The sequence below is a fragment of the Chenopodium album genome, chromosome 20, assembly GCF_948465745.1.
Source record: "Chenopodium album chromosome 20, dcCheAlbu1.1, whole genome shotgun sequence".
In the NCBI taxonomy this organism is placed as follows: domain Eukaryota; kingdom Viridiplantae; phylum Streptophyta; class Magnoliopsida; order Caryophyllales; family Amaranthaceae; genus Chenopodium; species Chenopodium album.
The window spans coordinates 34984325-35105630 of NC_137853.1; the positions used below are offsets into that span (position 1 = coordinate 34984325).

At 34.2% G+C, this 121306-nt stretch overlaps 7 protein-coding genes, 1 long non-coding RNA gene and 14 other non-coding genes across 22 annotated transcripts; 19 read left to right on the forward strand and 3 right to left on the reverse strand.

The window, feature by feature from the left end:
- Positions 1-37594: 37594 nt before the first annotated feature.
- LOC145598706 (2-hydroxy-palmitic acid dioxygenase MPO1-like) lies at positions 37595-42298 on the reverse strand. The gene is made up of 4 exons (XM_081655087.1): positions 41744-42298; positions 38410-38472; positions 38262-38333; positions 37595-37985 (listed from the first exon to the last, which is right to left on the reverse strand). Exons 1-4 carry the CDS (start codon positions 42041-42043, stop codon positions 37869-37871), a joined length of 552 nt encoding a protein of 183 aa, XP_081511213.1. The 5' UTR covers positions 42044-42298; the 3' UTR covers positions 37595-37868.
- An 80-nt stretch (positions 42299-42378) lies between these two features.
- Positions 42379-42452, reverse strand: TRNAI-AAU (transfer RNA isoleucine (anticodon AAU)). Its single transcript has one exon. It is a non-coding gene; the product is annotated as a tRNA-Ile (tRNA).
- Positions 42453-43256: 804 nt separating this feature from the next.
- Positions 43257-49932, forward strand: LOC145597656 (photosynthetic NDH subunit of subcomplex B 4, chloroplastic-like). Its single transcript, XM_081653874.1, has 6 exons — positions 43257-43416; positions 43502-43549; positions 43664-43817; positions 43962-44017; positions 44246-44317; positions 49668-49932. The coding sequence occupies exons 1-6, from the start codon at positions 43306-43308 to the stop codon at positions 49794-49796; spliced, it is 570 nt and encodes a 189-aa protein (XP_081510000.1). The 5' UTR covers positions 43257-43305; the 3' UTR covers positions 49797-49932.
- Positions 49933-54323: 4391 nt separating this feature from the next.
- Positions 54324-60019, forward strand: LOC145598004 (cocosin 1-like). Its single transcript, XM_081654291.1, has 3 exons — positions 54324-54594; positions 58640-59360; positions 59596-60019. Exons 1-3 carry the CDS (start codon positions 54393-54395, stop codon positions 59744-59746), a joined length of 1074 nt encoding a protein of 357 aa, XP_081510417.1. The 5' UTR covers positions 54324-54392; the 3' UTR covers positions 59747-60019.
- A 703-nt stretch (positions 60020-60722) lies between these two features.
- LOC145598828 (UDP-glycosyltransferase 86A1-like) lies at positions 60723-63025 on the reverse strand. Its single transcript, XM_081655221.1, has 2 exons — positions 62323-63025; positions 60723-61728 (listed from the first exon to the last, which is right to left on the reverse strand). Exons 1-2 carry the CDS (start codon positions 62867-62869, stop codon positions 60842-60844), a joined length of 1434 nt encoding a protein of 477 aa, XP_081511347.1. The 5' UTR covers positions 62870-63025; the 3' UTR covers positions 60723-60841.
- Positions 63026-67065: 4040 nt separating this feature from the next.
- Positions 67066-68792, forward strand: LOC145598005 (thioredoxin-like 1-2, chloroplastic). The gene is made up of 4 exons (XM_081654292.1): positions 67066-67578; positions 67711-67893; positions 68026-68190; positions 68309-68792. The coding sequence occupies exons 1-4, from the start codon at positions 67357-67359 to the stop codon at positions 68546-68548; spliced, it is 810 nt and encodes a 269-aa protein (XP_081510418.1). The 5' UTR covers positions 67066-67356; the 3' UTR covers positions 68549-68792.
- Positions 68793-81776: 12984 nt separating this feature from the next.
- On the forward strand, positions 81777-85785 carry LOC145598330 (histidine biosynthesis bifunctional protein hisIE, chloroplastic-like). The gene is made up of 6 exons (XM_081654673.1): positions 81777-81931; positions 82425-82590; positions 84364-84609; positions 84704-84799; positions 84903-85054; positions 85219-85785. Exons 2-6 carry the CDS (start codon positions 82432-82434, stop codon positions 85409-85411), a joined length of 846 nt encoding a protein of 281 aa, XP_081510799.1. The 5' UTR covers positions 81777-81931; positions 82425-82431; the 3' UTR covers positions 85412-85785.
- Positions 85786-89154: 3369 nt separating this feature from the next.
- On the forward strand, positions 89155-93468 carry LOC145598422 (uncharacterized). The gene is made up of 2 exons (XR_014103553.1): positions 89155-89353; positions 90908-93468. It is a non-coding gene; the product is annotated as an uncharacterized LOC145598422 (long non-coding RNA).
- LOC145599972 (small nucleolar RNA Z107/R87) lies at positions 89252-89359 on the forward strand. Its single transcript, XR_014104212.1, has one exon. It is a non-coding gene; the product is annotated as a small nucleolar RNA Z107/R87 (small nucleolar RNA).
- On the forward strand, positions 89470-89562 carry LOC145599980 (small nucleolar RNA snoR31). Its single transcript, XR_014104220.1, has one exon. It is a non-coding gene; the product is annotated as a small nucleolar RNA snoR31 (small nucleolar RNA).
- On the forward strand, positions 89926-90016 carry LOC145599840 (small nucleolar RNA SNORD96 family). Its single transcript, XR_014104097.1, has one exon. It is a non-coding gene; the product is annotated as a small nucleolar RNA SNORD96 family (small nucleolar RNA).
- LOC145599961 (small nucleolar RNA Z267) lies at positions 90102-90176 on the forward strand. Its single transcript, XR_014104201.1, has one exon. It is a non-coding gene; the product is annotated as a small nucleolar RNA Z267 (small nucleolar RNA).
- LOC145599963 (small nucleolar RNA R44/J54/Z268 family) lies at positions 90220-90314 on the forward strand. The gene has a single exon (XR_014104203.1). It is a non-coding gene; the product is annotated as a small nucleolar RNA R44/J54/Z268 family (small nucleolar RNA).
- Positions 90911-91007, forward strand: LOC145599956 (small nucleolar RNA Z103). Its single transcript, XR_014104197.1, has one exon. It is a non-coding gene; the product is annotated as a small nucleolar RNA Z103 (small nucleolar RNA).
- LOC145599979 (small nucleolar RNA snoR27) lies at positions 91273-91369 on the forward strand. The gene has a single exon (XR_014104219.1). It is a non-coding gene; the product is annotated as a small nucleolar RNA snoR27 (small nucleolar RNA).
- LOC145599978 (small nucleolar RNA snoR26) lies at positions 91395-91485 on the forward strand. Its single transcript, XR_014104218.1, has one exon. It is a non-coding gene; the product is annotated as a small nucleolar RNA snoR26 (small nucleolar RNA).
- Positions 91789-91884, forward strand: LOC145599965 (small nucleolar RNA R44/J54/Z268 family). The gene has a single exon (XR_014104205.1). It is a non-coding gene; the product is annotated as a small nucleolar RNA R44/J54/Z268 family (small nucleolar RNA).
- Positions 92094-92190, forward strand: LOC145599957 (small nucleolar RNA Z103). Its single transcript, XR_014104198.1, has one exon. It is a non-coding gene; the product is annotated as a small nucleolar RNA Z103 (small nucleolar RNA).
- LOC145599841 (small nucleolar RNA SNORD96 family) lies at positions 92845-92935 on the forward strand. Its single transcript, XR_014104098.1, has one exon. It is a non-coding gene; the product is annotated as a small nucleolar RNA SNORD96 family (small nucleolar RNA).
- Positions 93055-93149, forward strand: LOC145599964 (small nucleolar RNA R44/J54/Z268 family). Its single transcript, XR_014104204.1, has one exon. It is a non-coding gene; the product is annotated as a small nucleolar RNA R44/J54/Z268 family (small nucleolar RNA).
- LOC145599955 (small nucleolar RNA Z103) lies at positions 93372-93468 on the forward strand. Its single transcript, XR_014104196.1, has one exon. It is a non-coding gene; the product is annotated as a small nucleolar RNA Z103 (small nucleolar RNA).
- Positions 93469-115269: 21801 nt separating this feature from the next.
- LOC145599380 (expansin-A10-like) lies at positions 115270-117465 on the forward strand. The gene is made up of 3 exons (XM_081655770.1): positions 115270-115455; positions 115797-116109; positions 117147-117465. The coding sequence occupies exons 1-3, from the start codon at positions 115317-115319 to the stop codon at positions 117448-117450; spliced, it is 756 nt and encodes a 251-aa protein (XP_081511896.1). The 5' UTR covers positions 115270-115316; the 3' UTR covers positions 117451-117465.
- The last annotated feature ends 3841 nt before the right edge of the window (positions 117466-121306 follow it).

Genomic DNA, 121306 nt, shown 5'->3' on the forward strand with positions numbered 1-121306 from the left:
GAAATACTTTGTTTTGGACTTTATGTTGGCGAGTAGGGCGCAGTCAAAAGAGAAAAGGATAAGGATTTTTTCTGGAGATATTTTATTAAGCCACTTACAAAGAAAATTATTATGCTCATACGCACCTTACCAACCCTAAATTTAGGGGATTATGGCAGTTGTAGCTAGGCGGCAGTCCAAATTTAGTTAAGGCCTTAAGGGTGACTTTAATTTAGGTTTGGTTTAATTTTTTCTTTGAGGGAAAGTGCAACTATACCTTGCCTTAATTATCAACAAGTTATTATCTAAACTTTTTTGGGTTTTTCTACACAGTACCCTTGAGATATTCACTTTTTCAAGCTGTGCCCACCCATTTTCAAAATTCCACGCCGTGACCCCAAGTTACCTTTAATGTGTACGATGTAACCCCTCCACTAATCCTAAAGTTAACACCGTTAACTTTTGCTACAAAAGCTGTTAAAAGATTAAAATTAAACCCCTTACTCCTCCAAACCCACCCACCACCAACCCCTCTCTTTTCCAAACCTAGTGAATCACCCAGCGAACCCCACTCCAGCCACCGGGCTTCACCCAAGCCATCGCACCCACCCTACGAACCGCACCCATCTTACGAATCGCGCCCAGCAGCCACCGCACCTAGCAAACCACCGCGCCCACCCTACGAATCGCACCCATCCTGCGAATCGCACCCAGCAACCATTACACCTAGCAAACCACCCCACTCTACGAACCGCACCCATCCTGCGAATCGCACCCACCCTGCGAATCGCACCCAGCAACCACCGCACCTAGCAAACCACCGCACCTAGCCACTAAATGTGCCACGCACCACCGCCGTTCCTTAGCTTGGAAAAGTTTCAACCAAAATTAAATGCATAGTCGTGCAGATTTTAATCGAAAAAAATAATTAAAACAAGTTTTGTGTATTTAATCTCAAACTAATTAAACCAAAATTGATGAGTTTAACAATGAAAATCAAATTGGGGAAAAAAATTTAGGGTTTTCTATTGTTTTGAACCAAATCTTTGATTTCAAAACGAAAACAACAATTAACAACTTAATTTTGCAATCCGAATCCGATGAAACTAAAGCCCTAAACTAATTTGTTGAAATTTTCTGCAAATTTTCGAACAAAATTCCTCCATTCTTGTGAACACTTTCTTTGGTGAGGCGATATGCGATGATGGAGTTGTTGGTGTATGGTGGTTGTTGGTGTGTGGCGGTTGCTAGATGTGGTGGTTGCTGGGTGCGGTGGTTGCTAGGTGTGGATAAATAAAACTAACGGAATTAGCAAACGGCGACTTAACGGAAGGCTATAGTGTAGACACTAAATGTACCTTGAGGGTACAGTGTAGAATTTTGAAATTGGGTGGGCACACCTTGGAAAAGTCAATACCACAGGGGCACTGTGTAGAAAAACGTACGACGTAGAAAAATAGTGTCATTCATATAACGAGTACTAATATAATTCAATAATAGTCATCACAAAGTACAATTTCACTGTATTCAGGGGTGGTTCTGAGCATGTGCAGGGAAGTCAATCGCACAGGACTCCCTAAGTGAACTACTATAAAAGGGCCCCGATTTTTGAATGTAGTAACATATTTTTGCTCAAAAAAATGATTTTAGGGCTCAATTTAACAAAATTGCATAGGGCCACTTCTATTGTTATCATTTGTAGCCCGCCTTTGGCTGTATTTAAGAGTTTATGTAAGAAGTTACAAACAAAAATAAGAAATTCTCCTAGCTAAGCTAGGATGTCAAGGACCGCAAGGTAGGGGCTATGATCAAACAAAAGTCTTTCCCATCACAAATAAAATGTGAAATGAGAAGTTAGTCAATCTACAACGAGTATCACGTACTTTCCTTCTCGAATCGCATTTAAATAACTTTTGTCAACCAAGGAATAATAATCATTATTTACATAATATATTCATCATTATTTCAGATATTTGCCATCTTGTGCATATTCAATAATAAGGTTGAAGAGTGCATGAATAAGGAACTAATGATTTGATAAAATTTACTAAATGTGGACAAAGAACAAAACATAGAATTAAGATGAAAATTCATTTAAGTTACCCTAGCTAAGTGGCTAATTAAGTGTTTTGAATGAGAATTGTAAAAGTAAAAAACGATGTAAATTATAACAATAAGATGATACATGGGTTTCTAAAATTTTGAATTTGATATCAATTTAAGAAACGTATACGCTTATACGTAAATATAATCATTATATACTACTATAAATTACATGAGTCTTAATCTATATTAAGAATAACATTTACCTAAGCACGTAATGTATTTCCGTACAATATTTGCTTCAAAAAAATGAAAGAAAATAAAAAATTGAAAGTTGATTATAATTTAAATTGTACGAGAGTGGATACAAACGTTTCCATAATCAAAAAATCAAAACGAATGAAAATAACTCTTAGAAGGTAGGTTAATTGTAACTTTCAATATTTAATGATTTGATTTTAATTTGTGTATGTTATCATATGGTTCGAACTTTATAGATTAGTTTTGTATTAGACTATTAGTGTTCATAGATACATCAAAACATTCATGCATGATAACAATAGGTTGTACCTTGATTACTTGATTAGTACTCATATAACATATGGTATTGTCAAGATCCATCGGATAAATCCAAGGGCAATCCCATGATAGAATCATGTAGCTAGCGAATTGTAGGAATGCTGAATTGGATTGGTAAGTTAAAACCTTTAGAATTTAATAATTCTCAAGACGATTCTTCTACGAATTATTGAATTAACACGAATCGCCCAATAGTTTTATACTACTATTGGTACGTACTAAAACTGAAACACTAGAAAATTTAATGCGGTACATGTAACCTAATCTGAAGTCTTAACCAGTTATCATTGAATCATTATTATTGAGGTACATGCATGTGGTGTTAGTCGACAGCTCGACACTCAAATAGGCTTTTTTTTTTATTATTATTATTTATTTTATTTTTTTTTAACAAACTATTACGAGAGTAGAAAATTATTGTTTTCACTTTAAAAAATACTTGTATGAAATAATTTATAATCATTTGATACCCCGACAATTATCATAATATCAACATCCATTCTTTTAAATTCTAGCCCAATTGCTAATTTTAACCTTTGAAACTAGTCTTTATCCAACACCCCCATGTTTTTTAATGACCTGATAGGTTAAAGTTTAATTAGAATAATTCCTAATAAATATTCATCTTAATTACTTACTAATGGCCCTATTCGGAAGTGTTTTGGGTTACAACTAGTATTTTGACCTAGCTAGAAAAATAAGAAGTAGTATTAGACAAGGTTATAGTCTAGGTAAGACGTGTTCACTTCAGCTTAATTTCAGTTCAGTTCAATTCAGGTTCTAATTTCCTTCTCTCATAAAATACTCATTTCAGCTCAGTTGAGTTCAGTTCTAATCAATTCAGTTCAGCTCCAATTAGTTCAATTCAAGTTCAGTAAATATGAACAAGCCCGTAGTGTTAAGACGCAAATAGTGTTTATTTCTCATGTGTTAAGTATCATTTCAAAGATAGTTGGTTTTGTCGTATTATGCCTAAAGAGGGTACAATATTTACTCGTATTTGTTTATGGTTCTAAAAAGGGTACAATATATATTTATTTAATAATTTATTTATCTAGTTTAATTACATGAAAAGCACAACTCTTGAATTTATACATTTGCTTCTAAATTCGTCATTCAGTACGTACACACATAAAGCCAATGCAAGGAAACAAACAAATGTTAACGCAACCCCTTCCCTAATTCAACATTAAGACTACTTATCAGGTAAGATTAAGATAAGATCTCAATGGTAATTAAATTATGATGCGTTAACATACGGAATTTATTAATATATTAATCCAATAATTATATTTATAATAATATATATAATAGTACGGAAGTACTATCAGTCCATTGTCAATTACTATTGTTTTTATGGAGAAATGTCAATAATCTCTGAATTAACCTACTTGGTGAACCATGAAGGATAATGATGGTTTTGTTTTATCCTTTAATGTGGAAAGAATTGCAAATAAATAATTCAACTCTATAAGTTACTAAACTAATTTATTTAGATATATTGACCAATTACACCGTTATTTGTGGAAATGAGGTTGCCATTTACATTATATATTCAAATGTTATTTACAAATTACAACATGATGTGCATAATATATTATATTTAGTACGAGTAATTATTAGGTTGAAATGTTCAAGGAGGGAACTAGCTGGAAGGATACACGTCTAATTCTCATCCAAATACAAAACTTTTTAGAATTAGGTTTTTTTTTTTTCATCTTAATTTCACTAACAATGGTGAACATACTAATTAGTAAAAAGGGCCTTTTTTTTTTTTTTTTGGGTGCTCATTGCCTCATTGGGTGGTGAACATACTAATTAGTAAAAGAGCCATTCAAGTTTAATTAAATAAAAAGAGCCATTTTTTTTTGGTGCTCATTGGGTGGTGGACATACTAATTAGTAAATACTAACAATGGTGATTTTTTATTTATTTATTTTTAATCTTCTCTAAAAGCTTATGATGTGTTAAAAGTCATTGAAATTCTTATTCTTCAGGATGGATGAGCTTTAGGGCTTGTTTTGATTTACTCAACTACGCGATGAATTGATTAGAAGTGAACTGAACTGAAATGAATTGTTTATGAGAGAAGGAAGTTAGGAACTGAACTGAAATTAAGCTGAAGAGAACAGGCCCTTAGTCTCTTACGTGAGTGGTTTTGCTTTGCCTATGAACTATTTGCAGATTTTTTGTAAAAACTTTAATTTGTGATTATATGTCCAATACTCAACTAGTGTATCTTTTATTAAGTTGTCTAATATACTTCCTAGTAAAGCCATACTCGATCTACAACACTTTTTCTACATTGAAATTAAATTATTTATTTACTTAATTGAAATTAAATTATTTTTACTGAAAAAAATTATTTTTTATTATATTTATTCTTTAAATTTACTAATTTTAACTGATTTAATTTATTTTAAATAAAAAATTAGGCTTTGTTTTCTTCAAAGTATTCAATTAATGTACTGTAACATAATTTTAGATTAGCAACCAACTCATGAATCAACTAAAAGCCCCTCCGAGAACCGCTACAAACCTGAGCCAACAACGAACCAAAAAAAGTTCATTTCAGTAAAAGTTTTTTTTTTTGTTCTGTATATATATCAATATCTTTAAAGGGAAAATGTATAGATCAGAGTCATTACAAATAAGTTTTGATTAGTTAAATAATTTAAGTTAAGCAAATAAAAAAAAATTAATTTCATTATAATTTTATTTTATTTTATTTTATTTGTTGAGGAATCATTGTATATAATTTAAGTTCACCATAAAAAGGTGACAAGAAATGGGCCTTATATTGCTAAACTTGAATTATTTTTAGTGAGTTGGATTTTTCTTTTTTTTTTTTTTTTTTTTTTTTGTGAACCTAGTCCTTGTTCTCTTTTCTTACTTTTGCTAAGCTGAAAATATATTTACTGAAATTGGATTATTTTTTCTTAATCTAAATTATTTTAGCGAATCAAATTAAATTTTACTAATTAAAATTTATTTTTACCTATTCTTTGTTGTATTTATTCTTTAAAGATACACTTTTTGATTGATTTCAACTTATTTTTACTAAATTAAATTTGCTGAAATTAAACTAATTTTATTAAACACAAATTATTTTAATGAATGTTATTTGAATTAGGTGAAAAGAACATAGCATTAGTTGGTGAATACTGCGTAAAACTCCGTATATGTCTTTAAGGGGCCTATTTTTAATTTAAGCTCCAGATCCACAAAAGTCTTGAACGACACACTATTTGTAAAATACTCTATATCCTGATTAAAAAAATGCGTCCTAGACTTCCATATTTAACAATTTGTTTTTTGATTTTCACCCTAAAAAACAATTATTATTGTTTCTTCATGTTTCTGAATAATAATGTAGAATTATTTCCAATATATTTTAGTATTAGGAAGTTTCTTTGAATTTATCACCTTGTCTTGTTTAAAAAGTGGACCCTACTCATATTATTTTTAATTGGCATTATATGATTTATATCTAATAATTTTATGACATTATTAGTTGTCAAATTAAGAGATAATTAAATTTAGACGAAATATGTATATATGGACCAATGATAGTAAACTATAAGTTTGACTAATTCGAATCTTTATTATTTTGTTTAATCAGCTTTTAGGTTTGATTATTGATTAGGTTATAGATAACAACACTGGTGACAAATGTCTCCATTGTCTCATATCTCCAAGCATCGAGGGCTTGACAAAGACGGCCGCATGATGCTTTTGTATAGTTGTTGATCACCCTTAAATTTTAGAATTGGTATGTAAATACTTTGAAAATTTATAATATTATTAAAACCATGCTATTTTCACATGCCATTCTTCCCTCATTATGTGTTAAATTTTGGGGAAAAATATTACAATATATATTGAGAATAGGAATATCTAACCAATGTAAATAACTTACAATCTAAGCTCTATTACTATTTGTGTCTATTTAACCACCCTAATAATAATTACCTTATATTACTATTTAGCAATGATTAACTTATTTACACTAGCTAACATTCCGCCATTATATTATTTTTCTTTATAACTAACTAGGTTAAGTCCCGTGCCATGCACGGTAATTTTTAAAACTTAATACTTATCATTAATTTAGCATTATTATTTAATTATAAAAAATTAAACCTAATTGCAGAATAAGATAAAAGTTTTGTAATTACAAAAAAATTTAAAAAAATTGATCACACTAAAGAAAACAGAGAGAATGCGAGTGAGGGATAGCTCAAGTGGTTAGAGCTCCTTCCCGGTTCCAGGAGATCTTGGGATCGATTCTTACCCCGCCCTTGTGGCTCTCTTAACACACACACACACACACACACATACAAAAAAAAAAAAAAAAAAAAAAAAAAAAAAAAAAAAAAACAGATTGAATAATGTATACACAACTAATAAAAATAACTATGATTTACATCATAAAGTTATAGATAGAAAACAATTATTGCATAATATTGTATATATATATATAAAAAAATATCTTTGTTTGATTGTGTACAAATGTCAAATGGAATATACTTATAAAAGAGGAAGTGAAATATTATTGAATAGTTTTTGGAGGGAAAATTTTTAGCCAGGAGATGACATGTGTCAGTCCTGTTTTCGTCTTTAGTATAAAGTTATAATATTTAATTATAAAAAATTAAACCTAATTGCAGAATAAGATAAAAGTTTTGTAATTACAAAAAAATTGATCACACTAAAGAAAACAGAGAGAATGCCAGTGAAGGATAGCTCAAGTGGTTAGAGCTCCCTCCCGGTTCCAGGAGATCTTGGGATCGATTCTTACCCCCGCCCTTGTGGCTCTCTTAACACACACACACACACACACACACACACACAACACACACACACACACACACACACACACACACACACACACACACACACACACACACACACACACACACACACACACACACACACACACACACACAAAATGTATACACAACTAATAAAAATAACTATGAATTACATCATAAAGTTATAGATAGAAAACAATTATTGCATAATATTGTGTATAAAAAAAAAAAATCTTTGTTTGATTGTGTACAAATGTCAAATGGAATATACTTATAAAAGAGGAAGTGAAATATTATTGAATAGTTTGTATTAAAAAACTTCTCTAAGAAGCTTTGGCCCCAAAAAAAAAAAAAAAAAAAAAAAACTTTTGGAGGGAAAATTTTTAACCAGGAGATGACATGTGTCATTCCTGGTTTCGCCTTTAGTATAAAGTTATAGATAGTTTATATTTTAATAAACTAACCATATATGAAGCATCTTTAGAGTTTGGTATAGGCAATAATTTGAATTTGTTGTTGTTATAGAATCAAATATCTCCAATAACCTATTTAAAAATATATACTAAGGGCCTGTTCTCTTACGTTGAAATTCAGTTCAGTTCAGTTCAGTTCAGCTGAGTTCAGTTCAGTTCAGTTCAGTTTAGTTCAGTTCAGTTCAGTTCAGCTCAATTCAGTTCAGTTCAGCTCCTAATTTCCTTCTCTTATAAAATATTCATTTCAGTTCAGTTCAGTTTAGTACAGCTGAGTTCAGTTCAGTTCAGTTCAGTTCAGTTCAGTTCAGCTGAGTTCAGTTCAGTTCAGCTCAGTTCAGTTCAATTCAGCTGAGTTCAGTCAATGAGAACAGGCCCTAAGGCCCCATTCTATTCACCTTAATTTTGCTGAACTGAAATTATTTTTGCTGAACTTAAATTAATTTTACTGAACTGGAATTATTTTTGCTGAACTGAAATTATTTTTACTGATTTTCTATTATAATTCTTCTTTAAGAAAATTGAATTTTACTGTACTGAAATTATTTTTACTGAACTAAAATTAATTTTACTGAACTGAACTTATTTTTACTGAAATAAAATTATTTTTACTTAATATTACTTTTTAAGGTGAAGAGAACAGGGCCTAAATGGTATTATTTTTATTGAGCTTGATTTATTTTAGGCCTGATTCTCTTCACTTAAATTTTGCTGAATTGAAATTATTTTACTGATATAAGTTATTTTTTTAACTGATTTTGATATCAAACTTGCTAATATAAATAAAAAAAAATCAGTTAAAAAAATAACTTATAGAAAATCAGTAAGTGATACTTGTATAAGTTAGCTTATCAACCTTTTAAAAATAACACATTATTATTGAACTTAGCTTATCACCAAATCACCTGAAGGAAAAGTGATGTAGGAAAGCTAACTTAGCTTACTGATTCAATATACACACTGTAAAAAAACTTAGCTTATCACCAAGCAAAAATGTAGCCTAATGGTAGGGATTTGACCTTAAAATTATTACAAAATTTTGATGTATGTACAAATTGTGTGCATCAAGTATTAATATACTATATTTTATGGATGATCAACTAATTTAGTTAGTTAAGTTTTGAGGGGTGGTATTCAAGACTTGGTTCAAATCTCGTGTCTACATCACTTTCCTTGCGATTTCCTCTAAATAATGGAAAATGTTATATTTTTAGAAACAAAAGACATAGAACCTACGTATTATATTCATTTTCTTTTTAGAATTTTAAAGATGTAACATTTTGGGTACACCTACTTTGTACTATTATTAACGTAATATATGTAAAATACCCTTATTCTTGTATACGTGGTGCAATTGGAATTCACATATAATAGCTGATATATGATGCTCATGGTTTAGTCTTCTACCCTAATCAAATTGATATAAAACCATAAAAGGAAATCATTGGAAAAAATAGATTTCGTGACAGTTTGATAAATTGTTGCCATGAAATGTGCAAGACTTTTGGGTTGCTAAATGAAACTATGACATTAATTTTAGTATAGACTTTATGGTTTTATTTTGCACGAATGTACGACATTTGTTATAATTCATTAATCGCCCAAATATGTCCTAGTATTTAATAGTCTAGTAGCAATATTCTAGATGACATTCTACCGAAAATTTGAAGGATTGTATGTATTGGTTAAGTTTTGGAAAATGTGAAGTATTTGTTTGATCTTGGTTTGAAATTTTAATGAGCTGAGAAAGCTAGCTAGGCTCGACAAACTCATGAACAAACTCAAAATTGTATTACGTAGTAACTTTATTTAAAATTTAAATAATAATGTTGGCGATAAGTAATGACAAATATAACCCTAGTTTATCATTTTATCTTTTATATAGAAATTATTATTTCGAAATTATGTTAATTGAGTCTTGTTATTATAATCAAAACTTGAAATATTAAGCTCAACAAAGAGTGAGATTTTGCTCGAATTTGAATGAAAGTTTCACCTAGCTTGGACAGCCTAATTATCACCCCTAGTTTTGGGCAATGCCATACATTAGTAAATTAAACCTTTCTTTGTTGCCATGAAATTCCACAACTCAAACTTGTTTGGTAGCTTTTGTAGATTTTTTTTACCCCTCTTAAATGCTAAAAGTTAAGGTGTATGTATTATTATCTAGTAGCAATGTTATGACTTATGAGGATCGAGGTATGACTTTAGATTCGAAGGTTCTATGTGGAAGCTAAGGTTTCATGAAATTGTATACATGTTTGTATTTTTAAAAATAGAATGAAGTCTGATACTGACCTACTGACAAAGATTTATATGAAGACATAATTTGTTATAAATAAAATATTAAAATATACATTACTTTATCAAATGCATATACTTCCTCTGTTTTTTTTAGTTGACATCTTTCTATTGTCACGCTTGCCAACGCATGTTTTTAACGCTTAATAACTTCAATTATCAGCATTGTAAAATTATAAAAGTAAATATTAATAAAATATACATAAAGATGATTCAAACAAGATCTTACATGACTATATTTTGTTATATGTATAAGTTACAAAAGCGAGTCAAAGTGTAGTTTGTGAATAGTGTAAAAGTCAAACGCTATCAACTAAAAAAAAACGGAGGAAGTATACTATATAGAGAACACTAGCTAGTACTCCATATATGATATTGGATAAGCTATAAAAAAAAAAAAATTGATTGTTGAACACTCTGAAAATCTAACCAACTCTCACCAACACTAGCTTATCAAGCTATCAGTATTATAGTCTTCAATTGAAAAATTAAAATAAACTTGTTAAAAGTCTTGGATAATGAATATACAAATTTCATAAATTATTTCGGTGTTTTGGTGCATTATTTCTAGAGTTAAAAAGAAAAAACAAAATCAAATTTGATGAGATTATGGTGACGTAATATATATATTGTGATCCAATTTTCAGCTTCATGATTAATATAATTAAATATAAACCATCATTTTCATGCCTTGTACTGATCCACGTGTGGCTGCTGACAAAAAAGAGGAGAAATTAAGACATGATCAATTGCATCTTAATTACTCCGTAATAGTTATATTTGTTGGTGCTGGCTTTAATTTGTAATATTAATAATAATTGAATTTCATTACTATTTAATATTTGGAAGCAGCTGCCAAGAAAATGATTGTTTTTCATTTATAAAAAAAGAAAAAAAAAAGAAAATGGTTGTCTTGGTTTTTCCTAATAGAACAAATTATTAAACATATCCTAAGGTTATTATCATATAAACCTTATCTAAATCTACTTTTGATTTCATGACTTGTGCAAACTTTAAAAATAAACATATATAGATCAATAAAAGACAAAATTAGGGATTATAAATTGCATATAAAATTCACGGACCAATCAGGACAATTATATTGATAATTCTCAATGAAATCTAGTTTTAAACTACGCTTATTACAATTTATAAACCTTATATTATTGTCTTTTTTCGACTTATTCAAATAAGTTTAAACAAAAATAAGTTAAGTTATGTAGCGGACTCTACTTATGGGATTAATGCTTTGTTGATTGATTGAAGCAAAAAGTAAGCTTCAATATTATCACAAATTAAATGAAAAAAAAAAGCCAAAGTTAACCAAATTCATAAAAAACATTGAAGTGAACGAAAAAGTACTTTACTCATTCCCAAATTACATAATATGGAGTACATATATAGGATGCATGTTTAATGTTTAGGGGTTCAAGTGCTTAAAAATATTTAGAATATGATATGATTACACACGTACAAGACCCCCCAAAATTAGTACATACGAATTAAGTTAATGTGGTCCATTCTTTCCTTCTTTCAACTAGATTCACACGAGCACACCATAATAATCCTTTATTATTGATAAAGAATGATTTCTACCATAGGAACGAATTCATGAGTAGTGCAATAATTATGGTGTATATAATTATGACTAATATGAAGTACATATTTTCAATCAACTAGTTTGATCTTTACACTAAACCAAAATCTTAATTCTATAAAACGAGCCAATCTCATGGATAGTTAGTCGTACTTGTGTGAAGATTCCATGTTTCATACGCGTTCCCTCCACAAGATAGACTAAGGGCACCATTCGGGATACTATAGGAATGCACCAATTCATCAATTAAGTTTTTTTTTCTCGTCAAAGAAAGTGATCAACAAAATAATGTGTTTCGGGTAAAAACAATGGGACCTTGCCGAAGGTCCAATAAGGTGGTGAAGACTGGGCTCGGTCTAAGTGATGATGGACCGAGGATTTCCTGCACAGCAAACACACGTAAACTAGCCCTGGGGGTGTTGCCGAGGAAGGCCCCTCCGATGCTAAAGTTAGTACAATGTGTAGAGAGAGAAAGCTATGCAAGAGAATTAATTGCTTGAGGCTTTTTGTGAATTCATGTACAAATGTAATGTTGATGGCTTTTATACCTTTGCACATATGGGAGAAATGGGCTTTGGCCCAATTGACTTGCCTTGTGGACTGATCTTGACTTTAGCATTATTTGGAGAGTTGAACCTTGACCTTGGGATTTTAATTGGATCATTTAATGACTAGGCCCAATTGGACTAAATTGGACCCAAACAACTTGCCCCCCAGACCCGATTTGGAAGAATGACGGGTCGGGTTTAATTAATCAGAAAAAGGAGGGAAGTAAATGATTTAATTAATCCAAAAGATTTAAATTTAAACCGCCATTAATGAGATAACGGTTGATGGATGGATAATTTGTGGAAGTTGGATGGATAATGGGTAGTTAATCATTGGGACGTGTGTTTAACGGTTACTTAGTGAGGTATTTAAGAAGAAATTAAAAGCGCGGCCCCTCAAATTCCATTTCTAGAAATAAAACTAAAGAGGCGCACTATCTCTCCTCACTTCTTCACAGACACGAACCCAAAATTCTCGAGAGAACTCAAAAATCCGCATCAAAACTTCGCCAATTCCCGAGCATTGAACCTGGAAACTGAAATCCGTCACTACCATCTTGTAGATCGGCAGATTCCGCTTCGGAACAAGGTAATTTATCTCGAACTTAGTTTGATTTTCTTCGATTTGAACTCTTTCCCCTTCTTTTTCGACTTTTTTCTTCAAAAAATCAACAATGGTGAGAGGAGAGAGAGGTAGAACCCGTGCTCCGAGGAGGGCAAGGCAGCTTCCCGACCCTAGGAACGGGACGGGAACATGGAATGGAGAGAGAATGGGACCTGACCCTGCTGAGGGGATTAGGGCGGTCCCAATATCATCGGCACCCCCCGAAGGATCGGAGGGGCCCAGCGTTTCTGGTCGGGACGAAGGAGTTCCCGCCAGTCTTTGGCCTGTTCTCCCTGGGTATCAGGAGTGGGAGGACCCCGAGGTTGCCTCGACCATGATAAAGAATACCCCTTACTCTTGGTGGGTAAAGCGCGCCGAAACATGTCGGTTTGCTGAGCAAATTGAGTTGCATTACGGCATTATGGAAGCTGATGGGTATTGGTGCCGAATTCCCGTCGCATCGGACAGGATTCATCGCCCACCCCCGGGGTATGTGGGGGTGTACACTAGACAACTTTAGTATGGGCTGAGGTTCCCATTGGACTTATTCGTCCGAGACTTGCTGATACATTACAAGGTCTCCTTGTGTCAGCTAACTCCTGTCAGCATCCGAAGGGTGATGACATACCTCTGGGTCTGCAAGTTCATGAGATATATCCCCAACTTGCACTGTTTTAAGAAGATCCACAAGCTGGTGCCGAACATCCAGAGTGGACATGGGGACCACGGTCCTGGGTGGTTTAGGATCGAGTCTCGGCCTGGACATCTGACAATGTGGCCGAATGACTCTTCGGACAAAGAGTGGAGAGGCCGATGGATTTGGGTTAGGGCACCCACAGATCCTGACCATCCTCACGTCTTCAGCGCGCCGAGATATCTCTCCAACCCTGACCCAGAAATGCTCAGCCTGGGTCCCTTAGAGAACGATGGCCGAGGTGATTGTAACCTTGATCTGGCCGAGGTGATTGTAACCTTGATCAGGCCAACATTTTTGGGAAGGCTGAGAACCCAGCTGGGAGAGGTCGTCTGAAGACCATTCCAGCAACTTGGCTCCCTGATAACCACTACATCTTTCAGGAGCACATGCTTGCTGCTGTCGGCCTCAGCCGAAAGTTCAGAGATGGTAAGCTATTTCGGCTGAGGCTGAAGCCCTTTATTTTTATTTTTTCGCTTTCGCACTTAAACTTTATTCGCCACTTTGATGTTGCTGAACTAACTCGTGCTCATTTTCTTTGTTCAGTGCTGAACGAGGTCACTGCCAAGGTTGACTACAATCGCCTCGGCGTTGACCAAGCAAGGACCATCTTGGACCGAGCCCCCTCTATTACTCCGTCCAAAGATCGCGCTGTCCATCTGAGCTATACTCACTCCCAAATTGAGTCTTCAGACCACTATCTGCGGCAGAAGCCTTGGTGGAAGAAGAGAGATCCTTGGAGTCAGCTCTTGGACGAAGAACTTGAAGCTGCTCGTACTGCCGAAGAGGTTGCACGAGCTGTTGAGGCCTTGGAAGGAGGAGAAGGGTCCTCCAGAGCTGCTGAGGAAGAAGACGAGGCTTTGCTGAAGACCTCGGTGAGTTACACTTAACTTTTTAGCTTTGAAATTTCTTTTTTTTTTTTTTTTTTAACTCACACTCTTCTTGCCCCCCTGTTTTTTGCAGTCTGAAGAGAACAAAAAACAGAGAGAAGGAAAAGCTCTTGCTCGTCCCGAAGATCAAATCCGGGAAGACTCCGAAGAATCGGATATGGACGAACAGCCCCTTCGGAAAAGGAGGAGACGGATGGCCATCATCGGCCCTCATGACTTCCAAACGGGGCCGAGGTCAGTCGGCATCAGCATCAGGAAGCCCGAGGAAGGCGGCGAATTGCCGAGGGTTCCCCCACCACCGCCACAATCTCCGCCGAAGACCCCTTCCCCACCTCCTGAGATGGAGGTGGACCAAAAGACTCCCGATCCCAAGGGAGGGGTCCCAGCTGAGGGGATTGTAGATAGTGCCGAAGGGCACAATGCTGAAAGTGCTGAGAAGCCCGCTGCTGAGGGTTTCTCAGCTGATATTGCTAGGGAGGTTGAGGCTTTCGTCCTCAACCCCGAAGAGGAAGCAGAGGTCATCATCATCGACTCTGCTGAGAAGGAAGAGAAGACTGCTGAAGAAGAAGAAGCTGAACCTCAAAGGGTTCAGGAAGTTCCTGAGTCTTCCTTCCCCTCATTCCAGACGCTGCACTCTGGAGAGATGGGGTTATCGGCCTCCCGAATTCCAATTCCAGATCATATCTGGGACATCATATGGGGCCAGAACCGAGAAGGTGCAGAAGCCTACTTCGGCAATTTTGCTGGAATGTCCGAAGTAGACAGGGCAAGGGTCTGGTCGCTGAAGGCCACTGCTGGGATGGGCGAATCCAGCAAATCTGTCCCAGACCCTGTAAGGACGAATCAACTGCTGATGATGCAGGTAAATCCTTACACTTTCTTCTATTTTTCTATTCAGCTCTTCAGCTCAAAGTTATTGTGTTTTTTTTTTTAACTGAGTTGTGCCTCTGCTTTCAGTTTGTGCACAATCAGACTCTCACTGTAGAGCTGATAGACACCCTACAAGATAGGGTGGACGATGCTGAGCACGCCAAGAAGGTGGCTCTTGAAGAGCTGAAGCTTGCTCAGCTGAAGCAGGCAGCAGCTGAAGAAAAACAAAAGGAGGGAGAGGAATACGAAAAGAAAGCTGCTGAAGCCCTCCAGACCTTCTGCGCTGCTATGGAGAAGGAGGTTTTCCCCCCGCTAATAGAAGGGGAGAACTTTCTCCGAGACCACATGGGAGTGGACGTTACCAAATTCAAGGCTGTCATTGAAAGCCGAATCAGGGATGGAGCTATTGCACAGGCTGAGGTGCAACAGAAATTGGAAGCTTTAGAAGCCAGTAGGATGGCTGCTGAAGAACAGCTCCAAGCCCAAAACGTCCAACTCTCAGAGGCTGCTACTGCTGCCGAAGCTGAGAGAGCCAAGCTTCGAGAGGCTGAGGATCAGCTAAGGGTCAAAAGTGACGAGCTGACTCAACTGAAGACTGAAGCTTCAGAGGTTCAGCAAGAGCTGAACAAGCAGAAGAGTGCCTCTTCCAAGCTCACTGAAGAGCTAAATCAATCCAAGAAAAGCTTGGAGGAGGTACAGAAGAAGCTAGCAGATGCTGAAGCCCTGCTCAAGACCCGCATTTATACTCAAGAAGAGTATGAGATGGGATTCAAGAACGGGTTCAGAGTATGCCGAAGACTTTGTCTCCATGCTGAGCCGAATCTGGACTGGTCCCAATGTGCTGAGTGGGTCCAGGATCCAGAAGATCCCCATATGAAGTTCCCTACTCAAGCCGAAGCTGAGATTCTTGCAGCTGAAGAAGCTGAGGAAGAGGAAGAGAGGAGGGAACTCGAAGCTGAACAGCTAGAGAGGGAAGCTCAGCAGGGTGCACGGCCTGCTTCATCTGCCGTTGGAGCTGAAGCCAGCATTGCTGATCAGTTTGATCCTCGGGCTAAAGCATAGGAACTCGGGTAGTCGTCTTCAGAATCTTGCGGTTCATCATGCGCTCAACTTTAGACTTGCCGCTTCTGAAATTTTTTGCCTTGTTTTTTGCTTCAGCTTGCCTTGATGTACAAACTGCTTTATTTGTTTTTGTATTGTACTTCGGCAGCTGTATTTTCCGCTTGTGGGCGGCTGCCGATATTTCATTATGCCTTAGACAATTCTGAATTCTGTAGCTCATTTTCTGAGCCTTTATATTTTAAATCTGATGCACTTCTTCCATTGCTTTGTCTTTTTCTCTTTGAATGCTTTGCTGCTTCTAACTTAGAAAAAATTTTAATCTTCTTCGAAAATCCGCAAAAATTTTCTAAGTACAAAGCTTCAGCTTGAAGAGTCCTGCTGAAGGTAGGCTTGCACTGATAGTGCTTCTTGCCCCCCTTCAGTAATCTGAAGGCCTAAGGCTTTGGATTACTGAGATATGCTACTTGATTTTCAGACAAGTTCTGAATAAAAAATTTTTAACAGTTGTTACTTTCAATTTTCTGTCTATCCTTAAAATGGATATCTGAAACACAAGGCCAACTGAAGGCAATGTTTCAGATAATGGCTTTCTGGGATACAAGGCTCAGCTAAGGCAATATCCCAGATTTGTCCATGTACTCATGTCTTTGATGAACAAGCCTTACTGAAGCTTAGCTTCAGCTGAAAGACCAAAGTTCTTTTAAAAAGACGAGTTTGTCAGCAATCTGAAACCCAGTTACCCAAAGGCGAAGGTTCCAGACGAGGCTGAATGAAAACCCCTAAAGAGTAGATAGACTTAAAGAAAATTTTGAAAGAATAAAAAACTGTAAAATTTATAGAAATGGTGGTTCTAAGGCCTTTCATTAATAACTCAAGATGTACTTACAAAGATTGTTCTGCCCCGAAGGGTTTACACATGGTATTTCTTAAGTACATCAGCGTTCCAGTGATTTTTCAGCTCAGTTCCATCTAACTGACGAAGTCTGTATGTCCTTGGCTGAAGCTCATCATAAATTTCGTAGGGTCCCTCCCATGCAGCTGAGAGTTTCCCATGGTTCGGCCTTTCTAAACTGCAGCAGCATTCCGAAGGACAAGGTCTCCAATTTTGAGAGGCCTTGCATGGACCCTTCGGTTGTAAAACTTGCCGATTCTCTGCTTGTAGGCAGCCATTCTATCTCGGGCTGAGTCTCTTACTTCATCAAGGAAATCGAGGGATTCCTTCATAAGTTGCTCGTTCTCAGCTGAGAAGTGGTGCACTCTTAAACTTTCAGAACCGATTTCCACTGGAAGAACGGCTTCGGCACCATACACCAGCTCAAAAGGTGAATAGCCCGTTGCCTCTTTTTCAGTTGTCCGAAGTGACCAGAGGGTTCCTGGGAGTTCCTCTATCCACTTGGACTTTTGGTCTTCAACCCTTTTCTTCAAGGCGTTGAGGATTTGTTTATTTGCAGCTTCGGCTTGGCCATTACTTTGTGGATGACACACTGCTGAATATGCCAGTTTGATGCCGAATTGATCTGTGTACCGCCTCAGCGGTAGATTATCAAATTGCCTTCCATGATCAAAGACAAAAACCCTCGGAATACCAAAGCGAGTAATAATATTCTGCCAGATAAATTTCCTGACAGTTTGCTCTGTGATATTCGAGGCTGCTTCAGCCTCAATCCATTTGCTGAAATAGTCGATGCCGACTATTAACCATCTTTTTTGGTAAGGTGCATCTGGGAAGGGTCCCAAAATATCCAGCCCCCACTGGGCAAATGGAAGCGGATTAAGGATCGGCTGAAGGTCTCTAGCTGGCTGATGGATGACTGGTGCGAATTTTTGACATTTCTCGCACTTTCTGACCAGCTCCTTAGCGTCTGAGATCATGGTGGGCCAGTAATATCCGGCCCTCAATGCCTTATGGGCTAGGGTCCTTCCCCCGATGTGGTTCCCACAGATGCCGAGGTGAATCTCTCGAAGAATGTAATCCGCATCTGTTGGTCCCACGCATTTCAGCAATGGGGTTGAGAAGGATTTCTTCAGAAGCTCTCCTCTGAAGACGATGAACCTTGAGCTAGTTCTCTTCAGCTTGGAGGCCAAAATTTTATCTTCGGGGATTTCTCCCTGAAGCTTGAAAGCTAGGATGGGGTCCATCCAGCTGGGCTCTGGGTCGGCGCAGCACACTTCAAGTGCTTCGTCGACACTTCTTTCTCGGCGCACTTCCACGTATACAGATCTGTTCAGCTCAGTGAGAGTTGAACTGGCAAGTTTGGAAAGTGCGTCGGCTTGTGCATTCTGACCCCTAGGGATCAGCTGTATTTCAAAAGTTCTCAGCTTGGCAATAACTGACTTGATTTTGGCAAGATAAGCTATCATGGAGGGCTCTTTGGCCTCTTAGCTGCCATCGATCTGATATGCCACTAGTTGAGAGTCTGTTTTGAGACAGACATGCTCGGCTTCCAGAGAGATGCACAATTCTAGGCCTGCAATTGCTGCCTCGTACTCAGCTTCGTTATTCGAAGCCTTGAAAGAAAATTTTAGTGCATACTCAAAGGATTTGCCTTCGGGAGAGGTTATCACTACCCCTGCCCCCGAACCATTTACGGTGGAGGATCCATCCGTAAATACGGTCCAGATTTTCTTTTCATCGTCTAGCGTCTCTTGGTACGAGCATTCGGCCAAGAAGTCCGCTAGAGCCTGAGCCTTGATGGCTGCTCTCGGCTGGTAGCTGATGCTGAACTCAGTGAGCTCGAAAGCCCACTTGGCCAGCCTACCGGATTTTTCCACTTTGCCGAGAACTTTTTCCAGCGGCTGATCAGTGAAAACCACTATCTGATGGCAATCAAAATAGGGCCTCAACTTCCGAGCAGCTACCACTACTGCAAAGGCAATTTTCTCAAGCAGAGGGTAGCGAGTCTCGGCATCCGTCAGAGTGTGGCTGACGAAGTAGATCGGTTGCTGAACTTTATTTTCTTCCCTCAGCAGCACCGCACTGATGGTAGCTGGGCTAACAGCCACGTACAGATACAAAGTTTCTCCCTCCACTGGGCTAGCCAGAGTTGGGAGTTGAGCCAAGTGCTCCCGAAGCTGCTTGAAGGCTCTTCTTTGCTCTTCTTCCCAAATGAGCTCTTTTGTTTTTGGAAGTTTCAGGGCTTGGAAGAAGGGTAACCCCTTATCCGAAGCTCTTGAAATGAACCTCGAGAGGGCTGCCATTCTTCCAGTGAGCCGTTGTACGTCCCTGTTTGTTTTCGGCTCAGGAAGATCTAGAGCTGCTTTGACTTTGGAGGGATTGGCATCAATCCCCCTCTTGCTGACCATGAATCCAAGGAATTTCCCTGACTTCACGCCGAAGACACACTTCTTCGGATTCAGCTTCATTTGATGTTTTCTTAAGGTGGCGAAGGTTTCAGCCAGGTCCTTAACATGGTCTTCAGATTTCTTGCTTTTGACGATTGAATCGTCAACATAGACTTCCATGTTTCGGCCTTTTTGATCGGCAAAAACCTGATCCACCAGCCTTTGATATGTTGCCCCCGCATTTTTCAATCCGAAGGGCATCATTTTGTAATTGTACACCCCGGCGTTCGTGACGAATGCCGTCTTTGCTCGGTCGTCAGGGTGCATGAAGATCTGATGATACCCCGAGAATGCGTCCATGAAACTAAGCAAGGCATGGCCGCTCGTCGAGTCGACTAGCTGATCGATTCTCGGCAAGGGATAGAAATCCTTCGGACAAGCCTTATTTAGGTCCGTGAAGTCAACGCACATTCTCCAGGTACCATTGGCCTTCTGAACCATCACCACATTTGCCAGCCATTCTGGATATTGACAAGGCTCGATGAAACCTGCGTCCAGCAATTTTTTGACCTCGGCTGTGATGTCTCGGTTCTTATTTGCGGAGTAATTCCGCTTCTTTTGCTTAACTGGCCGACACGTTGGGTCGACGTTAAGCTTATGGGAGATGAGGTCTGGACTTATCCCAGGCATATCAGCTGCCGAGAAAGCAAACACATCTCGGTTGTCCCGAAGGAGTTGAATAAGTTCACAACGGGTGTTCGGATCAAGGTCCATCCCGATTGTTACACATTTCTCAGCATCTCCTTCGATCAACTCGACCGTTTCAGTCTGCTGGTCCATGTCCATTGCTGATGGACTGGACTCTTCACAATCTGGCCTGCTGTCTATATCAGCAGGCGTCCCAGACTTCTTTTTCTTCGGCTGGCTCCCTGAGCCTTTCGGCTCAGATGAAGAGCTTGCCTTCTCTTTTTCTGACCCTTTTTCTTTGGGTACAAAACCTTGCGCCGAAGCACTTAGACCTTTCGGCTTCTTCGTGCTCGGCTCGTTTTCTTTTTCTTTCTCCTCCTCATCCTCATCATCGTCCTCTGGGCGACTAGTGGATGGCTTGAGGTAGTTGCACCTTCGGGCTTCCTTTTGGCTGCCCTGGATCCTTTCGGGGAAGCCCGCGTCTGAAACGTATATCATCAGCTGATGATAAGTTGAGACAACCCCTTGGATCTCGTGAATTATGGGTCTCCCCAAAATCACGTTGTACAATGAAGGAGCATCAATGACCAAAAACTCGGTCATGACATTCCTAGCTGCTTCGTCGCAGCCGATGGTGACAGGAAGTAGAACCTTCCCATCAGGATAAGTTGAAGCCCCATTGAATTCGGATACTGGGTAGGATACCGGCGTGAGGTGCTTGGGCTTCAGCTTGATTTGATTGTAGGCCTTTCGGAACAAAATATTTGCACCGCTACCACCGTCAATTAAGACTTTGCTGACGTCGTGGTTGGCCACCGTGGCGATGATCACCAACGGGTCCTCGTGAGGGTACGTCACTCCCCGGCAGTCAGCGGCTATGAACGTCATGTTCGGCACCGGTGACTGGGGTGGCTGTATATCAACATGATTCACCTGATGGGTCAGAGCCCTGAGGTGACGTTTGTGCTCCCTCCGAGAGCATGCTCCTCCCGAGATAACATGGATTGGATGGAATTTTCCTTCCGCAGTTTTGCTGTTCTTTCGGGGGAAGTCAATTTCTTGCCGAGAGTCTTTCTCAAGCTTCTCGGCTTCTTTTTTCTCGCGGTGATCCGCGATATATTTTTTCAAGTACCCCTTCCGGACCATATCCTCGATTTGGTCCTTCAGCTGGATACATTCTTCAGTGTTGTGTCCCGGTGATTCATGAAACTCACACCACTGATTTTTATTCTTGCGCTGATACCACTCTGGGAGCGGTCTAGGCTTTCTGTAACTCTGCTCCTCCTTCGTCACACTGTAGATCTTAGCGCGCGGAAGAGACAGCGGAGTGTAAGATTCGTATCTGCCCGCAAAAGGAGCAGATTTTTCCTTCTTTGACTCGTTGGCCGAAGATTGTTCCGAGGCTTTCGCCTTTCCCTTTGCCTTCTGGCCTTGGCCTTCAGACGAGGGTGCTTGTTTTTGTTTCCCTCCCCCAGATTGAGGTTGGGTTTTTGCTTTGTTCCACTCCTCAGCTCGGATGAACTTATCCGAGGCATTCAATGCCTCCTCCAAGGTCTAAGGTGAATTCATGACCATGAAGTCGGAGAACGGACCAGTTCTGAGACCGTGCTGAAGGGCGAAAACTGCCAGCCCTTGATCCAGCTGAGAAATGCTGGATGACTCGTTGCTGAAGCGAGTCAGATAGTCTCGGAGGCTCTCGGCCTCACCTTGCTGCAGGCCCATGAGCTCTGCGGTAGTCTTCTCTCGGCGATTTGCCGTGGAAAACTTGCTCTTGAACTTGGAGGACAGATCGTCCCACCCAGTAATTGAGCCTTCTTTAACTCCCTTGGAGATCCACGCTTGCGCCACCCCCTTGAGAGTGGTTGGAAAATATTTGCACCAAGTTGCTTCGGACCTGGGGCAGAGATGCATATGAGCCTCGTACGAGGCAATATGGTCCTTCGGATCCGAAGTTCCATCATAAGTAATGTGCGACGGGATTTTGACCGTCGGCACATGGGACTCCAATATCCATTGCTCGAATGGAGAACTGGAGGGCAGCATCACGGCTTTGCCCTTATTCCCAGCCGAAGGGACCGCGCTCCGCCCTCTCAGAGAGGTAGAAGTGGTTTTCGTCCCGGGCTGGGAGGTCTGGGCCTCGGCTACAGGGTAGGAGAGGCGACTGTGCACGCTCCGTTCCCTATCGCCGAGCCGGTCGTGAACGCTTCGGCGAGCAGTTTCTGGCCGAGAGGCAGAACTGCTGCTTTTATGGGTTCGGCTCGTGGTGAGCTGAGTGGAGGAATCCCTGAAGAAGTGAGAGTTCCTGTTTCTCTCCCTCTCGGTTCTCCAAGTATCCTCTTCCCATTCGCCAAGCTCCTTGAAGGAGGAGAGTTTCCCCCCCTCCTGGCCGATGTTTCTCCGCTGATTTCTGGTTTGCGGAGGGGTTCGGTCGCGTGGAGGTGGCATGTTCTGGGCCTTCATGGCTTCCATGAGGACCGCTAAGGCTCTCGCTACCTCCTCCGAGTTGGGACCTGTCAAGGGTGTCCTCGGCTGAGAGCGAGAGTAGGTGTGAATGCTCCGGGATTGGCTCCGAGCATGAGATTGAGTCCTTTGACTGGACCAGTTGTCCTCATTTGACCGAGGCGGGCTCGGCGGATGATTGGACTGGATGATAGGAGATTCGGATCTCTCCCTAGGCTCCTCATGAGAGTTGGGTCCCGCGGAGGGGCTCCTATCCCGAGGAGGAGACAGGCTAGAAGTGGGGCGTTCCGAGGGACCCCCTCCTAGTGACTTTCGACGCTTTCTCAGAGGAGAAGCACCGTCGTTTTTGTTCTTGCGATTCTTAGCCATTGGAACTAAGATTGAGGTGGAACGATTGAAATTGGCTTAAAGATTTTTTTTGAAAGTCTTCCCCACAGACGGCGCCAAATTGTTTCGGGTAAAAACAATGGGACCTTGCCGAAGGTCCAATAAGGTGGTGAAGACTGGGCTCGGTCTAAGTGATGATGGACCGAGGATTTCCTGCACAGCAAACACACGTAAACTAGCCTCGGGGGTGTTGCCGAGGAAGGCCCCTCCGATGCTAAAGTTAGTACAATGTGTAGAGAGAGAGAAAGCTATGCAAGAGAATTAATTGCTTGAGGCTTTTTGTGAATTCATGTACAAATGTAATGTTGATGGCTTTTATACCTTTGCACATATGGGAGAAATGGGCTTTGGCCCAATTGACTTGCCTTGTGGACTGATCTTGACTTTAGCATTATTTGGAGAGTTGAACCTTGACCTTGGGCTTTTAATTGGATCATTTAATGACTAGGCCCAATTGGACTAAATTGGACCCAAACATAATGTAAATTAAAATAACCCGATTCGAGATTTAAATGACTGTATCATATTCAAATAGCAATAGCAAACAATTCGTTAGAAATTTAAACAATGCTAAGTTCAAGAACACAATTAAGAATTAGCTTCTCACGCATATTATAGGATGCTAATCAATGAAGAAAAGTAAAAAGAGTTTGTAAGCCCTTCAACAATTGGATTTACTTTAAGGAAAGAAGGCCCAACTTGGCCAACCGTGAAAAGCCCATCCATTGAATATATCAACTTGGGCCCATACAGCTCAATTCAAATTTATTTATTTCAATTAAACCTAAATTCCATTTGAAGTTACATATTTATAATTCAATTTTATTAGTTAAAAGTTATTTTTTAAAATTATTTTATTCAAGTGGAAGAGAATAAGTCCTAAGCTTGTGTATGCTCAATTAAATGAACGAGCACTTTCAAAAGCATAATAAGAATATGCATTCATGATTCATGTATAAAGACAATCACTTAAATTTCATGCACTAGAAATTGAGAATATTCAAGACCCTTATCATGATTTCTTATTTTCTCTTTTCTTGCCTTCTTTTAAGTTCAACATTCTTTAAATGGTAAAGAATATACGAGTATTAATTTTGTTTATCGTATGTCAAAAAAAAATTAATCATAAATTTCATAATTATTCAACCTATGGGTAATTTGTTGAAAATAATGTCTTGAGAACATGATGATCCCAAAGAACCACTGGGTTAATTCATAAACTAGGGAAAAAAAATACCATACTTCATATTTAATTAGATCATGAGAGATTACAAGAAATAAGTAATTATCTAGATATAAAGACCTAATTGGTAAAAATCAATTCTGATTTGAATTATTGATCCCCAATTGTTAAAGATCCAAAAGGATATTGCATATTTAACAAGATCATGAGAAACATACTAGTATCTAGTACGTACTATAAGTAACCAATAGCTTAAACAATTTGCTCGCAGCTCTATCTATCATTTGATACATAAATTCTCCATCTTCTTAATGTCTAATTATAATTACAAAAAAGTATCTAAACAATGGCCGGAAAGATATCATTTATCCCTCTCATGTTAGTGTTACTAGTTATTTTGTTTTGTGGTAAGTGTTTTATAGTTTCTTTACGTAAACATATCATTTGTAATCACTCAAAATTTCCAGCCAATTACATGTAATTTTTTTTAATCAATTTGAATCCAAAATATGTATCAATTTAAAAATATATATATATAAATCAATTTACATTTTTTTATTTGCATGAAATCAAAAGTTAGTGCTAATTATCTACCATCTTCATCATCGTTCTTCTTCTTTGCTTGGCGTTTATGTACACAAAAAGAGCATAGGGCAGCTTCATCTTCTCAAAAACCATCATCAGCCTACCCTATAATCTGTCAACACCAATCTGAAAAAAAAAACCCCACACCATGGCAGAATTTGATGCACATCAGTTTTATGGCATAGAGGCATTGCTGACAGAAGAAGAACTAGCTGAACTTTATTTTGAAGAGGAAGAAGCAAGGCAAGATGAAGATGAAGAGGAGTATGAATCAGAAAATAAAACAGGCAAGAAGAGGATGAAGATGACACAGACACACATGCAGAAAATGAAGAGCAAGACATTCCTCACCAAGGCAATGCAATCATCAATAGAAAACTGCTCACACTTCAACAAAAAAGGGAAATTGTTGATGCTATGCTTCTAAAAATGCAAGATGGTAATTTACCAAGGGGTTTTAGAATCCAATTATCACACCAATTTAATGTGCACAAGTCTACAATTACAAGAGTGTTCAATGACATAAAAAAACAGATGGCAACTGGGAATTTGATTGATGTCAGGACCAAGAAGATAGGCAGAGTTGGTCCAAAGCCAAGGGTATTCACAGATGAATTCCTACAGTCAATCCCCTTACATATAAGGCAAACAGAGAAAAGCTCTCAACATATCACATGTTGCACTGCATAATTTAAAGAAAAAGGGCAGACTGAGGACACATACAGCAAGCAACAAGCCAGCACTCAGCTCAGACCATAAAGTGGCAAGGATGAAATGGGTTCTATCCTATATCAACCCAGTAGCAGGAAATGAAGACCCTACTTTTACTGACATGCACCAACACATACACATAGATGAGAAGTGGTTCTATTTGAACCCTGATAAGAGAAGGTTTTATCCACTACAAGAAAACAGCAATATTACGACGGAAAAATTTCGTCGTAAAATAAGTCAAATCCGTCGTAAATAAGGTTTACGACGGAATTCCGTCGTAACTGGTTGTCGGAAAAGCCTTCGTAGGAAAATGGCCATTTCACGACGGAATTTCCGTCGTAAACCTTATTTACGATGGAATTTACGACGGAAATAATATCGTCGGACATGGAATTGGGTTTTAGTGAAGTTCCGTCGCAAACTTCCGACGATAAAATTCCGTCGTAAACGAATTGCTACGACGGAAAATTCCGTCGTAAATTAAAATATACGACGGAATTTTCCGTCGTAAATTTTTAATTTATGACGGCTTTTTCCGTCGTATTTATTTTGTTACGACGCAAATTCCGTCGCAATATTTATATTTACGACGGAATTATTCGTCGCAATGAATATATTTGCGACGGATTTTTTCGGCGTAAATTTTTAAATTCCGTCGCAAATATATTTATTGCGACGAATAATTCTGTCGTAAATATGTATATTGCGACGGAATTTTTCGTCGTAAATTCTGTTTCCAGCCCAAACAAATTTCTGTAATTTTCTGCAGTTTCAAACCTGAATTTTTTTAATGATAAATCGACAAAAAAAAAAAAAAAAATTTACGAGTCCTGAAATTGTTGTTTTAAAAAAATTAATTACCGACCTATGAAATTATATTTATGTACATATATATATAATAATTATGTCCTAGTCCAAAAGATAGTCCACATTTTGGTATCTATACCAAACAAAAGCTAGGTTAGAGTGATTCTATGCTAGACTAAAGCTAACTACGCAATCGCTTGGAAACCCTGGCCTGCTCCACCACTACCTGGGTCGTCCCTAGGGTCTCAATGCTGAGGATGAATGGTGGAACATGAGTCGTTGTTGGTGAGACGACTCATCATCTCATCCATACTCTCCTTGTATCTCCTCTCCATTTCAGCCATTCGGGCTTCCATTTGAGTTTGGAGAGCTTGCACCCTGTGTTCCATCTGGTCTTGCATTTGAGAAATGACAGACGGCGTGTATTGCTGTGAAGAACGGGAACCTCGACCCATCTGTTTGCCATAGTAGAGCTCTGCACTTTGGCCAAGTCCCTTCACACGCCCCTTCATATTGCGCCCACCCACCGACTCCTAGTACAACTCATTGGGACTCTTCTGAATCCCCTGACTCCTTGTTTCTTCGAGCTTCTTCTAGTAGGTTTCCTACAAAATATTGAAGATAATAAAAAATATTGTTAAAAAAACAACCAACAATATAAGGTAAGGTTTCTTTCTTATAACATTCCAATATCACATACTTTTAAGTGCCTAAGGATAGAAATTAAGAGAAATAAGCACATAAGTCACTTTTTGACCCTAACTCATCCAAAATCACCCAAATTTGGCCTATATGGCTAAAAACATGCCTATTTTCTAAGTTTTCAAGCAAATGGACTCGTTCTTTCTTATAAAATTCCAATATCACATACTTTTAAGTGCCTAAGGATAGAAATTAAGAGAAATAAGCACATAAGTCACTTTTCGACCCTAACTCATCCAAAATCACCCAAATTTGGCCTATATGGCTAAAACCATGCCTATTTTCTAAGTTTTCAAGCAAATGGACTCGTTCTTTCTTATAACATTCCAATATCACATACTTTTAAGTGCCTAAGGATAGAAATTAAGAGAAATAAGCATATAAGTCACTTTTCGACCCTAACTCATCCAAAATCACCCAAATTTGGCCTATATGGCTAAAACCATGCCTATTTTCTAAGTTTTCAAGCAAATGGACTCGTTCTTTCTTATAACATTCCAATATCACATACTTTTAAGTGCCTAAGGATAGAAATTAAGAGAAATAAGCACATAAGTCACTTTTCGACCCTAACTCATCCAAAATCACCCAAATTTGGCCTATATGGCTAAAACCATGCCTATTTTCTAAGTTTTCAAGCAAATGGACTCGTTCTTTCTTATAACATTCCAATATCACATACTTTTAAGTGCCTAAGGATAGAAATTAAGAGAAATAATCACATAAGTCACTTTTCAACCCTAACTCATCCAAAATTACCCAAATTTGGCCTATATGGCTAAAACCATACCTATTTTCTAAGTTTTCAAGCAAATGGACTCGTTCTTTCTTATAAAATTCCAATATCACATACTTTTAAGTGCCTAAGGATAGAAATTAAGAGAAATAAGCACATAAGTCACTTTTCGACCCTAACTCATCCAAAATCACCCAAATTGGGCCTATATGGCTAAAACCATGCCTATTTTCTAAGTTTTCAAGCAAATGGACTCGTTCTTTCTTATAAAATTCCAATATCACATACTTTTAAGTGCCTAAGGATAGAAATAAGAGATATAAGCACATATGTCAGATATCGACCCTAACTCATCCAAAATAAGCATATAATGTGTTCTACTTTGCTAATTTTCCATATATCAACTCATATAATAAGTGTTTACCGCAATCCTTTATGCTTTGTTGTTGGCAGCCACTTGGCCTTTTCCAGGCACTTCCTTGAAGTGTGTCGACAAGAAAAGATCATGGGGATTTGGTAATTGGCCTTGGTTTTTTGCAGCCTTTATATGTACATGCAGAAAATCATTGAAAACATGTTAGCCCACCAAAATTCATTAATAGACAAATGACTTAATTGTTACTGGACATATTGTAGGAACCTTACCATCCTTTTAGCATGTTGTACTGATGACATTGAACCTTGAAAGTGGGTCGGTTCAACGACATTTTCCATGGATCCGCCTCTTCGGTTCTTCTTGTTTTGTTCCGACCGCTTCTTATATTCTGGATCGGTGGCAACAATTCGCATCATGCCTTCGTGGACATCCTTATTAAGACATCTTGGTTTGCGACCATTCATCCTGTGTGTGATGTTGTAGAACGTGTCACGTAGGCGTTCTGCAAACTTTACTACGAAAGTGTCCTTCACTTGGTTGTTTAACTCAGGTGCCCACTTGAATTTTTTCTGCAAATCAAGAAAATATCTTTATTACAAAATTCAACTCTATCAATATAATTTATGAAACATGTATTATGTTAGGTTAAAGTTATCAAACGTTGAACAAGTTCCAAAAGTGCTCTCTCGAATCTTCATCAACCTCTCCATAATTCCTCCAAGGCTGAACATAGTAGCCGGTTAGCGAGTCGGAGACCGCATTCTTCACCGGGATATCACCAAACCTATAATAAAGGATAGACATTCATGTAAGTAGATAATCAACAAAAAGTGAACAAAACATGGTTAAAGAAATACAAATTCACTTTATCAAAGTAAATACGAATTTAAGGATATTTCATTATACAAATACATACGCACCAAAGTGTGGAAGGGTCCAACTCTAGCAAGTCATTAGGATGCGGGTCCTGTAGCTCCTGTTGCTCCTGTTGCCCTTGTACATGCCTAGGAATCTGTCTCCGATTGACGATTTCTTGAGAGGCCCCCAAATCATGTGCCTCCTCTTCCTCCATTGACTCATCCTCGTCATCACGTGCAACCTGAGATTTCCCCTTAGTCTTTCTCCTATTGGACGTTTCTCCTTTATTTCCTCCTCCCATGATGACCACCTGAAAAAGTTGTTAGTACCATAATCACACATTGTAAATTCATAAATTAGAATCAAAAAGACATTAAAATAATAAAATGAGACCAAAAATGTAATGCAATATTAAAAGTCCGAGTAGTCATTAAAAACTAAACATTCGAAGACGATAGTTAAAGGAGTAACTACATATTCTCCTCTTCATTACTCTTATCACTACTACCACTATCATTATCACTATCATTATCACTATCACTAGTGTCATCTAAAAATACATCGATGTCCTCTTCTTCGTCACTGTCACTGGAGCCAATGCTTTCTTCTTCTTCTTCATCGCTTGAGATAATAAAGCCATCGTCATCATCATCATCACTATCAAGTTCATAGTCTGGAATGTCATTTGGTGGACAAAGCGTTGCATGTACTTGTGGTGAAGGACTCTGCAAAAACTCTAAATCCACCGGAGCATCAATCACCGACCTTGCTTGAGTTCTAAAAACAGCCCACCATTGAACCCGATCACGTTTAAGGCTAGGGTAAGATGCATAATACACTTGAGACACTTGGTAAGATAAGACAAATGGATCATACTTGGGATACTTCTTAGTATGATTTACTTCGACAAGCTTGTATTGTTCATGAATGTTCATTCCTTTACCACAACCCATCCAACTACAACTAAACAAAATAGTCTTGTACTCTTTTTCGGGACCGGTGTAGACAAGTTCAATTATGTCGTTTAAAATGCCAAAGTACTCTCCACCGTCCTCACTTGAGACACACACCCCGTAATTCATCGTAGATAATTGTTTGCCATAAGACTGTGTGTGGAAATTAAATCCACCGACAAATATCTGGTTCCAAGTTCGAACACGCTTGAAAGGCCTCATAGACAATGCTCGCAATACATCGGAACTTGGTTTTTGTTCTCTCACCTATAACCGTTACAAATACAAATGTCACACTAATTGAAATGAAATATATTATATTATATTATGACAAATAAATCGATATACAATGTTCCAAAAGTATTATCACCTTGTGATGAAACCAATCAGGGAATTCACCTTCCCATTTCTCCATGACATCTTCTCGGCGCAAGTAAGTTCGAGTACTAAGAATGTAGTCCTCAAACTGCCTAATAGATTAATGACACATGGTTAATCTTTGCAGCAATTATATTAAATTTAAGGGATTTTCAAAAGTTTATCCTAAACATATATACCTTTCGTATTCACCAAGAATGCCGATATTTCTTAAAACGAACAAATGAGCACGTTCGAGTTCCTTGTCATCTAAATACCGAGTTTTACCCTTATTTGACACACGACCCTTATCCACCCTGAACAGCTCTGGGATTTCATCGTTGTCGGCCGGTGAATCCAGATCAGCATTCACATTTCGACCTAGATCTCGTGTTTTTGTGTCAACTGAGGGCTGAAAGCAATTGGAGCAGAAGTTTGATATCTCTTCAGTGAGATAAGCGTTGCATATGGAACCTTCAACACGAGCCTTATTACCAATTTTTCGTTTCAGGTGATTCAGGAACCTGTAATTATGTTTATGTAGCCGTAGAAGTATAAGTAATGAAAAGCAATGAAAGAGATGAAAGTAAGAGTTAAGAAAGGACCTTTGATTTACCTTTCGAAAGGATACATCCACCGATATTGAACAGGTCCACATAACTTGCCCTCATATGGAAAATGAATTGGTAAATGCTCCATGGAGTTAAAGAAAGATGGGGGGAAAACCTTCTCAAGCTTGCACAGGATCTCAGCTATGTTTTTTTCCAATCGCTCCATGTCGCTTACTGTAACTGTGTAGCAACATAAATCGCGAAAGAATTGGCTTATCTCTGTAATTGCATTCCATATATGGGTAGGGAGCAATTCTCTCAAAGCAGTGGGCAACAACCTCTCCATGAACACGTGACAATCATGACTTTTCATTCCATGTAACTTACCTGATTGCAAATCAACGCATCGGCTCAAATTGGAAGCGTAACCATCAGGAAACCGAAGCTGTTTGACCCACTCACACAAAACCTTTCTCTGAGCCTTGTCAAGAGCAAATGGAGCCTTTGGCATGAATTATTTTCCTCTATCATCCTCTTGAAGATGTAGCTGGGGCCGTTTACAGTATTTAGCAATGTCATTCCGAGCTGATGGCGTGTCACAAGAAAGCTTTTTCACGTCCATTATAGTGTGAATCAACTGATCAAAAAAGTTTTTTTCAACGTGCATGACATCAAGTTGTGACGAACAAGCAGATGTTTCCAATATGGAAGGTCCCATAGAGTGCTTTGCTTGAACCACCCTTTTTTTGCCTTCTTGAGACGTTTCAGTGCCTCGGGGCCATCTGTTGCTTTAGGGAGGTTTTTCACACATTCCCAAAGTTCCTCTCCTGACATGATGTGAGGTGGTGAACCTTTTTCGACTTTGTTTTTACAAAATGCAGTTTTACTATTTCGAAAAGGATGATTTGTCGGAAGGAATTGACGATGGCAATCAAACCAAGAAACCTTACCACCATTTTCGAGCCAAAATGCTTTGCTTTTTTCCATACAATATGGACAAGCCTTCTTACCGGCTGTGGTCCAACCAGATAACATACCATAAGCCGGGAAGTCACTAACGATCCATAGGATGGCTGCTCGAAGATTGAAATTTTGTTTTCTCGAAATATTGTAAGTATTTGCCCCAACTTCCCACAACTGTTTCAACTCGTGTATGAGCGACTGCATGTAAACATCCAAGTTGCCCTTAGGGTTTTTAGGACTAGGAACAAGTAACGACAGAAACATGAACTGTCTTTTCATACACATTGACGGAGGCAAGTTATAAGGGGTCAAAATGACAGGCCAACATGAATACTGTCCCCCAAACTGACCATGTGGAGCAAATCCATCCGTACATAGGCCAAGTCGAACATTGCGAGGTTCAGAGGCAAACTCAGGAAAGCAACTATCTAGGTGTTTCCACGCTTCACTATCGCTAGGGTGTGCCATTGTGCCTTGAACTCGAGGATTTTTAGCATGCCATGTCATTTCCTCAGAAATGTTTTTAGTTGCAAAAAGCCTTTGCAACCTAGGTGTGATAGGGAAATAAAATAAAACATTCAAAGGCACTAAGCTACCTTTAGAAGTCTTCTTGTATCGGTCGCTGCCACACACCCTACATGTAGATAATTGAGCATCATCTTTCCAAAATAACATACATCCTTTCGGGCATGCATGAATCTTTTCATGGGGCAGCTCTAACCCCTTAACAATTTTCTTGACCTCATAGAATGTCTCGGCCATGTGGTTGTTGTTAGGAATCACTTCATTAACCAAAGAAGCAAATCCATCAACACATCTGTGCGGCAAATTATACTCACACTTTAGGCTAGTGATTCTAGAAGCCATCTCTAACACAGACAATGAACTCCCTTCGTATAACGGTTGCTCAGAAGCCCTTAACAAATCAAAAAATGGCTTGGCTTTTGCATTAGGCTCCTCCTCTAATGAAACAGGTGGCTCTTCGGAATGGCCTTGATCTTGAGACTGACCAAAGGCATCCAACACCATTTCACGATATTCATTTGACTGCCTTCTACGAGTTCCTGGAAACCCTTCCCCATGACACATCCACTCGTAGTAATTAGGTAAAAAACCGCTACGATACAAATGAAGTTTGACCGTATCTGGATCCCAAAAACGTTTGTTTTTGCATTTAAAACATGGACACCTAACTTCATTCGGGTTGCTACTCTCGGGATGATCTTCCACATATTTAAGGAATTCATCTACCCCCTTCAAGAACTTAGGATTAATAGAATTCCCAACCTTCCTTTCGTACATCCAGCTACGTTCTGTTCGTTTCATGATTACAAGTTCTACACAACTAACACATATACCATTAATCACATTAGTCATAAGCAAAATATATATTCATTATAGATCAAACTGTTATGGAAATGCAAATGAGAAGAGAAATGATTTCCAAGGGTCCTTATCACTCCAACCTAACCCATCCTTGTACGTTCAATCTCACTAGTGAATGTATGCCAGAATTTCAATTCTATGGAAAATCCGGCAGCATCTCCCTACAGTTCCCCAAGTACACAAAATAGGCGATTAGAAACACCTATATATGTACCTAGAGAACATTGTAGAGAAATGACAAGCAAGGATCTTCCTTAGAATTAAAACAAAGGAATACATTCACCACCTAAGTGAGAATAAACGTACAAGGACAGTCCCAACTGGGGACTATTCAAGACATACTCCTAATGTGTATGCCTTGAACGGGTATCTAGGCATATGATTATGCAAATGATTTTTTTAAAAATATATATACTTAACTAACATACATAATATTAAACAAATATATCAAGATTAAACTAAACAAGAGAAACAAATCAAACCAAACCAAAGTAAACTAATATATCATATTAAACTAAACCAAACCAAACTACCGTTTTATATATTAAATTAAACTAACGTATTTCTAAAAAAACTAAACTACAATAAGATACTTTATATTAAAATAAATTAAACTAAAACACATTATATTAACATAAACTTAACTAAACTACATTATGTTACACTAAACTAAACCAAACTTACATTATATTGTTTTTTTAAAGAGAAGGGAGCAATTAATTACTTATAAGAGATGACCAATGTCACTTAATTAACCAAACTAAAAGTTATTGAATACATTCTAATTATAATTCAACACACTATCTAACAACCAAAGTAAGATACACACATACATTATATTAGGGTTTGTAATGTAGCTAACCTTTAGATCTGCACTTCTTTTTAACAATTAAACCAACAAAATTGTACAAATCCTACAACAAAATTAAAAAAAATAAAATAATTAAGGGTTTATAAGTAAACAAAATTAAATTGAAAAAAAAAGGGGAAAGCAAAGGCAACTTACTGTCAGGCGGAGGTGTGGCGTCGCCGAAAACAACCACGGCCAGGTGGTTCAGTCACGGCTAGGGGACGGAGGTGCGGCACATAGGCTGCATTGTGGTGGTTATATGTTAGTTGTTGGTGGTTTTTTTGCAAAAAAAAAAAAAAAAAAAAAAAAAAATTAATTGACCAATTGCACACACTTACCTAGACGCGGCGGCTCGCCGGAAACCACCAGGTCAGTTCCTCGACAGCTCTCCCTTCCTCCTTATCTTTCTCTTTCCCGTTCTCTTTCTCCTCTCTCTTTCTTTCACCCTTCTTTCTCTCTTTCGTTCTCGGCGTGGGTCGACTGCAGCCGTCGCCGGCGTAATAGCGCCGCCGCGACTTTCTTCTCTCTCCTTCTCTCTCTCTCTCTCCTCCCGCTGCTTCTCTTTCTCTCTCTGCGTTTCTTTCCCCCTTTTTTTTAGGTCAAGGATAGAGGATAGAATTTTAATTTTCAAAAAATGACAATGACATTTACGACGGAAATAAATTCCATCGTAATTTAAAACTTACGACGGAATATTCCATCGCAAATCACTTTACGACGGAATATTCCGTCGTAAGTTTTAAATTCCGACGGAATTTATTTCTGTCGTAAATTTTGCGAGGAAAAATGCCTCGTAATTGAAATGTTCCGTCGCTAAAATGCGACGAAATGTTTTCCGTCGAAAATATCCATCTTAACGACGGAAAAACATGTCCGTCGTAAGTATTCCGTCGCAATTTAGCCTATTTCTAGTAGTGATCTCCTACCTAGTGAAGAAGACCCATACATGGCACAGCAATCAAGGAGGTTCAAGCTAAAAGCTATGTTCATGGCAGTAATTGGGAAGCCATTGTATGACAACAAGGGGGGACTATGGACTACCTGGACACTATGTTTAGGCCAGCAACTCAGGGGTATCATGAAGCAGCAGAGGAAGCCATGGAAGTAGATGCAGACTAGAACAGAAGCAAGGGTAAAAAGAACAACAACATTGACTGCCACACATAACCAGTATGTCATTATGTTTAAGTTGATTTTGGTTAGGTGTATTTTGATTAATAGCATAGGTCAAGCCATTAGGGCAGTCAAATGTATTTTGGGGACACTTGTTGTTCATTTTGAATCTTTTGGAATGAATTGAAAACAAATTTAATGACTAATATGCTATGTAAATCCATCAGAACAGAACAAGTGTGTTGAATACAACACCTCAACACAAGGTTACCTCAACAACTAGTCCTATGTAGGAATAGTTGGAGCAAAACTCAAGTGTGTAGTGTAATTCAAAGGAGTCCCTTCATCACATGGATTGGGTTAACTAAATCATGTTGGGGACTCAATTAAAGGAAGGAAAACATGGAATCAGCCAGGGGACTCATTAACTTAGATGTGTAGGGGATGACAATGTTCTCTACTTAATTGATCATTGAGAACAACAAATAATGTGGTATATGGAAATCATAGCCTAGGTCTCATCATTCATCAATCAAATCCCATACTACTGCCATCAACTACCCACTCAACACAAGGCAACATCAACAAGCAACAAGGCAGAGGCAACAACAATAACCAACAACCAAGCAACAATATCCAACAACAATAACCAACAACACTAATCAACAACCCAGATTATTCATCAACATTAACCAACAACAATAACCAACATCATTAATCAACAACAATAACCAACATCCCAGCAACAATATCCAACAACATAACCAACAACCCAGCAACACCATCAAATCCATCAACAACAACAGATCCAACAACAAATCAAGCAACAGCATAGCCAAATACAACAACATAAACAACAACTCCAGCAACACAGGCAACAATAACAACATAACCACCAACAAATCAACCAATATCATCAATTAAGCCACCATCAACAAAAATCAAGGGACTATTAACAAAATAAAAAAGATTAGGGTTAGAAAGCGTTACGCAAGCAGTCACTCAGAGGGTGGAACTCCAGGGTTCCTCCGCCTCACATAGTGTTTCAGAGAAGAGGATGGAGCCACCGCAGCAGCAGGAGGAGGTGGTGAAACCCCCCTCTCAACCTCGTCATCGGAGGACAGAACAATGAGCTCCTCGTCAGGCAAACCCCTAATTCGACGCAGCGCAACCCTAGCAGCCTTCCTCGTGGCCCGGATCTGCACTGGAGGTCTCTCCCTCTTAGATCTGGGCTGCTTAGGTTGCACAGAGCTTCCCTCACCAGCAGAAGGGACTCCTTGAACACTCAAATCAGTCAAATCAAGGGTTTTTTTTACCCCCTGACTCCCCAAACCCCTCACCCCTCGCAGATCTCTCCTCCTCTTCCAGATTTTCAAGCACCTGTCCTAACGCCTTGTAGGTGGTGGAGGTGCAGTAGTTGGTAGCCTCTTCAGAAGCATAGAAATCACGCGGAAAGGGGGACTTTGTCTCAATTGCTTGAATGAGAGAGAGGATCAAGTTCTGCTCTCCTGCTTCCTCAGCCAACATGAAAGCATCTTCCAGAGGTTTTAGGCAAACCATATCGAACATTAGGGACTAGATCTGAGAAAGGAAGAGAGAAGATGAAGAAGTGTGGAGAGAGAAGATGAAGAAATCTGGGTTTGAAGAGGAGAGAGAATGGAAAACACGAAGAACTAGGGTTCTTCTGGAGAATTCTCCAGATGAAATACAGAAGCCCAGCCATCTCAATTAATGTTCGGTGGTTGGGTTTTTAGGTAAGGGGAATTAATTGGGGGGAAATGGGATAATAAATGGAGGGAGTAATTAGGTTAGTGTAATTAGATTAGTTTAGGTTAATTTTAGATCTTAAGATAATAAGGGCAAAATTATAAAAAATCAGATTTCATAAGGGTAAAATCGTAAAATCATTACTTTTTTAGTACTAAAAATAGAAATAAAATAGAAAGTTGCACATAATAGCAAACGGACAAAAATAGTAAAAGTTGCACATAATAATAAACGGAGGTAGTATTTGATTTAAATCTAAACTACGTCTCAACGTGTCTTAATAAGGTTAATCCAATTTTTGTTTGGGGTCATTTAATTTTTTTCCAATGACAAGTTGAGAACCAATCATGAATTAACACAACCATTTGTAAGAATTTATTAGGGTAGTCTTGCCATTTTAACTGAACTTTAGTAAAAAACAAGATATGAACATTTTTTCTAATCAAGAATTAGGAAATAAATTAGTAAGTAATAATTAAGTAAAAGGAGTACCTAGTACTCATATAGTCATATGCACTTAATCAGGTTAACAATGTCCTGATTGCAGCAAATAGCATTAGTGTTTCAAACTATCAGATTTCAATACTTGACATTTTCTAGCCATTTATTTTTTATTTTCAGGACAATTAGAATATACATTCGTATTAAAGACGATCACTTAGATTTCTTGCACTCAGATAATTGTGAATACTCATGACCCTTAAGATAATTTCTTATGTTTCTTCTCTTGCCATTCTTTAATTTCAGCATCCGCCACAACTTTCACCTTGTCAAAAAATCCTGGATATGGTTCGTACCCGAAGAAATGATGAAGGGCCTGTGAGATAAATATAATATTCTTAGTTCTCTGTATGCAGATCTTTTACAAAATAAATCAAATTATCCGCTAATACTTAAAAGAAAATCCACATCATGTGAGCTAAAACAGTCTTACAGGATAACAGCAACTTTGGTTCACAGTTAATGGAGGCAAGGAAGCAGGAGGAAAGGTGACGTAAGGAGAAAGGAGGTAAGGGGCGGGGAGAGAGCTTTCATTTTCTTTCCTAATTAATATTTCGAAATACACATTAAAATGTTTCCTAGGAATGCTCACCTCAAGTAACACAAAGAAAGGAGCCATCAAGAAGGCTTGTACGAGATTATCCAGAAGAGCAGGTGCTCGTTTCTGTCAAAAATGAAAACACGATTGTTAAGCAGCAATAGTTTGATCAGAATTTAATCAGAGTATCCGAGATGATCACCTCAAAGACTCCATGACCAAGGAATTGTGCAGTCCAACAAATAATTTGAGCTACCAAAACAACCTGCCAAGGTGAACAAAGGAAGCTAAATCCCAAGGAACAAGAAACATTAAATTAAGCTAACTCCTGTAGTTAAAAAAAAAAAAAAAAAAAAAAAAAAAAAAAAAAAAAAAACCAATTTGGATGGGGATCAGAACATGGATATTGATCGTGATATCAAAATAAAAGAAACACCAGTGCTCAGGCTATGTGTAACAGTAATTTCAGTGTGCGTGCGACACTAATAATGTACAGGGAAACTTATAAGGAAGCATAGGCCTGTTGACTCTTGACATACTTAAAAAGAATCCTGTACATGCAAAGTGACAATGCAGCTATGCAGATGGATGCAAAGGAATAAAAGATACATCAGAGTTTCAAGGTAAAATGTGTGCTGTACAATAGTGCAATTTCAGAAGATGACGTGCAATTTGTTCGGTGTAAATAGAATCATGGCCCTATAAATTCATTTTAGTAGAAAACAAATTGGGTTCAAACAAGTTTTAAAAAGTTGAGATAAGCTCAAATAAGTTCCAATAAAGGCTACCCAAATCCTATTACACTACTACAAAATGCTCAGATTAGTTTCAATAAGTTCAGAAGAGTGAACTTAGGTGACAAGAACACACACTAACAATAGGAAGATAATTTGTGGTGGACTGATGGCACATCTAGGTCAATATGCAACTTCAGTAGTATGTGGTTATACATGATCTCCTTCAAACTTAGAGTAGGATTAAAATATGTTACAAAATGTTGAGATTGGTTTCACTTACTCATTTAGCACAGATGAGAGGAATAAGAAATAAATACAACACCCTAACAATAACTTGAAAGCATGTGACAACACAAGTTGTAGGAAGTTGTAGGTCAATATAAAGCTTCAATATGCAACTATTCATTGATCATAGAAAGAGTAAGATCGAAGAGAAGTTACAATATTCAAAGTTGTATGCTACAAAACAGTTCAAAGGTCATCTTACTAACATTTTAAATTACACTATAAGAGCATTCATTAAATTATTCAAAACTAGTGGGCATTAACTTGAATACTATCATCATATAGAAACAAATAAATATTTTGTTTGCTGACTCTGCTCCCTTGCATGGATTTTTTTTTTTTTTTTTTTTTTTGGGGGGGCGGGGGGGGGGGGGGGGGGGGGGGGGGGGGGCTACGCTAGTCATTCACAAGTCGATGAGAAACAAGCAAGAAGCCAGGAATGCCACAAGGCATAGTTAACATGTCCATAGGAACAAACTTATGTCCATTGGCAAGACTATAACTAACATGATATTTCCTCTGTTTTGCAACTATCACAATTCACAAAGGGATTATAATACATGCAAAGGAAAAGAAAATTGGCAATCAAAAACAGAACATTAATGGTGTTTAGTCAAACACATCTGTGTTGCACTTTGGCACATGGATGCTCTATAGTCTATATACTCGATTACTAAATAGGATGAATAGGAAGGAATGTGCACTATCAAACAAAACCAACCAAGATTACAAAAATATCAAAAAAAAAAAAAAAAAAAAGGTATCTTTATAATGTTGGCATTGAGGGTTAACAGAATTATGTAGCCAAATGGATGGGACCTATGAATTTGTTTCTCTCCAATGTGGATCAGTCACACAAATTTATTGATGTAATGCAATACAAAAATAGACATTTGCCTTCACAAAGTTGAGGGGTTCAAGGATCTATGTTAAGAGATAAGTTGGTCCTGGTATTCAGTGTGTGTCAAAGGCTAATTAATTCTCCAAAAGCTCAGCAAATAACACATTAAGTTCTCCATACTGATTCAATATTTTCAGCATTCCAAGTTTCAATAATGTTGGGAATGCAACTATGTACGTGAATGTTGCTCCTCAACCAAATAGATATGAAAGAGATTGACACATCTAAAGAAATCAATGAACAACCCCAACCACCACCACCCTACCCCCCCCCCCCCCACCCACCCAACAACAACAACAAAGCCTTACGCTTTGTTTGGATAGCAAATAAGGAAGGAAAGGAAGGGGAGAGAAATAGGAGGAAGGGAAGGGGAAAGAAAGGGAGGGGGAGGTGAACAACATTTTCCCTCCAAATCTCTCCAATTTTGGAAGGATTATGCTTATTACAGAGAGAGGGAAAATAGATCCTTCCTTCTCCTTCTCCTTCCCCTTCTTTACCTCAATCCTTTACCCAAACAAGAGAGTTTGTCTCCCTCTCTTTCTCTTCCCTTCTTTTCCTTCCATTTCCTTTTATCCAAACAAAGTGTTAGTCCTAAAATGATTTGGGTTAGCTAAGATGCATTGTTATAAGGATCCGTCCGATATAGAGAAAGAGAAAGGGAAAGGGAGGTGAGGGGAGGGGAAGGGCAATGTGACCTTCTACATTCCTTCCAAAATTTTCCAACAACAAGGCATTTTTTGGTATATTAAAAGGAAAAGACTGGATCCGCCGAATTCCCTCCCCTTCCCTCCTTGCATTAGATATCCAAACAAAGGATGATTCAACTCTCCTTTTCTCTTCTCTTCCTTTGCCTCCATTTCTCTCAAGCCAAAGTTCCAAACATAGTGTTACAGATTTAAGAGGTCAAGATATTTACAACCAATTCCCACCAATAGAAAACACAAGTAGCCTAAAAACCATAGTATATATAAGAAACCCTGATTTGATTTCAGCCATAAACCACAGAAAACATAAAACCCTATGTTCATAATCCAAAGGCCGTAGATCGTCACAGTAGCTAGACATTTCACACTTCATTCACAGTTTGTTTGGATAAAGAAAGGGGAAGGAAAAGAAGGGGAGGGAGGAGAAGAGGAGGGGAGGGAAAGGTAGGGGAGGGAAGAATGGTGAGTTTTCCTTCCAAATCTCTCCATTGTTGGAGGAATTAATTTTCTACAATTTAATCCTTCCATTTTTCTCCCCTCCAATTCCCTCCCTTCCTCATTTGCTATCCAAATAAAAGAATCTCCATCTCTCCATTTCTCTTCCCTTCCTTTCCCTCCATTTCCTTCAATCCAAACACACCGTCAGGGCCAAACCTAGGGAAATTATTCACAAAACAGATGTACCCATGTCTGACACGAGTCCCAAGTCAGAGTAGCTTAATGTAACAGAAGCCCGTCAACAATCATCATTTACCAGGAAAAATACAGAAAAATCAACCCAATGTAAACCATCATGTCCATCAATTAGCATTAATAACTCACAAATCACTACCTAATCAAGATTTATGATAATAGCCCCAACAAATTCAACCAACATTAATTTGAAAGAATAATTAATTTGAAAATTACCTTCCAAGTCAAAGAAAACCCTAGCTGAGTAGAACAAGCAGAAGCTCCAATCCAACAGAGGAAACAGAGAATAGCAGCCAAAAACCCTGCTTTTTTTTCCATACCCACATAAAATACAGCATATATTATAGTGAAAAATAGTGCAAAATTAGGGAAAAACAACATGGGTACAAAATATAACAGCATAAGCCCAGTATAAAAAATTGGCCAAACAAATAGCATATGAATAAAAATATTAACTGGGTTGCTATGATATGCTGCATAAAATGCAAAGTTCTTTTCTAGATCAAATAAATCCATTTTCTATGCAACAATTTATTTCAAAAATGGAAACTTTCACTTCAAAAATCGAAGCTTTGGATGAAAAATCGAAACTTTTTCTTCAAAGATTGAAGCTTTAGGATGAAATATTGAAGAGGAATGGAATTAATCAGAACAAATTAGTTTGCAGGAAAATTAAATTACTAAATTAGGTGAATTTTGGTAGTTGGAAATTCTTTGTGATGGCGTGAACTTTGCGGTTAACTGAACCATTACAATTTACAAGTCTTCTGCTAAAATACGCCACTAATGGGAAAACTTGGTTTTTTTTTTCTTTTAAATTGCAAAAAATAGACAAAGAAAAATTAAAAATATGGCCCATGCAGGGATCGAACCTGCGACCTTCGCGTTATTAGCACGACGCTCTAACCAGCTGAGCTAATGGGCCATTTGATTATAAAACTGTGTCCTTTGTTTATTTGATTGGTTTCTAGTTTAGCAATAGATATTGTATGTACTTATTTTGATTATTTATATCTATGATTATATATTCTCAGGAATCTCATGCTATTTTTTCTAATTTTGAGGAAGTTTTTTTTTTTTAAACTCATGGTATTTTTTCTAATTTTGAGGAAGTTAAATTGGTAAAGTAAGGACTTAGGAGCTAATTTTACTAAACATCCTTTTATCATCAAAATTTTCAAAGTAATCCTAAAACCCGTTCATACAACGTATTCCCTAATATATATTGCAAATTTCATTAGAATAAATATATCGTGTACAAATTAAAGACTCCTTGTACGTTTACAGTATTTAATAATTAGTGGAATTCATCAACCTTAAACCTCATCATTATCTCATCAAAGGATAAAGACAGAAAAAAAAAATGGAATTTTAAAAGTTATTAAATAATGACATTTTCTTATTTGTGTTGTAAACGTGTTGATTATAAGGGTCAAGCAACCATATACATAAATATTTGTGAGCATTTAAGTTTACATAACATTTTCTACTTTAATTTGCACTTATCTACTCATTTAAGGGCAAAAGAAAATAGTCTTAATTTTACTATAAATTACTTGAGTATTATTTCTTATGTGAAAAATAAAATTAGATTGTTTAGGTTTACTTAGGGTTTTTTGACATCATTTATTGACTTAAATTACCCTCCAAGAAGAAGAAAAACATGAGTGGAAGAGGTTGCCTTATCCAATTCCCTTCCATGGAAAAAACAACAGAAAAGTATTACACATTTCAACACCAAAGTAAACAACTAAACATCTTTATTATTTCTGAAAAAAATGGTTGAGGCTGTCATGAGTTTCACCTTATCCAAGCCCATATCTCTTCATTGTTCTTCACTCCACCCACTAAATTCAAACACAATTAACAATAATTCTGCTAAATTGCTGGTAATTTAATCATATCCCCCTCTTTGTAAAATAGTTCTTAATCACCACCATTATTAATTAACATCTATTTATGTTTAATTTGCAGCTTAAACAATGTTCAATCTCCAAATTTGGCAATGGGCTATGTCACCAGGTAAACAGATGTCAATTATTTATATATACTTTTATAAAGATTTGGACTTTAACTTCATATTTTGATTATAAATTAATCTAATTAATTGCAAATTATATGTTAATTGGATTTAAGGTTGAAAAAAGTGGAAGAGGCTATGTTGGTAAAGTAAATGCTTTGCCAGACTTGCCTTTAATGGCAGTCTTAGTTCAGCATGCTGAAGGACAAAGAGACCTCATAACTCACAAATCAATTTGGCACTTAAGTGATAATGCCATCAAAAATGTTTGTAAGTACTTTAGGTTATATTAATTCACTTGCTCAAATGTTTTTTATTTCAATTTTTAGACATACATACAATTGCTCAATGTTAACATAATCTAATTTTCTTGTTTCTAATAACATAATGTTTGAATTTTGCTTTGGATGCTAGACACTTTTTATGTCATGTTCACTTGTTGGGGATGTTGTTTCTTTGGAGCTACTAAAGTAAGTACTTTCTATATTTCTTTATCCCATAGCTAGGCAATTTTACTTTAATGGTTAGGAGCTGAGTTATGATACGAAATAAAAATAAGGGTAGTTTTATTACTCGTAACATATAAAGCTTAGGTCATGTTCTGTTCAATATGAAAATGGGGATCTAGCGTAAACGTGTTAACATCACTTATTGTTTATAGTTTATGATCATGTGGAGTTGTGGATTGACGTGTGCAGGATCCATACTATGATTCGGAGCAATACAGGGGAGATGGAGGCGATGGAACTGGGCACTGGGTCTATGAGAAGGTAACATATATACTCATATCAATTTTTTTATTTAATTATTATTTTTCGTTAGTATTTTTTAGGTTCTTGTCTAGATTAACTTAGTAATTGATCAATATACACATTATTGAAAGAATAACTTAGTGAGAGTGCGTGAACGAAAGATCAGGTGGTTAGAGCTTCCTTCCCAGTTCTCATAAATAGTGGAATTGATTCTCATCATCCATCTTTGTGACTCTCTAAACATACACACACACCAAAAAAATAACTTGGTATTTTGTTAGTTTGAATTATATTCTCAATCTTCAAATTAAGGTTGTGCTCTATTCAATATTTTAAATACTACCTCCGTTACAGGTTATGTGCAACGATTAGACACTTTCCCTCTCTGCTTTATGTCAAATCATTGCACATAACCTGTAATAGAGGTAGTATTGTAAGTTATTTTGCCAAAATTAATATACTCTGTAGATATATAATACGGAGTATAAGTTCAAATACAGTCATAGGTGTAGACGCAATCAGTTCAACTAAGCTCAATTCAGATTATTATCAAATTGTTAAAGATACTTTTTATTTCATTGGAATTGTAACCGTTACAATTGGCACAATATAGTAGACAAAAGGTAATACTCGAAGATAACTAGCTAGGATTGCTCAATGCATGTGTGGTCCAAACGACATCAGATCAAATTGCAAATTGAGCCATTTTTAATGATTTCGTATTTTCGTGTAATTTGCAAATTGTGAATTGAAAATTGTGGTATAGTATAAATTTTGGCCAAATAGAATTTTGCAACGTTATAGCCTACAGGTGAGATAACAAATTGCAAATTGAGTCCTTTTTAATGATTTCGTGCAATTTGAAAGTGGTATAGTTCAAAATTTGGCCAAATAGAATTTTTCAACCTTATCATCATACTTTGCCAAAAAATTTCATTGAATGTGGTTTAAGGCTCAATTACATGCGAAACATATTAGACCATAAATTATTTTACAAAAATAACACGTTGAAAAATCTTTTTAGGATTAAACTACAAACCACACGTATCATGTAATAACCACAAACCACAACTATCATGCAATTAAACCACAAACTAACCTTACCAACCAATTGGTTGTTGGTGTAGCGGTGATTGGGATTGCACTTGGTAGGAAGAACCCGTATCCGATCCCTAGCAATAACAATTGGGAGAGGACTGGAAACTAACCATCCATAACAGATCCTCGAATCCGGATTAGCCCAAAAAGGTGAACCGGGTGGAACATCCAAAAAAAAAAAAAAAATCTAACCTTACCATACCAAATCATATAATATGTTTTTTTTTTTTTTTTTGAAAGGGTCCATATAATATGGTTTGATTTAATTTTTGTAGGGGTTTTTAAGATGAATTATTAAATACAAAGTATAAGAAGAATTGAGAAGGAGACTGAAAACAAACTAAGGGCCTGTTCTCATTGACTGAGCTGAGCTGACGTGAACTGAACTGAACTTATTAGAGTTAAATTGAACTGAACTGAATATTTTATAAGAGAAAGATATTAGGAGCTAAACTAACTGAACTTATTAGAGCTGAACTGAAAATAATCGTATGAGAACAAGCCCTAAGTAGATCAAGTTTACTTTAGTAAGCGAGTATGTGTAAAGTTAAAAGTTATGTTAGAAAAAACATTTAATAAATCATTGCAATATCAATATATTAAGTGTTGCAACATTAGGCGACCCCCATTCATCTTGTAGATAAACAAGCAAAGTTTATCTAGTGGCTGTTTTGTTATTTTTGTCAACAGTGGTGTAGACAGGTCATATGACACTTGGAGTAATATGTCCAGTCATATGTTATGATGTGCAGCGCATATAAACAGAATGACAATGTTTGCAATTCGTTTATTCACATTGCTTACTCCGTCAAAATTTTGGCAGCTTACCTTTTTAATACTTTCACCTTTTTTTTTAAATAGAAATACTTTCACCATTTAATTTCCATTTCCACTTTCCAAATGTACTTAGTAGGTGAGTACAATTGGTGCATTTATAAAATTCTACAGAGTATACATAATTTATGGCAATTAAAAAGTACGAAGTACTATTTAGATAACTTATGTTTATAATGTACCACTAGAGAGTCAGCTTTTTCTACAAGTTGGTAAAAAGTACCATTACACTCATAATAGTCTACAAAAAGTACTATTCAGACAACTTATACTTTAGTGGTACATTATACATGCATAATGGTACATGATGATACAATGGGCTTGTTTGGTAAATGGCTTTTCATTGGCTTTTTAGTTGGCTTTTGGCTTTTGGCTTTTTCATTTGGTCAAACATCCAAAATTTGTGTTTGGTAAATGGCTTTTTCAGCCAGCTGAAAAGCTGGCTTTTAAGCCAAAATGAAAAAGCTACTTGGAGTAGTTTTGGGCTTTTGGCTACCTAAGTTACTAATAACATCAAACAGCCAATTTTACCAAACATATTTTTAGACTAATAAAAAGTCAAACAGCCAACAAAAAAGCCAATACAAACAGCCAGTCAAACCAGCCAATCAAACCAGCCAACAGCCAACAGCCAACAACCAATTGCCAAACAAGGCCAATATAATGTACTACTAGAGAATCAGCTTTTTCTAGAAAAAATTGAATCAGCGGAAATTACTTTCTTACCCTCCTATTTACATAGCTCGCCCATAGGTGTTATGCGCCCAGACTCACTCAATTTATGGTAAATTAGTTAAATGATGTTGGAAACTTCCTTTTTTTTATTTTTTTTTAATTTCTTGCACCATTTATATGTTAATTTGACATATATATATATATATTAATAATTATTAAAGAGTAGTACAAGTATCTAACATATAAACATGATTATGTAATATATTATTAGATTTGTTACAATGTCTACTGTTATAATATAACTAGTTTTGTGCCCTGTGCAATGCCCGAGTTGTTTATTGAATTTTAACATAAATTTTTAATCTATATATCAAATTTTAAAATATATCATTCATATAAAATTAGTTAGAAATTGATGTGCTTTTGTGACGATTTGCTATCTAGTAGACATGTAATGACTAATAATAATGTTCTTTGGAATGTTCGATTTAATACATTATTAAAAAGAATTTAAAAAAAATAAATTAAATAATGTTCAAAGCTCGTTGAGTTGACCATAACCCAAAACTTTGGATAAAAGTTGAACATTTCTTGACTCGTAACCTGAAGTGACCCAATCCAAGATACTCATGATCTGACCCTAATTGAGAGGGCTACATAGTAAATCTATTAGATTGTGATGTATTATTTTAACCGATTAATATATATTATAAGTGGATGTTTTACGCTTTGAACTACTTCCTTCTCTTCAAAAAATGTTTTGATATAAAAAATAAATTTATATGATAACTTTTTAGAATTATAATCTAATAATTTTTTTTGAATAAAATTATAATTCAATTTGCACATCTGGTATTTTATCGAAAATAAAACTCTAAACTAACAATTAACTAATCATGTGATGCCACGTGTCCCAAAAACTTGTTATTTTAGGTTAGTAACCGATTAGGGCCTATTTTGAGCGAATACACCCCAAAGTTGGAATTATTTAATAATAATCGAAAGTTGGGATTATTTAAAGCGAATACGTGAAAGTTGAGATTATTTTTAACAAATTTTTCTTATTTTTATAGATGTTAGATAGATTGTTAATAATTTCTTTTTTCTAAAACTTCATATAGTAATAAGTCATAGATAATTGAATATTGTGAATTATTAATACATATTTATTTATATGGAGTATTGTGTTTTAAATAATTTTATGCATTGTGATACATGGATGAAAATAATAGAATAGTTATTGGTATCAGTAAATGATTTAACAATAACATTTTAAAAAATTAAAATAACAAAAAAAAAAAAAAATCAAACTTAGAGACAAAAATAATTGAATATAATAATGTGAAAAGGTTAATGTTGTTTTATGGATAAATTTATGTAGTTGATTCTTTTTTATAATTGGAATAGTTTTGTAAAGAAGGATCGAACCCTCAACCTCTTAAAAGAATGATAACAATTAGTTTCACCATTTAAGCCAATTATAAAGTATGTTATTAATATGTAAAAAAATTTGTATAAGTGAAAACCACAGGGTATAATAAAAATATATTCAAAGAATAACTTAAGTTTGGTTTGACAATGGCAATTACAATTTTAAAAAGCCTTTTTAAATTATCAATTGCACGTCTACAATAGTAGCATCTCGGGGAAATGCCCGGGCTACTCACTAGTTGTTATTGATTATTAGTGATTAGCTCGGGAGTTGCCTTGGGTTGCTACTGTCATAGACGAGCAATCGATAAATTTTTAAAAGGCTTTTCAAAACTGCAATTGTCATTGTCAAACCAAAATTAAATTATTCTTTGAATATTTTTTTTATTGTACCCTGTGGTGTGCAGTTATATAGTATTTATACATATTAATAACATAGTTGATAATCGGCTTGGATGATTAAACAATCAACTTTGTTATAAGAGTTTGTGGGTTCAAACCTCAACTTTTTATTCCCCTCCTTCATAGAAGAAAATTCTTGACCAAATTATTAGTTGTCTAACAAATTACTTCCATAGTTTTTTGTTTTTTTTTTTTTTTTTTTTTTAAAAAAAAAAAAGAAAAAAATAATAAGAAAAAAAATAATAAAAATAAAATAAAATTACTTCTATGATTGATTTATGATCCAACATATTTATGATCCAACATATTACGTAGTACTACGTATTCCCCAACAGCAATTGTCGGTAAAACATAACTGAATAGTGAAATAGTCCTAACTACTAAGCATAAACTTGTATGACGGCGTTTGACAATTGTTAAATTTATTAACAATCGTTTGAGGATGCGTCATGATGTAGAATGCATTTGTTTCTGATGATGCCTTCCTACATGGCAGTACTTCTAAAAATAAAAAAGTAAATGTACCACAATACCCCTAAAATAAGGAAGGAAATGTCATTTAAACCCCTTGATAAACAAGATATGTTTATCTTGTAGATGAACTTGTATTTTACATAACTATATGACTTGAAGATGACATGTATGCATATTAAAAGTATATCTAGATATAGAAGCACGTGCACCCACACCCACACATACACAGATTAATAGAACATGGTTGTTAACAACTAATATGATAATAAGCGAGCAACAATGAGATTGAATTGATCTCAATACTTATTTGCAATTGATTCATCAACATAATTAAGGTGGAAGCCTCTCAAAGGAATTCAAATTAGTATGAACCACTATACTTACAATTACATGTCATGAGATTAATTAATTGTTGGCATGCATGTTAATAATGTTTGAAAACATGATAATGCAGCAAGAAGACATAGAAGAATCTGCAAGAGCGGCTTTATGGCGTGAGGAGCTAATTGAAGAAATTGAACAAAAAGTTGGTGGCTTGCGAGAGTTGGAGGATGCTGGTCGCAAAGAAGAGCTCCTTAAATGATATAGTCATTGATTTATACAATACTCATTAATGAATCTTTTGTGCATAATATATCCTTTTATTCTCATATATAAATAAGATCATATCACAATGTTACATACGTATATAAAATTTCGAAAAAATACAAGTTAATCTATTTGATTGACGAAATTTGTCAATGAAAAAGGTATAACCGATAATGACATGACTTAGTTGGGGATAAATATTTAATTTATGTATATTGGTCTGATTGATCGAGTTAGAGTACATGCCACAATACTGACAAATTAAACAATGTTACTTGGATCTGAAATATGAAGCTTAAATGTTTTGCATTTTTCCACGACAAACATCTACCCTTTTAGGTTAACCATTTCCCTTAATTATATTATAGCCGCTAGGGTTTCGAGGGTTGGGTGAGGGTCGACCAACGATTTTAAGGGGAAGAAAAGTGTTTTCTAGGGTTTATGCATGGGTGGTGGAAGGTTTTCCGGGGAGAAGAGATATTTTCGAGGGGAGAGATCGGGGAGGTGTGACGGGTTCCGGCGAGAAGTAGGGGAGGTGCAGTGAGTTCTAGCGAGGTGACTTGGTCCGCAACGAGGTAGCTAGGCGAGTTCCGGCGAGCAGAATGGTGGTGGTATTAGTGGGTGAGGAAATGGAATGGAAAAGTCTAGGGGGTGTGGGGAATAAGGTAGACTAATTTAGGTAAACTCAAAAATAAAAATGGGTAAAAGAAATGAAAAAAATGACAAACAAACAAAAACAAAGGGAATGATATCAGTTCATTTTCATTCCCTTTAATTATTAACCCCAACCTATGTGTCCAGTGTCCTGTTTTAGTGAATGGTGCAACCTTTAATACTATCAATACTAGGTTGGAGGGGTTAGACGTAACTTGTTGATGGAACCGAATATCTATTTTCAATGGCAGTTGGACTCAATTGATTATTGATTAATTTACTCCATTCATTAAGACATGAAATTCTCCACGCAAGTCTTTCTAAACAGTTTGTTACGGAGTAAGAAGTTAGGATATTGTGTTTAATGTCTCTAATATCCATGAAGATAGGTACAATTGTACTATTGAAGAAACTATTAATGATTGCAATAAATTTGATCTTCATACCGGACGTGTTTTTCCTAGTATTATAATTGATTAATTATTGTAGTAGGGATTTATCTTGTTTTAATTAAAGATAAGAATAAAAAAAATAAAATAAAAAAAAAAGTTAAAGATAAGAATCACAAAAATAATTTATTTATTATATAAAAAAAAATTAATAAATTAATTAATTATTAATATTATAAAACAAAAATCCAAAATTTATAAATTTTAAAAAAATAATTTTCGCAAATGTATACTTCTAATATTTTTTAAGTATTTATTGAGACGAATTGAATAAATTAGACAAGATGACACACAATTTTATAAACCATAATTTTTGTACTCTATATATATTATATTAAAACTAATTATTTAAAGTCTCTTAAAAAAATACTTTATACGAAGTACTCCGCATTAAATAGGATTTCACTAGTAGAATAAACTAAAAACGCACCAAGGGAATAAAAATGGTGCTTTAAACAAACCGCCAATTTCCTTAAAATTTAAAATTGCTAATACAATGGGCACCGGTAAAAAAAAATAAAAATAAATTAATAAATATGTAAATAAAAACTGGTATATTTTCCTATTAAAAGGCACCATTTTTTAATGAATCGGTGCCCTTTACCTTTTTTCTATTTTTTTTCAATTTTACCCTCAATTCTTCAATTTAGGGCAAATCATATGTAAAACAATATTTTTAGGAAATAAAATGCCCATGTACTATTCATAAGAGTTTTGTAAACTTTTTATAATGTTGGGATTAAATAGGTCAGGTTAGAGTTCAGAACCCAACACGAGTCAACTCACCTAAGAAAATAACCAATAATTTATGTAATCACTGATTATCTTTTTGAATGACGCTACGTTTTTAAAAAATTGTAACTCAATAACACAAATCGGACATGAAAAAAGTGGATCAGTGTTGAAGGATCTCGATACTTGATTATACGAGTCGGCACAATACAACATACTATGTATCTAATTAAACAGGTCGTTAGATAAGTGGTCATTCTCCTTCACCAGTATATCTTTAAACATAAACATGAACACGAACACGAGACACTTTACAATTGTGTGGTCTCTCTAACTCAAATACATTGAAAAGCAACGTGTTAAAATGCACCTATAGTGCCCCTCAATAATAAAAACAGAAGAGACCCATCCAAATTATAAATGTATACAACTAGAGGTATGAATCGCAGTATCCTCACATGCTCCCACAATGTCATAATGGTGTATTAATTGTCGTTGAAGATTGTAGAAACTTGTATTACAACAATTCTGTTCCATTAGGCAAAGGCTACATATACACTTTTATTCACTTAGGGCCTGTTCACATTTACTTAATTTCAGTTCAATTCAGCTCCGATTAGTTCAGTTCAGTTTAGCTCCTAATTTCCTTCTCTCATAAATTATTCATTTTAGCTCAGATCAATTCAGTTCAGTTCAATTCAATTCAGCTCCAATCAGTTTAGTTCAGTTCAGTCCAGTTCAGCTTTAATCAGTTCAGTTCAGTAAATGTGAACAGGCCCTTAGACGTGTTCATCCGGACACCGGTAGACCATTCGGTCTCCGAGTAGAAATTTAAAAACCGGTTTTTGGTTCGATTAGGTACAAAATCCCTTAGTAGTTGGTCATGGATCAAGCCAGTTTTATTTGTTTGAAATTTTACCTTCAATATGCTATAAATACGTTTATATTATGAGCTACAAAGTATGTTATATTAGACATTCAAAATAGGCATTAAACAATAATTTGATTGTAACTATTTTTTCATGATAATGTAATACAAATTATTAAAAACATAGCTAGGAAAAAAAAAATTTAATATCAATTTTATGGTTCTGGTCTAGTCCTGTCCAAGAAAAACTAATTCGGTCTCTGAATCTTGAATTTGAAATTTCTAATATTCAGTCTATTCCGGCCTTAATTAGACGGATGAATAGCCCTACTAAGGCCATGTTTACTTCACCTTATTTTTACTTATTTCAGAAAAAATAATTTAGATTAAATCAGTTCCGAATGAAAAAATAAGTTCTTCAGATTAGACCAGAAAATTAGTTCTGACACACTTTATCATTTTATGTGCGGTGTTTTATCGCTAAGGGTTTGTTTTTTTCACCTTATTTTCACTTATTTTAGGTGTAATAAGTTAAGTTAAGTTCAGTTAAGTTTAGATAAGTTCAGATCAGGTTTAATCAGTTCTGATAAGGGTTACCTAAGTACAATAAGTTTTAATAAGTACAACTAAAATAAGTTTTAATAAGTTCTAATAAATTTAGATAAGTTCAGATTAGTTCAGATAAGTTGAAAATTAGGTGAATAGAGCGCACCCTAAATATCTTTCATTTGTAATGAAAAATTTATAAAAACTACATATTAATAGTCTTTTATCCGAGCAACGCTCGGATATTTACTGAAAAAATATTTTTTATAAATTACTCTAATTTTGTTTGTTTATAGGTTTTTTATACACATATTATGTAATTATTTCAAAGTACATAATTATTAAAAGTGTTTTTTTTATATAATATAAGAGTTATTATAGGAAAATTTCTTTATTTTTATAAATGAAAGAAGATTAAGATAACCAAATTATTTTTTATAACAAAAATAACCAAATTATCTCATATATTGTACCAAACTTGTTTTTTAAAAAAAAAAAAAAATTGTAAAAAAAAAAGTTTGGGTGGGAAAATTATTTTTACTGATATGAACTTAAAATAATTAACTGAATTGAAATTATTTTTGCTGAACTGAAATTATTTTTTATTTACTGATTTTCAATTATAATTCGTTTTTAAGAAACCTAAATTTTACTTAACTGAACTTATTTTTACTGAAATGAAATTATTGTAACTGAACTGAAATTAATTTTTACCGAACTGGACTTATTTTTACTGAATTGAAATTATTTTTACTTAATATTATTTTTATAGGTGAAGTGAATAGAGCCTAACACTAGAAAAAAGGGAAGGAGTATACTCATAAAAACTAATAAGAAGTATTACTCCCTCCGTCCCCTTTTAATAGTCTCTTATAGGCATTTTTCACGAGAATTAATGAACACAAAAAAGAATAGGTAAAGTAAATTGAAAAAGTAAATTGACAGTGGGTATGCAAAAAAGTAGAGAGAGAAAGTAATAAAAGTACATGGGAAAACAAAATTTACATGAAAAATTTAAATTTGTACAAGTATTGTTGCAAATTGGAGGGAATTTTCTCTCATCTCCTTAATATGTATGTTTAAATTAAACGTATCAACTAAATAGAAACAGAGGAAGGCATAATATATGTGATGTATGATAAATGATTGAATCACCCATAACTACTTGCCAACTAGTCCCTTTTTAATTTTTTTTTAACTTGACTCCGAATCCAATCCCCTTACATGGCTATAAGATTTTGGCTATATATACGCCTTAAAATTAGAGAATACAAATACAAATACAATCATAGAAGCTTACAAAAAAAAAAAAAGTAAAATCCTTTTTGTTCTATTTTCAAAAATGGAAAAAATGAGCTTGGTGGCATTAGAGTTGCCCCAAAAGCTGACCGATGGAGAAGGGGGAAGCTACGATGTATGGAACGACGTCGTATTCCCCTTTCTAGGTGCAGGGGAGGTTAGCGGTGGTAGGCTTATAATGAAGCCTCGTGGGTTTGCTTTCCCTCATTATTCTGATTGTAGTAAGATTGGTTATGTTATTCAAGGTACGTAACAATTTTGTTTAATCACTCTCATCATTCTTTTAATTACCTACTTCTATATTGTACGGAATATTTTTCATCCTCTTTTATTATTTTATTTGAATACGTCTATATTTTTTGTTTCTATTTGTTTTTGCTGTTTTTGTTGTTGTTGTGATCTATCATACGATCGTACTATTTTTGTATATATACTACACATTGTTAAGTGATGTTATGGTTGGTCTTGTCAAAACCTTTTTTTTTTTTTTTTTTTGAAGGCGAGCTGCCGGATTCAATATATTATGTCAAATCTTTTTTTTTTTTTTTTTTTTTGCAAGTTGTTATTGCTATAATAATAATAATAATAATAACTTTAATTATTACTTCGTATTATTTTGACAAATTTGAAGCCTGGTTCACTTTTTTAGAAAATATAAATTTATTTAAGTTTATATAATGGTTAATAAATCCAGGCCAGATATATAAGATAAGTTTAAGAAAAATAAAATCAGATAATAGTACGGTTATTAATTTCAATATAGAAACGTAGAACTGAAGGTTTGCATTTTCGATCATATTGAATAAGATGAATTCATATAAGTAAAATCAAGTAAATAAATTACACCCTAAACTATACATGATTACATACATAGTGGAAAACTGCAAATATACCTCTTTTTTTTTTTTAACACGAAGGCACGAAGCAAATAATATTTTTACATACCCTTTTTGCCAAACTATCACCGCTAACAAAGTCGTAGCACCATTAATTTAGCGGTCTAGCTTAGTATACCACCCAATGCACAAGCTAAATAAGACCAAATAGATCATCCGCTTTCATTTTTGTTGAGACGTTTTTTTTTTTTTTTCCCGACAATGTGTTGAGACGTTATTGAATTGAAGAGGATTAATGCATTAAAAGCATAGTGTCAAAAAAAAAAAAAAAAAAAAAAAATCCGATCCTACAATGATGATAAGGACGATAGAAATAAGAAAAAAAAAATAATAATAACTACCTCAGCTTTCTTAATTAATACGGAGTATTAGAACAACTCTAATAGCAAGCTAATTGTCAAATTAATTGACTTGCCAAGTCACATAAGCTTTTAAACTAATTATTATTTTAGCTACTTTAAACTCCAATAGTTAGCCATTAGCTTACAATTTGAATGAACCCCCTTAATTATCTTTTTTACTTCGTATATTTCATTCTAATTGCATTTAATTTTCTAGCTCCAATAGTCAAGTTAGTGGCTAAAAATTATTTAATATTGCAAACAAGTCTCTAGCTACAACCATTAGTATTGCACTTAGGGCCTATTCTCATACGTTAAAATTCAGTTCAGTTCAGCTCAGCTCCTAATTTCCTTCTCTTATAAAATATTCATTTCAGTTCAGCTCAATTCAGTTCAGTTTAGGTCAGTCAATGAGAACAAGCCCTTAGAGTTGATGTTTCTACTATGGTCATCTTTTTTTTTTTTAACAAGCAGAAAATGATTTCATCAATGAAAGATAGTCAAACGGCACTTACAAAAATTCCAAGGAAATCTAAAATACCAACACAAGTACAATTCACCTTAGGACTAGTTACATCGCATATTCGATCAACGATCGCCTTAATAAAAAAACTTAATCCGAAACAATACAATATGTTGTTAGCACTAATTCGGCTTATGATCCACAAATGAATAGTTGTTTGGGTGAAAAAACTCATATGGTCTTTTAGATACTTTTGGAGATTGTGAAGCCCTAAATCAGGCAGACGAACAAACAAAAAAATTAAATCTAATAGAATAAACACCATATCCTTTATTGAAATTAAAAAGTTTTTTGGGCCTTACCATGGGTAAAAACACCGATAGAAACCCCTACAAAAATTTACAATTAAGACCATACCAGAAGAAAAGAGATGAAAGAGAAAGAGAGAAAAGGAGAAGATTGAAGGAACACCTAAAAAAAAATCTAGCAATAGAGGCTAGAAAAACCCTCCCAAGGAAGAACCCTAAAAGGAACCAAAACCCTCCCAAGTAGAAAACCCTATAGGGAACCCACAAGTAAAGACATCACCTATACTTCATTTAACAAATTAAACAGATCAATACATCATTCGACCCCTATAATAAAAGGTCGAAATATATACTTGTAAAATTTAAGGAACATTACCCTTAATATTTTAAGTCATTTGCATTGTTTAGGCTTTATCATTCCATGTATATTATGTTCTAAAAATAGAAATATATTGAAGGTTTCAATTTTGGAATAATAGTGGTTGAGGAATCCCTAATTTGTCCCCTTGATAAACAAAATTCGTTTATCAAATGGCAAAACTATAAATAAATAAATAAAATTTCCTTAGGGCCTGTTCACATTTACTTAATTTCAGTTCAGTTCAGCTCTAATCAGTTCAGTTCAGTTCAGTTCAGTTCAGTTCAGTTTCAATCAGTTCAGTTCAGTTCAGTTCAGCTCTTAATTTCCCTCTCACAAAAAATATTCATTTCAGCTCAATTCAGTTCAGTTCAGTTCAGTTCCAATCAGTTCAGTTCAGTTCAGCTCCAATCAGTTCAGTTCAGTTCAGTTCAGCTCAGTTTAGTAAATGTGAACAGGCCCTTAGTCATCATGGCATATTTATAAATAAATCAACTATTGTGGGGTTCATTTTCTAATTAGGGCCTATTTATATTTACTGAACTGAGCTGAACTGAACTGAACTGAACTGATTGGAGCTGAACTGAACTGAACTGAACTGAACTGATTGGAACTGAACTGAACTGAATTGAGCTGAAATGAATATTTTATGTGAGAGGAAAATTAAGAGCTGAACTGAATATAACTGAACTGATTGGAACTGAACTGAACTGAACTGAACTGAACTGAACTGAACTGAACTGAAATTAAGTAAATATGAACAGGCCCTTAGTAGTTTAGTACACATGATTGTAATTACTATTGTGGAGTACATTTTTAATAAAAAGTTGTACTAAATAATTAAAAGCATTATACATTTATACAAGAGGGAAGGGCCTTCATTCAGTTGAAACAAGAAAAGGCCGGCCATATATCTAAGTTGGAATCATTGTTGAACAACAAAGTTTTATTTTTGAAAAAAGACTCTCATTACGGAAATGTGCACCGTAGACTGCTGCCGTAGTGCCGTGGTCCTTGAGAAATCATTTAGGATACCTTATATTGGACGGTTGGACCAGCATATGAGTAAAGACTAAAGAAGGCTTGGCCATCCCTAACCCATTATCGATATTCATTTTTTTAATTGTCTGAAAATACCTAATAAAACTCAAATTTTAGGAAAAATCACCAAATAAAAAAAATTGTGAGAAACTACCTAATAAAAGGTAAAGGTAAAATGTTGTAATAAGTAAAAACAAAAGAGGCTTATACTTATTTGCACCACCAAAAAAAAAGTTATATTACAATATTAATAGTTATTATTTTTTTTTTTTTTTTTTTTTGAAATAAATTAAGTTGTATAATGTGTGTCAAAGTAGTAGATTAAATCATTAAATAGGTTAATAGTAGGAAATATTATCATATTTATGATACTTAAGGTGGCAAATTTTTAAAATAATAACAGTAAAAACAATACATCCAGTGTACTCTATTTTAGATAGTACGAGTAGATAATCATTTGAACATTTATTTTAATTACTACCATAATAACATATTTTTATCTTTTATTTTTTGAGGGAAGACTACCCAATATTTTAATGATATATAATATAATCAGTTCATTTTTTCACCATATAAAATGGCCACAATTAGTCTTATAATATCAATATAAATTTTGAAAAAGTTCATCCAACATATAATAAATATTTTTTGAGAAACTATAAAATAAAAATAAAAAATTATATAAATGAAACTAAAAATTTGATAAATCAGAAAAATGTTCATAATGCTATTTAATACCATTAATAAAGTAATGTAATTAATTACTTGAATAACAATATATCAATTATAAACTATATAATCATTAAAACATTATGGTAGTCATATTTCAAACGACTACTGTAAAATTTTACCATTTAATCGACGTGATCCATTATTTTGACAGGTTCAAATGGGGTAGCTGGTATGATATACCCCGAGTCTAAGGAAGAGAAGGTAGTCAAGCTCAAAAAAGGCGATACAATAGTTGTCCCAAGTGGTGTTGTTTCATGGTGGTTCAACGCCGGAAATGATGAACTCAAAATCATATACTTGGGTGAAACACATAACGCTATCAACCAAGGTAACTTCACTTACGGCCTACTAGCCGGAGCCCTCGGAATCTTAAAGGGTTTCTCAAACAAAACTATAGCCAAAGCTTATGACATTAACGACGAACAAGTGAATGAACTAGTTAATAGTCAAAAAGAAGCCTTGATCTTAAAGCTTGAACAAGGGCTAACCATGCCAAAACCATCCAACAATGAGTTAACCTTAGAATTCGACGAGGTTAAACCGGATTTTCAAGTTAACAAGGGGGGATCTATAAGATTTTTGACTAGTGAAAAGCAATCTACACTTGAAGGAATTAAGCTTTGTGGTAAGCTTTTGAAGCTTGATCCAAATGCAATGTGTGGACCGATTTATTATGCACAAGATTCAGGGGTTGAGCTAAGTTATGTTACTAAAGGAAGTGGTTGGGTTCAAATTGTGGGATTAAATGGACAAATTGCATTGGACACCAAATTAGAGGCTGGTCAGTTGTTTGCTGTCCCAAAGTTTCATGTGGTTGCGGTTGGTGCTGGTGATGAAGGAATCGAATGTTTCTCCATTGTGACAACTTCCAAGTAAGATGAACATAACTTATTTTTCTTGAACTAAAATTAATTTGAACTTATTTTTCCTGAACTGAACTTATATGAACTAATATTAACTTAACTGAACTTATCTGAATTATCTGAACTTATTAGACCTGAAATAAGTTAAAATAATATAAGGTGAACAGAATAGACTTTAAAAAACCCTTGTCACGAGGGGGAATACCATTGCGTAACAATATCTTTGTGATTGTTCTTGATGCAGGCCTATACTTGCTCAAATAGCTGGGAACATGTCATTTTGGAAAACCATGTCTCCTCAAGTAATGCAAGCTTCTCTCAATGTTAGTCTCAAGTTTTGCGAATTGTTCATGGATAAGATAGAGAACACATCCAACATTATGCCACCGAATTGAGAACTTTATTCGAGAATGAACCCTCCATGAGTATGCTATGAATATGACTCGTATGAAAACCATCCAAATAAACTATATCAATAAAATTAGTATGGGCTTGCTTCTCCTAAGGTTCTTAATTAGGAATGATGCACCAAGACATGGATATGAAAATCATTAAAACAATTTTATCGTTTTTTTTTTTTTTGTAATTCTCAAGTTAATATTATCGTGCATCTATTCTCAAGTAAAAAAACATAATCTAATTAATATATCGTTATTTGTTTTTGTTAATGCTGAAGGATTAAGCTACATAAATTTTATTTTATTTTATTATTATTTTTTTTTTTTATAATGTTAAGTTTTAATTTTTAATAATATATCATCATATTGGGACTAAGGGTCTGTTCACATTTACTTAATTTCAATTCAGTTCAGTTCATCCGTTCAGCTCAATCAATTCAGTTCAGCTCCTAATATCCTTCCCTCATAAAATATTCATTTCAGCTCAGTTCAGTTCAGTTCAATTCAGCTCTAATCAGTTCAGCAAATGTGAACAGGCCCTAAGGCTTTATTGTTGTTGTTGTTTTTAAGTTTTAATTATTCTATTCAATTGTTTAATTTAATATTATCATTGGGACATAGTTAAGAGGTGGTGAAATCTAACTTTTTGTAGATTTGTGGGTTATTATATAAAATAAATAAATAAACAGGTCAATTAATCAAAATAGGTGTTTTGAGGGGTGGTAAAATACGATTGATCCTATTAATAATTAAGAATTTACATCAAATCATTGTAACGGTTGTATTAATAAGCAACTAACCATCATCGATAGTTGATATATTCAAAGCAAAATTTCGCATTGACACAGGAGAAACATTGGTTATTAAAGAAAGACTATAATTAAACCATTAGGAAAACAAAAAACATATACATCATAAAATGTAAGAGAAAACAAACATCATAAAACATCGAATAAAATATACTAGGAACATCAAAATAAAACAAAGGAAGTACGGCTAAACACAACATTAAGATGCAACAACAATAAACCGAATCTAGTTACGTTTATATATGAAAAAGTTACATAGCCAACAATTTCATCATCTACTAAGTTAAATCAAGTTTTCAATAAATAGATCTATATTTCTGCTTGAAGATTTCTCAGCTTCTAATGCATTACCTAATATATTCCTTATAACATCAATATTTTCCCTCAATTCAAATCCTGTTTCTTTACTCATAAATTTCTTAATTTGTGATGCAACCTCCATCCTTTTCAATGATTGTTCATTGTCAAAATTAATCCCAACTTTCCAATCATCAACCACTAATCTCCGATTAGTAAATTGATCAGTAAATATTGGAAAACACAACATAGGAATTTTATACCATATACTTTCTAACACAGAATTCCACCCACAATGTGTTAGGAACCCACCAATAGCCGGATGAGATAAAACCGCGATTTGATTGGTCCAAGGAACAACAATCCCATGACCACGAACAACTTCCTCGAATCCAACGGGCAATAGATGATCAGCCTCGTGAAGCACCGTACGTGGGCGAAGCACCCAAACAAAATCAACATTGCTTTCAACAAGACCATAAGCAATTTCCGTAACATCATCTTTTGAGAAATTAGCAAGACTACCAAATGACACGTACAAAATTGAACCATTAGGCTTAAGCCCTAGCCATTCTAAGCAATTGGACTCGGTCCATAGACTTGTTGGCACGGCATAATCAGGTGACACGGGTGGAAAAATTGGGCCAACCGCGTAAAAAGGCATGAGTGCTTGTAGGGCTGAGATTGTGTCCGACTCGAGCTCTTGCACGGTGTTACATAGCACATAGTCCGCTTTTCTAACATCTTGGTATGCCTGAAAAATTAGCTTGTGCATGTTTGTTGAGACGTCTTTGTCTTGTAGATATGACATTAGGTCATGTGGTTCAATTGATTGAACACCTGGTATGTAATCAATTGGATCTTTCCGAGTATCTAGTTGTCATTAATAGCAAGGAAAGGTTGAAATATCAGTATATGTGGTAGTAGTAGTAGTTAGTCCTATTCTCAATTTTTGGTAACATTTGAAATTAGAGGAAAAAGTTATTGTTACAATAACCATTTTAGAGAGTATAGAGTCCTTTACAATAACCATTTTAGAGAGTATAGAGTCCTATAGACCACATAAGGTCGTATTCTAGTTTGAGACGAGTAATACTTTTCATGATTGCTTTAAAATTAAAAAAAATTAATGAAGCACTCACATTAACAGAAAGCATATTCTTGTACAACACTCATGCTAATAGAATACATTATTGTTAAGCATATTTAGCTAAGAATAGTCTTATAATGCATTGTGTGCACATGAGTGGGGACACAATGCGTCAAGAAAAGCTTATGTTATGTGAGGACAGTTATTGGTTGTTGATGCAATGATGCACATTTTGTGATAATAGATTCCACCTAATTTGAGTTTTGATTGTTACATAATCCGAAAAATTAACCTTTCAAATAAAAAAAAAACATGTGAAAATTGCACAAAAATTAAGCAGTGAATGTATATAATTAGATAGAGATGAAAAGGATTACCAGGGCAATCAAAGTGGCCATGCTGCTTAAGTAGATGAACATGATAATAAAGATTGAAAACCAAAGCAGGCTCAGTCCAAAATGAAGCCAACCGAAGCCCAAACTTCTTAGCAATCTTAGAGGCCCAAGGATAAAATGTGTCAATAATTAACACATCAACTTTAGGGTTTGACTTTAACACTACCTCCTCAATTTTCTTCTCTGCTTGGTCAAACATGCCACCACTTATGTACCACTCTAGGTACTCGTCCAACTTGCCCGTCCGATCAAACTCCAAGGGCAGCCCATCGGAAAACACGCGATATCGGATGTCAACCCCATTGGTCCCTTGTCGTGCTTGAGAAAATATATCGATATGGGTGTCTATGCAGGGATGGGCTCGAGTTATATCTTGGTGAAGGAACTCAAAGGTTAAGAAAGTGATAGTGAAGTTTTTTGATGAAGCGAGTTTGAGTGACAAATTGACTGCTGGATTTATGTGACCTTGTAGTGGTAAAGGGAGGATTATTGCATGATGTTTTTTAACATTAGAGTTTTTTTCCTCCATTTTTTTTTTTTTTTTTTTTTTTTTTGGGGAGTGTTTTTGTGGCTGAAATTACAAGCTATGGAAGATATAAGATATGTTAGCAAATTTGAAGATATAGAAAGGATATTAGCCGTTTCTATATTATCTTTTAATGTTTACTTTTTTAGGGGAAAAGCTAAAGAGTATCTTAATCATTGGCAATATAATACGAGTATTATGATGAAAACATTAGAAAAAGCTTAATTGAATAATTGTATTTGTTGCATTGCAGAGTAGTTGGGAAATGTCACTAACGGTTAAGTAAGATTCACGTGATCTCAATTCTCAATACGTTTGGTTTGTTTGTCCTTTCTTACTCCTTCCTTCTTCACAAAGATGTTTCATTCATCTTTTGCCATTGTTTTAAAAACAATCAAAATACTACCTCCGGTTCATATTTTTTGCAACTTTGAGGTATTATTGGTAAGGTATAAAATATTTTAAAGTTGCATAATATATAAAACAAAAGTATTAATATACTACCTCCGATTCAAATTAGATGTAATAATATATTTTTACGCAAAAGAAAGAGTAGCAAATAGAGTCAAAGGGGGTCATGTAAAAACTAATGGAGGAAGTATTATCTAAACTTATCTATTAATTAACCCCTTATCTAAACTTATTTTCTAATTTTAAGGGAAAAAAAGGGTGGAGGGTCAATGATAAGGGCCATATTCCAAAAAGTAGCCAATCAAGCCCAAACTTCTTAGCATTTTTATTGGCCCATGGGTAAAGAGTACTTTGTATAACAATTAACATGCCACAATAGAGGTATTACAAATTTTTGCCTACATCCTTGTGTAGGTAGCTGTGTACACTCCTCTTTTCTTCATGATGATGTCATTTTATATTTTTCGGATTCGAATTACATATATTGTATCATTAAATGTTTAATCTCATAAATATGACCTACTTTATTCAAATTATTATCATATTTTTGTTTAAACATTTTTTATTGATTTGCCTTATCATTTAGTTGAGTTAATAGGCTTTGTTTGATATTATATCTTTCAATATAGAACATTAGTATTACAATTACATTATAATATCATAATAAATTAATACACAATTATTGTTTCTTAAGCATAATTTCTAAGACAATATATATTTATATGTACATTGTCTTTTCATGTAATTCATTGTAGATAATAATAATTATTGGAGGTTCGTTGAGTTTAACATTATCTCCTCAATTTCCATATCCACTTGGTCAAACATACCATATCCAATCACACCACAACCCTACATACTTGTTCACCTTAGAATTTATATATTCTGATTTATTGAATTGAGTTGAACTGAATTGAAGTGAACTGAAATTAAGCTGAAAGTTCTTACTCATTCGATCAAACTCCAAAAGCAGCCCAGCAGATAACACATGATACAGTATGTCAAGCCCATTGGGCCAATCATGGGCTAGAGAAAAGATTTGATTGTGTGAGTGATGACTCTATGCTCGGGTGATATGAACTCGAAAGGTGCCTACATCAAATTGGAGGGTTGAATCAAAACAATTGGCATATAAACCACCTGGACTTAAAATCAAGGGGCGTTCACCATGCACGCATTTTAATGTTGCTTAGCAATTATGTACTTATATCTTATCTTGCCAAATTCAAAGACTCTGATTTTATTACCACCACAAACATTTACCGAGTGTTATAGTCCCTCCATCCTATAATATAGTTATTGTTTAAATATTTTACGGTATTTAAGAAATAGGAGGATAAAGTCGATAAAAGTATTAAAAGTGAAAAGTACAATCATATACAAAAGTTAGAGAGAGAAAGTGAAAAAAAAAGTATTTGCTCGGTTTTCTTTTAGTTGACACTTTTTTATTATCACGCTTGCCAATGCATATTTTTAACGATTAATATTTCTAATTATCAACATTATAAAAAGTGGATATTAATAAAATATATATTCAAACGATTCAAATAAGACCCCACAAAATGAGTCAAAGCGTGTTGTGTGAATAATGTAAAAGTCAAATTGTGTCAACTAAAAAACGGAGGAAGTGTAAAACATGTGAAAAATTCAAGGGTAAATTAGTAAGTACAATAAATAAAATTAAAAAAGTGAGGGTATAATGGTCATTACATACTATCCAAAAATAGAAACTAATATTTTAGATCTCCTAAGTAGGAAAACAGGAACTACATTATGAGACGGAGGGATTATTACTTCATTATTTCATCTGTTCCTTCCAATTTCTATTCCTAGTGTACTATATTCGTTGTATAAGCTTGTCATGCCACATAAGTTTTTAAGCTAATTATCTTTCTAGTTAGTTTGAGTCTCAATGGCTAGCTATTGGCTTAGTATTTAAATTATTAATTTATAATTAATTATTGCTTTAATTACTAATTTACTTTATCACTTTCTTTATGACAAGTTTTTTTCTAGCAAAATAACTTGATCAAACTAATTACATATTCTAGCTCCAATGGTCAAGCTAGTAGCTATGGACTATTTTAAACCATAAGCAAGTTTCTAACCATAACCGTTATTTTAATAATTAGGCTCACTTAAATTAAGATGGAAATTTTACTCATACATTATGAAATTGCTCACTTAACCCTAATTGTTTTATCTTTATTAATTTTGTATATCTCCCCAATAAACATTTCTTGAAAGTCAATAACATATCTGCTAAAGATACAATAGTTTTTTATTTTTATTTTTATGAATTTATTTTATTTTATTTATTTATTATGAAAGTTAAAGATAGTATCTTTTGAATTAAAATTAACTAACATTGTAATTCATTTTCCACTTCATATGAACTTAACCAACCAAAATGGTTGGAAAATGATTTAGACATACCAAAAATTGCTATTGGCACATTCCACGTGAGAAAGACATTGAAAATTGTGCTTTCATAATGAGTGTGCCAAAATTAATATTGATGTACTTTAACTCATTTTCTAAGGGCTCGTTTGGCATTACTGTGGTTTTCTGTTTTTTGGTTTTTTGTTTATTATAAGTATATGATATATGTCACATAATGAATAAAAAATTATTTAAACTTATTAAAATCATAATAATTTTGAAAACTGACAACAAAAAAGTGGAAACACCTTTTTCTTGTTTCCAGTTTTTGGTTTTTAGTTTTAAAAAAAAACAGGAAACTGAAAACCAAAAATGGTGCCAAACAAGCCCTAAATAAGTGACAAATTGGTTTTATTTTATTCTCAACCATACAAATACTAAAACATGTTTAGTTAAACGAGAGTGACAATCAAACCCTAAAGCACACATTAGTAGTTTAATACTTACCGAGTGATCACTACTTATGAGAGTCTCCATAAGAGGCCAAGATAGAATATTGTGATGTCGATTTAATTACTTAAATTATTGCAAAATAGCCATATAATGTTTTATGGGGTGAAATAGGACACGTAAGTACATTATTAAGCGATCACCTTGCACTCTAGATTGTGATCGACACTAAAGTATAATTAGCCATCAAAGCTCTGTATCCTCATCTTATTTTAGTTCAAATCTTATTTTCACTTATTTTTTGAGAAAATAAGTTGGGAAATTCTCAAACAAGTCCCAATAAAATCTCCAAAAATCTATTAATAAGGGTTAAGGTTCAATAAGTCTAATAAAACTTGACTCACCTGATGTTATTATATGTGGTTGAAAACAAATATGAGTACTCCGTAACAATCTTTTTACCGATATTTTGGATAAGCTTTAAAAGAATCGAAACTATAAATATTCGAAAATCGAAATAATATTACAAAATGATCCCAAAAAACCAAATCATTGGTGTACAATTTTCCTCAAGACACAAAAATTTGCATCATACACGAAATCTACATTCAACAGTACCTTAAAAAGAGGATCAGATAAAAAAGAAATGGATAGAATTAATCTACTCGTGTCCATTTTATCCAAACCCATTTTTTTTTTTTCGAAACTGACATCTATCCAAGTCAGCCACACGCACTTTTAGCTCTTCTATGCCATCAACTTTCTCATAATGTCAAAAAATCAATCTTATTTTATAAAAAAAAATATTTTTCCACATCATATATTGCTCATAAATTAGTTGTCATCATTTATTATCATCATTTATATCCTCAATTATTATTTTTGAAATATTTTTTACCAAAAAAAAACTTGGATAAACCTATACTTATACCCACCAACTTTTGGACCCCTTCTTCATCTTCAACCTCCAAAATTTCTCTCTCTTTTGCTTACTTTTACACTTTCTACCACATAATTTGAATTCAATTTTTTTTTTCTACCTAATCTCTTTTTATTTTTTCTGATCTTTGAAATTTGAAGGTTTGAAAAAAAGTCAAAAAAAATTAAGAGAACTTTAATTTGTTCGATTCTAGCACTTTTTGATCCATAAGTTGAAGTGGGTCTAACTTTAAAAGACCACAAAACCCCATAAAAAAAAACACCCAAATTTTTATTTTTCTTACATTCTTCAAAAAAAAAAAAAAAAAATGGCATCTTCTTCTTGTTCTTTGAAACATGGAATCTCTGTTTCTGGGTTTATTGAAAAAACCATTGTTAAACCCAAAACCACTAAACAATTTCCTCAAAATTATGACTTTAAAACTACCCAACAACAATTTCCAGATTTGAACTGCCAATTTATGGGACAATCCCTTGTTGTCTCAGACCAGAAGAATTTACCACCCTCAACTACCAAGTTCTCTGTTCAGGTATTCATTAATTCATGTTCCCCTGTTTTATATGTTGAGGTGAAATTTTTGTAATTTAAATTGATGGGTTTTTATTAAATTTGAAATTAGGATTAATGGGTATTTTTTATTTTTGTAAATTATTAATTTCAGGCACAAACATCATATTGTGTAAGCAAAGCAATGAGATGGTGGGAAAAGACATTGAAGCCTAATATGATTGAGATCCATTCAGCTCAACACCTTGTTGATGAACTTAAAAATGCTGCTGATAATCTTGTTATTGTTGATTTTTATTCTCCTGGTTGTGGTGGTTGCAAATCCCTTCACCCCAAGGTACTTTACTCATTTATACTCGCCAGACTATCTCCGTTTCTAAATGTTTTTGACATTATTCATTAATGAACGGATAATGTATTTGCTTAATCTTGATTAAAAAATGTTAATTGTGTTTGTTAATTTTTACAGATTTGTCAGTTGGCTGAGTCAAACCCAGATGCAATTTTTCTGAAGGTCAATTATGAGGAGCTGAAACCAATGTGTCATGCTTTGAATATTCATGTTTTACCCTTTTTTAGGTTTTACCGTGGGGCAGAAGGCCGTGTTTGTAGTTTCAGTTGTACCATTTCAACAGTAAGTAATTGTATTTGTAACCCTTATTAATTTAATTGAATTGAATTTATTTAATTTGGAGTTTGTTAATTTAATGGTTTTATGTTACTAATTAATTGCAAATGTTATTAATTTGCAGATTAAGAAGTTTAAAGATGCATTGGCAAAACATAATACAGAAAGAAGTTGTACCCTTGGAGAAGCAAAGGGGCTAGAGGAATCTGAGATGATTAAATTGGCATCAATGGGTCAATTATCGCTCGATTCGCGTGTACCGACATCGATTAAGGATGGATTACTAGAAGAATTAATGTTAGAGAAGATGGATTTCTCTAACTCAAAGAATGTGACTGCAAATAATGCAATGTTGGTTAGCTGATTATTTAGGTTAACATGAAATGTTGTTAGCCTAAAGTTAATTTCTTTAGTTTAGATGTAAATATTTAATTTGGTGGGTTTGATACAAGTTAAGGGGGTTCTGGGTTTTTTTTATTTAATCCCTGATAATTTTAGATTGATTGAAATTATGTCAATTTTTTTTTTTAAATGTAATTTATGATCTGGATGAAATGGAAAAAAAAAAAAAAAATTCAGATCCACAAGATCCTACAGTAGTTCAGATACCAGACTGTCTTAATCCCTAACCAACTCTTGGTTGATGATTGCAGCCATTTTATGATTTTTGGATAATGCATTTTCCATACTTTTTCCCTTATCCCTTTTCAATGATGTACATCACTTGAATGGTCCATCTAAAGCATGGAAAAGTTGTTGAAATAATAATAATAATAATAATAATAATAATAATAATAATAATAATAATAATAATAATAATAAAAGTTCGACATAGAACCTAATTATGTAATTAGGTGAAGAAAGCACACCAAGATGAGACAAATCCTAAATCACTCCAGTGTAAATGTGAGTAAGAGAATAACATAGGCCATTAATATAAGACGATTAAATTAAGGGCCTGTTTACATTTATTGAACAAAGCTGAACTGAATTGATTGGAGCTGCACTGAACTGAACTGAGCTAAAATGAATATTTTATGAGAAAAGGAAATTAGGAGCTGGACTAAATCGATTGAAGCTGAACTAGACTGAATTAAACTAAACTGAAATTAAGCTGAATTGAACAGGTCCTAAGTGGCTCGAATTTGAATAATGCAAGTGTTGATCGAGCTCGACTTAACTAACAAAGTAACAAGGATTAAAATGCGATAACAAAATAAGTAATTGTAATTTGTAGATATGCCAATATGTTAGTTGCTGTCTAACTGTCTTGCTGAGTATATATGACACATTATTGGCACATGATATACTTCGTGTACTATTAATAAAGTGGCTGTTGCCGAATGGATACTATTGGCTTTTTCTTGAAAATTAAGTGATTTTCTCTCGATTTCATGTGAATTGCGAAATACTCCTTTTGTTGCAACACTTCTTCCTCCAACTAAGAAGGGGAAGGATGGTTACCCCTTTCGAAAATCTTTAGTATAGAGTTGAATACTAGTTATACAACTATACAAGAGGATAACATCAGTGCCCAAAATAAGAGAATGGTATCATAGAAGATTTGAAGCACCTCCACAAACAAGTGGCAGAAGTAGGTCGACATATCTATTCTTGTAGTGTCTTATGACAGAATACTCTTCAATATTCAATATATATTTATATATAATCGGATAATCGATTTAACATTAACTAATTTAAACTTTAATAACACATATCACGGTCGACGAAAAAAATGTAATATTTTTTTAGAAGAATTTTGCAAAAGGATAATAAATACTCCGTATTGTACTACTTATCTATTATTTCATCGGATATTAAAAAAAATTATACAAATTATATTTGTATATCTTTCATAATCATAGTGATTCTATTACATTTCAAAATACTTTGCATACAAGTATCTTTGTTTTTTTAAAAAAAAAAAGTAATCACCAAATTAAACAAGCCTTAAAATTAATGTCTCTAACTCTCTATTTAAATATATGTAATTTGAGTTGTTGATTGATCACATGTGTGGAAATGTGTGTAATTGTTTATATGATCTTATAATGAACCCTTACAAAAAAAAAATCTAAAATAGCAATCATTGTTGATAAATATGCATTATAGGCTTCTAGGCAAGTAGGCATTACTGATGAGCCATGGCTAGTGCTGTCAAATTTCAAACCGAAACCGTTTAACTGTCCGAAACCGACCGACCCAAATGAGAACCGAACCGATTAAAAACCGATTTTTTTGAAACCGAAAACCGACCCGAACCGTATTTTAGTAAACCCGAAACCGAATCGACCCGAATAATGTTAAACCGTATAAGAACCGAATCCGTTAACAAACCGAACCAAATATAAACCGAACCGAAAGAAAACCAAACCGAAAAGAACCGAATCGTATCTAACCCGAAACCGATTCCAACCCGAAACCGTTTAAACTGGCAAAAAAACCGTTTACACCGGACCGTTAGCAAACTACTACCCGTTTGCACCGAACCATTTAAAAACCGAACTGATTGTAAACCGAACTGGTTATAAACCGAACCGTTTATGAACCTAACCGCTTCTAAATCGAACCGTTTACAAACTTTTTTATATAATTAAATGGATTTTTTTTTTGACGGTAATATAATTAAATGGATTAAATATTAGAATATTTTTTTTAAAATAGCAAGGCAAATCATTCATTAAGGTCTTAAGGTTAATCAGTGTTCACAAACAAGAGCAAAACAAGCCTCAGGTAGGGCGTAGGGGTGTTAAAATCCGGGTACCCGCTTTTTCGGGTAGTTCAAAAGTCGGCCCATGTCCCAACCCGAGAAAATCGGGTACATGGGGTACCCGAGTTTATCAAATCCATTCTACCAAGATTATAATTAATTAAAACAAATTTATAAAAATAATACTAACAGGCAGACCAGCAACAATTACAAAGCCATATAATCCAAAAATCCAAAAAAATGAAGGATCTTGTAATATTTTATCATACTTTATCATAGGCAAACCACATTAACAATTAATAATGAACATCTTCCTTAAAACTCATAGCTAAACTGGACCCATCTCAAACCATGAAAACATCTAAATTAACACTGCAACTTGCAGTCATCGTCATGTGCTTGTTTGCGGCGAGATCTTGTACTCGCGCAGTCACCGGCTTGCCGTTGCGGTAGGATATCCGTCGAACGTCATTTGACTATGTGAGAAAGGGAATGAGGGATGATTGTGGTCGACGGCAAAACTATAATGATTTTGGGGGTTTAAAAACTAGAAGAAATCAAGAAATTTGCTTGTCTGTGAAATAATACACAAGAAATGAAGTAGAATTAGAGAGAGAGGAACAGCACGGGAGGAAGAGAGAGAGAGAGAGAGAGGAACGACGGAGAGAGAGAGGGAGGAAGATTGATAAGCTAAGTGATAACCCTAATTCCAAATTGGGCTTCAAAAGGGTTTCATGTAAATCTAACCATTGATTTTTTAATCTATGGTTTAGATTGGTGATCTGTGTGTGTTGTGGGAGAAAGAATCTAACCATTGATTTTTTTAATCTATGGTTGAGAGTGGTGATCCGTGTGTGTTGTGGGAGAAAGAATCTAACCATTGATTTTTTAATCTATGGTTGAGAGTGGTGATCCGTGTGTGTTTGTGTGTTGTACATTCTAATACAAAAATATTATTCCCTCAATTTTTTAGTATTTTTTGCCCCATTTGATCGGGATCAGTGCCCAAGACACGTATTAAAACATCTACTAGTATATCTTTATTTTCATACACGTAAAAATTATAAAAACGTTATATTAATAAAATGTATAAATAGATAAATTTAAAAAGATCACTAATGAGTCTATAACTTTGTACTAATACATATGAATAACGATGATACAAATATTTAACTATGAGATGGTTGGATGCCATGTGTTAATAATGTGTACATATGATCGATTGAACTAATCAATATTACCTTGTTAATTAGTCATTAGTGTTTTCTTTCATTATACAAATCAAAGCACTTTGTAATATCTTCATAATTTCACGAAAATATATAATGATAAATGAGTCATAATTATCAGTCTTGTTGACTAATCAAGTATCGAATTACCAAATTGCAAATTTCCATTTCACAAGAAGTCAAGAACTTATCAAATCATGATTATGATACTATGCGTAGTATATAAATGATTAAATAAGAAGCATATAATAACCTAATTGTAAAACAATAATACATTAATACACTAACTCTTATAATCTACTTCGTAATAAACTAGTAAAATCAGTATGACTAAACTTGAAACAGAACATAATATGTATTTATAAAATCAATGAGAATTTGTTTATAATATGATGCCTAAATAAGAAATGATTCGCGACTTGCCGACTTTATATAAAACTTGTGAACGCAAAAGGTTAGCAAGTACTATCAAATTTCAAACCAAAACCATTTAACCACCCGAATCCAAACAACTCGATAAACAATTTATTTTTTGAAACCGAAAACCGACCCGAACCGTAATTTAGAAAACTTGAAATGGAACCGATATGAATAACGTTAAAGTGGTTAAACCATCAAAGAACCGAACCAATTATAAACTGAACCGAAAAAGAACCGAACCAATTAAAACTGAACCGAAAAAGATTCAAACCAGTTATAAACTGAACCAAAAAAGAACCGAACTGTTTCTAACCCGAAACCGTTTCCAACCCGAAACTGTTTGAACCGGGATAAAAACCGTTTACACCGTACCGTTAACAAACCGCAACCAGCCTGCACCGAACCGTTTACTACCCGGACTGTTTACAACCCGAACCGAATTAAAACCGCTTAAGAATAATTAAACCGAAACCGAATCGAATCGATAACTATTTAAACCGAACCAAAACCGACCCGTGAGACAATTTAACCGATTCCAAACCGACCCGATTAACTAACGAACCGATTTCAAACCGAACCGAAACCGAACTGTCAAACCGTTTTGACAGTGCTAGCCATGGTTCATGTATAGTCCATTAGATTCAAACATCAATGTTTTTGGCCTTGAGCAATATCTCAATTTCTTACATGAACCACAATTAATGTGACTTTATATGTAGCACATAGAATAAATGTTCAACGCTTATGGTGATCATATATGTTATGTTTTACTATAGAAAGTAGATAAATATAAACGCTCTGAATTGAATTGTTTAAAAAGGATGCCATGTGACGAATAATAAATTGGATTTAAAACGCGTTTTTTTAATTGTTATAAATAGATTTTAAATTAAATTTACTGTTCTATGAGCTAAAAAAAAAAAACTACAGTAACAATAAATATTGTAAGTTTAAACGGAGTCGTAGTAAGAAACATGGTTTTGTTTTTTTTTTTTTCTAAAGGATGTAAGAAACATGCATGGAGTTAAGGTACAAGAATGTGAAAAGATTTTAATTAATTTATCCAATTACCCGAATTAATAATTTATGAAGCATGAAATGAAATGACACTCTAAATGAACTAGATAAGTAAATTGATTATGGTTAACCAGCGTATGTAGATCAAATTAACACATAAAAGAACCTTTTATATAACGTTTAAAATGAGATAAAAAAATAATAAATGAATCAAGCATGCAATGCATTATGTATAAAGAAAATTACATAGTGAAAAATAATGCAACAAGTAGTCCAAATATGAGGCTGCCTAAAACTCTGAAAGATCACCGACTACCTAACACTATACGTCAATGTTCCAAATATGGACTGCGTTGGCCGTTGAGAGAATCAAAGCTTGGTCGACATGAATTTTTATCATGAATAAAATGGAAAGATGCATTGCATGGACCGCCTTTTTCTTTCAATCTTTCTTTACAAATTGAATCTAATATACAACAAAAAAAATATGATCACGGATCAATATATATGAGTTTCTTTCATTTATTATTACAGGTTATGATAAGATCATAAGAATTTAATTTTCTCATATATTTTTTTTTATAAAGTGATTCGATGCTTCGAATCATTAAAAAAAAAAACAAATATTTTTAAATCAATCTATATGCAAGTAGATTTTGGCCCTTTGGATGCATAGCAAGTGTATACACCTTACTAATTTGACAAATAACATAAGACAAGTGGGATCTTATATAAAGGGAGTAACATAAATTTTTGGTGTAGATAGAACCATAAAAAATATTAATGTAGATATATAAGATTTGATTTTAAGTTGAGGGGATCTTTTTCTGTAATTAATAAGTTAATGAACTTAAATAATCTTTTTTTATTTACAATATATTATTATATTATAACATAATAATTTTGAGCGTGGGTTAAAAGATTCAAATCCCGGCACCCTAATATTTTTAGCTAAGATCCGCCACTAATCTCAAGTCTTTATATTTCACTTTTAAAACTTTAACTAACTAACCTAGTTGACATCTACAAAATAGAGCATGTTAATATACCATCTATATAATATGCATATATACTACGGAGTACTAAATTTAGGGTCCGTTTGGCATCGCTGTGGTTTTCTGTTTTTTGGTTTTTTGTCTTTTAAAAGTATATTACATATGTTACATAATGGATCAAAAAATATTTAAACTTATTAAAATCATGATAATTTTGAAAACTGACAACAAAAAAGTGAAAACACCTTTTTCTTGTTTCCTGTTTTTGGTTTTTAGTTTTCAAAAAAACAGGAAACTGAAAACCAAAAATGATGTCAAACAAGCCCTTAATTAACTGATTAAAGATTTGAGTGGTATTTAAGACCTAAAATCGAATATCATCTACTCGATCGTATTGATATGCAATCTAGGAATAACAAAGATTAAAAACCAAAACAAAAAAAAAAAAACAAAAAAAAAGAAGTTAAAAATATCATCAATCATGTATACCCCAACCCCATGTGCTTTGAGCATTTTAATGAAAGAGAGTGAGTGATGACAAAGTTATGTAGCAGAGAGATGCGGCGGTTTGCGAGGGTTGTTCTTAGATAAATCCAATAGAACATAGATTATTTTAGGGTTCGTATTCTGGATATATTTTATCCTTTTTTATAATTTTTATTCGTATTAAGACAATGAAACCACTTAATCACATGATTATGATTTGGCTTTCGAATCATTCCGATAGATAAGGGAATCCCAAATCAATCCACTGCATGTCGCCACATTCTCCACTTGGTTTATCTCATTTACTGGACCTGTTCGTTTAACAAAGGGCTTGTTCCTTTTCATTTTTCGTTTTTTGTTTTCTGGTATTTAAAAAATAAGGACTCGTTTGATTGCAGCGGAGATTATAATTCATGGGAAATTATTTCCCTTATCTAATTCTTAGGAAATTGCCCTACTTTGTTTGGTTGGCGTCAAGGAAATTACAATTCCTAGGAAGTTTGAATTACATAGGAGGAGGTTGTAAATTAATTCCCACATTGCGTGAGAAATAGAAATTCTTATGATTTTCAGTTTTCCCCATTGTGCAAAATTTGGGTTATACAAACAACCCACATTTAGTGCAATTTCTATGAATTTTGCATGACTACATGAAATGGGTGCAACCAAACAAGGCCTAAAATTTAAAACAAAAAATTACAAAAAGTAGTTCAAACTTTTTTGTTGTCTGTTCTCAAAATATTGATGATTCTACGAGTAATAAAGTTAACTAATTTTATATTCATTTCATCAATAAATCATATTACAAAAAAAAAAAAAAAAAAAAAAATCATTAATCGTAGTCCCGTATTTGAATTTTAATTACCATTATTTTGAAATTTAACCAAATCATCTAGTTTCCATCTATAAATCATAGTCAATACAGTAAAGGGTATGTTCTATTCAACTTATTTCACTTATTTCATGTGTAATAAGTTTTCATGTGTAATAAGTTCACGTTAAGTTAATTAAGGGCATGTTCTCTTACGTTGAAGTTCAGTTCAGCTCAGTTAGGGGTGAAAGTTCGGTTTGCGGTTTGGATTATAGCCAGAACCGAATCCAATCCGAATTAATTGGGTTTCAGAAATCTCAATCCGAATCCAAAGCGAATTAAGATTCGATCCAATCCAATCCAATAATTCGAATTAATTCGGTTTTTCAAATCCAATCCAAACCGAAATTTGTTCCCTTCTTTTGCAACATTCAAACCCGAAACTCGAACAAAATTCCTAGAATCATTTCTTGTTAACTACATTTTTTGTGAGATAGTAAGATATTGAGAAAGGAGAATGAGAGTTAGGTTTTTAATTTTAAATTTATATATGAAAGGGGAAAGTGGTTGGATCCTTTGAAATAAAAAATGGGCTTAAAGTATTGGGTCAAAATTCGGTTTTCGGATTTCGGTTTTTTTACACCCCCAAATTAAATCCAATCCGTAATCCATATTTTAAAAATTTTCTAATCCGATCCAATCCGAATTCAAAAAAATCCAAACCGAATTACTAATTCGGTTTGGTTTTCGGTTCGGTGCGGTTTTAATCCGAATTACTTTCACCCCTAAGCTCAGTTCAGCTCAGCTCAGTTCATTTCAATTCAGCTCCTAATTTCCTTCTCTTATAAAATATTCAGCTCAGTTCAGTTCAGTTCAGCTCAGTTCAAATGGGTCCAGTCAATGTGAATAGGCCCTAAGTTCAAATAAGTTTAGTTCTGAAAAAATAAGTTCTGATAAGGGTTAACCAAATATATTTTACAGCTAAAATATGTTTTAATATGGTCTAATAAGTTCAGATAATTTCAGGGTAGTTCAGATAAATTCATATAAATTCAGATAAGATGAGATTTATAAGTTCAAACAAGTGAAAATCAGATGAATAAAGCACACTCTAAATGGCTAAGTACTCTAAGAAATTATCATCAAATATACCCTAACATATATTCATAGTTAGGACTTAGGAGTTAGGAGTGTTAAGGGTCAAGTCAACAAGAAGTTTAAACTAATGGTTTAAGGCCCAAAAATAGGTTTAATATGCAAAATAGTTTTTTTTTTTTTGAAGGGTAATATGCAAAATAGTTAATTAGGATGAATATGATTTTAATTTGTGACCTTCTTATTATGTTGGCTCATAATACTATGTCTTATATATAGAATAATTCTCCTTCGAGGTACTATATTAAGCATTTTGTTGAGATTATCTTCTAACATAAAATTTGAGGTAGCGTAACAAGTAGGTCTCGGGTCCAAATTTCATCACTACTTTTCTTTTCAAGTGATACATATTTAAGAGTTCAATTAAAAGATAGTGTTAAATGACAAAATTAAATCACTTAAAATTAGAAATTGCATAAAATTAGTACGGAGTAGAATTTACTAGTAATTTACTTTGTACACGCCTTAATTAATTTTTTGTATGACAAACTATACACTATAGGTCTATAGGAGTAATTGAGTGATATAACTATATAAGACATAGTCACATAGTACTATAGTAGTACAAGATGTTATGGAAATGAAGCCGATGTAGGGTTGATTAAGTTCCTAAAATAAGTGACAGTTGGAGTCACATATCGTGGCAGTGACGAGGATGCCATGATTATTAAATAATCCATATGACAACATTACCCCACATAATTATTGGTGTATCAAAATTCATTACTCATGCAATATTTTTAATCTCATTATTATTTCATGATTTCATTTATTTCCTACTACCTCCATTTTTATTTGGTTAACACGTTTTGACTTTAGCACTATTCACACACCCCTCCCTTTGACCGTATTTTGTATTTTATATGTAATGAAAAATATAGTCATGTGGAATCTTGTTAGATTCGTCACGTTATATACTTTCAAAATATCAACTTTTCATAATTTTTGTTTATCGATAATTAAAGATATTAATGATTGAAAAAGTGCATTGGCAAACGTGACTAAAGAAATGTGTCAACTAAAAAGAAACGGAGGAAGTACCTTATACCTATATGGTGTATAAAAATTAAGAACAGATGCACTTGTTTCATTTTGTCATAAGAAATTAAAGTTGTACGGCCTAAAGTATAATTTGGTCACTATATTTTCTTTTAATTTTTTGATTACTACTTACAATTGTTGTTGTTTTAGGAATTACCATTTACAGTCTTTTTTAATTGAAATTTACCACCTTCATTTTATGAAAATGATAAAACTTCCCACCTTCATTTTATGAAAATGATACTGGCCTTGTTTGGCAAATGGCTGTTGGCGGTTGGCTGTTGGCTTGTTTGACCAGCTGAAATGTTTGGCTGTTTATAATGGCCTTTGAAATTGGCTGTTTATGCTGACTTTTTATAAAAGTGTTTGGTAAATTAATTGTTGGTTGTTTATTAGATAATTTGTGGGCCAACAAGCCAAAAGCCAACAGAAAAAGCTACTTTGTACTCAAAGTAGCTTTTTCATTTTGGCTTATAAGCCAGCTTTTTCGTTGACTAAAAAGCCGATTACCAAACACATTTTTTTGCTGTTTGACCACATAAAAAAGCCAAAAGCTAATAAAAAAGCCACTAAAAAGCCATTTACCAAACATGGCCACTGAGTAAAACTTCCTACCATTATCAAAGATGACGTCATGGTGGGCCCACAAACAGTCTTCTCCTCATTTTCCCTCCTTTTCCTTTCTTCCTCTTTCAATACTTGGTCTTTTTTCTTCATCTCTTTTTAATTTTGCACAAGTACTAAAATCAAATTGCTAAAATAAAAAAAATTAGGGTTTCAAAATTCATCTTTTTAATTTTGTTTTTAGTTTTCTGTTTTTTTAAAACAAAAAACAGGTAACAAGAAAAAGGTGTTTCCACTTTTCAGTTCAAAATTATCATGAATCTAATAAGTTTGACTAATTTTTAATTCATTATATGAATCATATGATTTTAAAAAACCAAAAACCAAAAAAACAGAAAACCACAGTGATGCCAAATGAACCCTAAAATAAAAAATTACGGTTTCAAAATTCATTATTTTTGCTTCAGAACTTCAAAAATTAGGGTTTATAGCAGTTCGATTTCAAACTATGCCTTATTTTAAGATGGAAGTGGAAGAAGAGGGAAGTGAGAATCAAGTGAAAAAAAAAAAAGAAAACGGAGGGAAATAGCATGAATGATGTCATCTTTGAGGGGTTGGTCAAAGTAGTGGGTAATTTTAGTGTTTTGGAAAAATTTAAGTGGTAAATTTCAACAAAAAAATAAGATAACTGTAAGTGGTAATTCCTAAAACATCACGAATTATAGGTGGTAATTGTAAAAAAATCCTAATAATAACACTTAAAATGTTCATTCAATAAATTTAAAGCACTACTAGAAAAAGGCTCAATTCCGACTGAAAAATTCCGTCGGAACCACCCCAAAATCCGTCGGAAAACCGGTTTCCGACGGAAATTCGTCGGAAACAGTTGTCGGAAAACCTTTCGTAGGAAAATTGTCTTCTTCCGACGGAAATTCCGTCGGACTTTTCCGTCGAAAGTGGTTTTTCAGCACCCGGAAAATCCGTCGGAAATTTCCGACGGAATTTCCGTCGGAAAATGTTTTTACGAATTTAAAAAAAAGGCCGCGCCACCACCGCACCTACAACAACCCCCAGACCACCGCACCTACAGCAACCCTAACCCCCAGACCACCGCACCTACAGCAACCCTAACCCCCAGACCACCGCACCTACAGCAACCCCTAACTAACCCCACACCACCCGTATCACCAAGCCCCCTAACCCATTCCTCCACCCACAACCACCAGAACCCCTATCCAACTTACCCTAACCCACACTAACGAGCCCAGATCTACCAACCCACCTAACAAACCACCCCCAACATCCACCTAAAACCACCACTGCCACCGCCGCTACAAAATCGCAACCCAAAAATTAAAAAAAAAAGAAAAAATTAAAATCCTAATCAAAACAAAACCAGATCTATACTTAAAATCGGATCAAACAACAAATCGACCACAAAAAAATCGGATTAAACAACAAAAAAAATTTTAAAAAATACACTTACCTTAATTCAACCACAAAAACCTCGAAATTAGGTTTAAGAGGCCAAATTCGACCACGAAAACTCTAGTCTAGATCTAGAGTTTTCGTGGTCGAATTTGGCCTAAAACCTTCATTTGCACCGTTGGAGATCGCGTTTGGGGGGTTGGGTTCGAATTTCGACCTGGTGTTGTTTACGTTGTTGTTCGATCTTGTGGCGGCGGGTGGTAGTGTCGGCGGTGGAAAGAGAAAGGAGTGAGAAGGAGAACGAGAAGGAGCAGAGAAGAGAAGGAGGAGAAGAGAAGAGGGGACGAAGAAGAGGAAAGAGAAGGAGCAGAGAAGATGAGAGAGAAACAGAGAAGGGGGAAATAAGAGAAAGGGAGGCGGAAATGAGGAGAAGGGGGAAATGAGGAGAAGGGGTGCGTTTTAGGGTAAGACCAAAAATCAGTTTTAAATTTTTTTTAAAATTATTTTACGACGGAAATTTCCGTCGGAAATTGTAATTTACGACGGAAAATTCCGTTGGAATGAACATTTATTCCGACGGATTTCCGACGGAAATGTTTAATTCGTCGGAAATATACGACGGAACAAAAATCCGTCGGAAATTTTGCTTTTTCCGACGGAATTTCGAGTCCGTCGTAACCAATCCGTCGGAATTAGCCTGTTTTCTAGTAGTGAAGAAACACCTAACGTTATGACTAATAATTGTTTTTCCTTTGAAAAAGGTAGGATACATTGAAAAATTTAAGTTCATGACTTAAATTAATTTGTTTTTCAAAAATAAAGTAAGGAAATTAACATAGCCGTAGGAAGTGATGTAGTCTACTACTTAATTTCCTTCACATAACATGTTGAGACTATAGCTTAAAGGAGGTAAAAGAGATCAACAGATGTAACCTCCATGTATATCAAAAAATGGCCTTGCAGAATATTGATATTAGTTAAAAAAAAAAATATTAGTTAGATTATCCGCTTTCATTATCCCCTTCTTTATAATACGAGAGATATCATAGTCTTTAACTTACAGTAGACCATGGCAATTTGCAAAGGACTTACCTAACATATGCTAGGAAAGTCGAGCATGAACCTATTATAGGTTCCACTTGCTAAATGATTTCCAAAACAATCACGATTAATCACACCAATAGTGTTCAAATTATTGCTGGTAGACACTTTTAAATTGAATTTATTTAAAATATTATTAGGGTCTGTTCACTTCAGTTTAATTTCAGTTAAGTTTAGGGCCTGTTCTCATTGACTGAACTCAGCCGAACTGAACTGAACTAAACTGAACTGAAATGAATATTTTATAAGAGAAGGAAATTAGGAGCTGAACTGAACTGAACTGAGCTGAATAGAACTGAACTGAATTTAACGTATTGAGAACAGACCCTTAGTTCAGCTTCTAATTTACTTTTCTCATAAATATTCATTTCAGCTCATCTCAATTCAGTAAATATGAACAGGCCCTTAGTTGCGTTCCGTTGCAAATGTCTCATTTTTTATTGGGTATTTGCAATGGAACTAAAATAACTAATACTCCGTAATATTTCTAAAAAGTACCCGCGATGAATAGTGTGAAAAGTCAAAACGAAGGGAGTAGGGCCGAAATTTGAAAAGGTAATGGATTGGAGGAGATGTGTGATTCACTGATTGTGGGGGCAGTGAGATTCGAACAGTCGACCTTATTTCCATCTTGAGTTCGTGTCATGAGTCTTCCTCTTGTACAGTTGTATCTTCATCTGGAACTTTTCACTCACTTACACTGCGCCTTTCTCTCTCCTCCATTGAAGCATATTCCCAGGTTCCCTTGAAGCGGCTTCTGATCTTACTCTCCTCCATTGAATCATCTCAAGTAAGATTCATTTTTAATCATCAATTATCAATTACAAAATCTAGGGTTTATCGATGATTTTTTTGTTCAAATTGGGGTTTTTCTAAGGTGGATTATTGAACTATTGATTGTGATTACTGAAATTATGAAACTTTATAAAGAGCCATTTTGCTGATATTCTTATGCTAGAAGTCGATTTTTGGAGCTTAATTTGATAATTGAGTTCAATTGGATTTCCAATGTGTAGCAGAATTTTGTTTATAACAGTTCAATTTTAGATTAGTAGCATGAAATTGACACATGATTTGATGAGTTGTAACTCAATGTGTGTAGTCTAGTCGATTAATTTGTGAATGTATGTAGATGAAGAAATTGATTGTAATATGAATTGTTAATTGAAGATTACTACCTTATTGAAATTTGAAATTGTAATCTGTTTAATTGATGTTGTATTCGCAACCCCGATTTTAAATTTCTAGAAGCTAAACAATGAAACTTGCAATTTCATTTGCAGTTCATCAATGGCAATTTCCTCCCCTCATTGTATACGAAATTCCATTGTTCCTCGCGTTGCATTACCCAAGGGATTGAATTATAGATGTGGGAATTTAAAGAAGACGCGGTTCCAAGTTTCGGCATGCTCTTCTGTGGCAGACAAAGGTCTTTCCTTTGACAAGAGAGTAAGTTCTCATGTTCTGCTTCTTGCTTATTTAGGTACTGGTTTGCACTTGCTTTCGCTGCTTACATAACCTGATGGGTATTCCTTGTTGTTTACAGCACAAATGCTGTTTGAATTTCTGTTTCTAGATACTCTGGTGTAAACAAGTTATTTTACGATCTAGTAACGTTTCTATCAACAATTGTTAAATGTTAATTACATCAACTTATCTGCTGCAGGACGGATTATTGCTGTATTCTCCCTCCCTTCAATAGTGTATTTTGGTTGAACATAGTCAATTAATGTACCTATGAAATTTGATTTGTCAATGCAATGATTAATTACAAATTTTTAAATAAGACTGATAAGACCAAGGATATAGTCTTATGGTTGCAGTGGCTCACAAAAGTGGTCTTAGTAAAGACGGTCTTACACAAATATTGGACATAACTAACTAGCTCTTATTATGTGTGCATAACCTTTAAAGACAAAACATGGGAGCAGAGGGAGATGTTTGTTGTAATTTCGAATGTTTTGGTCATACAGTGACCAATTTTGTATTTTGTGTTCTATTGCTGACTGTTTTGTTAGGAGTAGAAAATCATTCTAAAACTATCTAGAAGTTCTTTCCCCACTTCTTATCTATTATTAGTTTCCTTACATGCTCTTTTCCTACAATTTCATACTCTTTTCCATGCTTTTAAAATGCCCAACGATATTTACTCATATTGGGCAGATTATTGGATGTCTTGTAGTTGACTTATATTGAAAAATAATGCATTTTTCTGAAAGACAAAATGAAAGCATAAGGTCATTATGTTAGAAGATAAAATTCCTGCTCATCGATAGGAGTTTTGTATCTCTCGTCGATCAGCAGGGATCCTGCCATTAATGTTTAGGTAAAGTTCCTGTGAATGGCTAGCTAGATTTTGTAAGAAGCCTCGACAGTTATGAGCTTTGGACTTTAGATGAGATCCAAGCGTGGGTTAATGTACATTGTTTTCCAGTACTTTGCATTGGTAACCATTGAGTTAGAGCTTGACTGCATACCTCATGAATTATCTCTCACTAAATTCAACACGATTCTCCGTAGATGCATTATTCCCTATTTATTACATCAGACTTTCTTTTGCCCCTTTATACTTCTGCTTCTAACTATAACTAACTCCGGCTTGCTTTTTCCTGTTACCTTTGGGGTCTTTCTATGTGAATAAAGGTGGATGCCTAGGGTGGTTTGTAGCAGTAATATAGTGACTTTAGTTGATCTTAAGTTTTCCAGTAGTGTGCATTGTTTTTATCGAGCTGGAGCTTGACTGAATACATGATTCTACAATATCCTACTATTGGATTTATCATTTTGTTTGCTTTGTGCATGACTGAACCATACAGTTGACCATTATTATACACCTCCTATATTGTCTTCAGAAGAAAAACATATTGCTAGCAAATTGTTAGTTCTAGTTGCTTCTTTTTTTCAAAATACAAGCTGCTATATAAAGATTGGCTGCTTGTTAAATGTTACCTTTGGTAGTTTGGTTAGCTTCAAACAGTTGCTAGGAATCTTTCTAGATCTTGTGTCTTTACATGATTGTTTTCAATTCTTTGATCTGGCACTTCTTTCATTAAACCTTTTTTTTTTTTTTTTCACGAACTGCTCTTGTTGCTTGTGCAGTTTAAACTTATCTGATCATCTTTGTTGATCATTTTGATGGCCGCCAGTAATTTTTGTGATGACATCGGTTTGTTATCTGATTTTTATGTGATGGAGATTAATTGGTAAATGTGACTATTCTAGGTTGAGACCTTGTTAGACAGTGTCAAGTGGGATGATAAAGGTTTAGCAGTCGCTATAGCTCAAAATGTGGATACTGGAGCTATTTTAATGCAAGGCTTTGCTAACAGGGAAGCGCTAGCCACTTCTATTTCTTCTCGCAAGGCAACTTTTTACAGCAGATCAAGGAAACAATTGTGGATAAAGGGAGAGACATCTTCTAACTACATCAATGTACATGACATTTTTCTAGATTGTGATCGTGACTCGGTATGTATTGTGTACTGCCTTCTTTATTTTATTTTTTTGTTAAATCTTCTATTTTATTTTATTGTTTTCTTAGAAGCACTAATTTGTGTTTCAGATTATATACCTGGGGAAGCCTGATGGACCAACTTGTCATACTGGAGCAGAAACTTGTTACTATTCCTCCGCTTCCAGCATTGTGGAAAATCCTCAGGTATACTCTGTGCCCATGGCACCCTGCGGCACATGCAACTTTTCCAGGCCAAACTTTTATAGTTAATTGAAGATATTTTGATGTATTATGCCGTGGTCTTTAGGTTGAAAAAGACATATTGGCCATGACTACATTGTACTCACTTGAATCAACAATTTCTGAGCGGAAAGATGAAATAGTAAGAAAGACAGAAAGCAAACCTTCATGGACGAAAAAGTTATTGCTTGATGAAAAATTACTCTGCTCAAAAGTCAGGTTTGTGACCTTACCTAATATAACTTCAGGCTTTCAACCATATTAGTCTAATTAGATTCCAAGACTTGGTGTACGACCTTTAGTCTTTTCTTTAATTGTCCTTTTTAGTAAACACATATAAGAAAATTTAGATAGAGGGTTCTTGTTCACCATTTATATCTCAGGGAAGAGGCAGATGAGTTGTGCCGCACACTAGAAAATGACGAGGAGAAGTCTCGAGCTGCTTCAGAGATGGCAGATGTGCTTTATCATTCTATGGTTCTTCTGGCACTTAAAGATGTAAAGATGGAGGATGTCCTTGAAGTCCTCCGAAAAAGATTCTCCAAATCAGGAATAGAAGAGAAGAATAGTCGCTAATTATGAGAGTAAGTATTAAGCTATTTGCAAGGAGATGTTGTACTGACTAGCTTCGCGATCTACTCTGTACCACACCTTTTCTTCTATCTTATGAAAATTGACATTGATTTCAGTCGAGCCTTGCTTTGATTTATCATTTGGTCAAGAAATTTTTTGATTTTTGTAGTGCCATGGTTAATTTCGTATAGACATGTGAAGCTCTACATGTATTTCTTAAGGTACTCGGTATCTAACTTTGGTATATGTACAATGATTTTATAGATACTATTGTCTATGACATCGTCATTTGCTCCAATATGATGCAAATTATTTGTAAGTGATAATTTGAGAGATGCTTTCATAAATGTATATATACATAACTGTAATTTATTTCATTTCCACTGTTTTATATCACAGGGTACAATGAGAAGAGGGATATTCTTACAGGAATAAACCCATTATTTTAACCCCTGTAGAAGGGCATATTTTTGAGTTACATAATTATTACAATAAGCTTAAATATGATGTATTTTACCATATTCTTTGCTGTTTATGAAGAATATGGCAATTTAAAGCTTTTAGGGCTAGGAGCCGGAGCTTTTGGCAGCTCATCCCCTGTACAATTGGCCAAACATTTAAGGTTTGCTTGTCCACAGCCAGTAATACAATTGAATATGTCTGGCGTCGCATCCATGATACACTTCCCTGCACACCCAACAATGTCGGTTCCACAGTCGATAAAGCATTCAGGCATTGGCTCAGCAATTACCTCAGAGAGTATCACTGAAGTCATTGCCAGAATACAGAAGACGAACTTTGCTTGGGAATTCATAGTTTCAACTCCTTTCTTTCTTTACTCCTTTGTTTTTTTGAATGTGTTTGTTTTGCTTTTGCTTTGCTTTGCTTTGCTTTGTGAATTATAATCCCAGTTTCACAATGTATATATACTATGTCTTGGGATGATTATAACCGTATCTAAGCATGTTGCATATGGGATTATCCTTTGTTTGATCATCTGGATGGTGTGATTAAGGATGAAACTTTTTGTTGAACTCTTTTTTCCATTGCGTATAACCCGAAGCGTTTTCATGTTATTGTTCAAAACGTCTGATCATCATCCAATTGGTGTGACAGTTTATTCTACATTAAATTACGAAAAGAATGAATTAATCACATATAAGAGGTATTATTGTGAACATTAAAATGTAACAAGGAGTACTATGTATCAGTGTATCACTGTATGTATCATATGCCATGAGCTTAATTTGCAGAAAGTTTACAATATTTTACCAAAATCTTTCAATGATTTAGTTCTTTGTACCAATAATTTCTCTAGCATTAGATGAAAGTAATTTTGACTATTTAGTTGCGGTGAAGGGAGTATACAAAAATAAGCGAATTTGGACCTATGCTTTTTTTTTTTTGAAAAACAATTCGGACCTATGCTAAATTCAAAACAAAAATCGTGTTTCCACTCATAGTATACACTACAAAATAATTAATGATAGAAAGAAATAAACATTGTTAGTAATTTTGATGGTATCGGATTAACACAGACAAAAAAGTAATAAGAAGGGTTTGTGTCTTTGTGATTGGCCATGTTAAGGTAATGTAGCAATGGCAAGGGCTCAAGAAGTTTACATTTTGTATTACATTTTTGTCATTTTCAAATATGTAAGGTAACACAGACAAAAGGAGTGAAAGCTTCATTTTTGCATTACATTTTGTCATTTTCAAAATACAGTTACTTTAAGTTAACTTACCTTACTAGTAACCTTTATTTTATTTTATTTTATTTTTTTGACAAAGTACTACTCGTAGTAATTTTATGAACATTTTTCATATAGTATTTGTAAATAGAACTTAAATTTTAAGAAAACACTTGTATAGGTGAATAACACCATATTTTGTTTAATGTGTAACAAAGGTTGTAGTGGCCTTTGGATGTTGCTAGTCGTGGAAGTAACATAAGAGGATAAACAGAGCATGAGAAATGGAGTGTGAGTTACCCACTTACCCCTATTTGTGGGATTGAAGGGTTCAGATGATATACTCTGTAAGGAAAAACCATCAACAATTTACATAATTCAATATGTCCATCAAGAATGATGGCAATGGATCCAAGAGACCAAGACCCTACCCAGACCCTGTCGGACGCTACTCTAAAATATGGGTATGGATAGGGTATGGGTATGGTAGATTGGTAGGGTGAGGATCCATGTACAGTGTATTCAGACCCATATTCTACCCAAACCTTACCTGTGGATCCGTCAAACTCAAATCCTACCCAGACCCGTACTTAGACCCGCCCAATTTACTAAAATTAAGAAAAAATAATTCAAAATCAAATAGTACTTGTAAAATCCTAAGTATGTAAGGAGCTTATAGCTGACTTGCCGCATATCCCACAGTTTGTTTCACTAGACCAAAGCCCCAATTTCCAAATAGAGAAACTTCAAATCCTTAACTTTAGTACTTCATTGTGCATTTGGTTTTGTCGAGTCACCGGTCTCAAGCAGCCATCCAGTCATCCACTTCGTCGGTTTTTTTAATTGTTTTACAATTTGCGAAATAATTGTTTAATGTTCTCATGTATTATTATTTTTTATTTTTATTTTTGCGTGCTATATGCAATCGAACACTAAAAAAATACTATTAAAAATCAGGGAAAAAAAGGTAAATGACCCTGATTCAACCTTATTCTGACCTAATAGACCCACAGGATGTCAGGATCCAGGTAAGTGTTTAAATATTTTATACCTTAGGGGTTCGGGTAGAGTATGGGTATGGGTATGGATAAAGAATTAGCTTACCTATTCAAGATTCAAGAGTTTTTGACTTGAAGTAGCAATATACAAGTATTGAGATGGACATTGTGCCTTAAAAAGTAGCTTTGGAATGAAACTATCCTACTCTCTATACGATTTAAACGTATATTTACACATGAAATTAGTTTTATTTTAGCTGATAATTAGGGTAATCCTATTAATCCGTGATGAATGCGAGTTAATATTTTATACACTCTTTCAATTTCGAGTTATCAATAGTTAAAATCAACATTTTTTTTTGTAAATACTCATAACCCAAAATATAAATCTAACATTCATATACTTGGACAAGTATAACTAGCCTAATTTTTTTTTTTTTTTTTTGGTGTTTAGAGAGCCCAAAATATAAATCTAACATTCATATACTTGGGTGAGAATCGATCCTAAGATCTCCTGGAAGCGGGAGGAAAGTTCTAACCACTTGAGCTATCCCTCACTCTCAGGGCCTGTTCACATTTACTTAATTTCAGTTCAGTTCAGCTCCAATCAGTTCAGTTCAGTTCAGTTCAGTTCCAATCAGTTCAGTTCAGTTCAGTTCAGCTCTTAATTTCCCTCTCACATAAAATATTCATTTCAGCTCAATTCAGTTCAGTTCAGTTCCAACCAGTTCAGTTCAGTTCAGCTCCAATCAGTTCAGTTCAGTTTAGTTCAGCTCAAATCAGTAAATATGAACAGGCCCTCAGCCTAAATTTATTTATTCAATTATTTTTGGATATTTCTACCAGTTATAGACCATAAAGTCCATATTTGTTTTGTAAAAAAGGCTGGGCTACAATGTGGAGTCGTTGGCCCAAAAACAACATAAACCGACTGATTACCCCTTAAGAATTAAAACCCTAGTCCAAACCCTAGAAAAACCCTAACTCTCCCAATCTTTCTCTCTCTTATAAATTCAATTTCCAGATTCTTCTTCATTCATTGTCTCCGCCTCTCTTCTATTCATCACACTTCCTCTCTCTCTTTCACCAATTTTTCTGCTTATTTCCCAAAATTTTACGAAAATTAGGGTTTTAATAAATTCAATTTGGGGGAGAATTACAGTGACGACTTCACAAATTCAAGCTCAACAGACCGGATTGCAGGAATTTCTCACTCTTGAGATTTCTTTTGCGTGTCGAAAACCCCGCTGAACTGAGTAATTCTCTCTCTCAATCATCTTGATTTTTTCTTATTTGTTCAAATTTTAGTTTTCAAATTTTTAGTTTGAAACATTTTATTCAATTTTTTTAGATTAATTGGATTGTTTAATGTTTGATGAGGATGATCCAATGAAATATATATAATCCAACACTTGATCCGACTCTTTACGAGTATGAAGTTCATTTTCATTGTTCCTGAATCTTCTTCTCAAATTAATATTTTTATTTTTTGAATTAATCCGTATTTTTTTAAAAAAATTCAATCAATGTGACGGAGATTTATCCGAAAATCTCATTTACATAAAATTGGGGCAAATTAGATGATATTTGTAAATCCCAAAGTAAAAACGTCACAAAGTAAGTTGATTTTATGTTGAGAGTCTTTCGGGATTTTCCGTCAAATCAACGGTCTCATATTCCATTGCCTTGAGTAGCGGCGTTGCTGCCTTAATCTTTTGGGACAGGCCATGAGAGTCGACATTTTTTCAAATGTTTTTTAATTATCCAGTTTAATTTTTTTTTTTAACTTTTAATTATAAATTTGTATTTTGAAATTAATTAAATTTGTTAGCCAAGGATGAAATCAGTTAAAAAACACCATCTTTCGGGACTGATTAGCCCAAAAGCTTTGTTGACAAAATTCTGCAATTCTGAGGCTTTTTTTAAAAAAATCATTCAATGCTTAAAGTTTCAATTTTTAAACTGTTCTTTAAACAACCAATTTTAGATATAATTATATTGCCCTTTTAGCCGGTGATGGCGATAAATATACTTTGAGTAGTAAAATACAATGAAACTAATTTCAATCTGAGGCTTTCTTGGGCTTTAATACCAAATTAATTTAAGGATGGATAAATTAAGAGGTGCAGATGATGATAAAACTAGACAGGGACATCAGAAGCTCTTAGGAGTATCTCTATGTTGATTTGTCTTAAATGGGAATCTCTTTGATGCACTAATCAAATTTTAATCAACTCTAGGATAAAAAATTGAAACTTTATAATTGAAATGGTTTATTTTCTTGTTATAATATATAGTTTGCCAATGATGTATTGAATTAGAATGTATTATATCAGATTAAAAAGCTGATGATATCTCTAAATTGTCACTACCTCTGAGGCATTCTAGTTCTATAATATTGTGAATTAAAATGAAAATTACTTTGATTTTGAAAATGAAATTGATTTTTAAGGTGTGGTTTAGAATGCCTAATGATTGCAAACAAGAACGGAGATATGAATGAAGTCTCTTGTAGTAGCTGAGCGTAATTGATTTTGGCTCCAAGAGCTTCACATGTAATTAAAAATCTTTTGCATTAAGCAATGAAGGCTCTTCATTGTTAAATTCAAAATGTGTTTGTTTGATCTTTATTAGTTACGGCAACAAATTAGAGTCTCTGATTCGCTTTGTTAATAGCGTCTTTAGCGCTGTACGTTGCCAATAGTATTTGGAGTTAGATATTCTGGCATTTCCATTATTTACAATGGTTAATGCATTCAAATGTTCCTACATTTCATTTATGTTGTAATGTGTTTAATTTGTGTGTTGAGGAGATGGAAATGATGATTATTTCCCCAGATGATCGAAGCTGAAATCACTGAGCGTTTTAATTTCTCATTTATGAGAAGTCAAGCCAGAATTCTGATCCATCTCCTTTACTAATTCTAGCTTTAGTTTTGTAGTTAGTACTATATATTTGATGTTTTTGTTACTTGTATCATTGAGAATTCGAACATCGGCTTGAATTGAGAGTTTAGGACATGGGACATTACCTTATTGATCATGAACTTCAGCACGAATCGGGACATGGGACATTATGTTATTGATCATGAATACCTGAACTACATTGGAGCTATATCAAGGATTATACATTGAACTATTCTGGAATTTGTTGAAATTAATTCTGTATTTCTTGGTTGGATAAATGATGTGATAATTAACTGCGTTATCTTTCTGCAATTTCCTTTTTGTAAAAAGGGATTGAAGAAAATTAAGTTGCACTGATATCCATCTATCTGTGTAAATTTATGTATTTTTTGGGCATCGATGAAGAATAAAATCCTATGTTATCCTTGCACATTGATTTACAAGTGATGAAAATTAGGGGGAATTTTGATCTGAGATGCTCATCTTCGAGTGTTTAATTAGCATGTTAAATGTGACGGAGATTTGTCCGAAAATCTCACTTTCATATTAAATTGGGGCAAATTTGTTAATATTTGTAAATCCCAAATTGGAACGTCACAAAGTAAGTTAGCCTGATGTTGAGAATCCTTTTGGGTTTTCCGTCAATTAAGGGTTAACGGTTTCATATTCCATGACCTTGAGTAGCGGCGTTGCTGCAATTATCTGTTGGGTCAGGCCATGAGAGTCAACATTCCTTTGTATTTATACTGTATAAATTTATTTTCTGAATTTAGTTTTAGTATAAGTTGCAAGTGATGATAAAACTAGACAGGGACATCAGAAACTCTTTGGAGTACATTTGTGTTGATTTGTCTTAAGATGGGAATCTCTTTGATGCACTTTTAATCAATCTTAATCTAAGGCAACAAATTAGAGTCTCTGGTTCGCTTGTTTAGTAGCTTCTTTAGCGCTGTACGTTGCCGATACTAAATTGGAATTAAGATATTCTGGCATTTCCATTATTTTCAATGGTTGATGCATTCAAACGTTTCTACATTTAATCTATTTTTGGGTTAGTTTTGTTTTAATTGAATGATTTGGGTTTAGGAGATGGAAGTGATGATTATTTCCCCAGATGATCGAAGTTGAAATCACTAAGCGTTTTTAATTCTCGTTTATGAGAATTCAAGCCAGAATTCTGATCCATACTCATCCATCTATGTTGTTTCTAATTTAAATTTTGTATTTAGCAAATTTAGTTTAAGATTCAGAACATCAGCATTATTTGAGGCATTAGAAATTTATTTTTGGAGGATGAACACCAGAGCTGTTTTTGTTGCACAAGTATGGTGTAGTCTTGGACTTGATATTGAATATCGTAAGATATGTATTTAATTGTATACTTCGTATTATGGCTTGGTTACACTTTTTTTTGCATTTGAAATGTTGGTAGTTTTTTTAATTGGAGCATTTTTCTCCTATTTGTTTTAGTACAGTTTTTACAATTCTTTTAATTTTTAATTTTTAATTTTTTTTTTTTTTTTTTTTTTTTTCAAATTTATGTGTTCAAATGTGACGGAGATTTTGTCCGAAAATCTCATAAAATTGGGGCAAGTTTAGATTATATTTGTAAATCCCAAAGTTAAAACGTCACAAAGTAAGTTTTGATGTCGAGAGTCCTTGTTGATTCTCCGTCTTAACAGTCTCATATTCCATGGCCTTGAGTAGCGGCGTTGCTGCCATTATCTTTTGGGTCACGGCCATGAGGGTCAACATTTCTACCAATTTTCAATTGTTTTTTTTTTTTTCAATTTTCAAATTTTTAACATTATGTCACGAGTGGACATTAATTCGATTAATTTAGCCAGTGATGAAATCAGTTAAAAAACACCATCTTTCGGGACTGATTGGCCTGTAGGCCTTGTTGACACAATTCTGCAATTCTGAGGAAATTATTCAATTTTTTAAATATTTTGCTTTTATTTCTCATATATTTTAAGTAAAATATAGGGTAGTTTGTACTTGTATTACAGGTTTTGATTAATTTTATTATGCAGTCGATCCATTAATTGGTGCAAATGATGATAAAACTAGACAGGGACATCAGAAACTCTTAGGAGTACATCTATGTTGATTTATCATAAATGGGAATCTCTTTGATGCACATTTTATTCTATCTAAGGCAACAAATTAGAGTCTCTGGTTCGCTTTGTTCATAGCGTCTTTAGCGCTGTACGTTGCCAATACTGTTCGGAATTAGATATTCTGGCATTTCCATTCATTTCAATGGTTTATGCATTCAGATGTTCCTACATTTCTTCAATTATTAATTTTAATATTTACGTTATTTTCAGTTTGTTCATAGTGTTGCATCTTCGAGTTAATGTGATGGAAGTGATGATTATTTCCCCAGATGATCGAAGTTGAAATCACTGAGCGTTTTTAATTCTCGTTTAAGAGAATTCAAGCCAGAATTCTGATCCATCTCTTTTTCCATTTTTATTTGAAGATTTGTTAGGTTGTTTTGCTTGTTACTGTATGTTGTTTTATGTCATCAAGTCTCGTACTTCAGAAACACTACTCATACGAACATTATTTATCAAGGTTGGGTACCAGGGCTAAGTTGAGATGGTCAGATGGACATAGCAGGATTTTGAGTGTATGAAGATGCAATGTAGGAAGTTTGAAATACTGTGAAGTATCTTAAGCTGGGCTAGTTTTCTGACATCCGGACCTCGGTGTCTAGTTCTGCTCAAGAGGCTTCTGATGATTAGTCGTTGGATCATATTTCTGTGATCAAATGTACCTGCATAACTTGAAAATTGACGCGATTGCTCTGAAGATAATCAGCATGTTTCTCATTTCTTAGTGAACTTTTCCTAGTAAGGATAGTTAATCTGATAATCAGCAAATGTAATCTGAGATCTTGCTTTGAACATCACTAGCATGTTTCTCCTCATTAGGAGTTTGTACTTGATTACTTATTTGTTATGGTAACTCAATTCATTAGTAGTTGTTGGTTTGCTTTGACATGCACGTCAAAAGCTTTAAAGTCAGTATTTTATGTTGTCTTTAATGGGATCTCTTTTGAATTTTGATGTATTGTTTGATTATAACTTAAATCTTTTGTTATCTGTGTTGTCTTCTATCCTTATCTTTTCGACTTTTGTAAAGCACAACACCCATAATTTTTTTGGCAACACTCAAATGAAACAAGTTAATTCAGGCTGTGTAAATTCATTAGTAGAAGGCGATTTAAATCGATTCATTACTTAATTATAGATTCAAATTTAACTAGTCAAAGTATATTAATCAAATTAATGTGGGGCTTGTGGCCTATGGGATGCTAGGAGCAGGAATATGTTTTTGTATTCTAACTTTTCAGTGTAAATCTAGTCGATATGAGTTAATTTTGTCAGCCAAAGATAAAAGTCTTGAAAATACACTTCGCTCACAACATGCCCGCGGTGCTTTTTGGATGCAACTAGAGTGTTCTAAAAGACCACTCGTGTGATGTTATAAGACCATGTCTAATGATGAGACTCAATCATGAATATTGAAATACAAAATGAGTTGTGTTTATTTTTAATGGTGATACCCAACTTACTTTTCAATTTAGCAACTTATATGAAGTCTAATTTCCTAATAGTGAGACTTTCTAAAGTAAAAAAAATAAAACTGCAACTTAAATAAAGTACAAAACATATTATAATATTGATAAGGGTCTACATTTTTTGTTCAAAGTTGAGTAACTAAACTTAGCAACTTTCTTTTGGAGTTATTAAGGGCATGTTCTCATTAACCGTTGAACTGAACTGAATTGAATTTCAACGTAAGAGAACATACCCTAAGTTTATATACCAATTTATTGTTATCCTTTGCAAAAAATATTCTCTCTCCTAAAAAAACTCACTCAAGTCTCACCATTAAAGAGGGTTTTAAATTATCTAGAAATTTCTTGTACATTTTTTTGAATTAGTGTGTAGAATTCTCTTTAAGAGAAGGTTAGAATTATCTAACTTCAAGATGACTCTAGGCTTAGGGACTTGGGTTCTATAAATAAAAAAATTCAATTCATTTGTATAAATTACACGAATAAATTATAATCATCACAAAGTAATCTTCGTAACATTCATACAAACATTTCTCCTTGCAAATTCTTATGCTTTGCTTGACTAGGCTTGACTTGTCTGTTGATGGAATCGTGAAACAAGTATGCAGTGTCCTGTATCCTTGACTAGTACTTGTATTTAAAAGGTTCTAACTAACTTAGGGTGCTTATAACTTTAGTGGGTAAACGATCTCTAGCACATTTTAACAGGTGTAACTGGTTTACAATGTCACATGTTTTGTTTTCATTAGCAATTTTAATCCGTTTTGATCATAATAAATTAAGGACTATTTTAAAGAGACTCTTAAAATTGAGACTGCCGTGAGTTAATCGATAGTTGTGACCTTCTTATATAGAATGTCCATACTTGATAATACTAATGTCAATTTTTCCTAAATGATATCAAATATCTTTTAAGAGATTTTCTAATCCATATAATTAACTTAAATTTACAAAATTGTTGCTTTTGTCTCAAATATGAACTCTTATTCCCTTATATATTCCAAACAAACGCTTTGCTGATTCCATAATTCTCATTCAAATCATCTATGTTAATACCCTTATTACTGTTACTTTTCAAATGATTTGGATACATCTTCATCTGTATCACATTTATCGTTCCTGGACATCCTACTGCTTTGCCTGAAATTAAAATTAAGATCGCTATGATTTTTGAAAATATTTTCTTTTATCATTTAATGAATTTTCCTTATTTTATATTTATTTAAATAAAAAATACTTTCATATTTTTCAATAAAAAAAAGTACACTTTCATATTACAAATACACAAAAATATTTATAATATAAATTCATATTACCTAATTATATAGGTAAATCCAAGCAATGTTTTAACAATAAGGTTTAATTCATTGATTTGTAACATCTTCATTAACTATGTCAAAAAAAAAAAAAAAACCTATATTACATTGTTAAATATTTTAGTTAAATATTTGTATTTTTAGTCAATTTGTTTATATTACTCCCTCCGTCCCCTTTTGATAGTACCTTATGGACAAATTTTAGTCCCAAAATGTTCACCCCATTTGCTTTTTCCAACAACCATTAATATTAATTTTTTACTAAAATTCCATCCAATTTGCAGCAATACTTATACAAATTTATATTTCCCATTTAAATTTGGTTTTCCCATGTACTTTTATTACTTTTTCTCTCTACTTTTTGCATACCCAATGTTAATTTATTTTTTCAATGTACTTTTACTATTCTCATTTGTGTTTATTAATTCCCGTGAAAAATGCCCGTAAGCGACTATCAAAAGGGGACGGAGGGAGTAGAATAAATACTCCATAACATACTAGCAGGGGCGGATCTAGGGGGGGTTCAAGGGGGTTCATTGAACCCACAGATTTTTCGGAAAAAAATTATAAGTTTTAATTTTTTTTTTAAAAAAAAAAAAAGAAAAAAAGGGTTAAAACTAATTTATGTGAGATAAATAATCAAATGTTAAAGCCTGGCACATTGGTAAGGGAGTGATTGTTAGAGCATTGAATCTCCTCCTTAGGTCTTGGGTTCGATTCCTACTGCCCTCATTTTATGTTTTTATTTTTTTTTTGATATTTTTTTCCGAGTTCTTCTGTTCTTTATGAGTTTGTGAGACCTCTTATTCCTCTACTCCTCTTAATTCTTAAATCTTTATTTAATGGTTAATCTCATTTTATGTTTTTATCTTTCTTTTTTGTAATTTTTTCCGAGTTTTTCCGTTCTTCGTGAGTTTGTGAGACCTCTTATTCCTCTACTCCTCTTAATTCTTAAATCTTTATTTAATGGTTGATTTTATTAAAATTAGTGATAATTAGTTAATTACATACTGATTTTTTTAATTGGTTTTGATATATTGTTGAATACTTGAATTGTTGACAAATTGAATTGTAGAAACTTAGAATTTAAAATTTTTACTTGGTCTTTTAATTGATAATTAGAAGAAGTTTACATTGTTAAATTTGTGTTTATTGGGGGCTTGAGATTTTTTATTTTAATTTTTATGTGTAATATTGATTTTTTGCAATAGAAATATAGATTTATAGAAGTAGTAATGTATTAGCACGCTTTAATTTCAAACTATGAAAACTCGAAAAATGCTTTTGTAGGTGTTTTTTTTTTTTTTTTTTGTAAAATCCATCCATTTGTAATTAAAAAAAAATGAACTTATGTATTGAATATTTAGTTAATATATGATCATCATTTTTTAAAAAATTCCGAACCCACAGTTCGGAATTCCTGGATACGCCACTGCATACTAGTGCAATACTCCTTCAATACCTTTCTTTTTTCACATTCTCTGATCTCTTACACACGTTCGACTATCAATACCTTCAATACCTTTCTTTTTCACATTTGACTAGTGCTTTTGTACGGATACTAGAGGAGCATTGGACCTTTGGAGCTTTAAATCTCCACAACAAGAAAGAAAAGCTTGGAAAATCATGTATTGAACAAACATTGTATATTCTAATCATATAATTGAATAGTATATGTGTATGTGTGCGATCCTATTAAGTAGGTGTTATGACTAAATATGATTCCATAAAATTTTGCTAATCGTAATGAAAGCAAACCTACAGGTTATTGGCTTGATACGATTGTTAATTAGATTAATGTCAAACACTGTATTTGATAAGGTATATAATTTGAATTAACATACTCTAGGCCTCTAGCTAAAACTCGAGTTTGAGATAGATGTTTAACAAGTATTAGCTCATTTAATTACTCCCTCAGGGAAAAACCTAAAAGAACCTAAATTTAACAATTGGAATTATTGCATTCTTAACCCCCTTCACAAATGACATCCTAATGAGTAAAATAAAATAAAGTTTCTACTAAAGGCATGTTCATATTTACTTAATTTCAATTCAGTTCAGCTTCAATCAGTTCAGTTCAGATTAGCTCCAATCAGTTTAATTCAGTTTAGTTCAGTTAGCTCCTAATTTCCTTCTTTCATAAAATATTCATTTCAGCTCAATTCACTTCAGTTCAGCTCCAATCAGTTCACTTCAGCTCCAATCAGTTCAGTTCAGCTGAGTTCAATAAATGTGAACATGCCCTAAAGCTACTATCTCCACTCCGTAGTCGGTTACTACAATTAAACCTATTATAGAAAAAGGATTAAATTAACCTCAATTGAAACAACATAGACTTTGGTCAAATTATGCAATAAAAAAAGGATTAAAAGTAGAAAAGATGGGAATTACGAGGATGAAATACCTGACAAAAATGCACAACAGAATCACCAATTAACATGAAATTGGCAGTTAGGTTTTGCCGAACAGAACAGTTAGCTGATTTTCCCTCCAAATCAGTTGTTACGGTTATAAAAAAACATGCAATACTACTCCATATGATGGAAGAGTGCTTTTTACAGTCAGAGTTCCAGGTAACACGCACTGTTTGTCGTTTTAATTTTCGAGTATTTTGTAGTCTATATTATTATTATGTAATTGTATCTGAGTACTACAGACTACACTCACTACTACACTATGTATGTGTGCTTAATCACCACTTCACCAGATTTTGTGGTGGCCTTCATTCTTTACTTGATTATCATCTTAAATTTTATTTTAGATGAAGTATACTATTATTTTAAGACGGTGATAGTATGTATAAGTAGTTTAGTACGATTTTACGGAGTAGTTGAATTTGTCCTTTAATATGATACTAGTTTAAGTCTCTTGCTATGCCAAAATGCCAAACCAATTGATCTTGAGTGTGAACTATAGTAATTGGTTAGGTTTGGCATTTTGGCAATAATATGTGAAAAGAAATTGAAACTGATAACGTAGTTGTATCACATCAACGCATGTACAAATTGATGTCCATGGACATGGTATAATTTCACTCATTTGCACATTCAAATCAAGACCTATCCTAATGAGTAAATAAATATAGATCGAGTAGCTAATTTATTATAATCCTTACTTCAAATTCACTTATTGGCATATCATAGATTCCTCTCTTAACTTTCCTTTTACAAAATCAGTAATCCTCCCTATATTTCAAACCCAAAAAAAAAAAAAAAAAAAAAAAAAAAAAACTTGATCAAACATTTGTATTTCTTAATATGAAAGTGTAAGAAAAAAAGTAGTAAAACACAATTTTACTACGAGTAAAATTATTGCATAAACTTATTCCATACATAAAAATTTACAGTATTTTGTAAACAAATAATGATGTTTTTAAAAGTTGGAGTACATGCATGAATGGGTCTAAATGAGAGTAGCCAAGTGGCCTTGGCTAGGACCATCATACATTTCTGGTTATGAGCTCATGACATGATAAAGAGTGCAGATGTTCATTCAACCGTATTTAGTATTCTTATGTACATAAGAGTGTAGTATGTCATTACACATTTACACACATCACTCTCCATGTGCTTCCTCTCTGTATAAATATTCCAAATGCCTTAGCTTTCTCATGATTCTTTGCTTTTTCTCAAATAATTCTCCTAATTGCATAAAACGATTTTCACATCTAATACGTAATACAAATTAATATAATTAGAGTCATAGAGGTATTGAAAATTGTCCCAATTTAAGATATTCTGGCCTAAAAATTGATACTAAATGATTTGAATCGAATTTGAAGAGTGAATGTTGAAAACGCACTCTATCCTCATAAATATCAAATAAAAAGAATATCACATGTGATAAAGAGTTTTGAAGTTTATTTGTATAACTATTTCCTTAATAGAAAATATGAGCATCCTATATTAATACTCCATTATTAGAGAAGAAAGAGTTAGGCTATGTTTGATATTAGCAGCCAAGTATAGTTGTTTGTTAAGACTTAAGTTGAATTGGCTGGTTTGATGGACTGAATTAATTTTATCAACCATTTGTACAAAAGTATTTCGTCCTTTTGTAAATTCAATTGATAGTTTGTAATTGTTTTGTTACTTGAATATGTAAAATGATAATTAAGTGCTTGAATAGTTACTTCATCCATCTCTTTATTAATGTCCACTTTCTCTCTATTATGTGAATATAAATGATTGCAAGTGGACATTAATAAAGAGACGGAGGGAGTTATTATATTGCGTTAATATGGGGGGGGGGGGTTTATACAAGTGTATTGTTTTAATAACTTAGGACAAAGTTGTCATACATTTAGATTAAATTCCACTTAAAAATAGCTAACCTGAAAAGCTCTTTTCATCAAGCTAAGTATTTCAGAAATTAGAGGTTTTAAATGTAGAACCTCTTTCAACCTAAGGCAAATTTGCCAAAAAAAACCTTTTAAATGCACCATTTTGCGAAAAAAAACCTTTTAAAAGCTTTATCGTTAAAAAAACCCAAACTTAAAAATTTTTTGTTTAAAGAAACCTAGTATCACTAATTAACTCAATTAACCTCTAATCTCTTCTAATTACTCTCTAACACTCGCTTAACTATTAAATAATTAAATTAATTTATAAATTTTAAAAAATAACAACCACCACCACTCTAACCACCAACCCAGCCACCTTCCTTTTTCCCCCCTTCCCCTGGCAGCCACTCCTACAACCGGTGACCCAACTCCACTGCCGCCGACCCCCTTCCATTTCCCGCTTACCACCTCAGCCACGAAAACTCCCTCCAAACGGCCTAACCCCCACCTACAACCGACCCCCTCTAAAACCCTAACCCGACTACCACCTCTTTAACCACCAGCCACCCTCTTCCCTTTCCCCTTCCCTGGCACCAGCTCCCACCACCGGCAACCCAATTCCCCCCTCCCTAAACCCCGACAACTCACCTACTCACCTCCTCCTCCGTTCCGCCATCGCCAAAATTCTGCTTTCCTCATCTTCCTCCGCCATTACCGCCGTTTGATTGAGAGGGTAAGAGTAGGAATTGGGAGAAGAAAGGTGATTGGAGAAAAAAAGGGAGAATTAACGAGGGGGAAAAGAAAGAGAGGAATAGCAGAGTTGTGATGTTTTTGAAGATGATGCCATTGATGGATCGGAGCTTCGAGATCGATCAATGGCGGAACCCAGGAGGTGGTGGGTAGGTGATTCGTCAGGGGTTTAGGGAGGGGGAGGGTTGCGGTGGAGTTGGGTCGCTGGTGGTGGGAGCTGGTGCCAGGGGAGGGGGTTGGTTGGGCTGGCTAGGTTGGTGGTTAGAGTGGTGGTGATATATATATTTTTTTTTTAATTCATAAATGAATTTAATTATTAAATTGTTAAGGGAGAATTAGGGAATAATTTGGAGAGATTAGAGGTTAATTACATGGATTGGTGGTAGTAGGTTTCTTTGAACAAATTTTTTTTAATTTCGGATTTTTTTTTACAATAATGCTTTTAAAAGGTTTTTTTTCCTAAAATAGTGCATTTAAAAGGTTTTTTTTTACAAATTTGCCTTCAACCTAAATACAAAGTGTGTAATTTTATTTTGGAATAAAGAGTTGTAAAAAGTTATTCCAAGCTTGGCATACAATATTGAGCTATATTAGAATAAGATACTCTGTATGCTTATATTTTTAACTGTAATTTTGCAGGCGCCGAATTTATAAAATGGGTGCAGATTCATAGGTTGGGCGTTGAGGCCGTTACTTGAATTGGCCATGCGGTCCATGCTCCTTCCACTTTTTCATTTTTAGGGCAACGCTAAATATCAACTAGTCTTCCTTCTCAGTTCTCAGACTTCTCACTCTATTTTCTTCTTTATTTTACTCTTTTCTAGGTTTTATTTATTTATTTATTTATTTATTTATTTATTTATTTATTTATTTATTTATATTATTATTATTATTATTATTATTATTATTATTATCTTCAATCTTCTTGTGCAAGTCGTGTACTTCCAACTTTTTTGCACTATGTTCAAGAAAAGATCATATAACTGTTGCATATGGAGATACAAAGTACTCTCTTCGTTTTTAAATACATGCTCCACTCAATTTCCTTATTTGGAAAGCTTTTACAATATTTGATTAATTTCTCTCACCTAGTGGACCCAACATAAATAATATTTTAGTAATTTCATATTCTCTCCTCCAATTATCTCCACCACTTTTACTTTATTTATACAATTTTTTATTCTTCCACCCACCCCACTACCTACAAATTTTATTACTTTCTCCAATATCTCCTAAAACTCCGCACATGAAGAAATAGAACAAATATATATTTAAAAACGGAGAGAGTACTCGACATTATTTTGCATAAATTTTGCACTTTGCTCGTATTCCTTATAATATTATTAAGGGAGGAATTGATATATAAAGCGCTAAGGGTTGTATGACTACATACAAAAAGTTAAAAGTGAAAATAATTAATGAAGTAGAATATTAATTTATCAGTCTATCACACACAACTAGAGCTGTAAAAAACTGACCCGATCCGAGAACTCGACCTGAACCGGCAATGATCTGAACTCAACCTATACCCGGACAATAGGGTGAAACTAGTGACCTGCTGACCTGATGTTAACTGACAACCGATTTGATCCAATACTTTTTGACCTGAACCCGAACCTGCTCCCGACCTGAGAGTAACCGTCGACCGATTTAATCTCACCCAACAACAATCTGAACCCGAACTAGTACCCGACTCAATTAGAACCGTACCTGTACCCGTGTCATGGAAGGTTTAATAAAATTTATATGCCTTTTGTTCAACTTATATACTGGTACAAATCTGTAAACCCACAATCCGATTCAGCTTGTATACCTTTTGTTCTCTATTACTCATATGATTTAATAAAATCTTGATAATGTTGATCAAATTATAGAAGACGTAATTATATAGGTTCAACTTGAGCACATCGATATTTACTGGAATTGAACTTGAACCAAAACCCAACTCAACACTAACTCGAACCCGAATGTACCATCTATTAACCCACTCAAACCTTACTCACAGTCACACAACCCAAACCTGAAATTGAATCCGATCTAAATTTAACTCGAATTGAACCCGACATATATCCGAAAAGAAGAACAAGTGACCCGACCCAAACTTGAACCTAATCTGAGGCTAGATTGACCCGACATAATTAGGGATGTCAGTGGGGCAGGTCAAATAGGAGACCAACCCCAATGGGGCGGGGATGGGTCTCATTTTGGCAGGTGGTGGGGCGGGGATGGGGATAAAAAACATACCCGCCATGGGTGATGGGGCGGGGGTGGATTTTAAGTTGTACCCGCCCCATCCCCGCCCCGCCCCACTTCATACCCTCCCCATCCCCACCTCATACCCACATCTATATATCTTTTAAAGCAAAATTACATACTTTTATACTATTTATAAAATGATTACGTGAAATACAATATTAATAATAATACTTTATACGACACTTATATTATAACACAAAAATGTATGTCGAATGTTTTATTTTATAATTCGTATTAATTATGTAGGATTGTGTATTTGAGATACGGAGATTAGGTGGATCTTGGGTGGGGATTAGGCAGGTCTTTGGTGGGGATTAGATGGGGATCATGGATATCCAAGTGGGGGGTGGGGCGGGAATGGTTTTGGAGTTGTACCCGGTGGGGCGGGAATGGGGATGAAAATTGAACCCGCTGCGGGGATGGGAATGGGGATGAAAATATTAGGTGGGGATGGGAAGGCCAACATCCGCCCCGTCCCGCCCCATTGACATCCCTAGACATAACCTTATCCTAATTTAACCCAAGATATGATTTGACCCAACCCAAACCTGACTTGAATACCCGAATCGACAACTCCACAAGTATAATACACGAAATCAGAGCGATTTAGGAGGTGTCGGGAGCTGGTGTTGGAATTTCACGGAACACAACGAGATGAATCTCGGCATCATATTATATTGTGTGGAGCCATATATGACCATTATCCGGCAATGTAAAGGCCCCGTGAGAGCTTATAGCCAATACTAGAGGCATGTATGAAAACGGGTAAAATGACCATTTAAAGGCAAATTGGATAGTTCCACCAACCCAATCAAATTCCTGGAGGGTATTAGGGACCATGGTATTAGGGCCCGGTGGCGAAAGTGTTGAGACCCTAGAGCTGTTAAAAACTGACCCGACCCAAGGACCCGACATTAACCGACAATGATCTAAATGCAGCCTGTACTCGAACAATGGGGTGGATTATAGCCTTCGATTTTGCCACTTTTATGACAACATATAATGATTATATATGGTTTAAAACGACATTATATGACATCAAGATGTTATCCATTAGGGTTTCAAGGCTATTTGCCACCGGGCCCCGAAATCTCAAAAAGCGTGGATTAGCCTTCAATTTTGTAATTTTTTGACCTTTTTTTCGCCAGAGAATAAAAATTTCCAAGATTTTTACCATGCTCCCTAATACCCTCTAAGAGTCCAATTGGGTCGGTGGAATCATCCAATGTGCCCTTAACGGTAATTTTACCTGATCATAACTTGTAGTGATTTCGTAAACTCAAGCCTACCACGGACGTTTATGACAACACATAATGATCATATATGGTTTCAAACGACAATTTATGACCCCGAGATATATCCCCTAGAATCTCAACACTTTTCGCCATCAGGCCCGAAAACCTCAAAATTTCCTCAAAAAGCGTGGATAGCCTTCAATTTTGTAATTTTTTTACCTTTTTTCGCTCGGAAAGAAAAATTGCCGAGATGTTTACCATGGTCCCTAATACCCTCCGTAAGTCCAATTTGATCGGTGAAATCGCTCAATATGCCCTTAAACGGTCATTTTACCCGTTCACTACTTGTAGTGATTTTATAAACCCAAGCCTACCACGGACGTTTATGACAACATATAATGATGATATATGGTTTCAAACGACATTATATGACCCCAAGATGTATCCCTTAAGGTTTTTCGCTACCAGGCCCTGAAACCTTAAAATTTCCTTAAAAAGCGTGGATTATAACCTTCAATTTTGTAATTTTTTGACCTTTTTCGCCTGGAAAGAAAAATTGCCGAGATGTTTACCATGGTCCTTAATATTCTCCGGAAGTCCAATTGGGTCGGTGAAACCGCCCAATATGCCCTGAAACGGTCATTTTACCCGTTCACTACTTGTAGTGATTTCGTAAACCCAAGCCTACCACGGACGTTTATGACAACATATAATGATGATATATGGTTTCAAACGACATTATATGACCCCGAGATGTATCTCTTAGGGTCTCAAGGTTTTTCGCCACCGGGCCCCGAAACCTCAAAATTTCCTCAAAAAGCGTGGATTAAGCCTTCAATTTTGTAATTTTTTGACCTTTTTTCGCCCAGAAACAAAAATTTCCTAGATGTTTACCATGGTCCCTAATACCCTCCAGTAGTCCAATTGCGTCGGTGGAACCGCCCAACATGCCCTTAAACGGTCATTTTACCCGTTCACAACTTGTATTGATTTCGTTAACTCAAGCCTACCACGGACGTTTATGGCAACATATAATGATCATATATGGTTTCAAACGGCATTATATGACCCCGAGATGTATCTGTTAAGGTCTCAAGGCTTTTCGTCACCAAGCCCCGAAACCTCAAAATTTCCTCAAAAACGTGCCTTCAATTTTGTAACTTTTTAACCTTTTTTCGCCCGGAAATAAAAATTGTCAAGATGTTTACCATAGTCCCTAATACCCCCCGGGAGTCCAATTGGGTCGGTGGAACCACCCAATATGCTCTTAAACAGTCATTTTACCCGTGACAACTTGCAGTGAATTCGTAAATAAACTCAAGCCTACCACGGACGTAAACTCAAAACCCGACTCAACCTGATCTTTATTTAACCTGAGACATGATTTGACCCGACCCAAACCCGACTTAAATACCTGAATTGACAGCTCTACACACAACTGATTGACACGTGATCTTAAATGTTAATACAAAGTACGACTACCAATTTAAGAAAGATATATTAAATGTTTTTTTTTTATTTATAACAAGTGTCATACATTTTATATATGCAGTATTAATGTTGTGTAAAATAACACAATATGAGAAATGTGCACTCAACATTACAGTCCAATAGTCCAAGATATGTGCAATCAAACTAATACAATACATGGTTTCAAAAAAAAAAAAAAAAAAAAAAAAAAAAAAAAAAAAAAAAAAACTAATACAATACATATTCTTGCCATTTCTATTTCTGGTACATATATATACTGAATTGTGTGAAGTATTTATGATTACCTTAAAATTTAAACTAGTTTAAGAGTAGAAAAATGAATGTTATATACTTATATAGCCTTGCTATTACATTAGTCCAGTAGTGCCACATGCAGTGCCAGTTACAAAAATGGGCAACTGACACAACAATAAGGTGTATAAATTAAAGTAAGCTATAGGTTTATTACTTCAAATTAAAAATCTATAAATGGATTAGGCGGTTTTCGGTTTTGGCAGTTGACAACTTTGCATGTTGTGTCATAAAGGAATAAATACCAACATTAAACAAACACAAATATATTCTGACAAAAGAAATTATCCCAGTCATTTTAGAAGATGCTACTTCTAAATTAAAGCAGAGGTGCTAATACCATCTTTAAAGATTTGCTAGTCTAAAGTTAAAAGTGGCAGAAAATCTTGCGTGGACCTGGTCCACAATAATGTTATTGTGGACCCGAGGTTTATACACACGCAACTGACATTATATTGAACATAGTGACCCTTAATTTTGACATAGTAACCTTATTTTTAACATAGTAACCTTTATTAAAACTAGTATAACGTTTAATATTATTGTGAACTTAAAGTACAACGTTATGACCCTAATTTTAACATAGTGACCTTTATTATTCAAATTAACCAGTATATAAAATATTTCATTAAAAAAATTAACCTTTTATAGCATATATATTATCAAAATGACTTTTATTTCAACATAGAGACCTTTTTTCTATTATAGTGACCGTTTTTTTTTTAATAAAACAACCATAGTTTCCCTAATGTTAGTGGTCCACAATAAATTAGTGTGAACCAGGTCTATTTAAGAATTTGTATAAAAGTGGAACAACTAATAAAATGCGCACAAAAATATTTGTCTATATATAGTTTAATTGTCCGAGTATTGTTTTGAATTGATAGTATAGGAATTAAAATAGACACAACATAACTACATAAGTATGTAAAATCATGTCATATCTTCATTTAAAGGAGGATTTGACTTATGTGAGTATGTGACGACTAATTCCGAACATAAGAATTAATTAATAACAAGGAGCAAAAAGCAGTGAGGCCTGACGAAGAGGATCACGTAAAGGTCACTAAAAATGAAGTAATTAAAAGAAGAATTGAGTTAAATTGATAACAGTCATCAAAGTTGCTTTACAGATAGAAGCGGAAAATTAAAGCGAGCATCATATTGTCTCACTTTTGCTACCGCATTTGAGCTCATCTTCCATATACCGATATACGTAAGGTAACTAACTAACTAGGAATATCTTCTTACACTTTTAAAAGCTAGGACAATTATACAAAAGTACCTCAATTTCTATTAATATATTTCAGATATTAAGGGTCTGTTCTCATTGACTGAGCTGAGCTGAGCTGAGCTGAACTGAACTGAACTAAATATTTTATAAAAGAAGGAAATTAGGAGCTGAACTGAACTGAACTGAACGTAATAGAACAGGCCCTAAGTACCTCAATTTCTCTTAATTTATTTAATTTTTTTTTAAATATTTTGTTAAGAGTAAAGCCTTGTTTTTATTTTTTATACCTTAATTTAAAATTTTATAGTAAAGATTAAGTTCAATTTAAAGTAAAAATAAGTTAACGTCAACAAAAATTATAGGAGTATTAAGTATATATAAGATAATTTTGGTATAATTCTCCATTAATAGACAAATATAATGATAAATCAGTATTAAAAAAAATTTACAAGAAAACTAATTTGATTTTAACTAAAGTTATCTACAAAATAAATTGAAGTTCACCAAATATAAGTGAAGAGAATGAACGTGATAAGTAGGAACCACATTTTAGTAGTTGGTCTCACCTATTGTTCAATGATCTACATTGCATATTGTTCGTTGATATTAAGTTGACATGCACTGAACTTCTAAAATTTATCCTATTAAAAATCATACATACCTTAAAAATTCAATAAACGTTGAATTTGATATCCAATGAATTGAACTAGAGTATAATAAATTAATAACAGATGGAGGAATATATTGCTTGCTAGCTTTAGTTCTGTTTCGCTGAATTTTGCATTGAAAAGATACATGGATGGTATATATTCTTAGATTAAAGATAAATAAAATGGAGGAATTTATACCAAAATTATCTTATATATTGTGATAAAATGCTATCCAATTGACCGGTTAATCTATGTAATTTACCAAAATAAAAAGAGAAATTACCAAGTCTAGTGTGTCAAAGTGTACCTTTTCTTTAGCTTAATATCTCATATTGGGGCATATTTTAACTTATTAGAGCTTAACAACTTATTATATAATTGTAATTGAACTTTGATAGCATGCAATAATTGGCCTTTAAACTCAACTTAAATACATATTTTAACTTATTAGAGCTTAACCCTTGTTATGTTGTCATCCAAAAACCCCTAACGCCCATACGCACAGGTGACAATCCACAGTGTAGGGGACCTAAATGTTAGGCCATTGCACCTACGATCACATAATTGTCATATTCGACTGTACAACTTTTTCTGCAAACACAACCCGATGCTATCTCTACGAACCAACATCAAATGCTCTAAACAACAAATTCACTATACAAAGCACTACAACCAAAACACAATGAAATCACGAAACCGTAGTACTTGTGAGCTACTTTGGAATTGATCGAACAAGAACCTAAATATCAAGAAACAAAATCGGAATTGAGTTTGTAGTAGGGTTACTACATTTTATTTGATAAGTGGGGCAATAACAAAATGAACATAAAATGTCCAAAAAACACTTTGCAACTGAATGTGCAACAGTTGTTGTTACAATAAGGAAGTCACGTTTCAAAGTTTCATGCACAAATAATAATAATCAGAACCAAAAGGCCAAAGTGTCAACCTATGCATGTACTCATGTTCAGTGATCATTCAGGTGTAAACACCTTCTCTAATTTTTTGCCACCTTACACTCAATTATAATGGTCAAACCTCAATCAATTGTAGATCTCTGAGTTTTCTGTCTGTAGAAAATTTAACCTAAATTAAAAATATGGTATGGAGAAATGAATGACATGATTCGATTGAAATACTACCTCCGTGAATTATTATGTGTAACAAAGGAACGAATTTTTTAGGTCTCACAAATAATACCCTTTGTTGCACATAATAATTAACGGAGGTAGTATTATAGCCTAATTAGCCTATTTTAGCTCAGACTTTTGGAGGATTGGGAAGAGGGTATGGAGGATAGGTTTAGGATACACTTGTATTTGTACAAGTAATCGAATATCTTTGCCCATGAGCGATTTCTATTGATCATTATATGCGAAGTATAAATGACAGTAATTTAAAGGCTACGTATATGTTCTACATCATTCTTTCAACAATCGAGTTATACGCCCCAAACATATGAACTATGACTTTCTTATAATATGGTCACAATTCACAACTAACTAACTCACAAGCCTCAAGGTAGGCACAAATTCATAATAAGTCGCCTCAACGGCTCAACCAATACACTAATACGTACTTAACCAAGTGCTAGTAAATTCAAGTAATGACTTTATTACTGATGGTGAAATTTGTAATTTTTTTTTTACATATAAACAAGGCGCGTTTATTTGTTACCACGAGTTAAGATAATTTATCATTTTTTATTGTTTAAACTAGGGGTGAGCAAACCGGGTACCCGGCCAAAATTTTAGGACCCGGACTTGGAATTGGTTGGAACCGGGTCCTAAAATTCAGAACCGGAATTGGAATTGGTTTAACCGGGTCCTAAAATTTAGGAATTGGAATTGGTACCACCGGGTACCGGTTCCGGTTCCGGGTACCCACTTATGTATGTAATTTTTAAAATATAATACAAAATTATCATTCTTATTTTAGCTAGTATCATTATTAGTGTTTAATACTTATATTTATATATGCATTAAGCTATTTGTATTCATGTTAGGTATTAATAATACTTTTTATTTTACAAATTAGATACATTTAACATATTTTTATTATCTAAAATTTATTTAGTTTAGGATATATTGGGTAACCGGGTACCCAACCGGTTCCGGTTCCAAAAAGTTGAGAATTGGAATTGGTTATAACCGGGTCCTTAATTTATTACCCGGGATTGGAACCACCGGGTCCAATCTCGGTTCCGTACCCGCCGGTTCCTAACCAGTTCCGGTTCCAATTCCGGGTACCCGGAATTTTTGCTCACCCCTAGTTTAAACTCTTTTGTTAAGCTAACGTAAATAAATAATAATAAAAAAATAAGGGTGGGACAATAAGGTTAGATAAACGATACAACAATATAACAAATAACCCTATATATATATAACCATATAGGGTTCCCTCAAAAAAAAAAAAAAAAAAAAAATATAACCATATAGGGTAATTAAGTTAATGTCTATTCAAGTTGAAGTACGAGTAATTTATTTGCCTATGTATGTTGAAGAATAGACCTTTCAAGTATTGCCACATATAAGTGTCTCACATTAGTTAAAGAAGAGAGAGTCAAACACTTTATAAAGTTAAGGGGTCAAACCTCCTATTACCATATGGTTTATTTTTGGCATAGAACCTCTTTTGGACTTGTAAAGTGAGCTCTTTCTCTTGATTTATGGGTGCCATCCAGACCTGTATTTAACAAGTTATAAGCTAATTTTCCAGTGTTCATGTTGGACCAATGTCGCATGAAGCTTCATTTTGCAATATTATTATTGCATCAATAAATTTGTGTGTAGGTTGAACCGTCGAAGTCGTATTCGTATTAGGAATAGTAACCATGAGATATGTCAGATCACCTTTAGAAATGTTCGTGACATGGAATTTATATGTTATTAATTACAGTAGTGTAGTTTTTCCTCGCTCCATTTCAAACTATATATAGTACTTGTATTTGTTTTAAAGTTGTGTACTCCCCATTTATTTACCCGTTTTGAGGTATTATTAATTTATTATTACCTCGCAACACATGCACATTTTTACCCATTATTCATTAATTTTCCATAATTATTTCTTACACCTCCAAGCCGGCCACCTTTTTATTCCACCAACTCATCCGTGAATAATAGTTTAAACCCATTCACCTCTTTTCACTTATAACTAGTGTTTAGCCCGGGCGATGCCCCGGGTCGATACGTTAAAAATTAATATATTATAGTTTTCATATATTATATTTTATATAGATAAAACTTTACTTTTAATATTTTGTATGTACATAATAGTGTTAAATATTTTTATTTTAGATTTAGTCTAAAAAAATTTTGACATGTAAAAGTACAAATAAAAAGACTCTCATGGTCTACATTAAATATACTTCATATTTAAGAAGAATAAGTTAACCATATTATTAGATAGCAAAGTTGGTATGACTTCTTATTTATTTTTCAATGGACTCAAGTTCGATTCTTGACAAAAACACTTTTTTCAAATGACACGTGGCATTCACATTTCTAATTGGGTGATGTGGCATGCTCTTGGTGGAAGAGAGAGGTGACACGTGGCGTGTATCCTTGATCAGGAACGCCTTTTAATATATAGTATAGATATCTTATTTACTTGATATTTTTCTTAGGAAAAATTAGAAATAATAATCCCAACTTTGTCTAATTTATGTAGAATAATCCCAACTTTCTATTATACTGGAATAATCCGAACTTAAGGGGGTCTTGTTTTTCTTCAATCCCAAATACCGGTTACCGGTTGAATGGGTTAATATTTTTTTTTTGATTAAAATGACACGTGTCAAAATTTGATTGGTTAAAAAAATATATATTAAAAAAAACAAAATTAAAAAAAAAAACCAAAAAAACCCACCATCAACCAGACAACCACCCACCCTGCTCACCGGAGCCCCAAACCCCACCACTGCCCTCTCCCTCTTTCACCGGAAATTCCACCGAAACCTAGCCCCGACCTTCCCTCACCCCGGAAAACACCATCTCCACCCCCTATCTGACTCCCCTCATCCCGAAACCCCTAACCCCAGCCCCACCCTTTGTTGGCTTCCCTTCTTCCCTCGCCAACCACCACAGCCTCGCCAAACACCACAGTTACGAACCCCAGCCGCAGCCACTGACCTCGAAACTACCAAAATTGGTCACGAAACTCACTTTAAACCCTTCCCCTAATCCCGAAAATACCTAACCCACCTTCGATTTTGCGATTTGGGTTTTGGTGGCTGCGATTTTGGGTTTTAGGTGGCTGCGTTTAGGGGTTTTGGTGGCTTCAACCTTGGGGTTTCGGTGAGGAAGGTGTTTCGGGGAGGGGGAAAAACGGCGACGTAATGGGTGGGGGATAACGGCGTTTCGGCGTGGGGATAGGAGGTGGTCTAGCTGTGGTGGTGGAGGTAAGAGTGCATGGTGGGGGAAGGGGAAGGGGGACGGTGGGTGGGGGGGAGGTTGGTTGGGTTTTCAATTTTTTTGTTTTTTTTTATTAAAAAAAAAATGACCAATCAGGGCTTGACACGTGTCAAGTGACCTGATATAGTAGGTCATTGACTTTTGTTGACCGGTTAGGGATTGAAGAAAAAGAAGACCCCCCAAAGTTCGGATTATTCCAGTATAATCAAAAGTTGGGATTATTCTACATAAATTAGACAAAGTTGGGATTATTATTTCTAATTTTTCCTTTTTCTTATGGACTTACTTTATCCTCATTTTTCTTACATCGATCTACTCATCTTTAAATAAAAGCTTATATAATGTATTGTTTCAAAAAAAAGCTTATATAATGTATAAATAAATAGAGTGAAAAAACCTTTAGGAAGTTTGCATGTTTTAAATTGTTCAACTATAACATATTTACATTGACATTTAAATCAATATTATTACTATTATTATTAAAATTCCCAATTTCCAAGCAAAGTTGCACGTACAGTTAATATATAATATATTTTTAATAATAGATGAATTAGAATATAAAAAGGAAATCAGTTAGAATTCAAATCAAAAAAACAAAGGGGTAGTCAAGAAAAACGTACACTGGAATAAGATTTTTGTTTTGAAGTATTATTGTTTCTTATATTTATTATTATTTCTAATCGAAAGAGCACATTGAATTGTTTAATCTTGAGTTACATGACTTACATCACCTAAAATTGTATCCCTAATAAATGATCAAATACCAATAATACTCCTCCCATCCCTTATTGATAGTCCCTTTTGGCTAAATTTTAGTCCCAAAATGTTCACCCATTTGTTTTTTCCAACAACCATTAATGTTAATTTTTTTACCAAAATTTTCTCGAATTTGCAACAATATTTGTGTAAATTTAACTTTACCATTGAAATTTTAATTTGTTTTTCCAATACTTTTAATACTTTCTCTCTCTACTTTTTTACATATCTAATGTAAACTTATCTTTTTAATGAACTAACTACGGGCCTGTTCTCTTACGTTGAAATTCAGTTCAGTTCAGTTCAGTTCAGCTCCTAATTTCCTTCTCTTATAAAATATTCATTTTAGTTCAGTTCAGTTCAGTTCAGTTCAGTCAATGAGAACAGGCCCTACTTCTTATTTACGTTTGTTAATTCCCGTGAAATTTGTCCATTAGACACTATCAATAAGGAACGGAGGGAGTAGGCAATAGAAAATAAATAAATACGTCACATTGATAAAAAAGAAAAACCTTATCATTTATGAAAGTATGTACATACGTTGGTATGGAGTCGCTAATTTGAGGCTATAACGAAAAGGACAGACAACAATTGAGGGTTGAATTACAGAAGCTAGTTGTGGCAACTAGTCCTTGTTTGGAGGGCCATACTTCAATTCATAACATAACATAACATAATACGCATGTAGTTGTGGCTGCATTCAACTTTGTCTTCTCTTCTAAAACCAACGGCTCATAAACTTGGTACCATATCACTTCTTCAATTTTTTGAAATACGAGTTGAGTATATACGTATGTAGTTGAAATGATAAGGTTATTTCTGTGGATTCATTATCATTCTTATGGCTCAAACTTTACACAAAAGGGTGTATAATTAATGCCTTGATTTTCAAGGTTCATCTAATAACTACAATTTGGGATTTGCAATTACGGAGTAAAGTGAAATATACTCCAATGAAACTATATTAGAGGTAAAACATCATAATTCCCTAATCATGTTAATAATAAATGTTAGAAATTGGACTCTAATAAAAGAACGGAGGGAGTATCAAATTAATTTTTTTTTTTTTACTTCATTTTAGGTTGGGGATCGGATGAGTTGGTTTATGGATCAAATACAAGCTGTATTTGGTTCATTCAAATACGGTGTAATTCATGTAAGAAAACATTATTTATTTGGAGTGTGGGTTGACTATTCCAATTGGGTTAATATTTGGTCTGTTGAAAATGAGTATCAAGCAAGAATAATTTTTTTTTTTAACTACATTTGATTTTGGTCAAATTTGTCAGGGTTGGGTCAATTTTGATTCGAGCCAGTTTTACTCATCTTATTTCAGTACAATTATTTATATTTGACTTGGTGAATATCGATTCAAATTAGTTTCAAGTAAAGCAATTTAAAGGTATGGGTTCGAGTCGAGTCAAATTTGTCAAGTATAACTTCAATTCTATAAACATATATACGTGTGTAATGTAATAACTCGATATAAAACGCTATTAGGCCAATATGACATGCGCACAAAATATATAAGTGGGTAGGTCATGGGTTGTGTGGACAACATTTTCAAATTTGACACGACTTTGTTCTAGACACAACTCACTAAAGCACAAGACACACTGGTCCGTGCCCAGCTCTATCTAATTGCAATTAGGAAATAATTGCAACGATCACAGAGAATATTCATTAAATCAAAACATATTAATTAACTTAACTTTGATTATAATCAACTTCTCAATTGGGGAATAAGTGAACCACACTTCTAATCATTTAGTAACATCCAATAACTAGCAACTTTTAATTAATTCTCACCACATCGGACCTCTAGTGTGGCTTTTGTGGGCTAATTAAGTTCCAACTTTGCGCCTCTTTAGTCCAAAAAACCAAACCCCACACTTCACTTTTTCCCTCTATTTAATCCCCCTTACCCCGCTCCCAATTTCCTCAACTCACTTCCCAAACTTCTTTACTTCCTTCACCACTTTTGCGCCTTTCTAGCTCGCTCTTTACTCCTTTAGTGCACAAAATTCTTACACTAAAGGAACCAAACATGTCTCACGTTGTCTACCTTGTCCTCACCATTTCCTCTCTTCTCTTTTACTCTTCCTTTGCTCATCCCCATCCTGGCCAAGGTTGGACCGAAGCTCACGCCACCTTCTACGGTGGTGGCGATGCCTCTGGCACCATGGGTATGTCTTCTTAATGGTTGAGGCTCAGCAATATGTTTTATACTCTATCAGTATTCAATATCTATCCGCTCACTTACTATAATATATCATCCCACCTCCTCTAGCTAGCTGATATACTAGCTTAATTTAGTTAGTAAATGAGCGGATAGATACTTTATTAAGAGGAGGTGGAATGATATTCTAATTAAAACACCTCATGACGGTCCAATAATTCATAAGAAAGTACATGAAATTGATTATTGCACACATTATTCTAAAACTTGTGTAACAAAAATGTTACTTCTAGTTACTAATGTACATGCATGATGATTAATTGTTGAATATTTGATACAAATTTTCAGGAGGGGCATGTGGGTATGGAAACTTGTACAGCCAAGGCTATGGTACGAACACGGCGGCATTGAGCACGGCGCTGTTCAACGGAGGGTTGAGCTGCGGAGCCTGCTACGAGATGCGGTGCGTGAACGACGCAAGGTGGTGTCTTCCGGGGTCAATTATTGTGACGGCCACCAATTTCTGCCCACCAAACAATGCGTTGCCAAACAACGCAGGAGGTTGGTGCAACCCTCCTTTGAGGCACTTTGACCTTGCTCAACCTGTTTTCCAACAAATGGCTCATTACAAGGCTGGAATTGTCCCTGTTTCCTTTAGAAGGTTAGTTACACGGGTCAGGGTTGCATATAAGAAGCTAAAAATAAAATTACGGAATATTAAGTTATAATAAACATTAATTGTACTATATTGACATGTGATTTTATTATGCATATATCATTACGCACTAATTAATTTAATTCTAACTGTCGTTAGTTCTTTTCTTTAACTGTTTTGGGGGTTGCTTTTCAGAAGTTGGGGGTGTTAATTAATTAGTGATTTTTTATTTATTTTAAAAAAGTAATGAATAGTCTAGTGCTCATCTTTTAGCTAGTTCCATGTTATGTGTTTATAGTTTATATTTGTGAAAGAGAACAATAATTGTTTGATAAGCTTGGCATGTTTTCATTCATGCATTTATAAAAGCTCACATAAATATATGCACCAAACTTCTATTGGTAAAAATATTAAGGATAATTAAACTTGATTGCGTATAGAACTTGGGCTAATCATGATTAACATTGATTTTTGTCTATTTTGGTAACACAAAAGGCACAAAAAGGCTCTCTAATTGTCGCTACTTCCTCTGTTTCATAATACTGAAATAGAAAAAGAGCACATATATTAATAAAGTTAAAGAGAGAATGCAAGAAGACCACTTTTGGCATAGTAAAATTAAACCCGCCACTTGCCCAAAAATATTGTCCCTAGTCCTGACGACCTTTTATTACAAGGGCATTTTTAGGTTTTTTTATAGGTGTTATAATTTGCCAAATATAGTACTTTGTCCTACCAATCAAGTATTATGATATTTTCATTTATCTAAGTATAGCAAATAATATGAAACGGATCAAATATTATTTTTACAAGTCATTACTCTAACATGTTAACCTATGATTAACTTAATAATATACCAAACTTTATTCCATACTACATCAAAGTCATAAACCTCTTTATATATCCACCTTGGAAAGGTACCATACCCTAAAATCAAGAACAATTACTCATATCTTTTATGTGACATGTCCAAATTAAATACTATGCCATTAAATTTTGAAGAAAAGCATATAATAATAATAATCCTATGTATGTGAATGCAGGGTACCATGCCGAAAGAAGGGTGGAATAAGATTCACAATCAACGGTCATTCTTACTTCAACTTGGTTTTAATCACCAACGTTGGAGGTGCAGGAGATGTTCATGCAGCCTCAATCAAAGGGTCTAGAACTAATTGGCAAACTATGTCAAGAAACTGGGGGCAAAATTGGCAATCCAACTCTCTCCTCAATGGTCAAAGCCTTTCCTTTAAGGTCACCGCCAGTGACGGCCGGACCGTCACCGCCCTTAACGTGGCTCCTCCTAATTGGTCCTTTGGCCAGACCTACACCGGTGGCCAATTTTGATACATAAATATCACTAGAAAAAAAAAAAAAAAAAAAAAAAAGAAAGTCATAATTTTACTAGGCATAATTAACTAAGTGTAGTTTTTATTTTTTTAATACAAAGTGTGGGTGCACAATAATAAGGGTTAATTTTAGAGTAACCCTTATTATATATCAGTCCTGAATTTAAAATGGAAAATTAAAAAATTGATTTGGGCTTTTTTTTGTAACACCAAGCCCATATCATATTTTTATTTTTCTAAAAAAATTCAATTATGGGTCATGGGTTATTTTATTTCTGTCCTGATATTATAATGGGACAGAATTTTAGGCAGGGGTAGGTTTTTACCACCCGCCAAATTTTAATTGGTAATTTTAGAAGTGAGCCTTTTCTTTTTTAATTTAAAATGTATTTTAGGAATAATTAAGGTTTGGTTTGAAACTAGACTTAAGTGATTATTGTCTGTTAAGTTTGTGTTTAAGCAAAATCAAGTGTAATCACTGCATTAGCAGTTATATTATGTAGTTTGTGAGTGTGTTTTAAGTGTTACTAAATTATACAAGTATGAAGGAATGTTATTATTACTTATATTTGAGTTATGACTGAAAGTTATTTATCTTATTATTCTTATTGTATTGTGTTTGTTGTTATGCCATGATATTAGTACAAGATACTTTCTACCTGTCGATGTGCACGCCTGCATGAAGATCATGTGGCTTGTAAATGATTCGACAGCCAGATATAAAGACACTTAAATGACTGTATTTATTCTTGCTTTCTGAGTCTGATTGTACATACTTCCTCCGTTTCATATTTGTCAGTCCGTTTCATATTTGTGAGTCTTGTGACACTATAGTGAAACTACGAAATTCCTGGTATAGAATTCTGCTTACTTTGCCCCTTAAGTCAATGCTCATGTTCAACCAAAACATCAATTGCAATTTTAAGCTATACAACTACATGAAAACTATTAAATCATATGGAGTACAAGATTATTTTCTATGGTCAACCAAGTGAGAAATTTGTTTAGCACTATAACAATGTTATATTTTTATTTTAATGGATGGTAAACTTTATTCTTTTAACCTTATTTTAGAAACTTATTCTAAATAGAAATAGACCAAACCTCTGGAAAAAAAAAAAAAAAAAACAGTAGACTAAACCAAAATTGGTAAATCTATACTACATTGGAATGTTAGGTCATAATATATATAGCTTAAAATACCTAAACTTTTTTTTTTTTTGTAACAAAAATATCTATACTTTTGTATTAGTGACATTATTAAAAGTTAGATACAGTATTATGAACAAATACGTACATTTTAGAAGAATATAAAACCATCCACATGATAACTTTTTTTTTTTTCTTTGTTTCTGATATGTTATATGGGTACAAATATGATTATATGATCAAAATTCAGTAGATCAGATTGGTTCGTCAACATTTTAAAATTAGAATTATGGATTCAAAAAATTGAGCAGGCTAGGCTAGGCTGGTCAAAAAGTTTGTCCAGCCCAATGAGGATGACATGGGAGATTGTGCTTAGCTCTTACACAAACATCACGGTTTGTTCACAAATTGACCAGGCCCATTACTCGATGTACACCATGTCTTCATCGTATATTTGTGTTCACCAACACTGTCACGGATTGAGCTCAACTCGCATCTGGTAAACGCAATCAATCTTATATATTGAATCTCAATTACAATGTTCTCATCAAATCCATTGTCTACCATCAACACTATAAATCGTGTTGAATGTTTATTAAGGACTTGATATCATCAGCTTATATCAGAAACTCACTACAGTATTAATTCTTATTAGAATTAGATCAAATTAGACCAGACCATAAATATACAGATCATATCATATTATAACTTTAATGTTCAGTAACTTATTGTTAATTTCTCTAATTGTATAAGAATAAAACTTTATGAATATTGCATTTTTAAAAAGTAAACAATGAGACAATTTAACAAAATTCACTTGATTAAGCCTTTTCTCATGCATTAGTGTAATAAGTTTAGTCAACCCAACACATTGATTCAGAATTTCAGATAAACCATATTTATTAGAATCAAACCAATGACTTTGGTTTAAGTAAAGAGAACGAGTCCTAAATTATCTAACCTTAGGGCCTGTTCTCATTGACTGAACTCAGCTAAACTGAACTGAACTGAACTGAACTGAGCTGAACTGAACTGAACTGAAATCAGCTGAACTGAACTGAAATGAATATTTTATAAGAGAAGGAAATTAGGAGCTGAACTGAACTGAATTGAGTTGAGCTGAGCTGAGCTGAGCTGAGCTGAACTGAACTGAACTGAACTCAGCTGAACTGAACTGAACTGAACTGAATTTCAACGTAAGAGAACAGGCCCTTAATATGTTATCAAGAATAACGAGAGAAATCAGTATAAAACTAGGAATGACTTATATTGTATTCTTAGATGTGTGTTTATAATATGTAGTATAATGAATAGTTTGATTCTTCTTTTTTGATTTCATTTGGATTAACATGAATTTGAGACTAATAAATTCCAACAACTAAAAAAATAAAAATTAAAAGATGATATAATTATAGTTCTATTAATTTTTGCTTCAATACTCTTTGTTGTTTATAAAATATGGTTCTCTCTAACATGACCCAACTCAAAGTCTCAAATCCTACTATTGGAACAATGGAACATATCATTTGATCATTTTGATATCATCCTAGATATAATATTGTAGGGAATATTTCAAGCATTATGATCCCAAACTTGAACCCCACTGTGATCATACACTAAAGTACGGTGGCGTTCCAAAGGGAAAGAAAAGAGAGCAAAAGAGTCGCCAACAAGTTTTAGGAACTTGTAAACCCAAAAGACAATCCAAAAGGACCATCAACTCCATAAGGTCTTGAACCAAACAGGGTCCGGGGATGAGGGTACGAATCCAATCTACAAAAGAAAGGACCCGCCCTATAAAATAGGCCTCTACTTTGTTCTGCTCGTATTCATGTGCGCTTTTCGAATAACATACAAACATTATATTGAACCTAACCTGTTTAATCTATGTTGGTTGAATATTAATGCACAAATAAATCTATTATTGGCGATCACTTGAGTTAAAATCACATTAACCTAAACCAAATTATTAATTATCTTATTAAGCGTGATCTCAAGTACAAATTCCCTTTAACAATCATAAAAGGTGTGATCAAGCAATAACAATAAAAAATAAATCAAGCAACAGGATAATAAGGCAATAATGATAATAGCATGATAAGGCATAATAAAGCTTAATAATAATAGCAAGATCCTAGGCATGATACTAACAAAATTAATAACAAATCCTAGCATGTCACTAAGCCATAAAGATCAAAGCTTTAAACCTAACATGGTACTAACATGATATCATGATATTAGAAATAAGTAAAGGCACCCTAAACATGATACTAGAAAGCATAAAATAACATCCTAACATGATACTAGGAATCAATAAACAACATCCTAACATGATACTAGGAATCATAAAACAACAATAAGCATGCTTTCTACATTGTTAATAAAATAGGGAGTAAGCTAATCTACTTACTTTGAAGCCTCGTACCTCTTTCTAATAACAAAATACACAAGTTAGTAAACTTCAATGAAAATAATAAATAATAACTAAATAATTAAATTGAAATCAAATTAAAGTTTTGACTAGTTTTGGACCAAACCCTCAGAAATTATCAAACCTTGCACGTCTAGGGCGAAGGCAACTTCGAACTTGGCTAAGAGACTCTAAGTCTTGTGAATGCGGAATATTGTGTGTAAAAAGCTAGTTTAGAAAGAGAGGGAGAAAGAAAGCATATATTGCTTAGAGGGAGAATAGAGAGAATTAAGGA

Coding starts and splice junctions, on each gene's coding strand:
- LOC145598706 (XM_081655087.1), bottom strand. CDS start 42,043: ATGGATTTATTTGATCTAGAAAAGAACTTTGCATTTTATGCAGCATAT. Junction 38,473..41,743: donor GGTTTTCTTTGACTTGGAAG/GTAATTTTCAAA, acceptor TCACCTTGGCAG/GTTGTTTTGGTAGCTCAAAT. Junction 38,334..38,409: donor TTGGTCATGGAGTCTTTGAG/GTGATCATCTCG, acceptor CATTTTTGACAG/AAACGAGCACCTGCTCTTCT.
- LOC145597656 (XM_081653874.1), top strand. CDS start 43,306: ATGGTTGAGGCTGTCATGAGTTTCACCTTATCCAAGCCCATATCTCTT. Junction 43,417..43,501: donor ATAATTCTGCTAAATTGCTG/GTAATTTAATCA, acceptor TTTAATTTGCAG/CTTAAACAATGTTCAATCTC. Junction 43,818..43,961: donor TAATGCCATCAAAAATGTTT/GTAAGTACTTTA, acceptor TTTGGATGCTAG/ACACTTTTTATGTCATGTTC.
- LOC145598004 (XM_081654291.1), top strand. CDS start 54,393: ATGGAAAAAATGAGCTTGGTGGCATTAGAGTTGCCCCAAAAGCTGACC. Junction 54,595..58,639: donor GATTGGTTATGTTATTCAAG/GTACGTAACAAT, acceptor TTATTTTGACAG/GTTCAAATGGGGTAGCTGGT. Junction 59,361..59,595: donor TCCATTGTGACAACTTCCAA/GTAAGATGAACA, acceptor TTCTTGATGCAG/GCCTATACTTGCTCAAATAG.
- LOC145598828 (XM_081655221.1), bottom strand. CDS start 62,869: ATGGAGGAAAAAAACTCTAATGTTAAAAAACATCATGCAATAATCCTC. Junction 61,729..62,322: donor TGGCCACTTTGATTGCCCTG/GTAATCCTTTTC, acceptor AATGACAACTAG/ATACTCGGAAAGATCCAATT.
- LOC145598005 (XM_081654292.1), top strand. CDS start 67,357: ATGGCATCTTCTTCTTGTTCTTTGAAACATGGAATCTCTGTTTCTGGG. Junction 67,894..68,025: donor GCAAATCCCTTCACCCCAAG/GTACTTTACTCA, acceptor TAATTTTTACAG/ATTTGTCAGTTGGCTGAGTC. Junction 68,191..68,308: donor TCAGTTGTACCATTTCAACA/GTAAGTAATTGT, acceptor ATTAATTTGCAG/ATTAAGAAGTTTAAAGATGC.
- LOC145598330 (XM_081654673.1), top strand. CDS start 82,432: ATGGCAATTTCCTCCCCTCATTGTATACGAAATTCCATTGTTCCTCGC. Junction 84,800..84,902: donor GCATTGTGGAAAATCCTCAG/GTATACTCTGTG, acceptor CGTGGTCTTTAG/GTTGAAAAAGACATATTGGC. Junction 85,055..85,218: donor TTACTCTGCTCAAAAGTCAG/GTTTGTGACCTT, acceptor TTTATATCTCAG/GGAAGAGGCAGATGAGTTGT.
- LOC145599380 (XM_081655770.1), top strand. CDS start 115,317: ATGTCTCACGTTGTCTACCTTGTCCTCACCATTTCCTCTCTTCTCTTT. Junction 115,456..115,796: donor CGATGCCTCTGGCACCATGG/GTATGTCTTCTT, acceptor ACAAATTTTCAG/GAGGGGCATGTGGGTATGGA. Junction 116,110..117,146: donor GTCCCTGTTTCCTTTAGAAG/GTTAGTTACACG, acceptor ATGTGAATGCAG/GGTACCATGCCGAAAGAAGG.